The following is a 136,075-nucleotide window of genomic DNA, read 5'->3' on the forward strand; positions in this document are numbered from 1 at the left end:
AGAAGCGTTAAACAGAAGTAACTAAATTTTTTTATAAATGTCATAATAGTTTCAGTCACAAGATCATAGTAAAAAAAAAATTGATTGTTTACATAAGCTGTCGCTTGCTACCGTACTTTATTAATGATCATCGGCTTATTGGCCAGAAGTTGGATCCATAAATATATCAGTTTATCTTGTACTAAACAACAATTAGTCATCTATTACATTTATTATGTTACAAATTATGGCATGTGTTCAATCTATTTTTTAATCACTTTATTTTGTTACGGACTATTCCATTCTTTTATTTTCTTTCCTCTTTATAGAATAAACTTAATATGTGAAATTAAAAGTAAATTCCATGTTTCTTAATTTTTGTATTAACAGAGTTTTCTGCCTTTAAGAGATTAATTTCTATTAAAATAAATTGGAACTTGGGAAACTGTATGTTTTAAGGAGATTCCATTTTGTGGAGATTTTGCTGTACTTATACAAGGGCATGACAGATCTCATGTTTTATAAAAACAGGTTTTTTTGACACTTGAATATTTCATTGCACATGTATTAAAATGCCATATTCTTTTGCAATTATGTATTTATATAATGATAATGTAATTTTTATTTTGCAGTCATTGGCTACTAATTTGGAAAAAGATTTTATTGGAAGTTGTTATAATTATTTCCAGTTTAAGAATTTCAATAAAAAAATAATATTTCATACCTCCTCATGTCACATTAAAAAATACTGTTTCAACAAATGTGTTTGTGTAATCTACTAAGATTTAGTGCAGTATGGGATTTTTCCATAATTAGGTTTTTGTTAATTTTTAATAATAATCTTTCTTATTTTACTATTTGTAGTAGATTATTCTGTATTTGAATACAATCATTTATTATCTATAATGAGAAACTTCTTATTTCTAATTAAAAAAGGTATAGAATTACAAAAAAAAATCCTAACAATATTTATATAAAAGTAGTTTGTTAATTTTAATCAGATTCCAAAATTTTTTTTTACTTTTAATTATGTAATGTAGTTTTAAGATTGTTTTTAGTATTGTATACATTTTAAAGTTTTGTTGTTTTTTTAGCATTAATATTCATTTTACTTCCAAAATATGTTACTTCAAGGATGCTGTAATGTAATAATTCTAGGTTACTAATTTTTGTTTGTTACATAGAAGAAAAATTAATATTTTATTTTATTGTTATATTTAAAAAAGGTTTGCTTTCCACCTTGTAGTTCTTTTCGTAATATATGGTAGATATTTGAGTATAGTTGCTATTAAAGGAGATCTTTTTTTTATGTCCTTTAACAATTAAATAGTAATTTTAAATAAAAATACAGATAACTTAATTTTAATAATTTATTAGTGTTTGAGGACAGTATTAATCTATAATGCTTTATAACAGGGGTCCAAAAAAATGTACTCGCTATTTGCTAGTCCATATCTTGTGACAAATTTGACTTGACGTGAAAAAAAAGATTTTTGGCACTTAGTGAAGGTTATGGTATGTGTTCGAAATGGCCCTTCTAAACAATGCCCATGGTGCCAAAGTGCACACTGAACTACGGCTTTTAGTGTATCTAGGGGTTACGGCAGCACATGACTATGATTTTTTCACATAGCTCATTGATTGTTGCTGGTTTTTCTCGATACACATCATTCTTGATTCCCCTAGAGGTAGAATTCCAAAGAAGTCAAATCAGGAGACCAAGGTGGTTACTCAACAGCACCTCTTCGACCCACCCACTGTCCGGGTAGAGTTTTATCAAGGTACAACCTGACATCTCAATGGTAGTAAGGCGGGACTCCGTCTTTTTGCATATAAAAAAGTTCATCACCATACAGGTTTTGGATGGCAGGCAAAATCCTTGTCTGAAGTATATCAAGATACTATCACCAGTTATGGTACCCTCGAAGAAGAAGGGAACAGTCAAAGCACGCACTGATAGACCACACCACACTAGAGCCTACTAGACACTATTGTGGCAATTCACAGTACCGTTAAGTTTGAATTTCACCTTGTCAGTCCACACAAACTTCCCTACAAATTTCTCATCCTCAACAACAGTGTGCTGAAACCATTCACAGTATTCGGTCCTTTGATCTGGTTCATCCTTATTCATCGCATGTAGCAGTCTTGGAATGTTTCACTTTGCACTCTTCAGAATGCATCTGACACTTGACCGGCTCACCTCACCTTGGTTCACTGATTTTTGCAGTGATCTTTCCTTGTGCACATCTTTAACAGTTCCGTTGGCTTTGAATTTATCATGAATGCAGGCAATTGTTCGATGGGTTGGTGGCGGTGTTCCAAACTCCCATGCCACTGCTGTTGTACCTCATGAATGTTCTTGTACTTCCCGTACCACTTCAGTACAGCCTTGCGTTCAACAAACGATAAATGAACCTCAGCGATTACTGCTACTTGACTGTCTTCTGCTGCACTGGCTAATATGACTGGCTCATTCCATGACCAACCACCTGTGCATGCACAGCATAAGTTGCCAGTTCCGCCTACCATGATAAATTTAATGCCTTACACTACACACATTAGAGAGTTTAAGTCTTTTTTTTAGATATTATTTAATTACAAATAATGAGTACTTTTTTTTACCCCTCTGTATTTACTTGCTTCTTTTAGAAAATAATTTGAAAAGATTACATTGGGCTTCAATTAGTTTTCATTCTCTTGAAATATAATTACTATTTACTAAGTAGACTGTTTAATTTTATATAAATCATTAATTAGCAAACTAATACTGTTAAAAACATTTTCGTATCAAAACAATGTATCTTATAGTCTACAGTAAAGTATGCTGCCATCATTGATGCATTTATTTTAATAATTAGCTTCAGTGCTCTTTTCATTCTCATTCCCACCATTCAATTCAACCACTCTTTCATTACATCAATCATTAATAATTTGTCTCCCAAAAATGTCAATGATTTGAAAAAAACAGGAGTTGCTCAGAGGTTCATCCAAATACAATAATTGACTGATTTGATTTTGGATAGCACAGTGCAACTTCTGAACTGTTTCACAATAGGCTTGTAATTGTTGTTCCTTATAATAAAAGTTAATCGACTGAAGATTGCAAATTCTTTCTTTTTTTTGAATGAGGGTGATAACCCTCCACAGCATTTTGTTTATAGAGTACTATACAAACAGCTTGTTTCATCTCTGATAACTACCCAATACAGAAATTCATTACTTTCTGCATAGCAAATGAGGACTTCAGATAACGTAACAGTATATAATCCATAGAATTTTTGTTGAATAATTTTATCAAGAATTACTCTTTGGAAACGTATAGTAAAATCAATTTTCCATTCTGCAAAATGGTGACAGAAAAATTTATTATCTATGTTCATTTTCAAGCTACAATTACAATCAAGGTTTCTTGAAAATCATTTCCATTCACTCTACTGCCCCAGAATATTTTAAAACCTTTTTTACATATTTCTTTTGATAATTAGGTTAAAATCATACACAATAACCAATTGCACTTGAATTTTAGCCAGTCCAAAACAATTGCTACTTAGATTTCACAATCAGCAGAAATGTCAACTTTCTTATTAATTTTAAGACAATAACTCATATATAAACAGCTATACAATGGCATAGCGAAAAAATCAACAAACCAGTGAACCTGTTCCACAGGTTTGCTTACCTCTATCAGCAAAAATGCTGAATGGTTTTCTTTTAAGATTGCCCTCACAGTTGATAGATATATTGAAGCGATTAATTTATTATGTGTAAATTGTGTTAAATATCACTTACTTCTTGCCAGAATGAGTAGGTATAAAGATGGAGTTACATTTCAAATAAATTAATTTTGTTTACACATCTGTTTTAAAACCCTTGATATTCTTTTTTGTTATCTTTTTTTTTATTATAAACAATTTTAGTATTTTCTATATATGTTGTACACTGAAGAAAAATCTAAAAACATCATTTTAAGTTAAAAGGTGTGCGATTGTAGATTTGCTGGCCAAGACAGAATAATGTTTATGAAATCAATATTCTTCTAACAAGAATAAGATTTTTTGTTAAAAAATATTTTTCAGTTTTAAAAGAAATTTAAATTCCAAGGTCATTAAATGACTTTTAATGCAAGATATAACAATCTCCCCCCCCCCCCACCCACCAAAAAAGCAAGATATAACGACCCCAAATGATGATTAAAATAATTATAAATATTAGTCAAAGCCTTGAAAGTTCTGGATAGGTGTATTGGGGGTGAAAGAATACATGCTCAGACAGACCTTTTTTCTTCTGAAGATTTCATGTTGATTTATTAAACAGTTAAGTAAATAAGGTTAGCATTACTCAGTTCATACGTTATTTATGTATTATATAGATAATCTCAGATATGGTAGATCTGCTACTTTATGAATGACAAAAAGGAACTGCTTCAACATTTGACTTCAAAGATCAAGAATTTGTAAAACCTTGGATCAGAGCAGGATTACTAAAGAAATTGTTATCATTTATATTAACATAAGAATATTAATTAAATTAATGAGTAATGATGCTGATAAAAATACAATACAATAAAAAATAACTTTTAAAACATTAATTTAAGTTCACATTAAAAGTAGATGCAGAAAATTCAGGTTTATCTAATTAGTAACTATTATTTTTTAATAGCTCATTTTATGAATAGTTTTTTTAAAAGTAAAATCATAAGTTAATATAAATTCTTAGATAATTTAAAAAAATATAGATTGAAGAATTGTAAGATCCTTATTCGTATGCCATATTATTTTTTTTTTTGTAGTTGTTTAAATATTCGTAGAAATTAATGACTTAATTAATGAAATTGTATTATTAAAAGAAAAAAAAATGTATTTTATTAATTTTTTGTTAATCTAATTATATGTATTTTTTGTTACTAGAATTGTTTTCTATCCTTCTTTCTGTTTATCCAGTTCTATGAATGAATCATTTTTATTACAATTATTAATTAAATGTTATTTATTTTTATATTCATTAAGACAGGCAGTTAACGTGTAATTTCCATGTTATATTATTAAGAAAATAATATAAATAATTTCTTAAATATTATTCAGTGACTTTTTGTACGGCTTCAGAAAACGTATATTCTAATAAATTATATTATTATGGATTATTATTTAAAACATATGTATTACAAAACTTAATTCAATAAACAGGCCTAATTTATTTATACCAACGTATTGCTGATTTTGACTTCTCTGATAATAATAATTAGTAATAATAATTATAAATTAAATAATATTGTACTTTATATTATCTTTGAGATAGTATTATTTTAATTACTGAGCATGAATAATTTTATTTTGATTTTGATGATATTAACATAGATAAAATAAGTTTGTCAGTATAACTTTTATTGCTTTATAATACTTTCAGTAATTGTAGATATGAGGGCAAGAATAATATTTTTTAAAAAACCAAAGTATTTTAATAATTATATGTATACATATACATATGTATCCTAAAATTTATGTAATATATGTTAGTTGAATTACTTTTTTTTTAATTTATAAATTAATAATATTGTGCATTGCATGGTATATTTTAACGTGTACATAAAATTAATTGTATAATGTATTATTATGATAGTGTAGGTAATTTATCATTACTACTATTATTAGGTAATTAGGATAATAAAATATAATTTTTATAGTTTAATAAGTATAATTTAATTGTAAAATTAATATATGTATTAATATATGTAGTTATTGTTAATAATTGATGTAATATTAATAGTAACCTTTGTTAAATTTAAAGTGCCTTTATCATTTTATTTTATATTATTTGTTAAAGTTATAAAAAAAAAGTATTATAATAACAGGGAATTGTTTTTTATTTAATTTTTAAAAAGCATCATTAGCAGAATCATTTCTCTTTAAAATTACAAGATTTTCTCTCTTTTTTAAATATAAATAAAAAACACTACTTATACTAACACTTATGACATTTGTAATTTAAATATTTTACACTTGCATATACTTAAATGTTTTTTATTATTTTAAAAATAATTCATGCAGGCTATCTATTTATAATTACATTAGTACAACATTATGGTTTTAGACTCCCTACAACCAAGAGAGGTTTACAGCAAATTCTTTACCAATTTTTTTTTTTTCTTATAAAACATTTAATTTTTTAAAGATGTTCAGTTATTTATTTATTTTATTTTATTTTTTTATTATAAACCATTAAATTGTTGAATCATATCAGAGATATTTTGGGAATAAAAATATATCTTTTATTCATTTTTTAATGATTGAAATATTTTCAGTTGCTCTTACAATCATCTCTTTACAAATATATATGTTAGTATTAAATGAACAGTTAAGAATCAAATCCAAAATTTATTCATTTACACCTTAAATTTGTTTGCTACTTAAAAAAAATTAATTAAATTTAAAAAAAAAACAGCAATAACATCAGATGAAACCAAGGATGGTCTCAAGGGAACTGAAAATATTTTTAAGTTATTAAGAACATGTTTATAATATTTGGTTTGGTTTTTAATATCAGAAGTTTACAGTTTCAAAACAATTTTCATCATTAAGATTGACAAAAAAGTTTAACAAAACTTAAATGTAGTAATTTTTTCAATTGTTCATAAGGTTATTAAGAAAAGAAAAAATTTTAAAAATGAATTTACATCTAATTTGATGTAAATACACGCATGAACTTGCAAGATTATTTGTTTATAAATGTTACACACATATACACAATTTTATTATATTTTTACCTACTAAAAGGTGGATATTTATAGATTTCTTCCAGCAATTTTACTTAAGAGTATTATTCATTCCCAATGTAAGATTTGGTTAAGCCTGTTTACATAATTAATGGACAGCTCTATACATATTCTATAAATCATCCTAATAAAAATACTAGAATTCTAATATTCTGAATTAATTGAAACGTGATAATTGATTCAATAATATAGACTGAAGAATATGTTCTGTTATTGATGCGATCTTAATCAAGTTGATAAAGCACATGATAACAAATAAAATAAACTTTTTTAATTTAAAACTAATATATGTGATAAACAAAATTACAGTAGGCTTCCATTTAACTGACCAATAATGACCAAGCCACATTAATTTATTGTAAAAGTCGATAATGAGCAAATTGTATGTTTAATTAATATTACGAAATTAAACAAAAACACATTAAAACCAAACTAAATTTTAATATTGTAAATGTAAGTATTTCAAAATTTGGTATAATGAAATTCTATCCTAGAAAATAATTATTGTAAATGATAAAACATCAACTGATCACTTAAAATAGTTAAAGAAATAATAAAACTGCTATTATTAACACTGCATAAATATTATAAATGTGCTGAGTTTGCTTTTATAAATAAAATTTTACATTGGTCCAACTTTTGAAAATAAAATATTGAACTCATTTTTAAATTTCTGTTTAAGTTTTGTTGATTTTTCCCATGAAATCTACTTTACTTTGTAATTACCAATAAATCTTTTCTTACTGAAATTATAGAATTTTTAGCTTATTTTGTTTATGATATTCTCTTTTACGTAACTGAAAGGTAAATCACATTAGTGAAGTTGATTCATTCCTTAACTGTTCATTCCTGAGATGTTGCCCGTCATTAATTGAACTTTAATAACCAAAGCCCATCATGACCATTTGAAAGAACTATTTATCAATGTAATGACACCACTAATTAAATCCTTTTTGATTTATAATTTTATTTATTTTTGCTGGGACGAAGCTTTGGAAAGTTCTGTTATAAATGTTCAACAAATATAAATGAATGAATGAAATTTAAATGCATGTATGCATTTAAAATTTTGAAGACGTTTTGCGAAGGATTGATAAGGTGCCATGTTTACAAAGCTTATTAAAGAAACGGCAAGAGACATGAATAGGATATATATTCTATGGCATAAAAATTTGTTGATAAACCAATCCTAGGACTGGTTTGTATCTTTCTAACTGGGATATATCTTTCTAGCAATTTTTCTTTCTAACTTGTCCAATCTTTCAGCTAACCCTGTTCGTTTATAGTTAAGTGTTAATGATCCATATAAAGCTTCTGGAAGGATCACAGTTTGGTAATGTCTTTTTCTAACAATCCAAGATAATGATTTCTTATCAATAGTAGGTTTCCAAAGTTAGATGGAAGATTAAATTCATGTTTTTAATTCTTGTGTTAATTGCTTGTTCTTCATTTAGATTATCAGAGATCCATTCCCCTAGTTATTTAAAGTATTGGACTTTTGAAATTTTGTGAGAAATTTAGTATTCACATAAGATATTTGTAATCCAGTTTTTTGAGCTTGTAGTTCTAATTTTGTTAACTGTTCTTATGCTTCCTCTATTGATTCTGTAAGGAGAGCAATATCATCAGCAAATGTTAAGTAGTCTATTATGATTTTATATTTGGGATCCAATCTTATCCCTTTAGCTTTTACTTCATTTCACCATTCTCTAATTACTTTTTCCAATGCACAGTTAAATAGTAATGGTGAAAGTCCGTCTCCTTGTCTTACTCCTTATTCTATTTCAACGGCTTCTGAGATCTCCCATGAATTTAGTTCTTGATTTTGTATTAGGGTGTCTTTGATAATATTTCTAATTTTGTTATAGTAATTTTCTTCTATATACGTAATACATTTTTTTTTTTTCTGTAACTTCAAAACTTTAGGTTGTATGTATTTATATCCATTCATGTCTTTATGTATGTTACTCCATATGATTCTGAAAAAAGGTAGATTTATTTGCTAGATTGTACAATCATCTTATATAAAATGATGTGCAGTTATTTAATTGATAGATTTATGAGAACAGGAGGCTTATCTGTACCCAACAGGTACTTCCACTACTAATTCGGTTTTTTTTTCAACCCTTGGGTTGGAAACGGTTCTTGGAGAGCCGCTACTACTATTGTGCTAATATGATAACATCCTACTGAGGTAATTAACTCCCCAATGGCACTTGCTGAAAGAAGGAAAGAAATATAAAGGATGGTGAAAATCAATCCATTGAAGGACTGCCTTTGATAAGGATTAGTGAGAAGTTATTTTCATGAGGGTCTAAGGAAAACTGTTTAAAAAAATGTTCACATTATATATATGTTATGTAAATTTTATTATGCATAATTACTGGTGAATTTGATTAATCGCCTCCAATGTTACATTAATATACATATGATTTGTCACACACAGAATCACAAAATTAACCAAATATAACTTACACTCGCCAATTCAACAGTAATGTTTTGATTATTTAAAAAATAAATTCAGTAATTACTGCTTGTTGTTGTTATTTTAATATGGGTTATATTTAAAACAACCTGTATATTTAATTAATTGCTATATATTGATTAGCATTAATATAATGCTAATAAACTGCTTGTTAATTCAAAGATACTCGCTGCAAACTGGTTGATTGATTTTTTTCTGCATTATAGTATTGACTTCTTTACATGTTTCTTAGACATTCAAATTTTATTCAAAAAATATAAAAAGACAATATAGTTTATTAAAAACAATTTGATAATATTACATAAACACTGTTGAGATGACTTGATGTTTTTGAAAAAAAAAATTATATCAAACTTATTAGTTATTTCCAGTAGATAACAATTTTTGTGATATTCTGATTCATTATTTTTAAATTCTATTATTAATGTTTTAAAATAAGATTATTTTACTGAAGAATTTGATATAACTTTTTTAAACGTATTATGAATTTTGTTGTTAAAAAACTAAATAACTAAAAAAACCAGTGTCTGAACAAAAAAATTCTGTTGCATTAGTGTATTTAGTTTGTATTTATGATTAATATAACATTTTAAAAAACCTTTTTAAACATGTAAAAGGCTTTGAAAAATTTTATTAAAATAAATTATAGATTCTTTCAAATGCTTGATTTTGTGAAATGTGTTTAACAGTGAAAATGCAGACTTAGATATTGTAAAAAAATATAATTGTTTAAAAAAATTACAAGCTATATACATAGTAACATACATTGCGTTAACTGTCCTAATTAAGAAATTTTTTTGAGGACTTTTATATCATATATACTGTGACATTACATACACATAGAAAGAAATTGTTATTTTTTAAATAGAATAAATACATAATCAGGAGTGCCATGTTGGCTATTCAAAAGTCATGGGGTTGTACATAAATAAAAAAGAGACATTGAAGAAGGTTGCTGTGAAGTAAAATTGTTTTGAACTTTTTTATAAGTCATGTAGTAGATGGATATAATTATTAGCCACTAACTAATAAATGCTAGTAGCACACAGAAACCACATTCAGTGTTGAGTAACTATGGTGGTCTGCAGAAACCACTGGTTTCAACTGTTGTTATACTTCCCGAGTTATTGCAAACTACTAGTATATAAATAAATAAATTTAGAATGTTATTCAGGATCCAAAAAAATATTTTTCCTTTTGTAAGGCATGCTGATTTTCAGAAAAGTTAAAAAAACAAACTTCAAAGTATATATGAAGATTATAGATCATAATATGGTATTAATACTAGTGAGGATAAAAATTCTTTTGACTGTTATAATAAATTTGATATACTGATGTAATATTGCGGGTCTTTATATATGTCTTACGCAGCTTTCTTGATTGCAGCTTATTCCATCCACAAATTACCAAGCCAAGAGTATTGTTAATTAAAATCCAATAACAGAATTGTAACTAGGGACAGTATCAAGGTTCTATAGTCACATAATGCCTAAAAACTAAGATTCAGTACACAGATTTTCTATTTACATATGTACAATGTTATCAGTGTTACTTTTTTGTTATTTTATATTTCTTAAAAATATATCACCTAAAATTATTTTATACTATCCAGTAAATTAAAATCCTGTTTATTTCTGGCTGTGGTCATTGTTGATTAATGAGAGGATAGTGAGCTGTATTGTGTGTTATGGGTTTTATGTGCCTCGAGGAGAATAAGAAATTTATCAAAACATTTTTTCTCTTGTATATTTCTCTCATGTTACTTAGACATAGTGTATCAGAAATTTGTAACATAAAAATTAATCAGGACTTTAGGCAAGACAGTAGAGTATGTATTCCAAGTGATTACCAAAATTATTTAGCCTAATTAGGTAATGTTTGGTAATTCAGATATTTTATTCAGTTATAAGAAAATTTATTTTAATTTTTTTTAAAAATGAGTAAGAAACCAGTGAAATTATCAACAAAAAAAAGTTAAATTAAGTAAAAGCATAAATCATTGTACTTTTATCTATCATTCCAATAAATATAGGTTTGTGTCTTCTTATATCTAAAGTAGTAAGCAGTAACAGATTCAACTTTGGGAAAAATATTTTATCTGATTTTTCATTGTCCTTGACTGATAATTAATATGTGTGTGTACAGTATAATCACTATATATTACCATTATTGCACTTTCTAAAAATTCTCATTAGATCACTGAAAAATTTTAAATAAAAAAAAAAGATCAAAGTACCCTACTCTGCTGCCTACCATGTACATTAGGGCAGTGTTTATGATTGAAGTTGTAATATATTTATTCTATTAAGAGTTGAAAAGTTAACAAATTCGTATTATTTCAGAGTAGGCCATTCTGTATCATAGATACAAAACCGTGATTGTAATAATGCTGATAATTTTGTGTATACATTATAACATTAAGTAATTTTCTTTTAAGATGACAACAGTATATACAAAACAAACAGTTATTTGCACCTAGATCTGGTTACCAGTGCTTGTCAAATGACTATATCTAATGATATAGTAATTTTATATGTATTGACGTCCCAATAATTTTTACAAAATTCCTTCTTGAAATCATAACATGTTTGCCACTGCCCAGTTCTGTCATCAACTGTTTCATATTATAGTTCCATTAAAATAGTCTCCTTAAATTTTATAAATGTGACAGCAAATTAACATTTTAGTTGCGTATTCTTCATTAAAATATCAAGTAATACAACAGTTACTTGATGTTCTGTTTGTTCACTCTATATTAAACTTGAAATAAACTTATTTACTTTTTTCTGGGAAATTATTTTAGCTGTTAACCTCAAAATATTAACCGCTTTTATGATAATGTGAGAAATATATTTTTTATGATACAAAATATTAAATACATTGTTCATTATTTGTAGCATTATGAATTTATTCAGAAAAGAATTTTATTTACCAATTTCATAATTAAAAAATTTGGTAATATCTATTATTTGAAAGCATATTAATGTCATTGGTTTTTTACAAATTTTTTTGCAATTCTGATAGTGATTTAATGCATTACTTTAAGATTATAACAGTAGAAATTGTTTTCAACCAGATTGAAGGGAGTAATTCATTTCTCTTGTTGTTGCTTGTGTATGTTTTGACTTACTGAGACTTATATCAAGTATTTATTTATTCGCTACAGGTGATGCCCAATTCAGAATTTTTATCATCATATAATGAAATTTTTAAAAATGCTACCATACCTAACTAGGTATTGAATCTAAGACCAGAAAAAAGTCAGCATTTTGTACATTATATAAATTAACTGACCACATTAATGGACATTTTCTTCTTAAAAAAAAAAATCTTGTACAGATTTTTACATACCCAGAGACTGCTGCTATTCAACCCCATTTAAATACTCTTTCTTCTCCATGTTTAAAATCAGCTTAATTACTTGTTGCTCCAGATACCAGTTCTAGTCTGCTACCAGAAAGAAAAGCTGGTCAAGATTAAAAAATATATGTATACATATACAAAGATTGTTTGGTGCAAACAAATACAAAAAAAATAAAATTAAATGCATCTCCCATATTATTTTCCTAATGAAAAGAAAAAAGAAAACTTTCAAAATTAAGTTACTTTAGGCTGTATTTTTTTTATTGAAATTTTTTATAAAATGTATCCCGAGCCTACAAATTAAACAACTTTTCGCCAAAAGTGGAGTGGGTTTAATTCTTTGTTATATTACTTTCTTCTTTCTTTTTTTTGTAAAATGCATCCAAAGTGAATAAATACCAAAAATGTATTTTTCCACAAAGGTACATGCTACTGATAACTATTTCAGATGAATACATAACATAGCAAATGAATTGCAGTCAAAGTTAAGATCTTGGTAACAGAGATAAAATAAACTTGTTTCAGCAAGTTTTGTTTAAAATAAGTTTTGCCTTTCTATATAATTCTTTACTAACAAAAAATCCTGATCAATTTATAATGAAATTATAGAAATAACCATTTGTATTGAAAATTTGTCTTGTAAAAATGTTTAGTGAATCTAATGTAGAAAAAATTCAAATGATAGCTCACATCCATCATGCTTGTTATTATATAATGGATTATTGGAAAATTAATGAATTGATTACCCAGTAACACTTTTTTCTTTCTTTTGCAAGTTCTGTACAGCTTAGTGATTCTGTTTTTCACTTTCAATTTATTTTTCCTTCTAAACTTCTTTTTATGTTTGTCTCCACACCATCCATCTTTGTAAACAGTTGTATGATTTAAACCTTCAGTCTTCAATATCTTTTACTATAATTCCTATACACCAATCCTTCTCCTAATCTGTTTGTTACAAACTCAAATCTGGAGACAGATAACTTACCCAAAGAAATCTATTTATTTACCTAATTAAGGTCCTCTTATTAAATTTAAATATAAAATAATAATAAATAAAAAATGTATTTTATTTGACGGGTTACATCAGCAAAATATCTTAAATATTACTGTTGTCCATATGAATTTTTCATCACTTTTTTGGAAATTGCCTCTCCCACCAATAAATTAAAAATAAAATTTCAAATGTATAACAGCTGTGTTTAAAGAATACTATTTAATTATTTTTTATTATGATAATTTTTCCATTTTTATTTCTAAACAGGATTACAGATATACTTATTTCTTATACACTTCTTTACCATTGTTCTATTCTATATAATTTAATAGTTACAGTTTAAAAATACTTAATCAACAATCTGCCTTTATATAATGAAAGTTTAAATATTATATATATTTATTTAATCCTTATAATAAAAAATATTACACTTCAGTTTTTCTTTCTCGTAATCATGATTATTTGTTTATATATATTTCTCAAAACTAAGTTGTTTGATTTTTGTACATGTAAATTTCAATATTTAGTGTTATTTTACTATATAATTTTGTTATAGAACAATATTGTAATTAGAATAATATTAATAACAACCATTGTTTAATATGAGAAATAAATGCATTTGTAAATTACATTGATATTAGAGACATATAATGACAAAAAAACCAAAAAAAAAAAAAAAAACAAAAGAAGCAGATGTTACTAACATATAAGGTTACTTACTCTATTAATAATTTATTTTAACATTTATTAATTACCTGTGTTAACTACTTATTCAAGATATAATATATGTCATCATTTGTTTATGTATGTGCCATGTGCTGTTTGAAGTGGATGTTTTTTTTTAAATTATTAATATTTCTATGTGGATAATTACTTGGATGAATGTATGTAGTAAAACTTCATTAATTTATGGGTGTTTCTAGTTTTGTTTTAACAAATACATGTCCTAACATTTTTAATAAGAAGCTACTAAATCTTATGTCATTTCTGGATTGCTTACATATGGATTCCCGAGACCAAAATTGCTTTTCTTCTTTGAAGTTTATAAGAATTTTCCAATTTCAGATTTATATTCTTGGAATTATTATAAATGAATATACCCTGATTTCTTGTTTTTCATTATTTTTTTATAGGTCTAAGATTAGTGCCATGAAGTATCATCATAGCTTTTATCACTTAGACACTGCTATACATACTGTGCTATAAAATTTACTTTAAAATTAATACTAAAAAGCTAATGTCATTACACACATTGTACTTTTAGAAAAAAATTATGTATCTGAAAAATTCATCTTTTTGTTGAAGCTTTTTATAAAATATTTAATTAGTCTTTTCAGTACTGTACAAACATGATCTTCCTCATTACATTTAATAACAATAACATTGGTATTTATGTAAAGAAAAAATGTACATAATGTAATATTAGAAAATAGTTAGTGTTTTATTTTCATGTTTTGAGTCATTGAAGCTATATTGTGATGCATTTTATTCAATGCATTCAGCTAATAACACAACTGTGACATAAAACAACAGGGAAGGTACAAATTACATACTATAACAACAGTGTATATGCCACATAGAAATTAACTTGTGTGACACCATATAAAGAAACAATTTTATGAGTAGATGATTTATTAATTTTTATAATTTAGAAGTCTCTAGTTATTTTGAGCGACTTTCTCAATTCAGAGTATTTATTTTGCAAACCATTGTAAATTAGTAAGCATATTTATAACTTGAAATAGTTCTGGATCAGAAAGGCAGGATTTGTTATCAGAATCTGGGCTAGGGGACATCGCCAATAAAAAAAAAAACAAAAAAAAACAGTTAGCATAAAAATATGATCAGTCTAGTTGGACCTCAAGCTGTCAACCTCCTGGGACAAGCACAGGAAGACAAGTGCTAATCCTTTGTATTCTTTATACTGCATAGTTACTGATGAATAACAATGAAGATTATTAAAAATTATTAATCTTTATGATTTTTTTCATATTTTTTTTTTTAATATGGGGTAGGATCATTCCTAGCTAAATATTCAGAGATAACTGTTTAGCTATGTGATGTTCCTGTACTTCTTTAATTAATTAATTCAATAGAGTCTAAACTTCTTTATGAAAGCTCACAGTATTGAACCTGAATCTTGTCATATTTAAATTTATCTGCTGAGCATAAGTTATGGGTAAAGAAAGTCAAAGCATTTCGGTCAAAAACTCCACGTTACTGTCTTATTTTATAAAGATCATTCTTGCATTAATCCCAATAACGTCTTGAAAACAGAAAATTTTTAAACAAGTTGAAAAGAAAATGGTAATTATTAAAGGAATGATTTAATGACCAGGGCTTACAGAATACCAGTGATTTTAGTTAACTCTGGTGTGGCTATTTGCAGCCTGTTGATTATCTTCAGTGATATTGAGTCCTAAAATCTCATGTTACCAATTAAAATGAAACAGATAATCTAATTATCCACATCCACACTCCCTTTTATTTATTTATATGGAAATCATTTACTACAAACAGATTCATAATATCCAAAATCCCTATTTTCCCTAGATAATTCATGTTTTGATGGATCATTCTGAAAGAAGATAAATTAATTTAATTATTTCAATGTATCCAGACACCAAATATTTTATTACTTTTTTCAAAAGTTTTACCTACAAATTTTTGTTATGATAAATTGCACAGCGATGTATTATAGAATGGAATAATTTATTATAACTTGCATTATTTGTTATATTTAATTAAGTGATATATTATTTTGAAGATTAAAATTAAAAAGAAAGAAAGGAGACATTGATAAGCATGTAGATATGAGATATATATATCTGATTCTCATAGAATTGTACGGATTAACCAAGGGGGCTGCTCTCTTGGTATTATAATGGACTAATAGTCTCACATTTATTCCCCTTAATTACAGGTACAAAGTAGAGTGTTTGAAATTCATATGTATTATAATTTGAAGTAGGGTTTTAACTCATTCGGTCAGAATTAGTGAGGTTTTAAAAATTATGTATGCGAGTATGTATATTAATATGTATATGTATATCAGCAATTAAAACTAAACTTGTATTTCTAGAGACCCCTATATGTTAGTTATAAGTAAATATTTACTGTTCTAATTAAATAATTATATGTATTTGCAAAATTAATTGAAAAAAATATTGATTTACAATTAATTTCATTTTGTACAGTAACGTATAATTTTATTTTATAAATTTTAATTGTTAATTAAAAAACTTATTTTTATATTATGCCCTCATATCTAAATTATTTAGGGTATTATTTCTGTTATTATTATCATTACTATCAATTAGAAAAGACTGACATAGTTCTAATGAATGAACTAAATAAGGAATGCCCTAAATTACTTTTTTGTTTGAGGGAGTTTCCATGAGTATGTATGAAATAATAATTTTCTTTGATCCGTTTTTCTTTATTTACTAACAAATCAGTTCAGTATGTATAATGTATATTTTTTTATGCATAATTATTATAAAATAATGGCTTCAGTCAAAATGAATTTTATAGGCTATAGTGCATAATAATGGCATTAATAATAATATTATAATAACAATGATGATAATGATAATAATTGTCCATTTATTGTAAAATCTTATGTATTTTGTATCTATCATTAGAAATATGTAATAATAATAATGTTATTTATATTTTATATTCATATGATAGTGTAATGTAACGTATTGCTACACCTTTCAAAGGGTTTTTTACACAGTGTTAAACTTCATACAAACTGTTAATAAATTCATTATAGATTTTTTTATATGATTTCATTTTATTATTTTTAAATATTAAACAATGCATTTTTAAATTTGATTTGCAGTTAAATTTTTTATGTGTAACAATATTTTTATGGTAAATTAATGTATAACATTTTTTTGTATTGTTTTTTTTTTTAAATTATTTTTCTTGAACTATCTAAATGAAAAAATATATACTTAATATTTATTACTTTTCCCTAATTGTTGTATTATTACTAAATATAATAATTTAATTAAAATAATAATTGTCATATACTAAGCCAATAAATATATTATGTATGATATAATAAATTTGATATTTTCAAACCGTTGCTATAATATAGCTGTGAGCTGCAACTGATTGGCTAGTTTGTTAAGTTTTAACATTGTGTTATGTAACTATCCCTACAACTCCTTCCTTGTAAGAAATAAAAATGCGGTGTCTTATAAATAAATAAAATATATATAATATATGAATGAGTATGTTTAAGCCATCATTATGTACAGAATTATCGACGTTTACGAAACTAAAGCTGATGATGTTTATTATTATGTTATTGTTTTGATTTATCCTTCTGTTAAATTTTTGGTTCTAAATAAAATGAGATGCGTGTGGTTTAATTAATAATTTTGTTTACCTTTACTCCTCACGTGACAGAAAGTCAGAAAATATAGTTAGTGAAATTTTTCCTTGCCCCAATATCTTTTCTTTGTTGAAGATAAGTTACTATAAAACTCATTTTTAAATACAAGATGATGATTTCAGCCATTTACTTTCAATGGGCTACATAAACCATAAAAAGTTAGTTCTCTCATATATTTAGACAAAAAAATATTTACAGACACAGTAGTGACTTAGTGAAACCATGAGTACTCTTCCACATTTCAGGTCTTTTCTTCTCACCTGTGTACAGAGGTTCATAAGCCTTACATAGACTTAAGAGTTTGATGATCAGACACCCAATCAATGTGAACAAGTCCTCAGAAATAAAAAAAAAGGCATTACTTTGAATTTAGATTGCTTTTCGTGCTTTCTTTTTTCTTTGTGAATTGGGACTCTGCTACCTGGATGGACTGTCGCTTTAATTTAATTTCTGATCTGTATTAAAAAATTATCATTTTAAATGTTTTTAAGAATGTCAACACAAATGTCTCCTCAAATTTCACTCTGTTTAGGAGAGAGGAAGCAAAGCATGATCTTCCCACACTGTTTTTTCATTATCTTCAACAATGACAGAAAAGAAATTCAATTTCCATTCTTAAGTTCAGTTGTGAATGTGCAAGTTAATCAGATTTAGAGTTATACTATACGAGTCTCAGTTATGTCGAATTTGTAAAGAGGCACTTGAATATTGAAACGAGCAACTATTTAATAAGTTGGCTGTTCAAAGTGGCAGCTGAGGCCAAATTTCAACCTATAATTAGTTTGAAAAGAATCGTTTCAGTTTCCCAGGAGGTGGAAAAATTCTCTTGTGATCAGTAGGGTTGGAGAAATGTTTTCATGGATTTTGTAGAAAGATAGTAATATTCTATTCAGTTTGGATACTGTCCATGCATTCTGGCTACATCTACACTATAGGTGCTAAAGAAAAAGGCTCCCTTAAATTTGTATTAATCACAAATGCATTCATTTCAATAAATCAAATGTATCAGATAAATGAATGAGGTAGGCTTACATATTTGTAGCACAATAGCTGATTATCATTCTTGATTGTAGTGTAACATGAGTTATATGTCCATATTTAATCAATACCTCTAAAAACTCGATTATAGTTTTGGAAGTGAATAATTCAAAGTATATTGTAAAGTGTGATGGGACATCAGTCTCACTATAAGCCACCTTTATAAATAACATTTTTTAAGAACACAAGTTTGAAGTACTCAAAATTATGTTTTATTTTTGTGATTGACAGTTTCAGTAAGTCAATATTAATGAAATAACTATTTAGGCTGTTGGTCAAAGGTTAGTAGCCTCCTCTTGCTGGTCCGCAGCATTATTATTACAAAGTAATATTATGTATTTAAAAAATCATTGAAAAACCTGTTACTTTTACAACGTCTCGCCCAACCCCCAAGTTTTTCTTTTTCCTTTCTACTACAGGTAAAATGCGTGCTGAAAATCTATTTCCATTCCGTCCAGATGTTTTATTGTACGGATCGGGTGTTTTTTTTTCATTCTGCTCTGAATGAACCGATCACATAAGTCTTCAAGCGAGTAATAACCTTGCAAATTTTCTCAATTAAGGAATAAATTAGGATTTTTTAAAGATTCTCAGAGAAGACTCTAGTTTGAGGTCCGATGACGAATATGTGGGTCATTCTAAACAGAATAAAAAAAAAATTAGCCCAATCCGTCTACTAGAACGACCAGATTCTGTCAATAAGTTCGGCTGCAGTTGCTACAGTTGGTTAGTATTCATATCATTTGATATACTGCAAACTTTCTCATGTATACTATTTAATGTTGTGAGTGTTTCAAGTGATTTAAAATTAATAGTGCCACTTCTGTACCTTAATAGATCAGATTAAAATATCTATCAATCAGATTACACATTGAGTATTTGTTGAAGTTAAATTCTAGATATGCTTAGAATCAGAAAAACAGAAGATCTAAATTTTAGAAAATAAATTTGCAGTTTTATCAGTACTCTAGTTAATTAGTAATTAGTTTTTGAGTTATAGTAATGTGTTGAGATGCTAATCCGGTTCTATGGAGAGAGATTAGGGTTAAGGTTAAGGTTGGAGTTTTGTGGAGAGAGGAATAAACTATAAACTAACCTTAGTAGACTCAGAGTTGGATTCAAGAGTCACCTGTTAATGGTTGTAAGGTGACTGTCATCGTATGACTACTAGCATGAATGGAACATGTAGTATAGTCTCTCTCTGTAGTGACCACATTTCCATTTAAACATAAATTGGCTCAAATGTCCTAAACATAAATTCGGTTAGGTGCCCTACAAGATGGTGTTAAGTATTGCCAAACCTTGGTAATTTATCCCTAAAATCCCCCCACAAAAGGTGTAACCTTAACTCTTACCTTAAACTTAACTTCTTTCCACAGAATGGAGTAGCAACTGAACAGGTCTCCATAACTCACAAAACTTATAGTTAATTGTCTATAGTATTGATGATAGAGTACAAACTTTAATCTTGCATGGGTCACCTGCTGTTAAAACCCGCTTTCTGACATTTAGATCTTGTATTTTTTGACCCTAATTATATCTACTATGGTATATTAAGTATGAACAAATGCATTAATCAACTTTTATATGTAGCATTATTTCAGCACACAACATACGCAGTTGCACTAAATGATGATAAATAAATCAAAAGTGGCAGATAGTGTAGATGTTTACCATGCAGGTTCAAAAGTGTTCAAGTTCTCTGCCAAAGAGCTCACAGCTACTATGCTTTCTTTAAGATATAGAAACACAAGCTCCTTATTTGGTATAGCAAACACATGTACATGCATCACACAGTGTTGTAGATGTAGATTTATTGTTTAAATTTTTTATGTTTTAACCCTAGAAGTTACTGTCTTAAACTCTCCAATGTTTATGTGCTTTTTGAACTATCACTGTAACAGTCTGGCGCTTATACTTTTACATCTTTACATTAATTTGTTTTCTTCTTAGTACACCAAATCAGAGAATTGTTTTAAAAATGAGTTCCATTTAAAGTTCTGTGATAAAAAAATTTAATTTGTATTAGCCTGAATTCCACTTATGGTCACGTACATTTTTTACTTTGCACTTTTATGCTTTTTGCACTGTAAAACTAGTTAATTAAATCTTTTCCAAGTGTACTGTGATAAAATTGAACTTGTGTTGAGATGATACGGGATACTATAAACAGGCATTTCAGTTGATTAGTATTCATCTGATAGTGAGGATTTCTAAATAATACCTTTTTTTATTTTTTTTTTATAAAGAAATTAATAACTACAACCTTTTAGTTAATTTTCACTTTTTGAACAGGGTATGTTTACAGTTTCCTGATTCTCTTTGTGATTCTGTTGAAGTGTCTTTATGGCTTGAAAAACAAATCTGCAGGAAGTTGTATATCTTAGGTGATACTTCATATGGCAGGTAAATTTATTAAAAAAATATTATAATGATGCTGAGTGTTCTAAATATAATACAATACACTTTTTTGCTAAAATATTTTTCAAAATAAAATTTTCCGTAGATGTTTGTAATCTAGTGTTTTAAGTCATTCATAATTGTTAACATTCCCAATAATTTGAACATTGTACATATAAATTCTTAATTAATTGCAGAGTTAGTGATTTATATAAAAAAAAATTGTATGAGTTTTCTATAATTTTATGAATAAATAATAGAACTCAAAATAAGTGTAAAGCCCTTTGTAATTTTTCAAAAATTTACTTCTTGTTTAAAAATGCTGTCTAATAGTCATTCTACTGGGAGTTCTTTAACTCTGTGGCAAAACAGTTTACTTTCTCTTGACTATTAATGATTTTTATTGTTTAGTTGAAATGTGTATCATATCAAGCTAATTTTATGTTAAGCTAAATGTTCATTTCTGTCAAGCAATTTTATATTTCTATTGTGGTAGTCTCGTCACATTTTAATAACTTTGTGTGTACAAAGTAAAATTAGGTACTTGCGTATTAACACCACTGCAGCTACAGCTTTATTTAAAAACAAAGTAGTCAATCGGATTTCAGTGAAAAATGAACAGTCTCTTTATTAATTTTAATAAATGGTTATTTATATTTATTTATTTTATAAATTTTTTGCACTCTAAAAAATTGCCTCATTTATTGGTTGTTCTAATTTTGAAAGATGGTTGGTTAGTTTGTATTATTTTTACCAGACCATTTTTCTCCAAGAATTAAACAAAATAAGTTTTTATTTAATAGATAAAATAAAATAATGTCTAAACTAAAAAAAATGTTTGTATCGATGACTAGAAGAGAAACTAATATTTGCTTTTAACATTTTCATTTCCCTCTAGATTTGAGAATGTACCCTCTGTGATGTGCAACATGATGTCAATTTGTAGGGGGCCAAATATCTCCAGCATTTTAAAAAATTTGCTTCTCATATTCATCTCATTGAAGAAGGTAATAGAAAACCATATTTCTTCTCACCGTCATACTTAACCTGACCTGGCCGATTGTTATTCTTGATAATCTCTTTGCCATTTCCAAAAATTACTTGTGATAAACTCCTTTCGTGTACCTATATCCAATACAGTATTTTTGCCATTTGACAAAAAAAGAATTTTCAGTGATTTTCAGATTTATAATTGAAAAAGTGCTTTTAACACTTTGATGTTTGTTGTTTCATTATTAAATATTTGAATGATTTACTTATGTCCCAGTTACTTATTAAACCATTTTTATGGCAGGTTTTTTTCATTTATGAATATATATATATATATATATATATATATATATATATATATATATATAATTCATTCAGGCTTGTAGTGGAAATTTATGAATATTTGAAATTAATTTTGTAAAAATTCCTTTTTACATAAATTAGTGTGTTACTTTTGGTGACTGATACATAGTTAATGAAAGTGGATAATTGCTTTTTCATTTATAACAGAGTGTGATAAAGGTTGTAAAAGGAAACTGTTATTATGCTTTTTTTTTAATTCTTATGTATCTGAAACACTCATTCAATTCTGGAAGAAGAAAAAGCAAAGGTTTAATGCTTTGATTCCAGAGGAAAGAAGTAAAAGACCAAAATTACTAAATTTTGTGAAATATTATTCAATATTGCATTTGTTGTACATTATGGGCTATTACTAATTTATAATCATTTAACTTGGCAAAATCTGATTTGATATTATCAAATACTTCATTTCAGAGTACAAGGTTGGCAATAATCATCAGTTGTTGCATCCATCATTATGTTCGGTTTTGAACATCAACATTCATGCCCTTATACTCATGCAGTCTAGTCTGTTTACAAACATTGGACTTTTACACTAACTGCCAACATATTATATCTGTTTTAGGGTTAATGTAGAATGGTGCCTATGATTTCTACTATAAATCAGTTTTTTTTTATCTGATAAACTTTTTACAAAATCTCTTGGCAATAGAACAGTACAGCAAAGGTACACTAGGGCTTTGTGAATTTGTAATACAATGTTATGTGAGAAACTATTACTCTTTATATCGATAATTAAGAAGATGCATCAGAAGCTATGTGTTAGCTTAATAGTCTTAAAAGAAAAAATAATAATGTACACCTGTGTTTTTAATTCTGGTGGTCAGACCAAGATTTCTCTGTACGTCATTTTAAAATATTACTGCCTGCTTTTCATCAGTGTATTAACCTTCCATGCTGAATTATTTTTTTGTTTTTAACTCACTTAAGTATATTAGTCATTAACTTTTTTATGTCTTAGGATTCAAAACATTAGATAAAATCGAAAAACATGACTTCGCACTAGTGTGTGGTGCGCACGGTAGACAAAAAAGCACTGGATTTATACTAATAATGAAACATTAATGGATATAAGAAAAAATATATTAAGACTAAGTTCGCGGATTTTACTTATAAAAAGTAAAATCCGTGTTTTATTTATGTGCAATAAATCCTCAGTTTATTCCGTATATCAATAATTGATTTAGAATTTTTTATATCACTTTGTTTACGACATGAAAATTAGTTTTTACGTAAGTTCCTCTGAACATTTTAGAATAGATCTGACAAACAAGTAAAATACCTATATATACTATTTACATTTTAAACACATAATGAATAATATGTAGTATTTTAACTTTTATTTAAAAGAATAATAATAAAATTAAAAATATTTATGGACTGTACATTTTATTATGCAGGCGATATACATTTTGGTTGTTTAAATAATTTTCAACAAGTATTAATTTAAAATGAAAATAATAGTATCAATATATAATTATAAAAATAAAAGTAAAAAAATAAAACATAATTGTCTAATCAGTACTAACTGAAGTACAAATAATTTATAAAATAAATTTATTTTTTGTAAACCTATCTCTTTCAAAAGTGCCACATAAATTTAAAATTCCACCAAAAAAGCCGGTTCATTGTAACTCAAATGAATTGAGCAGTAACAAAATACAGGGTGAGCAACATAAAACCGAACCCGTAACATAAGCGCTGCAGAATCGGTAAGATACGGGTAAATTAAATAGAAAAACATAAAATATAATTTAGTTGTTGCATTTATTTACGTTATTATTACAAAAGTTGTTCAAAATGACCATCCTGGGCATCGATGCACTTTTGTGCTTGACTTATATTGAGAGTCCTCTTGACGCAAAACTTTGTTGTCAATTAAGTCGATTTCTCGTTGAATGTTCACCTTCAGTTCATCAATATTGTGGGGCTTAGATGTATAAACTCTCTTCTTTAAGTAGTCTCAAAGGAAAAAAATCGCAAGTAGACAACTCTGAGGAACATGTAGGCCATCGTCCTCTGCTGAAAGCTCCGTTGTCTGTGTCATTCAGTAGCAATGCGGTATGGTTTCAATTTTAATTCATGAAAACTTTTATGACAAGATGTGTATGTAACATCAGATTGTTGGGATAACTTTGCGTAGTGATTTTTTTGGCCTAGCGGTAATTCTTTCAATATCGGCTATGGCTTGTGGAGTCCTAGTGGAAGGTTGCATATTTTGTTTTGCATTTGAAACCGAACCTGTTTTACGCCATTTTTTAACTAAATCATCTATCCTACTCTTTTCTGGGATAGAGGCATTAGAATGTTTTTGTACGAATACTTGATGCATCAATTCGATCCAGAACGAATATAGACCTCAACTGAAGCTATCCTCTCCTAGATTGAATAAGAAATTGTACACAATCACAACTGTACTCAACAATACTGCACGGGGACAAAACATACACTGAACTGATGGGTAACCACCTGACAAACGGCAGCAACAATCAGTAGTAAGATATACATCCACTAGTCGCGCTAGTTGTGTGAGAGTTTTTCATAAATAGTGTTGCGTAGTGGTTTCATTATGGGTTGCTCACCTGTATAAACGTTTCTGATGCACTTACATACGATATTGAGTCAACAGTAGCTCGCTGACCTCCATCAGTAGAGTTAGAAAAGCCACTGTTCTACTACACGTATGTTCTTGATCAGCAGTTTGCATGTTTGCATAGACCTTGGAGTTGCAAGTGCTCAGCATTGAATGCGTTAAGATCAAAAGGTAACAACCACCAACCCATGACAATTGAGATTTTCGTGCTATTTTCATTAAATCCAGTAAATATAATATATATAACACGTTAAAAAAATAAAATGACCACAAACTAATAGATGGTATGAATCCTTCATCTTTAATATCCACTTCATTTCAAGAATCTTCTCATTAACAGGTGTATTACTCATAATCAATACCTTAATTGTTATTTTGCCTAAATAATATGCGACATTTACAGTTTAGGTAGATTGCCTACTCTAATCAGGGAAATCTTGTTTAAATAATATAAAATAATATCTAATGCATGTAAATACTGCTACGACTACTACTACTAATAATAATAATAATAAAAAAAAATTAGGAACAACAAGATTTCACTGATTTGGAGTATGACAAATTTGTTTATATCTGGTTCAACTCTGATAGTAGTAATATTTTTAAAGAAAATGTCCTCAAAGGCAAAGTCCATTAAGATGATTAATATTATTGATGTTATATTCGCATTTATTATCGCTGTTCATGTTCTACATTACATTACTTACGTTAAGTTCTTTAGTATTTACTTTTATTTATTGTACTTTGAAATAGGTAATAAATTGTTGTTGACAGTACTGTGTAATATTATTTACCTCTTGTTTTAAATTTAATTTTTCAGTTTGTTTTTTATTTTTGTGAATATGTTAATTAATATTTTATTGTGAACTGTTAATATTCATTATTTTTTTACTGTATTAACATTAAATTAATAATTATAAATGTCTTGGTTCAATTAATTACGAAGCTTTTACAATATTTTGTGGCACCCTTGTGAAGAGACCACGGCGCACAGTATGGGAATCACTGGTCTAGGATTTAGTGAAAGTAACTGGATGAAATTGTTGTTTTACAAGTAGAATTTTTATTATCCAGATATCCATTTGATAAAAAAACAGATGAAGAAGGGCTTTAAAGCATGTCTGTTTTGCATATAGAAAGTGTGTTTAATTTGGTGTATTTTGAACATAGTTTGGATTGGATTTCATTTAATTAGGAATAGAAGGATAACTTTACCAGTATGTTATCTGCTGCTAATTTCGGTTTTAATGCGACTTCCCATGGGAAACAAAAGATATGTCAGGGCATTTTCACAAAACCAGAGGATCACCACTCCTTTAATTCAAGGATGAAAGAATAAAAAAGCTGACAACACAGTTATAGGAGTTCCCCATCACACGGCTAAAGCTGCGTTTGTATAAAAAATAAATGTAAATCAGTTGAAAATTTAACGTATTAATTTTTTACCAAAAACTACACAATTTTTCTTCAAGTGCGCGTCTTACGAGAAAACACGTTGTACATGATTAAATACGGTATATATATGTACACATACATGTCTTTAAAATCATGTGTTATATATGCAATTCTTTTGAAAATATAAAAAATATATATATATATAAAGCTGACTAACCCAGTTGTAGGACGCGGCTAAGCCGCATTCCGGTTAAGTCCTACAACTGTGGGTTGTTTCTCATTCACGGCTACACACATACACATACAACTTAATTAAAAATATTTATCATTTTATTTAATTCAATGATTCTAACCACAAAGCGCACGCGCATATCGTATTTAATTCACGCTGGTGTGGCGGTATTAGCGACGACGGTCGGCACTAATTAAACTAATTTAATTTCAGAACTTTGTAGAACAAATTTTGCATCTACAGTTGGCAGACTGATGTAGGCGCGAGGCTTAAAACACCAGGTACCGGGTGATCGAGTTCGAGTGATCAGAGTAATTTAGAATACCCGATAACTGATATTACAGTAAAATCCCAGATTTTAATAGGTTACTGTTTCTTTCTACAGTAGTAGAAAGAAATTGTCAAAATATTTAAAAATAATATAGTAAGGTGTAATTTTTGAGCAGTTCATCTTTATGCGTGTTATTTAGTAGTTTACATAATTTTTCGGGGAATTTCTATTTAACATACTCTTAATTTTTGTTTTTAGGATACGTGTACATGAATGGGGACGTTGGGAAGCTCCCTTCAGGGGCGGTGTTCTCTGCCACCCCTGAGCCTTTGGCTACTCCACAAACAGCATCAGCCCAGCCAGCGACTACTAACACGATAACAGATTTTAGGTAAGGTAACATTTATGTAATTTTTTTTTCGTTTGATGTAATGGGTATGGAGTAAGGGTTTTCAATTGTAATGTTTTTATTTAGTATTGTTTCTGAAATCATTTTTTTCTGAAGAACAACTGTGCTTTGTTATTAATTTTATCATTAGTGGTGTTAGAAGGAATTTTTTTATCTTTCTTTAGTGTTCATTGTTTATTCTGACACACATTACATCACGTTGTACATATTCATGTACATCACAACTAAAAATCGTTTGTTCCAGTTTAAGTAGAAGCCTTTCCTACCCAGATGTCAGTGAAATGACAAGAGAAGCAGTTCAACACAATCCACAATTAACATTCCAGAAAATCAAGTATTGGCTTATCCCTATCCTGCTTCTTCTGACTCATTTATTATTTGATCCTTAACAACAATTGAAAGAAGTGGTGGATGCGTGTGGGTTGTGCTTAACCAAAAACATTTTTCTATGACCATGCTTTTTTAATGTGTTCTTTTTTTTATCCCGTTAGAGAACACTTATATTGCTAGCAGATTTTTTGTGATAAAAGTGTTTTAATGGGAAATGTAGTTTATATAACAAATCACTTTTTTCCAATAATATCTCTTCCCGAGATTGATCTTGAAAGTTTTATTTTGAGAAATTGGCCTGTCTATTTCTTTTTTTTTTGTTATTAAAGATAAAACTTTGTACAAGGTAGGATTTGGAACTGACCTACCCGTATCAAAAAATTTAATTTGGAGGTTCTGATAAGGGTAATTTGAATGAATTAACAACCTTGTAGGTTATCAGTATGTCAAGGTCAGCAAAAAAACTAATAGTTTTTAATATATATTAAACGAAAAAAATCATGCTTTATTTTAATCTGTACTATCTGGTAGTGAAGTTAAATTTCTTAGAAAAAATAATATTAACTATTTCTAAAAATACAGCTGTAATTTTTTTTATTTATAATTTTTTGATAGAATTCTTTTGTTTGTTCAAGGACATATAGTTTTATTTAATTGGTTTATGAATTACATAACTTAACAAATCCTCACTGCCAGTACTAAAACTGGACCGATTGCATATGTATTTTTTCTATCTTATATTAATAAGATAAGACCTTTTATTACCAAAGTATGTTTATGTCTTGATATTTAGGTGAACAAATTCTTTTCTATAATGCTTTTAGCATTTTCTTTTCGTTGTATATGTATTAATGTACTGTGTATTACTTTAATGTTCAATAAAAGCAACAAATTCTTTCAGGAATTAATCTCATATTACTTTAAAATTTTAAGTAATATGGTTTTCTCTTAGTCTTTATTTCTGCTTGTAACTTAATGTCTTTCTTTGCCCAATAGAAATAAAATTTTAAAAAAATTAAAATTTTTTAAGGAAAGGAATGCAAGACTTAAATGAAACTTTGTTTTTGAGTACTAGTATTTTTCAACTGTATGTAAAAAATTAAAAAATTTTGTGGGCCTTGTTGACTAATAAAATGTACCATGAAGATATAAATATTTGAGGGACGTTCACTTTAAAATGAATTTACGAATCTAATAAAAATACACATGCAAAATATATTGATCTAAAACATTAGGTTAAGGTAAATTTGATTAATCTGGTGATTGCCTCCAATGTTAAAATAATTAATTTATATATAGCAGTTTATTAAATAAACCAATCATTTTATATTTTTTTCATAATGAAATAACAGCGCTAACATAGCAGCAATTAATAAATTAATTATTTAAATAATCAAAACATTACTTTTAATTATTCGAGGTTAGTGAGCATTGGTTATGTTTGGTTAGATTAACCATAACCTAACCAAACATAACCTATGCTCCTCCTTCACTGGCAAACCACGTCTAATTAACGTTAAATATACAAATTATATATGTGACTCCCCAACATTTCATCGGAGATGAATTATGGATAATTACTGGATTTATCAAATCTACTGTAACATATTTATATATAAAATCTATACAGTCACCTAGGAGGATTCTGCTAAACTGCATAGGCATATTTTACTCATTAAAATAATGAAAAATGTTCATATAAACATGGGGGTCCAAAAATTCTTTAGAGAAGCTAGTCAGTTTTGACTATTATCGTAATAGATTACAAACATAATTTTCAAACATTGTTGTTATGATTCAGAATCTTGCTTCAGTGTGCTGTATTTGTTTATTGAGAGCATTTTGCAGCATAAAATTTCATTTAATTTGTGAAGTTTGCATTTTTTATTTATGTGAATTTAAGTAGTTCATTTGCACTGATTTTAAAAGCTAATGATAATTAGTGATTTATTTTGTAGTAAAAGAGAATTGTTATAAGTTTGAAAATCTGGAATATTCCAACATTCATTTCATCTATAGCTTTTGTAACGGCAGTGTGACATGAGCCATTGAAGAATATTGTTGTGGATATCCTGGTCGAAAAATTTCTAACTGGCAATTATTTGCAGATTCTTACTAGTATCTAGGAGAAAATGGAACATTTAATGTAATATCTGAACAGGAAACAAATACAAATGAGCAGGTTTTACATATAATAGAGTGAAATCCAAGTATTAGTACTTGTAGATTATCTGCACATTTGGAAATTCCACACTACAGTATCTGGCAGGCGTTACACAATGAAGTTGCTATCATTCTCAACCAGTTCAATGTCTTGAAGAAGGTGATAGATTACATTCTCCTTCGGCTGAATTATTGTCAGTGGTTTTACAAAACAATTTGCTTCTATCACTGATATTATTTATAGATGAAGCATTATTTACGCAAAGTGGGATAAACTATACAGAAAACAAAAATTTTTAGAAACATTAAAATTTTTGTGAAACCATTGAAACTAATTTCGAGCCCTGTTTTTCAGTAAAAGTCTGGTGTGAGATAATAGGTGTTCTTATTGGACCTCACATTGTCAATGATAGACTTGTGAATAGTTTGATAGTTTCCTGAACATTCTTCAAAATGAGCTGTCAGTATTTTTAGAGTAGTTTTCACTTAGTACAAGAACTGATATATATTTCCAACACACTGGCACACGGGCCCACTTTTATGGTCCTGTTATTAATTATTTGAATAAAACATTTCCTAACTGCTAGATCTGTCAAGGTGGGGTGAACCTCAATTATGACCAGCTAGATCACCTGATATGAATCCCTTGAGTTCCTTTTTGGGTGGGATATATGAAAGCATTAGTTTATGCATAAAAATCAGAAAATGCAAATGGAATTTTTACAGAGAATCAGTTGGGTCATGGAAGAAAAAAAAATAGACAACCCAAGAATGCTAAAAATCTCATCTGTAACTCGCTATGCTGAAATATGTTTTTCATGATGGCGGGCGGATATTTTTAACAGTTGATGTAATATTAGAATAAATCTGGCTGTTTTATTTGGTTGTTGAAGTTTAGTCTGTTTTTACAATTTATCCAATAATAGAAGGCTGTTCATTTTAGATTAAAACTATAATTCAGTATTTTCTATATCGGTATGTATTGTTCTGCTTTAAGGAATATATTATTTTCTTGCATATTATTTATTAATTGTTGACTTTATTTACATGAATTTTCTTAGGATTAAATTCTTTATCAATTTACCAATAAGTTTTATTTATTTGATAATTTAACTAACTTATTTTATGCCAAATTGTAAAATATTTATTATCTATGTTTACGTGTGTTAACTCTTGAGTAGGAAAATGTTTACAATTTCATAGATTTTTATAAAAAATTGGACATATCATACACATTTTTTTTTTGTTAAATGGATAACTTTTTTCTTTAGTATAAGAATATAACAAAAATCTTAAATGAGATGATGTGAGGGGAGGATGTAAACGAATTAACATTTAAAACAGTTTTAGTTGAAAAATGTTATAAAAATCCACAACTAACCAATTTTGTACTTTAATGAAGACAAGAGAGTAAAATATATATATCATGGGTTTGTTAGCACAAACAGAGCAACTTATATCAGCTAATTTTACCAGACTAAAAAACTATATTTTGTGAATCATTTAAAAACTGATTATTTTTATAAATTCTTCTCTAATTTCTTCTTTTCTTTGTTATTATTACATCCGATTTTTTATAAAGATTCTAAAAGTTATTCACAATTTCATAACTTTTAGAATCTTTATAAAAAGTAACATACAAGGTGTGTAAGAAAAGTAACGAGATTGGTAACACTGTGAGCTATCTGGCAATGCTCTGTCTACCGGTCTGTGCTAGGACCGGTTTGGTCATCCCTTCCACATGCTCAGTACGAGTTTCAACTCCGTTCAGCCAACACATTATTTTTGACAGCGCCATCAGTGAAGTTGTGTTTTTGTGGTGTATTACGAAAATGGAACATCAGAATTTAGAGCAATGTTGTGCAATCAAGTTTTGTGTTAAGGGGAATCCACGATTGTGACCTTTGAAAAAAGTTGAAACAGGCCTATGGGGAACATTGCTTATCAAGAGCACAAGTTTTCTGCTTGCACAACTCATTCTTGGAACGCCGAGAACGTGTTGAAGATCAACCTCGCTCAGGGAGACCTTCAACTTCAAAATCTGACGAAAATGTTCGAACATGTGACGGTTCTTGTGAGATCAGACCATCGTTTAAAAATAAGGGTGATGAGAGAACAGTTAAACACTTTTACCGTACATCAAATTTTGACAGATGATTTGGACATGCGAAAGTGGTGCTGGAAAACCTCACAACGGAACAGAAGGACAATCAAAGAAACATGTGCGTTGATCTTCAGGATTGACAATGACCAAGAATTCTTCAATCGTGTGATCACAGGTGATGAATCCTGGATATTTGAGTATGATCCTGAAACAAAGCGGCAAAGCGAAGAGTGGCACACTCAGTCATCTCCTAGACCAAAAAAAGTGTTGAATGAGCAAATCAAAGATCAAAACCATGCTGAGTTGCTTTTTGACAGTAGGGGTATCGTGCATAAAGAATTTGTTCCTCCAGGACAAACTGTCAACCAAGTATTTTACAAAGGTGCCCTTGAAAGGCTCAGGAAAAGAGTGATTCGTGTGAGACCAGATATTGCAGACAAGTGGATGCTTCATCATGACAATGCCCCGTGTCACACGGCCAATTCCATCAGGGAATTTTTAACTACGGTTCCTCAACCCCCCCCCCCACTATTCACCTGATTTTAGTCCTTGTGACATTTCCTTTTCCCGAAATTGAAACATGTCTTAAAACGACGTCATTTTGGAACTCTGGAGAACATCCAAAAGACTGTGACCGACTCGTTAAAAGCCCTACCAGTTGAAGCCTTCCAGTGCTGCTAGGAGTGGGAACAACAACTCTGCCAGTGTATAGCTGCCCAAGGGAACTACTTTGAAGGGGATAATATTGTTGTTTGAAAAAAAATAAAAACTTTGGTAAGTAAAAAGTCAGTCTCATTACTTTCTATCACATACCTCGTATATAAAGATAGATAATAAAGAAATTTTAAAACTAGATTAAACATGCATTTGCATAGAAGGTGTAAATAACTCAAACTGTATTAGCATTAACCTTACTTTAGGTTAGTTTTTCAATTAACTTTACAATTTATTAACCTTGAAAGAGTTCAAAAAGTACAGAAATAACTATTAAACACTTCAATTTCTAAAGAAATTTCTTATCAGATTTTTATAAGTTTTGCAAATAAGTGTAACTATTAAATAAATAATATCTGTAATTTAATAAAAAGTAATACATATTACAAATGATGCTACATGTTACAGCAACTTCTTATGCTAAATAAGTATGCAAAGATCATTTTTATGTGATCACATTTAGAAAACCTTTATTTCTGGAAGTAGATTTTAAATCATCTTTGGGTCAATCCATTTGAAGTGACTGAAGGGTGGTTGTGCTTGATCATTTGAAAAAAAAATTGAAACTTACCCAACTGTTTTCTACATGTCTCAGGACCTTGAAACTATTTTTTTTTTTTAATTTTCTATTTATGCAGTTTATCTGTGGCGGTCATTTTTGTTACAGTGTGCACACCTATTTTTGTGATTGTAATGGTTTACAGAAAAAATCATAACTAAAAAATTATTAGTCCTGGAAGGATGAAACAAAAAGCAACTTACTCATATTTTCTCAGGATAAAATATTGGTCCAGTGGTATTTCTTTCTATGAAAAAATTACCAATAAAGTTGAATATGAAAAACAGTGAAATTTCATTTTTGGTAATTTTTTTCAAGAGGCAGGGATGCAATATACAGTTTGAATTATTTATATGTAGGTATATGTTAGTAGTTTTACTATAAATAATATTGATGGTGATATAGTTATCCCTAAATTTTAATGAATTTTTGAAAACTATTTTTTTTTTTTAAATTCAGATTTTGGCTTCAAATAACTGATGGGGCTGGTGATAAAAATTTCAAATTTGTATAACTTTTTATAAATGTTTATGGCAAATAAAAAAGTTTCTTGTGTATTGCACTAATAAAAAGTTATAACCTCTCAAAAATCATAAAAAACCTGTTAAAAGCAATACTCTTTTGACTCTCTAAAGTGCTCCAAGGTGGTTTCTTGTCCTCTTGGCACTTTAATATTTTTATACTTATTAGTATAGTTGAACTAGACTTGTTTGAAGCATTCAACTGCAGTGTTCATGTTATAACAGGTGCTTGAAGTCATTTCTAGTGAGGAAAATTCATGTTGCAACATGCTCATTTATGCTTATTGCATCATTTAGCTTCACAGTTACAAACTCAGACAGACTTTTACAGACAGGCTTTTACAGTTGTCAGATTGGTCTGTCTGACAATAGTCAGTGACCTGGTCACATCTTTACCAAGTGTCTCAAATTTCATCCTGTGTTTGGAAGTGTTTATTAAAGAAATAAGTTTTACTTAACGATATTATATTTGCAAATTTTAAAATCAGTTAAATTTTATGTATTGTAAAAATTTAATTGATGAATTTATGAATAACGACATAATGACATGATTACTGATTAATTTATATGAATGAAGTGTCATAAAGCAATGTATGGTACAGTGCCAAAAGAACTCATTAAAATTTGTGAATTTAGTGATGAAAACCAAGAACTCATTTTTTTGCATGTTAATTCAAATGTCACTAGTGTTTGTAATTGAAAAAAGGTTTTGTCAAAATTCAGTCACCTGTATGGACAGTTCTGTTGTGATCCTATAAGAACTCATAAAAAAACAAATAACATTAGAGCAAGTTCTTAAAGAACACATTTTCTTAATTTAAATTTAGTTCCTGGAAAGTTTCTTTGTTTTAACTGCTTCAAAAGTATTTTTTCTCATCAGATCAAAGTACTATATGAATGCGAAGACCAAGAACAATACATTGCAAAGGCCATTAAACAATCAGATACTAAACATTGATGAAATATATTCATTTTGTAATCACAAGCTGAAAAAAACTAGTATTTTTTAATTAAATCAGATGAGATAGCTAAGATTTCAAAAATTTTAAAAAATGTTAAGACTGCTGTGAAAGAAGTTACCACAAATATGTTCTTGAGGCAGAAGGCGTTGTAAAATGTTACTTTATTTCAAGTATTGTATCACTTTCACTTAAGGAAAAAGACTGTTCCTTGTGTGTATGACAATCAGTGGTGGATAGGAGATGTGGTAGATATTATTAGCCTCGAAAATGATGATGTGCAGGTTCATTCTTTCTACCCAGCTGGACCATGTACATCATCTCAAAAAGTCCTAAAAGTACAGATTTGCAAATTCCTGAAATAGTTGCCATCACTTTTACTAACTATAATGATGATGGGCCATTCTCTCACAATTTCAAGAGAATTATCAGAAAAGTTATCACAGCTGTTTGTTAACCACGCTAAATAATAAATATTCATTGCTATAAAAACAGGCTATTTCATTGAAGAAAAATTAAAATTTTGCTACAATTTATATTTTCTTCAGTAGTGTTTACAAAAATAAACCAAAATAAAAATGAATTTTTGAAAAAATATATAAGCTACTCATTGAAATCTCAGTTTGGGTAAGTTTAAAAGCATTTTTGAATCAAAATTGTATTAAATTATTTATATTGGTTAAATTACCATTAAATTATGACCCATCATTAATAATTAGAAAAAAAAAAACTTTTAAGAATATTGAAAACATCAACTTCAACAACATAAGTACTAAGAAGACCAGAAAATAAAAAACCCCTTGGAACACTTTTAGTGAGTCAAAATGGTATCGCTTTTAACTGGCTTCTCATGGTTTTTGAGAGGTTATAATATTGTATTAGTGTAATACACAAGAAACCTTTTTATTTCCCATAAACATCTACAAAAACACTGCAAGTTGTGCAAATTTGAGATTTTTATCACCAGCCCCATTAGAATTATTTGAAGCCAAAATTTGAATTAAAAAAAAAATTATTTTCAAAGCTTCATAAAAATTTAGGGGTAAGTAATATCACCATTAATATTATTTATGGTAAAACTACAACATATACCTACATATAAAAAAATAATTCTATGTATGCAATCCCTGCCTCTTAAAAAATGACAAAGTGAAATTTCACAGTTTTTCATGTTCAATTTTATTGGTAATTTTCTCATTGAAAGAAGAGGTAGGTAAATAAACCGGTGGACCAAACTTTTACCATGATAAAATATGAATAAATTGCTTTCTGTTTCATCCTTGAAATCAGTTTTTTAGTTATGATGATTTTTTTCTGTTAACTGTTACAATCACAAAAATGGCTGCCACAGGTAAACTGATAAATAAAAAATTAAAAAAATTATTTTTAAGGTCCTGAAACATATAGGAAAGAAGTGGGTAAGCTAATTTTTTTTTTAATTGGTCAAGCAACCAACTTATGTTTTTTTTGGGACACTTTAAATGGATTGACCCATTCTGATTAAGTAATTTGTTGATCATTTGTCAGTGAACAGAATCATATGAGGTCCTTTCTCGTAGGTCAGTATTTTATGTTATCTTACATAAAATAATTATTTATGTTCATTGGTAAGTAAGTACTAAGTTGTTTTAAAAGAATTTAATAATCTTCTTTCTCAGGAAACATAAATTTTAAAAATGTCATTGCAATGGATGAAATAGTTATTAATAAATCTACTCCCTTCTGCTCCTTTCACAAAATATTTTGTTAGTCAGGAATATGCATTTTACCATTGAATATTTTATTGCTGAATATTGGATTAGTGTGAATTACTATAATAGTGGAGTTGAAGAAGCAGAAAATTTATTAAAAAGTGAATGATAGCGCTTGATATTCTCATTTATGCTATTTCAGCAAATTAATATATCGTTTGCATGCATTTCTTTATTTTGATATAAAAGTTTTTGTACAAATGCATTTAATAATTTTTATATAGCTTTAAGAATAACTTTTCAGTCATTACTATTATTATTACACTATTCTTGAAAGACTCTGTATGTGCTGAAAATATAATTCTGATTTAGGCACTTCATGAAGACTCCTTACAGTAGACTTTGATTCATAGGCAATAGGCATCTTAAGTGTTTCAGTTTTAAGTACAATGGAGAATATAAACAACTTTCACAGTATGAGATTGTCGGCCACTGAATTAGCCGATTATCTTTTTTTTTGCCTTTATGTTCTGTATCATTATATCTGTATGTACAGTTTTAAACCACAAGGATTAATTTTGTGAAGTTAATAACAAAATTATGATAGATACTAATTACAAGTTTCGTTTGAGATTACTGAATTTATATTACATAAATTTAAAACTTAAAATTTGCACCCGCAGTGAGTGTGTTGACTGATGTTGTATTTTTAGCTGTAAGAAGTGCTGGTGCTGGTGCCAAGCACCAGCACTTCTTACAACTAAAGTTGTGAATCTAATGGAGTCATATAATTGTATGTATTACATACATGTAGGCACAACTTGGGTGATATTTTGGTGAAGCCAAAAAGAATTGTTTTAAGTTATTTATTTTTCAGTAACATTCAAAACATGTACTAAACATATTGTATTGTGCTTTCTTTACAGATATCTGATTTCTTACTTTTCAAAGCTGAATGTGTAATATTCTGTGTTTGTAACATTGACCACTCTTTTATTTCTATTCTTTCCTGTTCCATATACAAACTGTCACAACTATTTCTTCTATTTTCCTTCAGCAGTACTTATAGTTTGGTTGATGCAAATATATGTAGCTGTTGATTGAAGCTAATACATGCTTTTTGATTTTTACTAATCAAAGTCTTACTGTGATATAATAATTATAATTTTTATTAAATATAGAAAAAAATTGGTGCATAACGACCTATGAATGTAAAAGAATCATATTAATTGATAATAGACTGCAAGGAAATTGTAAATATTAATAAAACTCATTATAATTAATTATTGTGCTCGCATTTAAAACTTTAAAACAGCAGAGGAAGAAATGTATCCACCTAAACCATTTGTCTTTTAAATTTGTATACCATAAATCCCAGTATCAAATTGAACTTTATTTTAATAGAGGATTTGATTGATTAATGGGTTATAAACTGTATTATCAAATTAAAATTATTGAAATAATTATACCGACTTGAATACTTATCACCTACTTCAGTTAGTAACAAGACAACTGCTGCTACAAACATGAATATGCGCGCGGAGACACTACTGAGAGTGTAATGTTAGCATGTATTTACTAAACTGATTCAGTGAAACTATAAAAAAATGGGTAAGAGATAATCAGTCCTTGATACCTAAAAGATTTAAGTCATTAATTTATCAACTATTATATTGTAAATATAACACATATGCACACATTCACTGTTAGTTTATTTTACTTGTAATGGTGAATTATTAGAATATTTTTAATTGAAGTTCTAGCTCATAAATTAACAGATGATTTTTTAAAATAAATTTTTTGTTTAAAAATCTCAACTGAATTGCCAAAATGGGAATTGTAAATCATTGTTATAGTTACTATTAATTGTAAAGTTTTACTATTTTTTATGCTTATAAAAAGTATAACTGTGAATGTTAACGTAGTTTTAATTTTATTTCTCTTAGTATCATAACTGTAATAAAATATTTAACGGGTTGACTACCATGGTGGTCATAGTATTCCCTCAACTGTTTGTTTAATAAAGAATCTTTTGTGATTTTTTGTCTTATGTGCTAGTATTATTATTTTACTAAACCATATTTTACCACTATTGTTTAAGAATCTAACCAATCATGACCATTTCTGTAATTTTGATATTTTTCCTGTCATATCTAATATAAATGCTAGAATATGACAAATTAACGTGTTAATTTGCCATATTCAAAAGGTGGTGTAAATGTGTCTTTCAAGGGTTCAAACCAAAATTTATTTGTAATTCTTACATAGTGAACTCCTCTTGAGTGACTAATGTGTGCCCAGTAGTAAAAAATATATTATTTCACAGTTATCACATTCAATATACCATTTAACAAAGAGTAAAATTCAGATTTTTTCACATAAATGTGATAAGTTTTATAACTCATATTCAAAAGTTATAAGTTCATATTTTCAAAAGTAATATAAGATCAGAAAATAAAAATAATTATGATTTGAAAGTTACTTCATAGTACAAACATAACATACATGATCATGTTTAAGTTGCATCCCTCTGTGTACTTCAGTAGAGGCATTCAATAAAAAATATATACTCTATTCTATCCCATGCAGTAGATTACAATAATTATCAAAATTTAATAAGTAAAAATTAAAATTTTGTATTACAAATAAAAATAAAGTGTATATTAAAAAAAAAATACAATTAAAATAAAAGTGATCTCTAAAAATTCTTGAAAATGAAAAATAAGATGAATAATCTACGTAGGTTACTCATTGGTAGATATCTACAAAAACAATATTTTTCAGGAAAACAAAAAGCAAACAAAAGGATTTGTGCAGTATCAGTTTAAATTTGTTTTGGGAATCATTTTGTATCCAACAGTGGTTTATATAAAAATGAACTGATGTACCATTTAGAAGTTTGGGCTGTAGGGAAATGTTCTATGAACTATCTACTTTAAATATAATGTAAAATCAAATGGAACTGAGGACACAATTTATATCACAAGAGTTCTGATTACAATAGTGCATTAGGTATGAAGTCTCAAAACTTTATTAGCAACATGTGATGGGGGTCTAATTTGACCTTCCAAGGCCAAATTAATAATTAATAGACACTACTATTAGACAAAATAAATTTAAAATTATGACTGTAATTTTTTTTTAAGTAAACAAACAATTTGTCACATTCAAGATAATAGGTTGTTTTTTTTTATATTTTTTTCTGATGTATTCATTCTGACCACTCATCCTGTGTATGATTTTCTCAAAAATATTGATACCTGATTGATTGTGCATGTTTGATGGGTTTCTTTTTTTATTTATCAGTTTTTTTTTTTTTTTTAGTCGAACAGGATCACTATAATAACAAATACTTGAATAATTTCCATATGTAATTATACATTTTCATGAAAAATATTTAATTAAACATTTTAACAGTTTAATTAATCATTCACTGAAAAATAGCTTTAGAGTGGATATTTTTAATAGATGAGAAAAAGATAATCTATAAACTAAGGATGAAAAGTCCCAAAGAAGAAGATGATAGCCCCAAACAAGTGAATCTTCTTGTGTTTAAATGAACAGATATCAAAATAGGAAAACTGTGCTTTACTGAATTGTTGAATGTAGCAGTAGACTGAAGAATTCTATGTGGGATACACACAAAGAAATGCTTATTTACTGAGAAACAAAGAGAGTATGTACAGTCAATGAGAAGAGTACAATGTGTGTTAAACCATGCCGAATGGTTAAACAAACCTTACATAAACAAAGAAGTGTGTTTGGTTGTGATATTAAAATAATACTATAATACATTTATAACTTATAAAAAAATTTTTATCAAAACTCTGATAATAAATGTTATAATGTAATACAACTTTCACATACTTTTATGTTTCTTAAAATACTGTAGCATGTGAATCAAAATTTCAAATTAATCAAATTATGATTTTGTTTGTGTTCTATTATTGCTTTAGAATTTTCCTCTTTTGTTTATTAATGGTGTCATATGTTTGACCAGGAACCACCAATAAGTTTTCATCTATAAAACATATATTCATAATTTTATCATATAGAAATATGGCTGTAAAGTTTTCATTTTGCCTGATTATTATGATGAGGGGAAAAGCAGCACGAATAAAGCAGTGAAACATAAACACATAAGCAATGCCTGTGTAAATATAGACTGCTGTGACAAATAGGGAAACATAGCAAGAATTGTGCAATTGATTCAGATGTGGATATCAACACAATATGAAACTAGTCATAGCTTCATGTATTGCCCTAACAAATGTAGCCATTTGTGATACACATTATTTAACACACGCATTTCATGATAAGTAGAAAAATTAAAGTTTTGTTTTTTATATTCAGTAGTTTTTAAAACTGGTGTTTTTTAAATTAGAAAAAAATTGAGTACTTTCACAGAGATGTCTACATCATCAGAACAAATTTTTTTTGATAAAAGATCTATCCTATTTCAATTAATATATATCTATTTTAGATAAACTAATTTTAATATATATTGTGCTTTCAAGTCTAAAAAGAACATATCCATAACTTTGGAAATCAACAATTAAATTCCTGTCCATCTAAAAAACAATGTATGAATCATAAAAAACAGGTCCTGCTTAAGAAAATATATCTAATTTAAATCATTTAAAATTCATAATTTATATTAAGTATTGCAGTACCAAAACAGTATTTTCATTATCTACCATCACATTGTAATAGCAGCAGTTTAATTCATTTAGTTCATTGGATTAGATATAGTAAAAACATGTTTGAAATTTTTATTCCTTTAAAAAATTTTTGATGAATTAGAGTTCTTCTGAAAATACTCAGTCTAGTTAAAAAAAAATAAAAAGCAGCAAGTGAAATTTTGAAAAATTTTTAACAAAATCATTAAATTCTGTAGCTAGGTTGTAGTTTGTTGCATTGAAACATCTCATATGTAATAATTCTCTAGGGATCTGCTGTAGCTGTGATATGTCAGGGATCCGCTGCAGTTCTACAATTATTTTGATTTTCCACAATTTGAGTGATTTTTTTTTTCCAAGTATCTGTAATTTGTATTTGATATGAAATTGTATTCAATGAAGTATTGCATTTTATACAGTATATAAGCCCCTGGTAATGCATTTGGTTAGATTCAGAACAGAGGAATACTATATACTGAAGTGGATTTTTTTTGCATCTGCCCTAGTTATTGTGTTGAAGACAATGCCATGCATTTAATTTTAATTATTATTTACTTATACATTAGATGACAATGATATTTATACTGCATTATTTTGTCATTTCTCATTAATAAAAACTAGGCATGATAGTTTATGAACACACACACACCAACAAATTCTTCTATTCCCATTGCACGAAAACACATGCACAATTTCCAGGCTTCCATTATATTTGTACTTTTTTAAGTGAGATTTCGGATTCAAGATATAAAAATCAGTGCTTTGAAAATTTAAACTGCGCAGAATATGTATTGAACTTCAATTTCAAAAAAATAGTTTCCTTTATTTTATCTTTCCCACAAACTTTGAACCATTTTGAAGTCATTTAAAATATTCTTGTACAGTATTTGATCAGGGAAACATCCATCCAAAACCAGATTTGGTTTCCAGAGGTGTACTTATTGTGGTGTGTTTTCCATTATTGTGATTCTGTAAACATCGGAGTGTAAAACTTGTGCTATTAATTATAGTTGTTGACACTACCATTTCATTAAATTGGCCAGAAAGCTTGTTAAAATTGAATAAATAAATAAAAAAAACTCTTGTAAATACATTTTTTGCTATCTTTTACTAGATTGTTTGAAAAAAATCTTTAAGCACCAATTACTACAAGTTTTTTTTATTTGTTTTAGAGATAATATTGGAATTCGTGAAATTATTTAATTTCAGAATAGTAAAAGTTAAGCCTGCATGTTCGGAAGTCAACGTGTAGGCTTGCCTGCATCAATTAAATTTCAATATTATTGGTTTCTTGATTCCTTCTCACAGCTTTTAATCGTTGTCCGTTTCTAATTAAGTGCACATAATATAATGTGTACTTGGTAATTGCCAGATATAACTTTGGTAAGAAAAAAGGGATTAACAATTAATTGGACCCAAATAATTATTAAAGCCTCATGTTAAATTATTTCAGAGATCTCCAGATAATCCAGATTGTCTTATTTATGAAGTTACTGTTCTTTTTTAAAACAAAAGTATTTTATTTACAAATTTTGTTGTACGGGCATATATGATAGTGTTCTGTGGTATGAATATGGACTTGTTTAATTAATTAGATGATTAGTAAGTGAATGATTTTATTTCTCAGAAAATAATTTACATCAAACATTATTCTAACAAATTTAGATTTCAATATTATTTTGTTGACGCTACTTTTAAAATTATTAAACTTCTTTATTAAAGCTAAGAGGTAGAACACAGAGCAAGAGATTTGTTGTATTCCTGATGGTTACCTATGTAGCATATATTTGTTACAACAAAAATGTTATTCTGCGTACAACACACAATAATAAAATTTAATGAATTCTTATTTTCCATTGCACGTCATCGGACTTATATATTATTCCATTTTATAATCAGTCATACAGCATAGTAATTACGCTTCACCTTATTATTGAATTTTGCACTCATAAGATGCAGAATAGAACAAAAATGTGATGTTAAGAGTACTAAATCATATTAAGACTGTTGCTGGATGATAGGTAACTAAATATTTTTAGATTCTAAATTTATGAGTTCTTAATTGTGTGTTGGGTGAAACTATACTATACGTGAGAAAAATAATTCAATATTATCACTATCCAGAAGCCATTTTTTTAATATGCTTCTAAAAACACATACTGATGTGTCTTATATTAAGGGGAGCACTATCTTGAATGTTCAGGGAGCCACATATACAAAGAATGTATGGTATGTTTCTTTATAAGGTATAGGAGTACACCATCGATCTCAAATTATTTTATTACTATAATATTTGTAATTATATGAGTATTGACCTCTTATGATATAAAATTTTGGTCTCCCATACCACAATCCCATTCTGCAGTTGCTTTGAAATAACGCATAGTATAACATTTTCATTATATAGGCTGAGCATCATAAGCTACAAATAAAGTATAATTTAGCACATGTGATAAGCTCGTTTCTTAAACGTGTAATACAGTAATTGCAGCTCAGTGCAATGCATTGCTTCTTTAGTTACTCCACAGGTTGCTGCTGTGCATCCAGTAATGCATCCAACAGCTGGAGTCTGCATTTAGCTTCTAACTTACAGGACAGTAGTTTGGTTTTTTCTGTATTTGTATAATGCATTTTTGTGAAACCATAGATTAAGTTTTTTAAGGTCCTTGTACTCCAAATGTGAGAGAAGATCCCTATTATCTGCCCTGTAACTTGGTGCCTTATCATTAGCAAAGGTTGTGAGGTTGCCGTTTAGTCTTCCTTCACAAAGGTCATTAATGAAAATTAGAAACGATTCAGTCAAGAGTCATGATCTTATGGTACCCCACATTTTATTAAACAGTCAGCACTAAACGTGTCCAAACTGTTAATAAATGAATTTCTTTTGTCTTATATTAATTTTCATAATTATTTGTAATAATTTGCACATGTGGTGGTTTCCTTTCTTTTGGTAGGCGTATGCATATTTCTGTTACCTTTTATTATATTTTTATTAAAAAATACATATAAAGATGTCCTTCTAGCTCGGTTATTTAAGTGAAATAAACTACTCTGCCATTTTAATCTGTTACATTGTTATAAAAATCTAGTCGTGTTTATCGCAGTAAGGGAAGTAATTATTTTCAAATATAGCACACATGTTGATATCAGAAATCTGTATTTGTAAATTGTAATCCTTTATACTTGAAATTATCTTTCCCATAAAAAAGAATGCCGCATGGATTTATTTGTTTGAATAATGCTCACATTTTTATTTTAGCTGCTATTGGCACAAAGCGGACCATATGGTGCGCTGTGTATTTGTGGGACGTAGCGCATGAACGATTCATTTGTTTGAACTATTTATACTTGATATGAACAGTTTATCTAAAAAATTTTTAGGGATAAAAAAGAAAAATATTGGGGGTTAGAGCTGTGTTAAAAAATCACAACTCCAGAAACAGCTAAAAATGTTTAGGATTTTAAAGCTGTTCGTTGTAAAAATTAAAAAAAAATTGACAAAATCATGTGTAATGAAACATGTAACATTTTCTTGGTGGGCCATAGGCAGCCCTGCCTTTTTTCTAGTCCCCAATAAAAAAGCATGGTGCGTTGATTTGTTTGTTAGCTGTATGTGCTCACATTTTTATTTTGAATGAAGTACATGAATGATTTATATTTCTTGATACGAATGATTAATTAAAACCTTCCCAGGGAAGGTTTTATGCCACAGATTGAGGCCGTAATCCCCTCAGAAGTGAATTTGTGAATTAAAGGAAAAAAAAGTATCCTTATAATTCATTATTATATTTCTGACACCATGGCAACAGAAATGAAGTAAAATTATTAATTTTTTTTCTTTAATGAATATTTGTAAAATATTTAATATTCTAACAACCATGAGGTTGTTAGAGGGTAATGAATGCAAACAGGGGGCTTCACCCCCTGTTTGGACGGTCAAGTGAGCCCTGACCGGCTAGTAAATAATAAATAAATAAATAAATTTTAAACATGTAACTGGCTTTGAGAAATAATGCATTTAAGTAAAATATGTATAATTCTTATTTAAAATTATATAAACTGTGTGAAATGTATATGTGTGTAATATTTTTAAATGTGTGAAATTTTATTTTGATGGTTTTTTCTGGTTTGTGGAAAAGGGCAACCACAATATTGTAGATAAAATGAATGATTTTATGTTCTTGAAAAGCCTGTATGGAGGTTATTTTTTTCCATTTTTATTTTTATATATATATATATATATATATATATATATATATATATATATATATATATATATGTAAGTGCATATATTAGAGCCAGTTTGCTTTCATTATTATTGGTTTACTGGTGTCGGAAATATGCTAAAGAAATTATTGATTTTTATTTGAGCTATTCTTTTAATATTGAAATTAAAAGAAGATAAAAATCTTAACACTTTTTTTTTAAACTAGGATAATGTCAACACAGAAGTGTTAAGAACCATGGAAGATAGAAATTTATGACAAAATCTTGTCCAAAGAAGAAGGTTGAGCTTTTATATTTAATTTTTTTGATATCTGTTACTACAATTTATTTCATATAAGTTCATTTTTAGTAAAAATCCCTTTCGCCATGTTACTTCCAAAAATACTTTCATTTTTAAAATTTAGTTTACCAAAATTAATCTTCATTTATATTTATTTCTACATTTATTTTTTATAGTTATTTCTTTAATTATATATTTATTCATTTGTGCTCTTTTTATTTTATACACAAGGAAATTTTTCATAAATATACTGTTGAAACAAAATTATTCTTATATTAACTATTTTGATCATTCATTATTATTAAGTACTTCCATATTTAGCTCATTTTCAAGATCAGTTATTGTTGCTTAAAGAACTAGTAATATTTTTTATATATATATTTTTATCTTTTTTATATATATTTTTAATTTTAGTGATCACGCATTTCCTTGAACCTTCTTTTTGGGTTGTAACCCTTCTTTTTTTTTACCTCCATGCTATAATCTGTGAAAAATTGTGTTATTTATGAATTAAATTAACTGGAAAAATTTTGTTGTAATGAATCAATTAATTTGGTTAAAATAAGGTTGTGTAAGAATAAAAAGGATCAACACAGAATAGATAGGAATTAAGTACGTTAAATTGGTTGTATAAGTAATAAAAATGAAATTACCAGAAGGGTAATTTGAAATGAGAAGGTTACTTCAAATGTAGGTCGGTCCTACATGGGCCTGTAGGACCGACCCGATGTGGGGGTAGTATTAGAGGCTGTCACTACATCAGCCTTGCAATAATATTTCCATGATAAAAAATATAATTTTTTTCAAAGAGCAATGGAAAATGGTTAAATTAACACAAAACATTTAGAATAAAAATATTTATGAATTATATGATTATCCCCTACCATTTTTGTTATATGACATTCATATTGAATTAAATTAGTCAGGAAGAGAGGGACATATTATGCTATGCACATGCACGTGCACACACATGTACATAGTGTAATGTTAGTAATAATAAAAATGAAATTATTATAATTTTATCAGTGTCAATGAAGTATTTTCCCCCGATTAATTAACAATCTAATTTATTCACTAATTATTGTATAATTTTAAGATTATTTGAAAAGTTATAAAGAAATTTTTGTAATCTTTATATATATATATATGTATATATATATATATATTGGAAAATGCATAAATTAGAGCTAGTTAACCTTAATTATTTGGTTTACTGGTGTCGGAAATATGCTAAATAAATGTCTGATTTTTATATTAGCTGTTCTTTTAAAATGTACTTTTCAGTAAAGCAAAATCATACATTTTTTCTGAATTTATTTCTTTTGAGTGTAAATATTATTTAATTATTCCAAACTTATAGTTTCTTTTTCATTTTTTAGTGTTCTTAATGGTGTAGTGGAATCACCACTGGAGGGGTACAGTGATGTGCCCGGGGGCTCGGCGAGTGAACTCCCGCCAGCTCCCGAACAAGCCCCCGTTCCTGTCCATGCCCCTGCAGCAGCAGTTCCTTCAAGTGGTCTCCCGCTGGATCAGCTTAAGCAAATGTTATCTTCTCAACTTGAATACTACTTTTCAAGGTATTTCATTATTTTTTCTAAGATCTGTTTTTAAAGCTAATGGAAAGTATGTTGTATATTGTTTTTCATCATTAAATTGATTTAATAAAAATTTCTGTATTCTTAATAAAAAGTAAAACAGTCTTGTTTAATGTTGGGAAGTAAAGAAACTCTTTCTTATCAAGGTTTATTTGTAGATAACATGCGGGGTGTGGTCATTTTCAAGATTCAAACAAAATACATGATAAAGGAAGTAAACTTTGTATTAAAATTGTTGAATTTTCTAAATTTTATGACTTTTTTGAGATTAGACAAGGGGGAGATATTTTTTTATCAATCACATAATTATCACTTTTTGGTTGCAGATATTTGAGTGTACTCAATGAATTGTATAGCCATATAGACTGTTTTGTAGCAAGTAAATATAATTCAATGTGATTCATCGTCTTATTTGCTGATAGCCTAAAGAATTTTACTTAGCCATTGGTTTTCAAAATTTAGATTACTTCAATGTGTTTCTCAACTATATTGAAATGATTAATATAATCTTTCATTATAAAAGATTTCTGTTGGCAGGATAACTAAAAAAATAAATGGTAAAAAAATATAATACATATAGACCCTTCATTTTTAGTACTCTTTTTAGACTATGTTGACTGTTAGTTTCAAAATCTAGAATGAACAGGCTATCAGGTAAGCCCATATTTGAAAAATTGATAAAATAATAGCATAGTGAGTAGATCCCCAGTTTTAAAATTTAAGCTTGTTAGAACCATTGGTTCAAGAGGTGTTGCAGTTAATTAAACAAATTTTACAGATTTGAACCAATGGCTTCAAGAAATTTCAGTTACCCTTTTCTCCCTTTGCAGTGATTTTGGCATGAGGCCCTCCCATTCACTCTCTTAAAGAAGTAATTTTTTAAAAGGGTCAGATTTATTTATAATTTTTTTTTCTAAGTAAAAACTGTGCAATAAACAAAGATACAGTATAATTTAAGTTTTCTGGCTCCCTTAGGAAGTGGGAAAATAAGTTTTAGTGGGCTGGTGAGCTCAACTCTTTATTTTTTATTTGAAATATAATTGTATTTTTTTTTTTTTTTAATTTCTTTATGGATGCTTAAGAAGTGGAACAAATATGAACATTTTTGAACTGGATTACATCTTCCTATTCATTGTTAACATTCAATTAAAAGTTCTTTTTTTTTAACATAATATAATTTCTGTCAAGGGTATTTTATGACAAATTTTGTTTTTAGTTGTCTAGTTATAGTGGTTAGTTAAAAACTGGCTGCAAGTATAGCTTATATATTGAAGATGTCCAATGTGCTGTTAACATTACATCAAGTAAATTTGTTCAGTTCAAAAATTCCATTTTTGTTGCACTTATTTATTTATAGTTAATTGTGTTAAAATATCATATTGTTTTACACTAGTACTATGTATTGTTCACCTACCTGTTGTTTTATCACTTTTACTTTTTGCTCCTTTTGTACGCACCATTGAACCTCTTTTGGCATTTAATGGAGTGTTCCTCAGCTAGTTGAAATAGAGAGCCTCAATAGAAAAGCAGGTGTCTCACTGGCTACTTGAAAGAGTTCCACAGATAAAACCAGGGTGGTAGTTAATGTGACTGCAAACATCCATAAAAAAAAATCAGGCAATGTACCTGCTTTCCAGAGACCAAAACTAAAGCCATAATTATTTGCATTTTAACAATTACTTTTATATATGACTGAGTCAGTCCTGAAACTTATTATGTCATAGAATTCGTTATCACCTGTTATAACAGAACATAAACTTATTTCTATTTTATGAGAAAAAAATCATTTATTATAAACATTATTTTACTTACATTTATAAGTACATATTTAAAGAAAATAAATTAATGAGATGGCTGTGTTTGTTCTTCATATAAAAGTTTCTCCACTTGTGGATCTATGTTAGAAATAGACAAAAGCAAATAGTTTTTAAAATTATAAAAGAGATTCCGACATTTAATTTTTAGCACAACCATAGATGAAAAACCCTTTTCACAGAGGTAAGACTTGGTGAAAGGGATTAACATTTTCAATGCTTCTGTGACTAAATTTTTATATTCACTTTGATGAGCAATTCAAAACATAACTAAATCTTTAGATGTGAATTGTTGTTTTGTAATGTTTTATCAGCAGACATTTTGATGAGTCATGAATGTCAACTGGTATGCAGTTGCAACATTTTCACTAAATGGATTCAGTACCCATCTCTTCGAGAAATAATTTTTATCTTCCAGTTCTGCCAACTGAATTTTTGTAGCTCTTGCAAATGCATCTTCATGCTACTCAAACTGTGATGAATAATGTATCTTCTTCATCTAAATTATTCTCAATATAATCAGAACTAAAAAGTTGACTTGAACTCACTGAGTTACTTGATTGTGAACATTGGCAGACATATAATCGATTTGCCTTGATATTGTGTCTTTAGAAGGTGGAATTTTTTTCAAGTTTTTTGCTTTCACGCCTATTAAAACTGTGACCATATCAATTGTAGCAGGCAGTATGAGGTTTGGACTTAATGCTACAAGATAAGATGCTTCAAGTGTATTTTTATCAGTGTTGTTTATTTTAAAAGTAGAACCTTGTTGATTTCTCAAAGTATGTAATTTTATTTCGAAAAATTCAAAGGGTTTGCTTTTATGATCCAGATAATTAGTTTTCCAAGTGTCAAATTAATTTTAACCGCTTCATACGTTCATCAGAGAGGACTTGAAAGCAAACAACGCACTGTGGTTTTCCATCCAATGAGGCAAAATCATAATTTAAAACAACTGTTATTGTATAATCTTGTTGGAACATGATGCTGTCACATCGAATATTATGTAAGCATACCAAATTGCAAGGAGCACATACACATCAAGTTGGGGCCTGTAAATTGCTCATGTTTGTACACTTCATATGTACATGTTCATACCCTATGCTATCAACGTAACTAAATAGTTTTAACTAGGTTTTTTGGGTTGGAGGTCACAAAACATTCATTACATGTGTATATATTTTTTTGGGAGAGGTCGTGGAGTTAAAAAGGTTGAGAATCACTTTTTAGATGGACTAATTTAGTTAATTTCACCATAGTGTGTCTTCCTTGTAAATCCATATGTTATCAAGTTAGTATTAGTATCTTTTTCTCCTTATTAAATGTATTATCACTACAGTCCTACAGTACTACTTGCTATGCTAAAATGTACTATTTTTGCAATTTTTTTCTCTTAATGAATGAAACAGTTATTGAATTGAATATCTTCTGCCTCTGGTAATCGGGCAATAACCTTTTTTTTAGAAAGCGTCCAATGTACAATCATGAACTTTAGAATGTTAAATTATAGAACTGAGAATTGCTATTCTAGTTCCATTATTGCCACATTAGAAAAATTAGAGTGGTTTTGTGTGTGTGTGTGTGTGTGTGTGTGTGTGTGTGTGTGTGTGGTTTCCGATTATTCCCCTGTAGGAGAGCCCTAGAACTTGAGCCTGTCATGGCTTTACTTCCTTCTTCTCTTTTCTTCCCAAAACCTCTTCATCCATTCACTGTTTCTTCTTCCTCTTCTCCGTCCATCTTCCTATTGTTTCTCTTTTTTTCTCTTGTCCAATTTTCTTATTTTTAATTTCATCCCTAAATTTCCTTCCATCTTTGAATCTGTATGCATTTTTAAATTTTATTTCCTGTTAGTTAAAAATGCACTTTATATTGTTGTAATTGACTGTTTTTTTATTGCTTCTGATATCACATGAATTTATTTCTTATTGCAGGGAGAACTTGGCAAATGACACTTATCTATTATCGCAAATGGATAACGATCAGTATGTCCCGATATGGACAATTGCCAATTTTAATCAAGTCAAAAAACTTACGAAAGATATTAAATTAATTACGGAAGTACTACGAGGTTTGTATTTATTCTTTTATGTTTAGTCATAGATGCTGGTTAATGAAACCAGCGTCTAATTTTTCAATTACTTAAGGCTATTGTTATGTACTTGATTATTCAGTTTTTAAGCTGTGGTTATTGGTTATCACAATATTATGAATACTGAAAGTAGTCCAACAGTTCCCCTAGAAACTGTTTATGTTACTACTTTCATTTCATTTTGGGATTATGTCAAAAAATGTTAATTTAAGGAATAAATGAATGTTTGCAGGTGTTGGCTTATGAAGTTACTTGAAAACAGTTTGTGGTGAGAGTAAGAAAGTATTTAAAATAAATTTTGGAATATATCTGTTAATAATCATTGATCAGAAGCATTCTGATGATTGTGTGGAATTTATTAATGATATATAACAGTTGCGAGTTTATTAATTCATAATTTGTGTAATCATATACTTCAGTGGAGTAATATGTACTGGGAATTATCAATAGGAATAAGTGTGATGTAATGGAGAACATTTGCCTCAGTATTTAAATAATTGAGTTCTAATATATATTACAATAATGGGAACTAGCATTGATTCTTATTTTACGGCAATATAATTCCTCATGAGGTGTGTTTCCAAAAGTTGCGTACTTCTGCTTCAGTTTTCATTATATACATCTGAAAGAGGTGAATGTGTTTTCATTAAATACATCTCATAACAGTTACTATGGATGAGTGATGATTTTATAATCCATGTGAGAATTGTGAGCATTTTGTTGCACATGAGTTTTCCCTTACTTCCATAATAGGGCAAAAATACTATTACTTATAACTGATCGTGATTTTCTTATACCAGGACTTGAGTGAATGTGCTTGGTTGGTGTCCATTTATATAAGCAAATGGTTTTATAGTTCGGGTAGAATAAAATTTTTCCTACGATACACATACTAACTGAGTAAAAAAGAGAAAATATTTAGAAAGTATTATGATTGGTCATTCATGTGTGTAAAGACACTAAGCTTCATTACCATTACTACTGGCATTCTTATTGTGTATTCATATTCACACTTTTTTTTCTTAGCCACTTGTATTTGTGGATTAAATTTATAAAAACATCTATGATAGTAACAAATTTCCTTTTGCTGGCATTGTATGTTTGCACATGTATGCATGTGCACATACATATACTGTATGAATAATTACACACATTCTATATATACATTGGTACACATGTTGGTGTTACTATTTATGTTCATTCATATTTTTTTTATAATGGTATGTATATTTCAAGAAGAGTGAATGTGCATAGTTAAGTTTTAAATCACAAAGAAATTCTATAAATGGATTGTACGCTGTTTTTGGTTGTTACAAATTTCTTTGCAGACTTATGACTTGTACAACATTTAAAAGTAGGTTATATGTCCACAAATGACAATAAATATTTATAATATAAAGTTTGTTAGAAAGTCCATATGCTTCAGTAGTTTAGTAGGGAAAAATACCCTCAGACAGGTTTGACATTGACTCTTAGTGCTCAACTATAACACTTAAATAAAGACTTTTTTGTGCAGTAGATAATTGGTACTAAAATAAACATGGTAGTATTTAATTTACCTGTTCACCACCACTTCGATTTCTTCTTGACCTGAAGTTGAAATAAATTGATGAAGATCAAGCACGTTTAGTAATCTTTAAATTGTGAGATCTACTGAATACTCTTAACAATGGCGAACAGAGTAATACATTTCAGAAATGTCTTCCCATGCTTAGAAAAGAGTAGGTATATTAACAAAGGAACCGTTAAAAAAATTACATAAGTAGACGTTAGTGGTTTTTGTTATAAAGATTTATTTTTATTTTTCAATCTGCACCAGTTTTCTTGCATTAGCTCTGTAATAACAAACACATTTATCCAAATAATCTTTATGCAAAATTTGAAGAATTATTTCTGATACAATTGTGAGTAACTAATTTAAAGACAATCATAACAGATTTAGATACTTTTGGGTTGTAACATAGAATATATTTTATGCTAATTTTTTTTTTATCTTAAGATTAATTTTGATATATTTACTGTCAGCTTTTTTTCTATTCGCTGTGGTAACTACAGATATGTACCCAAGAACAACTAGTTTTTTCACGATTTGAATTTTATGACATTGAAAATACCAAGCCTGATCAGAATCCAAATCTTCTGAATGAAGGCAGACACTACCAATTCACCATTGAGATCGGTGGATTGTATAATAGTAGATATTGTTTACAATGTAATTATGAAATAATATTGTGCTACTAAATAAAATTTTTAATTCTACTTAGGTCGCTATATTTTTTCACATCTCTATACCATATATTTCTCATAATTTATACCTATATATTGTTTTCATTCTGGTGTTCATGTAATGGCACATCTTAATTTTATTTAGTTATTTTTAAATTCTGATTTTAAAATCCTATTCAATTTTCTTTTTTAATTATAGAATCCCCAAACGTTCAAGTGGATGAAGAAGGACAGAAAGTTAGACCCAGCCATAAGCGATGTATTGTAATTCTACGAGAAATTCCTGATAGTACACCATTGGAAGAAGTTAAGGTAATTTACTTTAAATATTAATTTTAAGACTGTTTGACGTGAACATTTGAAATCAGAGTTATTCTAATGCTAAGAAATTTTTAGCTGTGTAATGTTAACATGAAAAGAATTATGTCTCTTATTCATAGTTATATAATCATCAGAAAAAAATTTTGCATAAGTGTTTATTCCTGTTAATCTACTGTGGCTTGGTTTATTTAGAAGAATAAGTATTATATTTCATGGTTTGATATAAAAGCAAAAATCCTCTTCTCAGTCTGTAGGTTATTGCCTTTTTTTTCATGTCATCAGCAGTAGGAATACTGTCTTCTGTTGGACACCATCTTCAGTATCTCATGATAAACATTTATGCCTTTTTTAAATTCTCAGCTATTTGAAATATTTTCATTTTCTGTAGACCAGAAATCTCTTCTGAATTACATTCTGTTCATTATTAAACTACATTAGTAATTTGTTATTACTTGCAGGATATGAAATTAAGTAAACATACCAGATAAAAATTTCTAAAAACAGTTTTCAGCTTTTCTCAGAAAAAAACAATGAGAGATATGGGGGCTAATGTTATGAATAATTTCTTTCAGGTTGACAATTCAAACCCTAATGATTTTAAAAAATTTAACTTAGGTATATTTTGGTTTTGACTCGCTGGTGACTAGTTGTTTGCTAATCCTGTGCCATCTACATGCGCTAGGAGATTGCTGAATTTACTAATTTAGGGTAGCCACCCTGACCCTCGTTGGGAAAGCCACCCGTCTTGTGACGATCCCAGTTGCCATATCACCCCCTCTGTTCCTAACCGTGATGGGCTTTATCAGAGGTCATCTTTTAGACCCTTTAATTCAGATAACACATCCATCATCAGTTAGGAATTTATTGCATTTTTTCTAACTCATTGAGTAAATTGACATTAAACTTTGTAAACAGGACACTTTTTTGTCATAATAAATCATGCTAAATGCTTTTTACAGAACATTCTTGTTTGAACATCTTCGGTCTGGAAGAGATGAATGTGCCTCCATTGCATTGATTGCTGCTTTGTCTGTACATTCGATTAAGAAATATCCAGTTTTCATCTCCAGTATTTAATCAAATTTTTTCACAAACTTTTTCAATCAATTCATCACTGATGGATGATTGCTGTTTGTTCTTGCATCACAAACGTTAATTTGTTCTTCTTAAAATGAATAGCACCACTGTCATACATTTAACATCACTCATAATATTTGGCCTGTGAATTTTAATCGCAGAATTTGTTTTTGCCATCAAAAATTAGATTGCTCCTCAATTTCACGCTTGCCAGATTGCAAATTTTATTTTTTTTAATAAGGTTCTGGGTTTCAATCTCTGTCAGATTGTGCTGTGTTTTTGTACACTATTTAAATCATTTTTCATAAGCGACATAATCAGGCAATCAGGTTGTAGTTGCTGTATTGAAATAAATAATGAGATTAATCATACTAACTCTATTCTAAACAATATTACACTGAACTAAATTTAAAAAAATGACTTATATAACCTCACCTTAATGTTTTTAAAACATGTATAACACATTTCAGGATACTGATATTTTATGATTATTTCTAATTATAAATTATTTTTTACAAGTTATCTTTTTTCCTAGCTTTTTCTATCTTTGTTTTTCTTTGTAATATACTTGTATGTTCCCATATAAACCAGTTATTTGAGAAAAAAAGTTTTTTTTATATAGCCAGCAGTAAGTAGTGCTGACCGTCATTAATATGTGTATATGAATAGTTGGCAATTCCTAAAATTCCGTTTGTATCCAAGACACAGTTTGTGAATTCGATCTAAGAACATTATGGAATTTGAATAGCACCACCTTAGAAGAAACATGATAGTAATGTGATTGGATAGATAAAAAAAAAAAAAAAACCGCTTTCAGTATAAAATAAATCCAGACCGTCGAGTTAAATCTCTTAAAGGGAGTAACTACCAATCAGTTAAAGAATGTTATTTATTTAAAATAAATGTAATTATTATTTGTTAGAGAATATTGTCATAATGAAATTCCAACGTGTATTGGTTATATTGGTTCTTTTTTCACAATTTAAATTTATAAATTTTGTAAAAAAAAAGGTAAGGTTAAGGTAAATTCCTATATTTTGTGTTATTATTAACCCTCATTTCTTTTTCTTTTCTAGCATTTATGGGATTGTTGGTGTGTATTTAGTTTTTATGAAGCTCAGGATTGGCTGAATCAAAAATCTTTAAATTTTATATGCAACATGTTCGAATAGAGCATTTGTGCTATTGAAGTTTGGAGCCAGTCTTTTAATATCAACATATTTTTTAATAATGGTTTTATTGAAATTTCTAATTTTTTTTAACTTTGTACACATAGATTTGCTGGGAAAGTTAAGTAATACTGTTGTCAATTATTATTTTGTAATTATAAATATTAATATCGTCACACATTATAATAAACTTTTAGTTCTATTAGTTATTAGTATATGTAAAGCAAATGTGTCGGTATTGTGTTTGTTTTCTTTTTTCAGGCATTATTTTCCGGTAAAGGATGTCCTAGATTAATATCATGTGAATTTGCGCACAATAATTCTTGGTATGTGACATTTGAAAATGATGAAGATGCTCAAAAAGCATATAGGTTTTTACGTGAAGAAGTACGAGAATTCCAAGTAATAATCTTTTTATATTATTTTTAAATAGAAAAAAATCCCTCTGATTTGGTCGTAGACCAAAGAGTATTTATTGTATTTTGTCAAATATTTTAAGTTTGTCAGTAAAGGCTGTTATTGTTATTTTTAGAAAAAAATTGTAATTTTTTAGATATTAAGAAATCTTTTGTGATATATGTCAAGCCTCATTGGGTCATTCACTGTTAAATCAACAAGGCTCACAATCTGACCGACTGGGATTTTCATGAAATTTGGTATGAATTAACTGTTAATAGAGTTATGACAAAAATTCTGAACTTCAGATCTCTATCATAAACTGTTTTGGTAAATTGGCAAATTCTGACTTGAGGCAGTAGTGTTATGTCAACATAACTTTGTTATTTATTAAGGTAGAACAATAAACTTTGTCTCATTTTAAAGCTTATTAATGTTCTTGCATATGATGTACAACAAGCCTATGTTTACATAAATTTTGATTTTTAAGGTCATCACATTTGAAAAACCTTGAATTTTAGGAAAACATTTAATTTTTTAATAAAAAATATATGTTATTCATCGTTGTATGTAAAGCGGTTGAGAAAATTTGAAACTGGACTGCTTTGAGATCAGGAGATAAAAATTAAAATGTGTGTCAATGTTTTAACAATTTTTTTTAAATTTCTAATAACTTTTATTCTAAGACTGCAATTCTATATTAAATAACTCAAAATGAGGTTGAAAATCATTACAGTTTATGCTTAAAAGTGAATAAGTTAATTTCAAGTAAAGCTACAAATCTCATAGATTTTTAAATGATCTAAAAAAAACTCAAGTGTAAAACAATTACAGATAAAATATAATTCTCAAGATTTTCCTAACATGAGAAGCTACAATAATATAAATAATAATTGTACCACTAATAATTAAAATAAAATAGTGCATGTCTTTAAATAATTACAGTTGTGGTGTTTATGATTTGGACATTTTGACCGTCTTAAAATCTTACACAATATACAAAAAGTAAGGCAAATCAATAAAAATTTCAAATTAAAGTTTTATGCATTCTTAAATTTACTGTTTCATTCCAGTAGCTGTTATTTAAATAAATATTTTAATTTGTATTAATTTTAACAGTAGTCTGATAAAATACATCAGCAGCCCTTATGTATTGATTAATGTTGATGTACTGATTAATTTTTCAAAGTAATGCTTCTTAATAAAAGTAATTTTTTATATTAATTTAGTAAACATCATCTGATATTTTCATTGGCTTTCAATTAAACCAATTAAAAGTTATACAAATAACATTAGTATGAAATTAAAATTTAAGAGTGTTTATTTGCTTATTTGAAATACCTGATTATTTCAGTCAGTTTTTCATTTGCCTGGGTAGTTCCTTTTTTCAGATAATGCATGTGTATGTCCAGTAGCGGTTTTCAGATTAATTTTCATTAATTAAGATGTCACTGTGTGCTGGAAAAGCATAAGAAGGTGAAGAAAACTTACTTCTACTTACTCTGTCGATTCATTTGTTGTAGATAATAGAGAAGTCAACCACCAAGCACAATTATAAATACATGTATTATCAATTGTAACAATATTTTTGTTTTGTTTCAGTTTGTTATTAATAAACAAATAATAGTTTCGTCTATTTCTATTATGATTTCATTTAGAAAAAAAATATTAATGCGATTATTTTCTGAACTTTTTCTTGTATTAATCTTGGTCAATAACATTTGTTATCACTTTATTTTATAGAATTCAAAGTATCAGTGTTAAAACTTAATCAAAGTTACTCACAAATGTTTATTGAAATTTAAATATTTCTTTAAATTTTTTGATGAGAATAAGACTAGAAGTGAGTTTTATGCTTTTTATTATATTTCAGTGATTCTTTTAGTAAGAACTTGATAGTACAAGCTTATTGAAGATTTTTATATATCTAATTATAGATGATTGGCAATGATGAATATTTTGCTTTTTCAGTAGGCTGTGTAATTATTTTAGTCACCTATTTCTGATTTCTGAACCTTTATATTACCACACACCTATTCATTGTAAGTCAGTCCCCGAGTATGCCTCAGTAAAGAGGTATTCCATGTAATTGGCCATAGATTAGTCATCGGTAAGACTTAATGTGTTAGACTAGCCTATCTTAAGTCTCCTGCTCTTGTGGCATGCAGGACCACAAGACTCTTATTTGATACTCTGATGGCTCTTTTCTTCCCTAGAAGATACTGGAGGAATTTGACCTGTAATATTTTTCAAAGATTGGGGTTTTTAAATGTAATTTATGAACAGTTCTTGTAAATTCTTTTAATTTAAAATTACTCAATTTAAAAAAATAAAGATAGCATAAAATTTCATTAATTTGATATTATACAGTGGTATAATCCGAACAAAGGGAATTTTTGTTGTGTTGTAGGGAATTTTCATTCTGTGGCAGACTGCTTGCTATTTGGTGTTTCAGGAACATAGAGAATGGACTGTTAAGATGTGGAAAAAAGTTATTTTTTTTAGACAAGACTCATTTCTTTGTTCAAGCGGAGAGAGTAAGCCTACATTTGTAAGTCAGCAGATGAGAAGACTACGCCAGCACCAAGCTGCACCTGCAACATGCTCCCAAATACCCAGTCAAAAAGATGTTTTGGGAACTTAACATGAATTTTATTCATGTTAAGTTCACTAAATGGAATAGTCACACTTATGCAGAAGAACCCAAAACTCATTTTCCAACAGAACCTTGCACCACATCACATGTCAAAGAAAGCAAAAGAGTTCTTAAAAAAAAAAAAAATTGAGTGCTCTCATGGCCAGGGAACTCCCCCACCTGAATCCCATTGAAAATTTATGGGCCATACAAAAAAGAAGACTTGGGAAAATGAATTATAGCACAAAAACTAAAACAAAAATGTTTTAATTTTCATGGTTTTTTTTTCAGGGTAAACCTATTATGGCACGGATTAAAGCTAAGCCAATGAATAGGTTGCCTATGCCCCCTGTGGGGCCCGGACTGGGCCCCATGAAAAATGGTTACCGCACACCACCAGCTGCCACAGTAACTGCTCCAGTTTTTGATCCGACAACTTCCTATCCAACCACACAACGTCTTTTCTATACAAACGGCAGCTCATTACCTCCCAGCGTTAATTACGGCAGTCAAGTCCAGATATATGTAAGTGTAAGTGCATGTTTTGTTTCATCTTCATTATTTATAATTTAGGTAAGTTCATTTGATGTAATGTATATTTTTATAATCTTATTTTAACATTATTTATCTATTGTTGGTTATAATATTATTTTGATTAACATGCAGATTGTTATAATAAAAGAAATATTTTTGCCCTTAGTTTGTCAGGGTTCTATATTTTGTCATTAGTATTCCCTGTAAAAACATGATAAGAGTAAAATATACATGTGAATAATTAAGAAGATAATTGATTAATATATCATTAATTATATGACTATCATACTTAATCATAATTATATGACTAGATTAGTTTTATAACAGTTATGCAGATGTTCTATCTGTACATGAATTCTATTGTCTCTGACTTTTCTACAATTAATTTATGTTTTTATACCAATAGACTGATAGAGCATGAATAATAGCTGTTAACTGGTTACACTGTTAATGTCACCGATTTGCATTACAAAGAAAAAATTTATACTACACATGTTAAACCACTTTAAGAACAAAGAGGAGTTACAGTAATTTATTTGTAGAAAGCTTTATAAATATATATATTTTATAGCATGCATCTTAGTAACTTGTCTTTACTGGAGTATAAATTTTTGATCTAATTAATATTCTGTTATTTATATTAGCTTTACTATTTATATTTTTTATGCTTATCACCTTGTTTTGTTTAAATTATTAAAACAAGTACTTAATTTTGAAGTCTTGGTAGATTCAAAATAAATGTAATTTCAAATTAGTTTTGGTGTTCTTAACTTTGAACTTTTGTTTGGGTAAAATAAAGTGAGAATCAGAAAATAAAGATTACATTCAATTCATCCATATATGTTTATGCTGTCCTGATGATTACATTGCTGTGCAGGGTTTCTCAGTGTTTAAGAAATTATTACACTACAGATTTCCTTAGAATCTAAAGAGTGTAATTGGCAGTTGAAGAAAACAGGATTCTGTATAAAAGGAAGAATATAGGGCGACTGCACACATTTGAATACATTAAAAGGGTCTGGGACTGCAACATAATCTGGGTAAATTAGCTTATATTTTCAGTCCTGGACTGGAATTTCTGTGTACTCTTAAAGCTATGTTTCATTAAGTGATAAAGTAAACTGACATGATGTTTATGTATGAGCCATGTAAAATCTGCTTGAAGTAATCAAGCATGTGTATGACTCGCCTAAAGGTAAATCTTTCTGTTTTCATTAAAAAAATTATTCTGTTGAAGTTGTGACTTCAAATTTCAAAATCTTGTATAAGTGTTCCTTTGGCATTACAATGGTCTATTTTTTCTTATGGTTAATTTACCGCATAAGCTCCTCCTCTAAGCTTGTGATATGGTAGTATGAAATGGAAAATGTTGTGTATGAAAAAATAACATACCTGACCAGGATTCAAATTATGACCCTGTATTCTAATGTTTTCAATCTCTGACTTTTATGATTTGATTTTTTGTTCTAAGGGAATAAACAAATGATTTTGATTTAATTATAATTGCTATCTGGCTTTTTAATTTTATTTTTTGCTAACTTGAAAAACCATACCACCTATCAAATTGCAGTATATGTAGTAAGCAAATTACATGACTTTCTTTTGTTCGTAAGAAGATACAAAATTGTTTAGTAATGTTAATGTTCATGTTTTATGCTGTTGTTTATGAAATATGAAAAAGTGCATAAAAAATTCTACATTTGACTAAATGAGATTTGAGATAAACCGCCACCCACCACTTCTAATGAACAAGCAAAAAATAATTACCTGTTTACTAAATCATGAAAAATAATTGATTTATTTAGTCACTACCATTAGTTTTTTTTAAATATTTGTATACTACTTAGAACCTACAGGCTTTATTCCATTCTATTTGATGTAGAGTAAAACCTAAAAGGAAAAAAATTATATGAAATTGGATGTGAAAATTTTATTAGTTTTAATGTAATTATTTTTTATTTTACAGACATTTCAGCAACATCAGCCATTTTACCCACCAAGTATGTTGCAACCTTGGGGTACAAGCCCTTATTTTGAGCTTGGAAGTGTCTTCTCAGTTAACGGTCTGGCTCCACAAGGCTCCTTCGCAAAAGCTCAGCAAGGCAATCGATTTATACCTCGCAACACTAGGTAAGAGTTTAATAATATAATTTAGTCACTGCTTTAAAATTCTATTGCATTTTGGTATTGGCTTGTTCCCTGTGAGCTACATTTTAAGGTGTGTGTTTTATTGATTATGTATTTACATGATCAAGTTTTTTGGTAAATGTTGTTGATTTTTCATTTGTTACACAAATAATGTTAAATCAGTTTTGCTTGTTTGCTGTGTTAAAAGTAGTATTTTTTTCTTGTGTAAAGTTCTTAAATATTATTTTGTGCTTAAAGATATATAACAGATTTGTTATGGACAGTTTACAGACAACACAACAAATCAGGGAGGTCATTAAAAAAATTAATTTTTAAAAAGTAAAATTTAATAAATTGGATTTTACATAAATGGTATTTATTTCTAATGCACCCAGTTGTTTTACAAAAATCACACTGTAAAGTGTCTCATTCAGTGTTTGCAATAGTTATATTATTAATATGTAGATTCTGAAATGAAAAGCTAAACAGTTGGCATTTGACCTGTAAATTATTAGGAGAGTAACAAAAATGATTTTTATGTTCCAGATAGACTTAGATAGAATTAAAATTAAAAATACCTGGCACCATTTGGAAAATTAATTTTTTTTTTTTGTCGGTTTGTTATGTAGGTAGGTTAGGTTATTTTTAACAGTTAATATTTACATTCATAGTATGTGTAAAATATCTACATTTACAAATGCATATTTAACAAGATAAGAGTTCATACTACACATACCTGAACATAGAAATTAGTCTTTTTTATCGGTTATTTTAGAGATAAATGGTATTGAATCTTTTGCCAAAATTTACTCATTTCTTCATGAGTTATTATGACTCAAGAAACTGTTTTTCTGTTTAAAAAATTTCATTCAAATTGGAACAGAGAATGTTCAGCTTACTACAAAGATTTTTTCATTTACAGTTTTTTAAACTTTTAAATAACATTATTTTTAGCTAGGTGAAATCTGGTAACTGTGTGCAGGTAATTGAATGATCACACCTTTTGGAAATTGTTGCACAAGAGTTCATTGTGTATTGAGATAAAATATTTGCCAAATTACATCAAGCTTGCTCTTGATTACATTACATCCATATCTCCATATGAGTGGTGTAATAAACATTTTTCCTTTTTTTAATGGTTTGAAACTGTAAAATTGTACATGGTTTCATTTTTTCAGTTTATTTTTGGGGATTTTGTGATTTGCAGTATCATCATACAAATGCTTCTGTATGTACTTACTTAAGATTTGCATATTTTCTTCATATGTTTTTGTTATTTTTTATTTGACATTACACTTACAGCATGACAGCTGTAGAAAATACAAAGGAAGTACAAAATTATATTTTGTATGAACTAGGTAGGTTCAGTAATGACATAAACCTTTTAATCTCTAGGTATTTCTAAACTAAACTGTGCCTACAGCTTGAGTTTTTTCCTCGTAATATTATTTTATTTTTTTAAAATATGTTCTTTGCACTACCAGCAATGAATTTCTACTGCATATAATTTCTAACTTACGGCTTGCATATTATTAAATGATTGTACAAAGGTCGCAAATAACCCAACAGGATGAAATCCCTAATTATATATAAATGTTGCTGTGATAAGTAAAATATTTTTGTACAGGTACACTTACTGGTACGTTTTTCCTTCTTTATGTTAAGAGCATAAAATAAAATTATATATAGGCAATATAATTATATTATAGTTGGTAATTACTACTTACCAACTAGAAAATTACCCGAAATAACTCCCTCTTGGGGAGGAAATATCATATTCTAATAATGAAACAGCATCTATATAAATAAAATTCAAGTATAATTTCCAATAAAAAAAAAAGTAAACTTTTACCTTATTCTAAAGACACAATATTCTATTTATATACTAAACTGTTCACTATTTACCAAACTGTTAATAGTTTCAAAAAGTGCAGGAAGGTGTGATAATCCTGAAAGCACGGATGAACACATAGGCCTACATCACACTCTTTACACATGAATCAAGGGTCCTTACTTTTCTCTACTCTTTTTAGTGTGTTTATATAGATGGCACTGGCGTTGACCAGAGCATATGTGCATAACAGTAAAGGTATGCATTACAATAGCAGTAAATAATAAATCCACAACAATAAGTATGTTTGATGTTTGCACACACATCTGCCGTTTGTGGGACAGGTTGAGGAAAATGCCGTTGTATAGGGTGAAGAGGGTTCTCTTGTGAAGATGGCAGCTAGCTATTGTTTAGGTTCAGTGAATTTTTCAAATAATTGTTGGAGTGCTACCAGCCTGAGGATGTCCAACATTTGAGGATGATTGCTGCCTGTCTTTACCTGTTAGAGATGATATGAGTTAAGCATTACAATATGCATAAATAATTTCATGTACCATTTTTTGTTCACTTACTAGCACACACTAGTGAACTAATCTGCATGTCTTGATTTGTCTGCTGAACCTTTTTTTTTTTCATAGTTGCCATGTGGTTTTTCTTTCTTTCTTTTTCTTGTCTGAAAGTATTTTATCTGAATCTTTTATTTTGTTTTTGATGGATGGAAGAAAGCATATGAACAGGTTTTTTATCAACACATTTTACTGCTAGTAGTGTCTGTGTTTCTCAACTCATGTTCACCTTTTAAAAAGTGTTTGGAGGTATCCTCTTCTATTAGATCTAACTGTACCACAAGCCCAAGTTTTATTGTCATTTAAAAACTGGAAAAGTTTATTCAGATATAGGGCCACAACAACATTGAGATTAACCCAGAGATACCAAGTTCTGTGATATTTACAGTCTCTGTTTCTGCTCCAGTGTATATCATAAAATTTAGCACACACCCAGTTTCCAAATCTCAAAGCATAAATATTTTAACTCCAAAACTGCCTTTTTAAGGGGATATACTGTTTGAAAATTAATTTCCCCTTCCATAACCTATAAAGAACTCATCAGTACATTAATCCGTGAAAGGGAGAACAAAAAGTTTAATTTGTCGCAAGTGGTCTACGACAAATCTTATTTTATGTGTAGTCTCTCATTTGGAGCATTACATGAATCACTGAAGTGCAGTGTTCTTAAAAGCATGAAAAACGAATCTGTTCATAACTACCAAAAAAGAGGGTCTCTAGCATTTTATTAGTTGATCAAACATTTTATTTACAGTCTTATTTTTCCATTTTTGTGGTTTTTTTTTTACTTGGAAGCAATAACATTATTGTCCACAAGCTACTTATAATATTTATTTGTCTCATCGATTATAAAGTCCATCATTCTTATCAAAAATTAGAAAAAATTGTCTAGTTTGGGTGCATGTTCTGAAATTTGAAATCAGAATCACAGTCATTAAAAGTATGTAATCTAGGCTGAAAATTTTTATTTCGCCAGATATATTCATCTTTTTCTTTCTTGCAACATTTTATAGACTTACAGTTTTGCTAGGTCCGGATTGTGGTAAAGCGCTTCTGCTACCTGTACTGCTACTCTGTTTTCATCAGTATCAGAGCTATCATTATCATGCTTGCCTAATATTATTATTATTGCCCCCGAATCTTCAGTGTCTGATTCAGAATTAATGAGATACAGAATTATTTCATCATGAGTAAAAGATTTAGCCATTACAACACAAAGCACTAACTACACGTGGAATAACATAAACATAACCAAAACACTATTCTCAGATACCAAAGTAAATATAATTTAGTCAAATTTCTCAAACCAAAGTAAATATGATTCAAGAAAGTAACAACACAGCCTTCTGAATGTGTTACTGTGTATAAGTAGAAAAAATTACCTTTCATAACTTACCTTTCAATTCATAACAGAGTGCATTACTAGTATTAACAAAATTAACATTCAGGTATGGGTGCAGTAAATAGATTACAGCATACCAGTACAAGCATCGCCATGCAGAAAAATTTGGGTGCCAATGTACTAGAACAATTCGTAGGAATTAAAAGATTAATGTAATACTGATTTCTTGAGTCATTATTAATAAATATGATTTTTTTTTTAATAACTTTTTTAATTTTAATCCTCAATTATATTTTAACCATTAATATATGACCTAAACATAGTTCATATGAATATAAGAAGTACAAGAAAAACTTTTGATGAATTTATTTTTTTACTTAACTAATGGTAAAGTTAAGTTTCAAATTATTATATTGACCAAAACTTGATCTCTGATGACATTGAATTTAATTTCAATTTAGAAGATTATAACATACATTCAAAAATAAAATTCACAAAGAGTGACAGTGTATGTTTATTTATAGATAAAAATATTAAATACAAGATAATGAAATTATTTTTTTAGTTAGGAAATTCAGTTTGTACTAATTTTTGAGGTGATATCGGGAACCATAAACTGATTGTCATTTATCAATTGCCTTCCCAGAACATACATTCTTGCCTGATTAGCATCTACAGTAAATAAACACTGATAATCTATTAAAATGATGTAATTTTAATAGGGGATATGAATTTAAATATTCTTGATAATAATAATAATAATAATAATCTGATAAGCAAATTTCTTAGTATTATACATACAACTATATGGATTTAAATGATATATAAAGTTACCCAAACAATTACAAAACAGTCTCAATGGCAACATGCAATCAGCCTACTGCATCGACCATATTTTCTTTAAGAGTGGTTCTGTTGGACCATTTGTTGAGTAATGTGATGGGGGATCCTGAAGACTGCTGTCACTGACCATTACTGTACTTCACTTCATAAGCTTTATAAAAGATAAGACAACAACTGATATTATCAATAAAATAAATTATGATGAAGTTAAATCTAGTTTAGATAAAAAACTGGAACGACAAATGCAATATTAACCCTTATACTTAGATAACATTAGTAACAAATTTTATTAATCAACTTGCCGACTACTTAAGTAAACATAAACAGATTATTAAAATATCACATAAAAATAAACCTAAAACAATGGATCACTTTGAGCATGGTAGCTGCTGTTAAAGAAAGAGATAAAATGCACCATAAATTATTAAAATAACATTTTAATAGAAAACTAAAAGATTATAAGAAGTATAGGAACACATTAGATAATATGTTAAGCAAAGCAAAATTTGATTATTTTAATAGGAAGTTTCAACTAAATAAAAACAATATTATATGAAAAAAGAAATTACACAACCGAAAATTGAACCTGATAAATTAAATAAATATTTTATAAATGTAGGAGAAAATTATGTAAATGCAGTATCAAAAAATATAAATAACTTAAATCTACCTATTATGTTAAAACCCCCACTCTCTATTAATAGCCTGTTTCGTAACCCAACAAATAATACTGAAATATTAAATCTAATAAAAAATTTAAAAAAGAACTCATCACTTTGAATCAATAGCTTTTAATGCTTCTTGCATAAAAGACATAAGTTACTACATAGTAAAACCACTTGAACTCATAATAAATAGATGTTTAATGAAGTATACTTCCCTACTAAATTTAAAATAGCCAAAATAATACATAAATTAATGGCAATAATAAATCAGGAGATAAAAACAGCCTAGCAAATTACAAGCCTATAATCCTGTTAAGTAGCTTTTCCAAAATAATTGAAAAATTATTAAAAAACCGAATAATAAAGTTTCTTGACAAAAATAATTTTATTCATAAAAATGAGTACAGTTTTCAGTCTGTAAAATCAACAGAAGATGCGGTTTTACATTTAACTAGAATAATTGACAATTTTAATAAAAGTAATAAGACTATAGCAATATGCCCTGATTTTGCTAAGGCATTTGACACAATTCCTTACAAAATTTTAATGCATAAACTAAATAACTACAGTATACAAGGACCAGTAACAGACTGTGAAAACTACCGACTTTAAATAATGTCTGTGATAACTGAAAATCCTCTACTTCGGACTAACACAAGGTACTGTTCTCTCGCTAATACTTTTCTAATATATGTCAATGAGCTTTTAACTGAACCTTCCTAATTGTACCGTAGTATCTTTTACTGATGACGCAGCTTTGGTTTTTTTTGGGCGAGATGTGGGATGAAGTATATAAGAGCACTACCCATGAATAACTTAGGTAAAATCTTGGTTTGAAAGCCATATTTTTACCTTCAACCTAAATAACATGAAATATGTCATTCTCGCCTACTGAAACCGACAAATCCCCTCATGAATTTTAACCAAAACTACATACATGTTCAGTAAATAATAGAGAATCGATAAACAGTAATTGCCAGTGTTAATCAATAGACAAAGTGAAGTCAGTAAAATATCTCTGATTAATATTGGATGATTATATGAAGTGCAGTATCCATGTACATTATTTAACATAAAGACTAAAATACCTTTTTCGTACTTATCACAAAATAAACAAAATTAAACGTCTTGAAATAATAATTATGTATTTTGCATATGCTCATTCACTTTTTGAATTCGAGATATGGGGAAGAACATATGATACCTATCTTAGTAAAATATTTATGCACCAGAAATATTTAATTGGAGCAGCTCTTGGTAGACTAAGGTTATGTCTCTCTCAGTATACACTTATTTGAAGAATGTAAAGTACCCACTTTGAGACAAATATATGTCAATACTACACATAATATGTAAATGATTTTGAAATTAAAAATATGCTGTACAATTCTCGTTCCAACAGGAACAAATATTTATATCAAAATTAACTGTTTGCAAACGTTATTTTTCATATTACTCCAGTATATTTTATAACAAAGTCCCCAATCATTTTAATGTCCAAATAATGAATGGTAATAATAATAAATTTCTGATCAAAGAAATAGATGAATGGGTAAAACATATATTTTAAATTACCAAATTGCAATACAAAAATAATCCACACTAATAACAATAAATTTAACATATTGTAATGAATAGCAAATAACAAAATAAATTAATATACTATTTAACATTAAAGAATTGGCATATATAAAACTGTGAATGTTAAAGTGAATGCTAAGGATGTATACATTGATAATACTATTCAGTTGTGTTATCTTATGATAATTTCTTGTTATCTTAGGTTTTTTTTTTATTTCTCCTTTATGAAATTATTTTTTTTCTCATTTTTTAGATTATGAATTTATTGTATTTTTTTTCTTCGTTTTTATGTATCACGTTACAAAAATCATATATTTTATGTAATTAAATATTGCATTTTTAATTAGTTATTAATCATCCTGCTATAGTGATATGAATTAACTCACTGCTAGCTGCATCAAGGATAAATATGTTGAATAAAATTGTATATGTAATTTACAATTGATAATAAATAAATATAAAATATGAGTTTGCTTTAATACAATTTTAATTTGTTGCAAGATTAGTTCAAACCGTATTATTCTACATATTAAATCACTGTGAAATTATTTCAATTGCAGGTATTTTGTTTTTCTGTGTTTGCATTTTATTCCGGTTTTTTCTTCTTCTTTTTTTTTTTTTTGTAGGAACAAACGGAATCAGATGGGAGGAGAACATAGAACTGTATCTGAAAGTAGTGGTTTATCTCGAAGTTCAAGCCATATGTCAAATAATAGTATGAAATCAACCGTAAAAGCACCTGAAGCTCATCACAATCATTCACAGTCAAGTGGTGGCAGCGGCGGTGCTGGCAATACCAGTAGTGGTGGCAACAGCAGTAATATTGTTGCAGCTAGTGGCAGTGGAATTAATAATGTGAATAGTAACAAAGCACATTACGTACGTGAACCTCCTTCTGGTAATACTACCACTGATACCGAAAACAATCATCCCCCTCCTTTGAGACAACCTGAACCAGATGAGATCTTCCGACAACCGCTTGCCCCTCCAAAAGATGCCATGCCGCCCAGGTAATATCTAAATTTGATTGCTTATGTTTCTTTTTAATTTTTTAATTAGTTATAATTTCTTGTTGAATTTATTTTAATGCCATTTATCAAGTAATAATGGGTCATGTAATAATAAAATAAAGATATCCCGGTTAATAATATGGGCAGAGGGTTTTTTTTTTATTTGTGTGAAACCAAAAAAGACTTGCTGTAAATAGCAGGAATTTCTCACAAATATTGATTTGAGAATTATGTTCTTTATATGAATAAAAATAAAAGATATTGTTTACTCTGTTATATTGTCGATTATACAAGGAAAAAATTAAATGTACAAAGAAAGGTTAACTGCTTTGGATAATACCATGATTTGAATTCCTTGTGAGTTTATTACCAATATTTTCCAGGAATGGTTAATCAAATTGAGTTGAAATTTTGTTCACTGCCTAGGGTTTCTAAAGGTTTACTTGCATAAAAACAATGAACCTGATCTTCCAATCCATTTAAAAATGGCAGCCATGTAAACTTTTTAATTGTTAACATCATTGCAACTTCATTTTTTATTTAATGTTATTAAAAACAAAAAAAAAACTTTAAGCATATTTTGACAAGGAAATTACATATTATTTATTTAAATCTGTTCATAAATAGAAGATAAAAATTTTTGAAGCGAAATCAGTAGATTAAAGAACCAGTTTTCATTTCCTACCGAATAAAATTAAATAACTAAATGATCTATTGGAATATTTTTAGTGATGTTTTGTAATAAATTATAATAATTTAGTGATATTAAAAATATTATTGAAATCATTAAAATATAAGTGCATTAATATTTTAAAAAATTTTTTATATTAAAACAGATGTAATTAAGAAATCATTGTAAATCTAAATAATAACTAATAATACCCAGTTTGTCTTTTGCTGTTGACAAAGTGAATACATTGATCTGTGCTGTATGAGTTAATTTTTTTTTTTTTACAGTTATCTTATTCACCATGGTGGGAATGTCCATCACATTTAATACTAACTTAGAAATGGCTCATATACATTTAATGTACAGTCTTGCACGTTGCAACACCCAGTCACTTTCCCTATCAAGTTTTACTATGTTATATTCTGTATATTATGTCTATCAGTAAAATTATTGATGCAAAAACCTATGAATCTATATTTCTTACAAATCAATATATTTCTGTATTTTCTCGTATACATACACATGCACGCACATACACACACATAAATCTCATAATACTAATATCAGTTTTCTAAATTATAAGAATTATTTGTTATTAGAACATGGTGTCTTTTTTTTGTGTTCAGTCATTTGATTGGTTTGATGCAGCTCTCCAACATTCTACATCCCTAACAATTTGCTTTACGTATTCCAAACGTGGCCTGCCTACACAATTTTTTCCTTCTACCTGTCCCTCCAATATTAAAGCGACAATTCCAGGATGCCTTAATATGTGGCCTATAAGTCTGTCTCTTCTTTTAGATTTTCCAAATGCTTCTTTCTTCATCTATTTGTCGCAACACCTCTTCATTTGTCATTTTATCCAGCCATCTGATTTTTAACATTCTCCTGTAGCACCGCATTTCAAAAGCTTCTAATTTTTTCTTCTGAGATACTCCAATCATCCAAGTTTCACTTCCATATAAAGCAACACTCCGAATATATACTTGCAAACATCTTTTCCTGACATTTAAATTAATTTTTGATGTAAACAAATTATATTTCTGACTGAAGGCTCGTTTCGCTTGTGCTATTCGGCATTTTATATCGCTCCTGCTTCGTCCATCTTTAGTAATTCTACTTCCCAAATAACAAAATTCTTTTACCTCCATAATCTTTTCTCCTCCTATTTTCACATTCAGTGGTCCATCTTTGTTATTTCTACTACATTTCATTACTTTCGTTTTGTTCTTGTTTATTTTCATGTTGAATATTATATAACTATTAAATTTTATTACATGACATCAATAAAATTTTTCCAGTTGAGGTTGTGTCAAGGTATTTAACTTTATTCGGAAGTAATTGAAAATTGGTTTTTTACTCTAGAGTAACTGACTTCACTAATGTTTGCCATAACTTTGTTATTTATGAATGAAATTGAAAAAATAAAGTGTTATATTTTCTTTGTCATAAAACGTTTTAACATATTTTTTTTTTGTAATAACATAAAAATTTAACCCTTTGAGGACCAGACCTTTTTTTGAAGGTTGTTAAAAAAAAACATGTTTTTACTGTTGATAAAAAAAATGTATGATGCCTTAATGGTGATGACTATTAGTAAGCATGTACTAAAAAAAATTATAAAATCTTTTATTACTAATGTTTTTTGTGGTCATCTCATATTCATGATTTTTTCTGAAGATTAAAAACCCCAAAAACAGAAATAAAATAAAAAACAAAAAAAGAAATTGAGTTTAAAGTCTCTTAACTAAAAATCAAGAAACAATTTTACCACAAGAATCAGATTTTTCAAAATTTTTTGTATTAAATCTGAAAATTTCATGATTTTTGTCAAGAAATTCATAAATTTTAGTAAAATTTGTAAACTTAATTTTTATTGTGAACTTTACTATAAGCCAATATTAATTTAGAGTGCTGTGAAGTACTATTACTCAAAATATCTATTAATATACTCTATTACTCTATATCTAATGATATAAAGTACTTTAGTACTACCAGACACCACAACGATGATAAATGCACAATGTTCTCGGCTCATCTATGTACTATGCTACTTAAAATACAGTGTTGTAAAAAACTAAATAAATAAAATAAAAGTATTCCTTTTCACTCCGAACGAACTATGATTTTATGGCAAACTCAAAACAGTAGCAAATGAACGATATTTACATATTACTCAACAAACATGATTAAAATATTTTCTAAAAATAAGAACATGAACAGTCGTTAAGTTCAAATGTAACATTTATTGTCGGTGGTTTGCCATGACATTCAAACATGTGATCAGTACCAACCTCATTTTGACAGTGATGAAATTTTGCCAAATAATCTTTCTTAAATAAAATAAGATTGACAAAAATCATTAAGTGGTCTTCAAAGGGTTAAATTAAGCAGCAGTTGCAAAGATATTAACAATTAAAAAGTTTACATGGCCATCATTGTTAAATGGATTGAGAGGATCAGGTTCATTATTTTTATACAAGTATTTTTATTTATATATCTATCTGGGAGACAATCCCCTGAATTCTTGAAACTGTTTTTATTAAGACATTTGTGCAAATAACTACTTTTCAATTTTAGGCCGTGTATTTAACTGGAAGATTTTGACTAGCTACCTAGATGGCAATGATTGATTAAAAACCCCTTAGAATAAGTAAGTGAATGCAGTGTGAAGTCTTAACTTATCAAGCTATTAGTTTGGATTTTATAGACCCAAGAAAACCAGATAGCACTTGTGGTAGTCAGTTGCCTTATGGCAATTAATCTGATCTGTTTAAATCCCTCTTTTGCTTGCATATTTAGCTAAAGAAAATCATTCTGCATTTTACATAAATAATGTGCGCATCTCACACTTTAGATTTAGAATATCTCCCAAGCTAAAATATAAAAGCTCATGTACGATATTCTTATTAAAAGAAAAAAATTGCATTTAAAGTGAGTTTTCATTTTTTTAATTTTACATTGACAGAAGTTTTTGAAGGTGGTAAACTGTCCACATGGTTTTGCAAATAATTTTAAATTTACAATTACACTGATGTATATTCATTGTGAGATGCTGGGGATTAACTTTCACTTTCTATAATTATAAAACTATTTCTAAAAATGGATGTTAGTTCATTAAATATGCAGAGAATGTGTGCCACTTGGGACTAGTAAAACTTTTCTTACGGCTGATGAAATACCACATTTCAAGTTTTCAGAAGCAATCAAGATTTTATATGAGATCAATAAAATGGGAGGATTTAGTTTTTACCTAATTACTGATTTAGAAATTGTAATTCATTTCCAAAAGTTTAACAATGCAGTAAGCAAAAAAAAAAGACAAAAACATTTCGGGTAAGCAGGTTAACCAATTTCAGAACAATTTTGCAAGTAGTTGCATATTAAAAATTTTTAATTTCTTAAATTTTTGTATAATTTTTTACAGTGTTGCCACAAGAACAGAAAATGTTGAACTAACTCTTACAAAAGTAAAAAAAAAATTTGAAGTTTTATTGTTAAAAACAAAAAGTAAATTACATGCCATTAACTGTTGCAACACAAAAAATTTCAATTTCTAAAAATAATAGCCGTAAGAAAACAATGGCCATTTGGACATACGTATTTCTGAAAGTGAATGCAAGATTTTGCATGGGACCTTGTGAAACATTTACATGGAAATTAAAGCAATTTCTTCTTGAATCCTCGTTATCAGCTATGTGATTGTTGTTGGGCAAGTGATCATCTTACTTTTGAGTTGACCCTACAAAAAAACTCACACACTGACAAATCTGGATATTTTGGGGGCCAATGAATGTTGCCAAACCTTGAAATTACATGGTTATCAAAGAGCTGTCATTGACACTCTGGCAGTATGGGCTGTGGCACCATGTTGCTGAAACCAATGATTATGAAGATAAGGAAAGTTTTGAAGTTGTGTTTTGCTATATAAGTTTTGAGCAAATCAACATATTGTTCAGACATTACTGTCCCTCTCTCTTCCTCAAAGAAGTAAAACCCAGTCACACCTCATGGTTTATACAGCACAACAAACTGTAACCTTTTGGCTGTATAATGGTTGCTTGTGCAATTGACAAGGGTTTTCAGCTGCCCAATATCTGCAATTCTGCTTATTTACATACCCACTGATATTGAAATGAGCATATCTGACATGAAAATGTTGTCAACAAAATTGGAGTTATTAATCTTTTCAATCATTTTATCACAGAATTGTTGTTGCACCATGTAGTCTGGTGGTTTCCTGTACAACTTGAATTTTGTAAGGGTGAAACTTCAAATCACTGTGGAGTATTCAGTGTACGATTGTTCGGATTAGATTTAATACCGCTGCGTGTTTTCTTGCCAATTGTTGATGGTTCCTTCCAATTGAGACCCAAACAATTAATGTTAGCTGGGATTCAAACCACCTCCTGGTGATTTCTTTTTTAATGATGAACCCAACTCCTTGAAATTTTCAACCCATGTCTTGATGGCGCCGCAAGATGGAACATGACCCTGAAATCCTAAATTGTAATGACGGCGGAATTCCTGATGAGCAGCTTTCACGGCCAATGCACATTGTGTACCGACCCACTGGTCCATGATTACTAAATGGCAGGTAGTCGTACACAAAAGGATTCCACTCCCACCTCTACCAGCTCCTCAGGGCTGCCACTACTACTTTCAAAATTTACGTTTTCCTGTGCCACTCTGCATATCTGATGCACAAGGGATATCTCTAAAGTAAAGACCACTGGGAAATTTCTCTCAAGGTTGGCGAATTTGTGTCATTTATGGCCATGCTAGTAATGTACACTCTGTATTGTGTGTGTAAGTTGTCACGTTGTAGTATCTTTGATTACATGTGAATTATTACATTATAAAATGAATAAGAAGGAATCAATAATGCCGTCGACTGTGGTGTCATACATTTTTTAAATCATCAAAATGTAGAGCCGACTGAAATTCATAGGCAGTTTGTTGCTGTGAAGAGTGATAATGTAGTGAATGGAAACAAACATCTGAAAATGATGTGAAATGTTTAGAAATAATAGAATTAATGTGCATGATGAAGAACGTTTGGGGAGGCCCTCAATAATCACAGAAGATTTGTTGAAACGCGTCGATGATGAAATCAGAAAAGATCATTGCTGAACGATTTCCGATGTGGCCCTTCTTTCAAAAAAAAATGATTTAATTCACACTACTTTAAATTTGCAACCAAGAGACTTTGAGAGGAATAAAAAAAAATATTGAAGTTTGAATACTTTTTTGACAGTATTTCAAAAATTTATCAAATAAAAAAAAAATCTGTGAGAAAAAAGTTTTATTCGTACTTGATCGAGCGCATAGGGAAAATTTTTCAGTAAACTGCATTAAAATCGTTTAAAAGCTGAAGACTTTAGCAGCTAATTTATTTTTTTGTATGTCTTATGATTTTTCTGAACTGAAATATTCCACTTTAAAGAGAAAAGGTCACATTTGTATGCTGCATATCTCCCTATCTTAAGCAACATTTTGATGCAAATAAATATGGACATTAAAGGGTTTTGATCTATCTGATCCAGCTTTAATGACAAATGAGTCTTTAATGTAGCATTGCAGTTTTTGACTTTCGTTCATTTTGCACTGAGGTATTGAAATTGTTAGATTGTGAATGCAGCATGTATCATCCGCTCTCAGTTTAACACAAGATCATGTTACTGTCTCCATCATTAAAGAATTCATTATCTCAGCACAAAATATTGGTGTTTTTAAGAGTGCATCTTAAAAATAGCAATTGCAATTATTATTTTTAACAGATGGTAAGTTTAAAAATTTTGGGGGCGCTAGAAAATGTTTGATTCTCAATGTAGGTGGTGAGTGAAAAAGTTTGGGAATCAATGCTATAAAGCATGTTACTTATTCCCCTACATATTGCTTTACCAACAACAGTGTCTTGCAAAATTGTCTTCCAGAATTACAGAAAAATAACATTAGCTTTGTTTGGCATATTTTTTTATTTTAAAATGCACCTTTTAAAATTCTACGAGGGTAAGTCAATTATTATCCCCGATATAGTTATACATTTTATTGCAATACAAATAGGAAACTTACATGTACATCATTTTTCAACATAGTCCCCTTGCATTTCAGTTCACATGATCCATTGTTGCACAAGCTTCCTGATGCCCTCAGAAAAGAAGGTTTTCAGTTAAGCTGCGAACCAGGAATGCACCGCTTCTTTCACTGTTTCATCCGAGGTAAATCGACAGCCCCTTAATGCCTCTTTGAGTGGACCAAACAAGTGGTAGTCAGTAGGGGCAAGATTAGGACTGTACGGAGGATGAGCCAGAACTTCAAAGTTGAATTTCTGGAGCGTTTCAGCAGCATGTGGACGGGCATTGTCGTGCAACAACACAACACCTTTCTACACCAGCCCTCGGTGTTTCCTTAGAATTGCAGGCTTCAGTTTGTTAGCAGTAAGCATCTCACTGTAACGCACACTGTTTAGTGTCGTGCCCCTTTCCTCATATGTTCCAGTACTGGACCTTTGAGTCCCAAAAAACCGTAAGCATCAGTTTTCCTGCAGATGGTTGGGGCTTGAACTTTTTTTTGCAGGGCAAATTTGGATGTTTCCATTCCATACTCTGTCATTTACTCTCCGGCTCGTAATGATGGATCCATGTTTCGTCACCAGTGATGATTCTAAGAAGATTCGTTACCATGACAATCCAAATGTTTTTGGCAGATGTCCAAGCATGTTTGTTTATGCAACTGTGTGAGTTGTATTGGGACCCATCTTGCACAGACTTTATGAAACCCAAGTCTGTTGTGGATAATTTCGTAGGCAGAACCGTGACTAATTTGCAGATGATGTGCCAATTCATCAATAGTTACTCGTCTGTCTAAGAAAACCATGTTACGTGCACGTTCAAGGTTTTCCTCATTTGTGGCGGTAAACAGTCGTCCGGCTCCTTCATCGTGCATAAATCTTCTGCGACCATTTTTGAATTTTTCAATCCATTTGTAGACACTTCTTTGCGGCAACACACTGTTCCTGTACTGTACCGAAAGTCTTTGATGAATTTTGACCCCTGATACACCTTCTGACCACAAAATCCAGATCACTGAACTGTTTGCACTTCGTTGATGCAAACAGAAAGCGGAGCAGCCATGGTTAACGGCAGGGCAGCAATAATGGAACTAACCTAGCAGCATCAAACCTGCAGACATAATAATTAAACCATGCATGCGTCATCTACGCAACACAACAGTACTATCAACATAAACAAAAATATAACTAAATTGCTGATAATAATTGACTTACCCTCATATTATTTCTTATTATTTTCATATCCCTCAAATGACCAAAGTAATAATTTTGTAATTATCAATTAGTGTTTAATAGTTTTTATTCATCATATTGGATCATCAGGTTTTTGAAATTATTATGTAGAGAAATTTTCGTAATTTGTAAACTAGCTTATCTGAAAACTAACATACTAATTTAACAGCTAAACTGCTAAAGATCACAAATTTTACATATGAGAATTTTGGTTTTTTTCTTTTTCTTTGCTGTGAGATCATAAACACCATTTCAAGGGCCCACTAAAATTAGTAAATGCATAACAGTATAAAAACTATTGACTGATTTCAATTGTTTGTACTCCTTGCAAGGGTATACTTTTATTACAAGCATATATATATAGCAAAATAATCGCTGGTTTTTGTAGTGGTGGTTTGCAGTTTTTTCTCCTCTCCCACCTCTTATCAAATTATCTAAGCAATTCAATTCAACTATAAAAAATCTTCTTAGTTGCATTTAAAAATGATTGTGATCCTTAAACGGGGAGCACATTTTAATATGCCAAGAGCAAAAACTTGAATTACATGCATGAATACTATTATTGATATAAACATCTCATCTTTTAAGTGCAGTAGTAAATTTTGTGTACTTTAACTGTCATGTTTCTTTCATCTGAGTTTGGCGTGTTAATGAAAATTGCCTCGTACTGCTAAATTTATGCATTTTTTATAAGAATAAATCTTGTCTACTAATTTGCGTTACTATTATTATTATCATCAGGTAGTTATTTCATAGCTTTATTACTATGAAGTAGCAATCTTTACAATGAATACACATATATTGCAATTTTTTTATAAATTTAGTGCGTTTCATTGTGATTTTTTATAATTATAATAAAATGTTAGAGATAATGATTTTTATATGTTAAATGCAGGAGTTTTGAGCTATGTAATGAATTATCTGTAGGGAATCATTTTCCAGACACAGGCGTCGGAGGAAAGATGATGAGGTTCGTCCAGGAGGTAGTCCAGTGCCTGTAGGTAGAGAAGTTGAATTGCCTAGAGGTCCTCAGTTTGATCTTGAAGCAGATGCGTTTCCCCCGTTACCTGGTTTGGAGGTATCGGCTTCAGCACCACCTCCACCAGCTCACACGCTTGTAAAGGCAGTTCCTGTTGAGGCCGCACCTGTAGATGTCACTAGTAGTATCAGCAACAATAGTAACAATAGTATTGCTGTTTCACAATCTCACTGGGAAAACAGGTACCAAAATTATTTAATTAACTATATCTTGCAAGTAAAATCTTTTAAATTGTATATTACCTTTTTAGTATTGTTTTATCCTTTCTTTATTTTAGTACTTTCTAACATTTTTTTTTCCTTTAATTGGTTACACTAGGTTTTTATTTAAGTCTTGCTGGTCCTTTGGATTTTTTTATGTTTTATCTCCTTTTCAGATTATCAGATGTAGTGAAAGGAACCGCAAAAGTTAAGAATAGTGGACCCAACTCGTCATGTACAGCAGGTGGCAGTTGTATGATAGGAATGCAAGCAGTAACTAGCAACACGACGACAAATACTAACTCATCTAATAACAGTGGCGGTGGAAGTAATTGTGTCGGTCCTGTTGCCGTGTCACCATGCCCCCCGACGACACCCCCACCACCTAGTCAACCTCCTCTGCCAACGCCTCCTAATACCCCAGACAAGTTTGTATTATTTATTACATGTAAATTTTGAAAACAGTTAGTCTTTTATTTCTTTATTTATGTGTTTCATATTTTATCAGTTGTATCGATATATCTAGTAATTCTCTGTAGTTAAAAAAAATTGCATGCTTCATATTTGCAGTTTGTATTTTACATGTCACTGTTAGGTATACTAAATATATTATGTCAGTAATGACATTTTCCTTTTATCTTTTGCTGATATTTTTCATTTAGAATGGTCATAGTCCCAAATTGCTATGAATATTACTTCTATTTGCTTTTTAAACCTCCAACTGTAATGTAAAAAAATATATATATACATACTCAAGTATGTATATATGTGTAGTTATATTCTTCTCATATTGCATAATATAGTGTTTATTTTACTGTAGATCTTGTAAACTGTAGAAGGATTGCCATTTGGAGGAGGAAGAGCACCGTTTTGATGCAGTAACATGACATACATAAAACTTTTTTCTTTGTAAGAGTAGTCGATAAATTTGCTTTGTTTTGTTATAGTTCTCATTTTGTAATGCTAGAGAACCATTTTGTCACTAGACCATGAGATTGTCATCCTTAATTCAATTTTAATAAAGTGATAACAGAAGTTCTAAAAACTTTTTTTCTTCTTTTTTTGTGCATATTACTCTGTAAGTCCAATTTTAGATTGACAGTTTGTCCTTAATCTTTTGGCTGACCTTGGTTGAGATCATACAATTAATTGAAACCATAAGATTTAAGTACATACCAGATTACATTGTTGGCATTCATATTTAATTAAAGTCCTTAAAATTGGATTTGAACATGGCTCTACCATGTGAAACACTGGTTAGCGGTGATTGTAACCACCTGCCTCCTCAGCTGTTAAAATTACCATGAATTAATTATGAATAGTTGTTTCTTTATTTAGTTAAAATTGGTTATCAAATCTTAACTGTTTCGGTAGCTAGTCTAGATGTTGAGATGATTGTAGGTAATAGTTAAGATTCTGTTAAGAAAGCAGAAAACGGTAAGTAGTTTTAACAGTTAATCTAAAGACTACCAACATTTTTAATATTGATCAATTATTTATATATACAAATTAATAATCAACTTGTCTGAGTGATGATATTGAAGGCCGAGGATTTGAGGATGTCACTTAATTTAGCTCTCCTTTTGAATAAAGGATTGTAGCTGATCAGTGTCAAACTGTGATCATAGGTATGAAGCGATCATTAAACTACTAGTCTGACAGGCAATGTTGTTCTACAGAATATTTGTATATTCTGATTTTAACAGAATTAAAGTCATATTTCAAAGATGTGTAAAATCATTAATTCAGAAAAATTAACCCATATAGTTTCAAAACTAGTTTTCTTAGATTGTAATTTAAAATTTAATATATGAAAGAAACCTGTAGTTATTTTTCTTCTCATTTATTCAGATACTATAAACATCAGCAAGTTGGCATGTTGTATTTTAAACTAATGTATTCTTTTAGTATACCTTTGTTTGTATCTGGCATCTAGTATCCTGATAAATTGGTAGTTCTTTTTATCCTGATAGTAGTCCTGATTAATTGGTAGTCGTTTTTTAATGATAGTTGTGCCAGTAGTAGTTCGTATCTTTTTTTTAATTAAAAATTAATCATTTATTTTTAACTTATTTTTTTTTTTTTTTATTAAAAAACTACTTATACCTGATCATTTAAATTCTTATAGCTTTCTGCCCAAGATTTATTCATATGATAGAATTTTAAAAAATATATAGAAATAAATGTGTAGAATTACTTGGCTGTTTTAATTTACTACTACGAGGTCTGTTAAGAAAATAACTAAACATTTTTAATTACGTGCCAATGGAGATATTTAGTGATGTGCAGTTGGCAACATTGTGTTCCACATAACCTCCTCTGTAACCACATGTTTTAAGTGTTAGTAGTGATTTTTGTGATGTGCAGTTTTTTTCAGCAGCAACGATAAAACGCAAACTTCAATGAAAGCTGGGTTTATGGCTACGACATTGAGACAAAAGTTCAATCATCACAATGGATCGACAAGAATCTCCATATCCCAAGAAAGCATATCAGTCTCGATCCAATGTCAGTGATGCTCTCTGTTGTTTTTTTTTTCTCAATTTTAATTCTTGCCTCAAGGTGAAACAGTGAAACCATGCATTCTATCAAGGCATTTTACAATAGTTACATGAAACAGGCAAAAAGAGACCAGGGCTGTGGTGAGACAATTCATGGTTCCTTCACCACAACAATGCGCCCACATTCAGCTTTGTCAATTTGTCAGTTTTGTGCCAAAAATTAGGTGACTGTCCTCCTTCAGAGCCTCCCCACTAGCCAGACCTGGCTCCTTATAATTTTTTTCTCTTATTTTTGAAATTAAAATTGTGATGAAAGGACACCGTTTTGAGACTATTAATGGTGTTAAGCTAATTTGTCATTAGCCATTTCAAATGAAGCTATCCAGGACTGCTTTGCAAAGTGGAAATACCATTGGAAAAAGTGCATGAGTATAGTGGAAGGGAGTACTTAGAAGCAGACAAGAACCAATAAACTGTAAAATTAATAGTAACGATTAAAAAAATAAAGTTGGTTATTTTCTGTAAAGACCTTGTATAATGTAAATCTTATTCTTCCTCTTCTAAAATCATTTTCATTTTTTTTTGTTAATTGAATTGTACTATATTTAATACCAATAGTATATCTGTCAATCATCTGTTTATTACTTGTGCATTAGCGTATTATGTTGTTAGTGAAGTAATTTTATTTAATGGTTTGATTTTCTAAATGAATGATTTGTAAGTAATGGTGATACTAAATAAATGAATTAAGTGTGAATTAAATAAATGTAGAAGTGTTCGATTTTACTATTCTGCAGGAAAAAAAATGACAGATAAATCTGGATTATAACAGCATCCCACATAAATGATTATAAATACAAAAGATAGGAATCTGTATAAATAATTATTTCATGAAATAATTGTGCCATAATGAGGAAAAATGTAATGAATTAAATCATTGCACAAAAAATGTATTTTGCATTAATTGCTAAATACTTGAGTGTATTTAAATAAGCATTAATTGAAGTTATAAAAAAAAATAAAGGTGTTATCTAATTATTAATACCATTTTAATTTTAAGTAAATTGATTAGACATTTTTTTTCTATACACAATTTTTTTATATTGGTTTCTTTAGAAGACTACATATATATATATATATATATAAAATAATTCTATTTCTGATAGTAAATAAGATGTCAATAACAATTCAAATGTTTTTAAGTCATAATAGTAAGTTTATATAAACCTCTTTGTAGTATTTCTCTAAATTATTTTATAAACGCATTTTTTTTCTCATTTGTTAATAAATTCTTCCAATGCAAATCTTATGTATGAAGTAGTTGTCACATACCTTGAATACTTCCAGTCCAGTGTACATGCTTCAATACTTGAATTTTTTATTACATTGCTTTTGTTGCAATAATATTTACAAAGTTAGTTATTTATTTATATTATTGTGCATGCATTTTGTCTTATGATATTAAATATTCTGTATTTCTTACATGTAATTCATACACTTTTGACCAACATTTTCTTACCTAAAAGTACATGCATAATTTAGTAAGGAAAAACTATTTTACATAAATTTATAATGAAACTAAAATAATCAGTGAGAAAATTATATTTATTTGGCCAATTTAAAAAAAAAAAATTAGTCTAAAAATTCAAGTGTATGAATTACATGAGTAAATACGATAAGTTTTTAGTGGTTAATGGTTTCCAGCAAGACACACAAATATAAAACTGTACTTAAAAAACATTAAATAAATTTTAAAGGTTGAAATGTAACATGACTAATAACACGACTTTTTTTCACAAAAAGTCAAAACTTCACCCAGATTATTATTTATCATGCATTATCAACTGGAAAGTGTTTGTATATATTTCACGTTTGTGAACAAATAGTTTCTTCAGTTTTTTTTTTTTAATTGTCCAAAAAAACATTCCTTAAATTAATGCAAGCATCTAATTCTGGTCCTCCTTCAAATTGTGTAAATATGACAATATTTAGATTGCTATTAAGCAAAACATCAGTAAAAAAATATTTAGAGATTACATTACTTTATGACCACCATACTTTGTTAGTTCTAATTCAATGCAGTTGTTAGATTTTTACTGCATTCGTAATATTCATACTCAGGTAGTCTAAAAAAACCATTTAACCATCATCTAAAAACATTTAAACAATATCTACAAAACATGTCTAAAAAACATTTAAACATCTACATTTTTTTATATTCAGATATAAAGTTATAGTTGAAAAAACAAGTTGAAGGTAAAACAGTCAGTTGTATTATCCTAAAACACTTCTGTTAAACTTAGGCAAAATCATAGCAATCTGTAACTGCATTTTAACATTTGTTATGCACATGATTGTGTGAAACATTATTTTAGTATTTACACTTCCAAACAAGCAAATTATTTGTTTTATGATTACATTATCTTATGTAAATAAAAATTGGAAAGATTACTTTATTAAAGAATTCTCTATTTATGGTTTTTTCCCTCCACATTGTAGGACAGTTCCTGCCACTGCTGTTGGTGCAGGTCCTAGTATGACTGCCAAATGCTTAACGGCAGATAAATCAACTAAGACTGATGATTCATTGACTGCTGCTATATCGTCCGACAGATCCGATTTGCCACCTCAAATTGGTGGTGATAGAGGAGATGCTCATGCTCACAATTCGACTACGACAACGGTCATAGTGGTACCGACTGCAGTGACAGAGAGTGGTGTTCCTCTTCCTCCAGCAAAACAGCAAAACTCCTCTCATTCACACCATCAACACCAGCAGCCTTCTCATCATTCGTTACAACAACCACTCCATAAGGCAAACATAAACTCTAATAGCGTAACAAGTGTGCCGACTACTACAAATGCTGCTACTATGACTGATACTTCTTCTGCACAACCTATCTCCTCACAGTCACAAGTGAGTAAAGTATGTCAATATAACATTCACTCATAGAGAATATTCTAATTTTTTTTTTTTTTTTTTTATGAAAAAGGGACGAAAACTGATGAATGTCATAAATGTTTTGTATAAAATACTTTTTTTTTTATTAGAAAAAGTAAAATAAAATTTATAGTTTATATATCAACAAGATAACAAAATTGCACTAGGCCACAAGTTAAAAAAATGTTGAATACCATTATTTGCTGTTGAAAAATGTGAATGTCCACATTTATTTACTTATCTACTCACTAGATTATTTGACAAAACTAATGTTAATTTTACTAAATATTTTATCTCTTGATTAATTTGTTAAAAATCTAAAGTAATTTGTTTCACTAAAAATTGTATAGATTCCATTTAAAAAACCAAAATTTAAAAAAAAAATTGAATAAAAGTAATTAAAAATTTGAAGAATATTAATATGTAAACTTTTTTTAAATATATTTATTTACAAAATTCTCTACAACTGAAGGAAGTTTCATTTACTAATTACACAATTTATTTGCAAAAATTATTCATTAGAAAACAAAATTATAAATTTATAAAATTATGAAAATTTGTCTATTAATTTTTTAAAAACTAGCAAACAGTTGTATAACTTTTTCCCTACTTTGCCTGGAGAGATATCTGACACTGGCTGCTGAAGTTTCACCCTCGACTACTTAGGAAGAAAATTAAGTGGAACATCAAAGTATGTATTTTTGCAAGTAATGAGTTAAGTAAAAAAATTTCTTCTCTTCTAGGCAAATTTTTAGGTACAAGAGCCATGGTGACTCTCCTCTTCCTGGACTAATTGTAACCCCCCAAATTAATGCCATCAATGACACATCATTCAGAACTTTGAAAAGTTTAGGTAAAAAATAATATGTATTCTTGTATTCCAGAGTCTTAACTCTCGCCTAATATTGGTGTGTATGTAATTTCTTTATATTCAGTCAAAAATTAGTTTTTTCTTTATACATTTTTTAATGATATTTTTTACAAGTAGCATTTTTTGTAGCCCTTCCCATACTTAGAATAAATTTATAAAATGAACTAAAAAAAATCACAAAACAATTCTTTAAATTTTGATTTTCAAATGTCAGCATAATAAAAAACAGTTAACTAACCCTTACTTGGGAGCCAATTTCTTATTCAAAATTTATTTGTATCAAAGTACATTTTTTAATAGCTTTTTATTATATACTGAAGGCGTAAGCTCTAGTTAAAACATTTTTTTTATTTAAAAAATCATGTCAAAAAAATCACTGCGAATACAAGACGAAAATTTTTTTTAAAGAGAAAAGTAGTCAACTTTTCTAAATTTGCCTGAATGAATATAGGAAAATCATTGTAAAAGTAGGCCTGATCAGAACAGTCTCTTTAAATATTTTATTTAAAATATTAACATATGAAATAATGTTAAAAGTAACACGCAGTTATTAAACAAAAAAAAAAAAAATACAAAATAATTCAGAAAGTGTTAGTGAAAATTACTTTGAACACATATTTATGTACATGAATAAGAAACAGAAAATTAATTAAAATTATTTAGTAACATTGTTTATGTAAAAGAAAAATCTTTTAATTGCAGTTTGGATAAGTTGAGGTAAGATTTTTTAAATAGTTAGATAATTTGTTAAAAATGACAACAAAAACCTAACAAGGTCCTTTCTCATAAGCAGAAATTCTCGTGAAATGAATTACATTTTCATGTCACTTTTAAAAATGGTTCCAAAATTGTAATATTTTATTTTAGATGGAAGATCTATACATACATAATTGTAGATTAGAATGTTTGTCTATTGATTAAACAGAGAGAAACAATTTTATAACTTAGTTTCTCAAACTAAGAACAGTCAATAAACAGAGCCCAATTATTTTTTTATATTTCTCAACATTTTAAAGACATTTTCAAGAACATTTTCAAGAGTTTGAGAAACTAAGTTATAAAACTGTTTCTCTCTGTTTAATCAATAGACAAACAAACATTCTAATCTACAAGGTCCTTAAATGTTGAGAAATATAAAAAATAATTGGGCTCTGTTTATTGACTGTTCTTCCATTCTATTATGCAAGAAAACAACCAAGAAAAAGTATGACATTTTAATGTGTTCTCAAGTTCAAAATAGCTTGTAATTAAATTAACATATTAAGGTGGTGGTTTTAAATCTAGCATATTTTATCCAGTATTATATTTTGTTTTGTATAGGTTTGTATATGAATGAGTGTTAGCATTACTAACTGTTGTCATTAACCTTTGAGTATAAAATATATAATGATGATTTTAATCAAGTCTCATAAATTGATTTATCAAGCCAATTAGGGTTATCCCCAACCCAAAATGAAATTGCGTATGTATGTAATCAGTGACACTAATATAGTGGAATCATCTAATTAATACACGATTGTGGGTTGGAAGAAAAAAAGGTTTTACAAAACAAATGCAAAGTTATAATTAACAGTAGAAATTTTCACTAAATTAAACCATATGATTTAATTGCATCTGTTAAACAGTAACAAAACTTATAATCATTTACGTTATTATATTTATTATAATAAAATGATATAAGTCTTTTATGTAACAGTGCAGATTGAAGAAATCTTCATGTGCAAAACTAAACTCATTTAGAAATGACAATGGACATAACAAGAAGGAGAAGGTTCTGTTCAGTATAAGTCCCCACATGCAGTTTCCTGGGCTTTTGTCTAATAGAATTTCATCCATCACGTTATAATTAGTTCGATATCGAGTTGTTAGCCACCACCATGTAGTGCCCAATTAGTAGTAAAGTGCAGCCACAAAGTAGCAGACATACAGCTTCCACCAGGACTTCTTTGGTCTGATAAATAATATAAGTTAATATTACTGGTTTTTTTTAATGGATTATATAAATTTCAGTTAGTTTTTTTAGTGTACTTTTTATTTTTAAAGTATAGGAATTGTTGGATCTGAACTGTCATGATAAGGTTTAAATATACATAAGGCATATTCATAAAGTAAGTCAGCTTATATTTAAATATTAGCACGTCTGAACACAGTTTCACATATGCAGCGCCATCTATCTTGTTTTGATTCAGCAGTCATTTGCATGTCAGTGGATGCAGATCGTAATGTCTGCGACAAGCATTTCTCCCACCAGTTGTGAAGTGCGTGCTGTGATTTGATTTTTATGTGCAAAAGAATCTTAACTGCTGAAATTCATAAGGAGTTATGCCTAGTGTATGGACCTACAGTAATCAGTGAAGGAAAGGTTAGACAGTGTTCTCGAAACTTTAAAAATGGCCACACAAATGTGCATGACAAAGAGTGGAGTGACAGATCCAGTATTCGGACCGATGAAATTGTTAAACAAGTGAATCATAAACTGCAGTGTGATCTGCGATTGATGATTAGTGCTCTGGCTGATGAATTGATGCAACTCTATCTGCACGAGTGTCACAGAAAAGCTTGGATATCACAAATTGTGTTCAAGGTGGACACCAAAAATGTTGGTTGGTTGGTTGGAATTGTTTTTAGCCTAATTTTTCAGTCAAAAGTTCATAAATCCAAAGTAATTATTAATTATTAAACATCAGGAAACATCAAAGATTTGTAACTGAAGTGCCAGTTTCTTGAAATTTTTTATCAACTTCACTCAAATTATGTGTTATCATTCACATCTGGCCATTACATTTTTCAAGTGTTCATTTGCCCTTCTTGAAATGAATGACACCACCATCTTACTTCAGCGCATCACTCATAATATTCAGTCTGTAAATGTCTTAAATTTGCCTGTGAATTTCAGCTGCAGAATTGTTTTTTCCATCAAAAATGAATGATTACTCCTCATACTTCACACTTTGTGATATCATGAATTATAGCATTCATTTTAAATGTAAATATAAATAAAATGTCTTAAAATATTGTTGCTAACAGATGGATGTTGATTGAAATAACTTAGCTATGCAAGCACTTTGATTTGATGCCTTTATACACATGTGTATGTAGGCATCAAATTCAAAATAGACCCTACTTGAAAAACACACCTTGTACTAAAAACAGTATTTTTTGTATTGAAAAAATCCAGTGTTTATAATTGTATTCATTAAAAAGTTATTCAAATTCAATCCAAAAATGTTTACTAAATCAAATTTTTTTAAATATATAAGGTGTAATGTAAGAGCAGGGTATACAATAATCAACAATTTTGTAAAATAAAAATGAGAGCTTTGATTTTCCAATTGATTAAAATAGAGAGGGTGACAAAGATAGTTATTTCACTAATAAAATTATTGTTTTAACAATTTCTGGAAAGTTGAAGTGGGTTTTTTTTTTACTTTACAATGTACTTTATCAAATTCTTTTACAGTGGAACAAGATACTTTAATGCAGACCTTATTAATATGAGAAAAACTAAATGTATGATTGTGTAATTTTTACAAAAATAAACCTTTATTTACACAAATTTTTATATAAGCCACTCATTTAGCTTACAATACTGGATTTTATTTTTCAGATCTAAAAAATGTTTTCCCTGTTAAGAGTTGCATTGTAGATATCATTTGATAAATGTTAAATAAATGATGTGATATTTCTTGTAAATTGCACTAGTATACATACAGAAATTTAGTACCGTAAAAGAAGCATTCCTGTGCTTTTGTTCATTCAGCATTCTCCCTCTACAGTTTGTATTTGTAGCCTTATTCTAAACTTGTTGTTGAAATTGTCTTTAAATTAATGATTAAATAAATCTATCTATTTGACTTTTAAACTATCTTACTTGATAGTTATCAAGTAATTGATCGATCAGTGTAGCAGATATCTTGTCCTGGATCAGACGAAAAAAGCCTGTTTAAATACAAACTTGATAAGATAATCGAAGTTCAATTAATACGACTTAAGAAATTGTTCAATCACAATTAGCTTTGACAGATGTATTAGTATAAAATTTGTCTTTTTTTTAATATAATTTATATTTTAAAAAACCGGTGTTTTGTTATGAACAACTAGTAGTATTACAGTTAAGACTATTAAAAAATCAGTTTATTTTTATTATGAGAAAAAATACCAAAAAGAAATTCTGCTAGTTACCACCACCATTAAACATTCTTGTAACATGGAACCAGTTTTGAATAACTTCTGCATAAGTTGATTGTGCTTATGAAGGAAGACACTGGTACCAGCTATTGAATATCATCATTGTTATCATGGCTCTGACTAGCAAGAACTATGTGACATGCTGAATAAAGTAAAATTCTTTTCAGCCAACTCTGGGGATTTTAAGGGCATGATGATTAATGTATACCTAGCTATGTTATGTAGCTAGGAACCAAGGTTCATTTTGAATAACAGTGGGTAGTTAAGCATTATTTTGAAGCAGCTTAACATCATATCTGAGCATGCTTCACTTTTTATTTTGGATTACACTTGTATGTAAGGTCTCACAATAGAATGCATTATCTGTTATGTCTGTGGCAAGAAATCAAGTAAAACTACTTTTCTCTCTCTCTCTCTCTTACTCAAAAAGAAAAATTATATGTATACACTTACCCTCCTGTTGTTTGCTTGAATGTCAATTTTTTCCGATATGGATTGTTGTTTCTATTCTGGCTTAAAATCTTAGTGTAAGACACCCACGTGTGGCTTGTCATCAGTGTTTTTGCATCAACCAAATCATCAGCTTCATCACTACATCGCTTGAAAAAAGAGAACTGTGTCAAGTGGCTTGTTTTTACAACCCTAGAGAATGTTTGGCATCATGCAAGATATTTTAAAACAATTTTTCACATTTGTTAAAACCTACGGTAAGTCACAAGAAAGTGATAAACTGTCGTTTCTCAACAATCAGAACATGCTTTGTTCAGTTATCATAATAATTTTGAATGTAAAAAAAACTTCAATAACTGTTTCTTTGAACGTTGATTGTGTAAGCTAATGTGTGAATGAACTCGATTCAGAAACAGCTAGAACATTCTACCAGTGACAATTGGAAACTTTTTACTTGTGTGAACTTGTCTATACTTTGGTTTTTGTTTTTTAAATAATTTCAAACTTTTTGGCTTGTCCAAAAAAAGATTACTTACGTAATTTCATTGTTTTTACACAAATTTTGTTGCAGGTGAATGAGGGGAATATAGTCAGACTGAGCTATGCACAGGTAGCACAACATCATAAAGAAAAAGCTGAACGTGATAAACAAACTACATCTGCTGCAGATGAAGAAACAAAAAAAGAATCAGTACAACAACCAAAAGGTAATTTTCCTCTTGAAAATAACTACATGGTGTACATTGGTGTGAAATATTTAGCTGCAGTTATCAGTTCATCAGTGTAGTAATGATTGTTATTCATTAACATTTTCTGACTCAGCTTAAATTAAATGACTTAGCAGTTTTTTAATTTTTTAAAATAACTATTCTCGAGTGAAACTTCATTTTAGAGTAGTTTATAACTTCATAGTCATCACTTCAGCAATAATAGGCAGTTTTAGACATGTTCATTCATATTTTACTTTGAAAGATTTAAAGGTAGGCAAAACAGTTATTTTTCTTAAGATTTTTTTTTTAATCACTGTTCCAGTTGGTTGTAACATTAAAGTGATGAGAAATATGCTAGTAGCTGGAAAAATTGTTTTAGACAGGTTTGTCATATCAATGGGACTTTGCTGCATGACAGTAAAACTGCTACCTGAGATATGTATTTTAATGCCTTACAGTTCACTCATTGTTGATTTTTTCTCTGTTAATAATGTATTAATAATATATTATTAGAAAAAATTTTGTCTGAAAAGATGAAAATTACTTTGTTTATTTTTAAAATTAACTAACAAAACAATTAGATAACATTAATTATATTTATATTATTTTATTAATTTTTTATGTGAGTTTTCAATATATTGGAAAGATTCATTCATTTCAAAAAGTAATTTAAAAGATCTACAGACATCAGTGAATTAGTAATTGTATCTAAAGAACTGGGAAAATAGACAAAAAATGTCCACAAATATTAGAAAAATTCTGGTTTATATTAAAACGTTGTTAAAAATTATCTAAATCTGATGACTAAACTAAACCTTCTGGAAGCAGAAGTAAAAGGACAAACATTTGTTTATAAATAAGTTAATTTTATAAATTTAAAAAAATTTCTTTTTTTTTATAAAAATTTATTTATTTATAAACAAATGTTTGTCCTTTTACTTCTGCTTCCAGAAGGTTTAGTTTAGTCATCAGATTTAGATAATTTTTAACAACGTTTTAATATAGACCAGAATTTTTCTAATATTTGTGGACATTTTTTGTCTATTTTCCCAGTTCTTTAGATACAATTACTAATTCACTGATGTCTGTAGATCTTTTAAAGATCTGGCGTCAGAAAATTTGAAGGTTGAAATTTTTAATCAATAAATTTTTTTGTTGTAAAGAAAGCCTTTTTTCACAAATGCTTTTACCAGTTTTATTTGAAAACTGACTGGTTGTGAAAAAGTAGATCCTACGTGGATAGTCTAGCTTATACAATTTACAAATTTTTTTCCTAGTAGTTACCCCAGAAATTTAAATTTTGTGGCTTTTACCAAGACCTCTCTGTAAAAAGGATCCAGACCTACCTGTTATTAAGAATGCACACAAAGAAGAACCTTCAATTTACCCACTTTGGCTTTTTGAAGTAATCTATTTTAGCCAAGTGCTAAGTAGTTCGATTTTCCCCTTGAGCTCTGTGTTTTCCCTCCATAACATTAATCATAAAATATGATTTGTAAGAAATTTTATGAATATTCTTTTAAAGTAAATTTAGTTAAAAGACTTGTTCGAATTGATTTATTGCAGAAAATATAAAGAAAAACTGATATTAAAACCTTTAATTTTATCCTAATAATTCAATTTTAAATGCAGAAAAAGATATGCTTTTAAAGAACTAAATCTCTGTTTTCTAATGCTAATACAACCTTTTTTTAAAAGTATACTAAAAAAGTATTAGTTTGATCGTTTAGGATGGATATTGTATTTGAAACTACAATAGTTAAAAAAATTGTAATTAACTTTTTTGTTTTTCTTTTTTATTAAGTATCTTTTCTTTGAAGTGTACTCACACTGTTATTAAATTTAACTATAACATTTCTATAATTGTAATCCTGCATGCCTTATTCTAAAAATAATTTTAACAATTTTTAAATTGTGTTTATTAATTGTGTTAACAGACTTGTTCATAATGTAGTATATAAAAATAAATTCATTGAAAGAAAAACATTTTCAAGTATGTAAATAAACCTTCAGTAAGATTGAAATATCTATTTGATTTGTCTACCAAAAAGCTACAAAAATGATCATAATTTTTTTATAGATTACATTTTTAATAATCCACATGATATTAATGCAAATGTTACATGTTACATTAATACTCTCCTGTTATATAAATACTACTAAAACCTGTTTTTATTTTAGAAAATTTGTTTCTAGGTTGTCACACTTTGTCATCGATTAACAAAAACAAATTCTAGGAAATTTAATTACATTATTACTGTTTTGAATGACCTTATTTTAACTGATTTTGCTTTTTGAAGAAAACAGATATAATATAGAAAAATTCTTTTGTAAAAGGGTAAAATTTAATTCATTTGAATGTAATGATGGTGCATGTACATGTGCTAGTGCTAATGATAGTAGTACAGTTGAGTCAGTTGCAGTGCTAAAATGTAGTAAATGAAGAAAGAAGCATGGGAATATTATAGAAGCAGCATAATAGCTTTTAAGGTATTTTATTGACTTGAACTGTTTGTGATCTTTATAGAAATTGCTGCTAATATTGGTTCTGGAGGGGTCGGTGGAGGAGGTGGTGGAAGTGGTGGACGATCAGCTGGAAGAGGTATGCCTCGACAAAGTTCAGATCGAGGGTCTCGACGTCGTGATAATCTCCCAAGATTTACTTCCCGGCCACGTTCCCCAAAATAGCACATCCCAACACAGTAAGTACTTTTATTTGTTGATTTTTTTTTTTATAATGAGCTTAAGTAGATAAGAGTTACTTACATATAATGTATGTACACCTGAATAATGTATACTCTTGAACTGGTTTGTAATATCAGTTATATTGATTTAAAATTTTACAGCCTTGTCACCTAGTTAAATTCTGTAATTTACAAGACTGAAACATTAAATATGAAAAAATAATACTATACATAAAATATACTAAATAAAAATAAATATATGATATAATAATGTGAAATGTAAAATTAAATATGCTAAGTATTCATGTTAAAAACAGAAAATTATGTATATAAAATTTAATCGTTGTTTACATTTTTCTCAAAATATTGTCTACGATTTCTAGCATTAACGTAAAGAAAGAAACTGATATCTTGAAATTGTGAACAGTATTTTAAGCAACAGTTTTTTCCTGATGGTAATAAACCATCAACAACTACTTACTGACCACCATCTAAAATAATCCAGGTATACTACCTTCTGTTAAGAATGAAAATCTTTTGTTTGATAATTTCTCTTTCAATTTTTGTTATGAGTTGATATCATTCATCACAGGAAATTGTTTTCAACATGTAGAAAACTAATAAAGTATTTTTTTTTACTTATTGTTTAATATAATCCTGTGTGACTTATTGAGGAAGATTGTTATTAATCTGAATAAATATTAAGAATATCGTAAATAGATCATTCTTTAATGACTATGACAAGTAAATTAAATTAATTCATTACAATTTTAGAAATTTTATAGTTATTTGAAGAATTTTTCATAACGTAGGTTTAAATTTATCAAATATAATAAGATACTATAATCATTATTATTTCAGGGGTAGCTGTGTTGCTGATGTGAGCTGAAAACCGCCGCGCCGGATGGCAAATGAGACAAAGACTTGTTTATTGTAGCCCGGAAGTGGCACCAAGTGCCTCTATATCATATGTCAAATAGGTGACTTCATCGATAGGCTGTGCACTTAGTATTATGTGTACTGTACACTTATGCAGAGTGGCACAGCCACACGGTTACCTGGTTTGTTGGACACTGCACCGTGCATCCGTATGCAGCTTGCAGTAACTGTGATAATGTGACAAAAGTAAAAAATTTTATGTACTATCGTGTAATATATCAGGGATATTGTGTATATTGTGAAGTACATATACATTGATACAATTATTATAACTATTATTATTATTATACTATGAATTAGATTTAATTTAATTAATATAAAGGCTTGTTGCAAAGTTATAAGCGATTAAATTATTGTTTGTAGGTTATATAGCGGATCGAGTCATTGGGATTATGGACGATACCCTTCTTAGGCGGTGCTAATCGGAATTTGCGCGTTCGTTGTGTATATGTGATTTTAGAAAAGGAACATTTATTTCTGTAAATAAGTCTTGACTTAAAAATTATTTTTGACAAACATGTATAGAAGCAAGCTAGTAATCTACCTAGGCACTTCGGTAATAATTCCTCTTGAAGAAAATGTTATATCTGTTCGAAATTTGTTGGATTTTTATCAATAAATATTAAAAGAATAATGTGAGGGAGATTAGAGTGTGTGATTTTTTAGTGATTTACTTGTGTTGTGATTCAAAACCGGCAGTTAAAGAAACAAAATTGAACTTATGAAAAAAAAATTATAAAATCTGTGTCCAGCATTCTGTAATTACAATATACCATCTTAATTTATCCTGTTCAGTTTCATCCCATTTATTATCGCTCCTCTTCCCTTGAGTTCTCAGATTCTGTTGTACATCAATGCCCCACACTGACTCCCTCCAAAAAAAAAAAATATATATATATAAAATTTATCAAAACAGAGCTGATTAATATTGTTTATTGCTTAACCGTGGACAAATTTTATTTGCTCTTTCTTTATGTTATTGTGACATTAAAATCTCTAGTTACATTAGTTACTAATGCACATTATTTAGGTAGTAAGGTTGCTTACTGACTGTTATGCTAAGCATTTTCCTGTCTCCTAACTTATTTAATAGTAAATTATTAATACATATGATTATATTAATAAAACTGTTACATTTTATTTTTATTTTTTTTATACTATGGCTTAATCATTGTGCAGTCTTTTTATTTGATGGAATAAAATTTATAAATTGATAGAAAAAAAATTATTGATATAAATTCATTATATTTATCAGTGTAAGCAACCATAATTGTTCCCAATTGTGTTTTTGTTTTGTTTATGATAATTTTTTTTGTGAGCTGTTATTTAAAAAAAAGTTGGGTCGGGTAAAGTTAAAAAAAAAGTTATATATTTTATTTAGATTGTGACAGTGTTTGTTTGATCGAACGGTTGTTAACTGAAACATCCCCAGTTCTCTTTGTGTGTATTATACATATGCATATAATTAAAAATAAAAACAATATGCAGTATATTTATATTTGGTTAACGATAGAACGAAGTTAAAATAGTTGATGAGAAAATAAACTATTAAGTGCTCAGTGTTATTGAAGAAACTGTCTGCCGCCGCTGCAGTTAAAATACTATTAATAATTACTTCATACGATAATATATTATCATCAACTTTTTAGGGCATCATTCGTTGTGAAATCTTATTTTATTTATATTTGTTTGTTTGTTAGGCTGTTAAAATATAATTTAAAAAAAAAACTTTTTATATATTTTATGACTTCTATACTTCCATATATTGAAGAGAAGAAACAATATATTTAATTTTTTCTCTTTTTTTTTTTTTTAATTTGCTGTACAAAAAGTTTGTGTTGATAATTGTAATAAATACATTTTCTATTCCCAAGCTAATTAGAAAATTTTTCCTGTTCATCAGCTTTAATAAAATTAGATAAATCATAAATAGTAAATATAATATAACATTATTTTATTTATTTTTTACGTATTTATTTTTTTCTTGCAATAAAACTATAAAGCTGAACTATTTACAGATATTTTTCACAATTAAATAATCTTTTTGATAAATTATTTTCGTCTTTTAAATTTATGAAGGTTGTTTCATGGGTTTTTTTTAAGTATATATTTGGGTGTGTTACTTTATTTTAAGTATTGTGTTTTAAGGGTTATTTTCCACCTTTGAAAATAAACTAAAACAGTGATAAGTATGTTTATTAATACTATATATTATAGTATGGTAAGCTGGTGTTGTAACTGACATTCACTTAACTTTCTTGCGCTGTACATCTTAAGTTTATTCCAAATTTTAAAATAATATACTGCATAAAATTTTAAAGAATTGTTAATTATACTTAAAAATTATTAGTAAGTGACTTTTTAAAGTTATATTTCATGTGATACAGGTTACTAGAAGCTTCTGGCCTTTAGAACATATATTTTTCACATATGTTTTATACTGCTATAATTCATAATGTCTGTTACATTTATCAGTAGTGGAAAATATCCTTGGTAGGTAATGTAGAGGTAAAGTTTATTACAATATAATTACTTTTGTTTTATACATTTGCGATCATCACATAATTTGTCTGATCATTTAGAAATTTATTTACTTTTTTTTAAAGATAACTTGGCAATATGTATGTATGAATATAATTTTGTGATGGTAAAAACATAAGTTATTTGTTATATAGGAAAGTGTGTGCTAATAATATCATTATATAAAATGCATTTGATGTTACATATATTGAATAATTTATAAACTATTTGAAACACGTTAACTGCCTATATTACTACCGGTTTGTAAATTTTTAACAGCTGTCATATTTATTATAAAAAATGATGTAATGAGGTATGTATTTTTTCCTTTTTGTTTTAATGTATTTTTAACTTATTAATATTTTTGTCGATAGAATTATAATTATTTACAGATTTCCCTCTTCATATGCCTACATTTTTGCATAATCATCAGTAGTATTTATAATATATATATATATATATATATATGTATTTATAATATAATATATATATATATATATATATATATATATATATGTATTTATAATATAATATATATATATATATATATATATATATATATATATATATATATATATATTAAAAATATGATACAGAAAGAATAATATACATTTGATTTATTATTACTTACATATTTGATTTGTAAAAGAGAAATTTAAATAATGAAATTATAATTATTATGTATTTATGATTAACTAATATTTTGTTTTATCAATTTTCTTCACATTGTTTTATCATGATCTTGTTTTCCTTATTATTTTCTTTATTTGTATACTTATAGTGTTAATATATTGATTTATATTAATATATTTTATAACATTGTTGAAAATGATTGTTTTTTTTAATTGTATTATGATTATTATTAATTATTGATTATTACTATTATGTGTAGATAATAAAAATACTGTAGTTAATTAGTGGCTGGTGCGATTTGTAGCTGTTATTCATTGTTTGTTAATTATTATGATTACTATTATTATAGGCCCTATGTTAAAATTATATCATGTAAATTATGTATATGTATGAAATATAATTTAAAAAAAATTAAATTAAAATTATTAAAAGTGAAATTTAAAAAAAATTGCATACTGTGTGTGCCTGTCATTAATTACTATTATTATTTATGTTTTTGGATTGTCCAGTTGAATTGCAATTAATACAGTGGTCTAATATTTATATTTATTGTTATTATATCTGAAATTAATTAATAAATTTCATTTATAATTTCTTGATTTATTTTATTAATATTGTTTATATATTTTTTTAAAGATAGTGACAGTTGATTTAAAAAAAATTGTATGTAATGAAAGGTTTTGGTGTGTGTGGTAATTTATATATATATATATATATATATATATATATATAGGTACACATTTATTGAGTAATTATTTTATTTTTCATTGTATGATTAAAAAAAATTTCATTATGTTTTTAATTATTTGAATTATGTAAACCATTATCAGAATATTATGTAATATTATTAACTATTATTATGATTGTACATAGTTATAAATAAATGTTGAGACTGACAAAGACAATAAGTATTTGTTGTTCAATTTTTTCTTTCTTTCTTTTTTTGGATTAGTTTTCAGCTTCATAGTTTTCAAAAATATGTTGCTATAGTAATTATTCAATAGCCTTTTTTTTGTTTTTGTCCTTAATTTTTTGTTTACTGTAAAAATGTTAATAGAAATTATATTTATATATTTTTTTTTAAATCTTTGAAAGATTTAATTTTGTTCATTATATTTGTATGATAATCATACAAAATTGAATCTTAATTTTTAACTTAACATTAGTGCTCTGTAGTGTAGCGCAGTGGATATATGGTCTTTTTAAGGCCAGATTTTATATTTATATTTGTGGGACACACAGTATAAGCAAGAAAGGATACAAATTTTCCAATATTAAATTTTTATTATTCTTTATTTTTATATTCTCAAAACTGATACTTCAGGGACTGTCAGAAAAGTAAGATAACTGTTGTCATATTAAATTAAAGTTGTTTTAACAGTTGTAATAAAATAGAAACAGTGTTGCCACATACTCTTTTTGGTTTTATCACTTAGATAGAAAAGTGCCTCTTTTACAAAAAGATTTCTTTGTTAACTTAAAACATCGGTTTTTCCCACAATTACTCTTAGTTCACGAAATTGCTGATATTAACATCCATAAAAATACTTTCTTTTTTCAAAATAAAAAAGTTTTGCATGCCTTAATAAAATTTACTTTTCACCCATACACAAATTTTCAGAAATTAATTTATAATTAACCTTTTTAGAGATGTATCATGCAACTTATTATAACAGGAAAAAAATAAGTTATAAAAATAATAATTTCTAATAATGCTGAAATAAAATTTTATTTTCCTTACCTTTACATGACCACCTAACTGAACAATCACTTTTAACGTGTGGTAAGCAGGATTTCTACATTTTATGCACAAATATTTTAATATTTGTAAAACTGGACATCAGCACTCAAAACAGACTGTAATAAAAAAGAAATCTATAATTTTTTATTTATTAGTTTTTTCCAAACCTTTTAAATGTTAACATTAATAAAAGTTTACAAGTAAACTGAAAAAAAAAAACAAGACAATCATAAAGCTTAATCAGAAACAATATAATAACCAAGAGATTTCATCATAAGAAAATAAATTGATAAGCTGTGCCACAGCAGTGTACACATTATAAACATGTTTTCAACTAAGTGTAGCGATTATCTGTTAATTCATATTCTTATCTGTTAATATTGTTATGATTTTAATATGAATATTTTATTGTCAGAATATTGTTACATTTTATTTTTTCTGTTAGAAGTATTAAAACTAAAGAAAATTAAATTATAATAAATCTGTATAATATTTTAGCTTAAATCTGTTGCCATATCAGGTTTTAATAAAAAATTAAAAAGGTATTCTTGTTCATCAGTCGCATTTTACTGTCATATAACTGATATGTGAGTATTATCCATCATAAATTTGTTGAGAATTTTTAAAGATAAGTTACAGAGAAATATATATGCGTTGAACATTTGACATGTTTTATATAAGTGGAAGTTGTATTGTTTTACAAAATCTTATCTATCATCCCCCTTCTATGTATAACAGTATGAAATATTGACATACATATTTCTTCTTATTCTGTTAATCTTAACCAGCAGGGATGTAGTACTTTATGCCATAACTTTTACACTATTTGCATTGACTTTTAATAAATTGGATTATTATTTTAGGAGTTATGTAAATTATTTATTATACTACATATAACATATATCTTTACTCTATTTGTATTTTATAATTTTTTTTGTACGAGTATGGAAAGCACTCTAAATAGTGTGATGAATCTCTTTTTTTTATCATTCTAATTACAACTGAAACAATTTTTTCCACAAAAAAGGTAACATTTCATTTATTTGCTCATAGTAAATTACCACGTAAAATAAGTCTATTTTATAAAATTTAAATTGACTTATGACAGGAGTATTAATATTTTCATGCAGATGTACATTTTTATTAAAAATTATAAGAAATAGGCTCGGCTCATTTACATGATTTAGCATCTAATGTTTACTTGATTTTTCTAGAGCTATTCCAGTAGGCAACCTTTTTACTTTCTAACATTCTCTGTAAATTTTACAACCATTTTCATAAATTTTCTATCCTCTTCTCCTCCTATGCATCTAATGAGATTAAAAGTGGTGCATATTTTCTCATTTTAGCAGCTTGAGTGTGTTCTTAATACCATTTCCCTGTGAATCAACAGCTACACCTTACCATAATATGTCAAAAATTAAGGCATATTTACAGAAAAGTTATTTTTATACCCGAAGGGACATGAAAATACTCATAATTGTAAGGTAAAATAGTTATTTTAAGTATATTAAAAAGTTTGCATTGCGAATTGGTGACATATATAATAAATATCTTGCCTTTCAGACAGTCCTTATGTAATACGCTGTAGTGTTCTACAATAATTTGAATTGTATAATTTAAAAAGTAATTATTTTTACAGATGTATAATTAAAATTTATGTTATAGAAGTTAACGATTTTTTGTAACAAACTTTAGGGTTTTATGTTTATTTAAGACTGGGTACTAATACAGAATTGAACATTTCATTCATTTGTTCTGTATAACTAATAGTAAAATTATCATTTTTAGTAATGCTTTTTAATAATGCTGAAGAAAAGCAGCACTTTTGATTTTTTACAGATCACTTAAATAAATTAAAACCTGCACTGTATCCAAAATTATAACTGTAATATATTAAAAATTTAATGAGCACTATTATATTTACTATTTTTTTTTTAAATCATGTTAATCAGATTTTTAACTTTTGTATTTTTTTTTTTAACTTTTCCTACACCATAAAATGTGATTTTTTAAGGATATCAGCTTGTTATTAAAATAATTATGCTTCTATTAATGTAAATTATGTACGTTATTAATAAATTTTTATTTTAAAAAGTATATTGCAGTATATAACATTTAAATTGACATTGTTTGCATCTGTGTTTAAACTGGAAAAAAAGATATCAAAACAGTAAAATTTTATTATTTATAATATCTTTTTTACTTTTTCAGTTTTGTTTTTCCATTTATGAATAAAGGCAAATTTCATTTTACATACATTATAATCATTCTTGAAAATTTTCATTACAGTTTTATGGAAATTTCCCTTGAGATGGTTTACATCTTCCAACATCTCTTCATGTACAATTAAGCTCACTATCAGTCATTTGAAAGAGTTCGAGGACACAGTGTAGTCGGCATAAATTTTGTCTGTATTTCGATTTCAGTCACTATAAGTAACTATCATAGATTATTATTTGCGTTCTCATTCACTGCAGTACTTACAGTCATATCCCCAATTACATCCCTCTCTTTTTCTTCATGTTGAGATAAATTTCTGTAGAAAGTGAAAAATACCAAGCCTTGACTTGGGATATGACCTCTCAATTTCATTGATGAAGGGGCAGCAGTCCCTACCATTCCATCATTGAGGTCAGTGGATTATTTAGTAAATTTATGAGTTTAACCCTTTACTCATATTCTGAGATCTTTTTTGTGTTTGCATCAGTCTATACATATATGAAATACAAAACCACAACAGGTGAAGTCTCCTATCGACTTAATAACAGTAAGAAAAAATGAAATATGAATGTGGCTGTTTTATTATATTTTCAATGGGCTTTGCTAATGTATTAAATTATCTTTATTAGTGTATATTGCACATTTATTGTCAGTTATAGGCAGTACTTATGTTTTAAAATGGATTGTAATTTTTAATAGTTTCATTTTTGAAGTCTGTTGTTTATATAGCTTTGTCTTATATTTTACATGTTATTATTTTTCAATTGTAAGTTATTAGAATTTAAATGTATTGATATTATTATAACTAATTCTGTGTGAATGGGTGTTTGATGAAAAGGTTACATATGTATAAATGTGAGGTTTGACTGCCATGTAATTAATATATTAATATTGCCAAACAAATGACTGATTCTATCTAAAAGCTTATAAATTATTTAAACTTTCTGGCTTTTATATATAATAATCTAAGATTACAGAAGATTGTAAGTTATTAACAAATAACTTTACTTTTTGAAAGATGAAGGCAATGATAATTACTCATTTTGATTATCCTATTGACTATAAACAAAATTGATCGTGCTTAAATAACTGAAAAATGATTTTGATTGAAAAGTTGAACCAGCAAACAACAAATATAATTAATTGATGAACATCATTAGACAAATTATCAGCATTACACCATGAAAAATTGAGGAATTATATCATGCATGCTACCTGAGAGGATTGTCACTGGAATAGCAATATTTATAAATGGCAGGAATATGAAAAGATAGTGTCAAAACCTTCTATAAAGTAGAGTAAGCCTTATATCCTATCAAATTATTGATAAACTTGTGGCATTTTTTAAAAATGTATACTGAAATTTAAAATAATGTAAATGTAATAATAAAAAAGATTTATTTTTAATCTTGGTAATGACTAGCTGAACTCAAACTCCAAAATAGTATTGTAGTGTATGAAAAAACATCTGGATTTATACTCAGAATTGCATGTATGAAAGTAAAGATGCTACCATTCTGCCAGAAAGTTCAGTGTTCTTTGTTCTATACCTGAAAAATTAAAAATAGAATAATCCAATTTTAAAACAATTATACTAAACTGTTACCAATAATTCCCATTTTTAATGATTTTTACTTTGTAGAATCTTAAGTTTAATTGTTGATTACAGTTGATTTATAATCAAAATATAATTTCATGTTGAGCATTTGAAAAATGTAAGAGATGAGAATGGCATTTTGCTGCAAAAACACATGCCCCTGTAAAAACAGACGTGGCAAACATTTTTTTTAAGTGTTTAAATTTTTCTAAAGTTTTTACATAAAGGTTAATAATGTTATTGATTAAATTATTTAGATAGTATTTTTAAAAATGTATTGACCGTTATTAACAAAAGAAGAGTTAATTATTTGAAAATCATTAGTTTTTCTCTTTGTCTTTCTTTACAGGATTTTCAAATGATTTTAAATGCCCATCAATTATCTAAACAATTCAGTTATTCTATTTTGTAAAATGGTTTTGTTTTTAAACTCCCATTCAAAAAAAAAAAATTAAAATTTCTCTTCTGAACTACACAGAATTTATTCCCTTATTACGTGCCTTTAGGTTCACTATTATTATTTTATAAATAATTACCTTACAGCATAAAATAATCTGTTAAAAACTATATTATGGAAACAATATTACTATTAATATATATGTTTTTAATATGCTAAATTAGAAGTGATAAATTTGACTGATCTGATGAACTGGATTCTAAAGAACAACTTGTAGGATCTTCAATGCCATATAAGATTCCTTTTACATTTGATAAAGGCTCTTGCTCAAGAATCAGATTAATCTTTTTTTTTAAATATTACAGGTAAGATATTTTCTTTAAAAAAAAAAATGTTTTAAATTTAAAAGTGATTATTATAATTTGAACAAAAATTAAATAAGATTAAGGTGAATAAAACAAACATAGAAAAAAAATTATGAGAGGGATCCATCATAATGAGATAACCTTATTGGCATTGGAATACAAAGCAATATGATACAAATAATGAACGGATTGTAATATGTGGTAAAATATTACATGTGTAACTGCATGTGACGAGTAATTTTAATGTTAAAGGGAATAACTTTCTGTTTTGCTATTAACTTAAAGCCCCGTTTTTATAGAAAGGGATATAAAACAAATTATTAGTCATAATAAAACATATGGAGGTATAGTCTTGCAAAATATAAAATACTGTCATCATGTGTTATATATAGATACAAAAAAAAATGTGATAAATTGATACAATAAAAAATAATTTGTTTTTTATTTCTGTCATAAACTAGAGAGGGTAAATTTATGCCAGATATTTTCAGCGTATCGCAAATTTTACTTTCTTACCTTAGAAATATGTAAAAAAATTAATTTTGATAGGTATTTTAATAAGTCTTTGTGAAGTACACAAGATGTACTGAAGACACATTTCTTAAGCTACAGCTTTCTATTTTAATTTGTGTGGTATTCATGTACTAAGCAGAAATTAATGATGAAAAATATGGGTTGAAGGTAAAAGAAAACGAATTCACTTAGACCCTACTAGCTCATCCATCATTGAACTATTAAAACAGAAAAAAATTAGAAATTGTAAAATAAAATATTTATTTTACTGAATGAGTAAAAAAGGGTCATTTTTAGTTTCATATTTTGTCTTTGTTTTAAAATAGTTGGAAAAATGTTTTATACTTCACAGTAATAAAATGTTATTTACAGGGGAAGGGAGCACTTATAATTAGGTCTCTGCTAGTTAAAAATTATAAATCATTTAAGCAGTCTGTTCCTGATGTACAAATCAGTTAATTTTTTACTGCCAATATATGCAGGATTGAAATAGTGATGACAGACTACATTTTTCTGTTTACTTTATTAAAAATTTTCACAGTTTGAAGAAGTGCAGCATTCTATTCTGTTATTTGTGTTTCTCATTTGGTAATAATCTATCTGGTTCATTTACTCAAAATATGTTGCCTATATAAAAATATAATTCAAAATGTGTATTTCAAAAGAGCCGATCCTTATATTGTATTTATTTTTAGCAGAAAATTTGATTTTGTCAGACTATTACTTTTATCTCAATTTGTTTTCCAAATTTTTTACATAATTTATGCATAATAATTATTCATCATGCGTAAATTGTGTATTTTCATTAATAATTTGTTTTTTTATTTTGTTAATTCACTTAAGATATGTCAATAAAGATAAGAACTGATCATTTTAATGAAGTTTTCCAATTGTAATATGAGATACAACATGAAATTTAGAACCAGTTGAACCGTACAATGAGGCAGTTTACTTAATTTCAATGTAACAGGGAGTAACTTTCTCTTTGTGATAATACTATTAACCTCAGAAGCCTCCTTTTTATAAAAAGGGATACAATATAGATTATTAGACATTGCAATGTAAGAAACCTTATGGAGGTATAGGCTAACAAAATAAAAATAGTCATCATAGATTCTGTTAATCACACTAATAGATTTGTGAAATGATACCATAAAAACATAATTTTTTTCTACAATAAACTAGAGAATGTAACCATTAGAAGTTCTATTTACAAATTTTTAAACAAGATTTGTAATTTAAATGTAAAACATTTTATTTTTTTATTACTGTTTAGATTTTCTTGCATGAAAATATTTTATTTTTGCCTGCATAAATGCATTGCAATGTTCTTATTTAAATTTATTCAAAAGTTGTTTTTATTTATATGTATATAAATAAAATAACACTTGAACTTTTTTTTTAAGCTAAGATTTATCATTTTATCTTGTCAATAATGGTTAATGTATTCCTCAGAATACCACTGTGTGCAAAATTTTAATCCCAAAACATTAGACTTATTTCTAAGTAATGAATGTAATATGTTTTAACACCAGAATAATGTAAGCCAAAGAAAGAAGAACAATTTTAACTAATTTGAAAATTCACCTCTATTTTATGTTAATGCTACAAAAAAAATAAACAATAAAAATAGGTGTTCATGTATAATGATGTAAAATATAGTTACTGAGTTTTTATTCAAATATGAACTAAAATATTTATTTTCATATCAATAGTAAAATGATAAATAATATTTAATTATTTATAAATAACTTGAAAATCACACTTATTTCACAAGAAGATTGCTAACTTAGAAAAAATACCTGTAATTAAAAAAACAAAAAAAAAACAATGTGATTAATGTCTGAAAAAAGGTTGCAGATGAATATTAAGATTAAAAATTTATTATTTTCCATTTCAGTTGCACTACTGCTGAAATATAATGCTTCTTGTTATGAAAATTTTATTATAATTTATGCTATTCTTTGAGGCACTCAAGAATGTGAGTGTGTGTACAGTGCTATTCAAAATTATTTTGTATGAGTTTCTAGGGATTCTATTATATTGTGAGTTTTACCTGTATGTTTTTACTAGCAAAAGTTTTATAAAAAAAAATACATTATGATTAATGAGATAAGAATATATATAAAATTTATCAATTTTTTTTCAAATATTGAGTAAGATGAACTTACCTTATTAAACAAATCACCTTTGAACTCTAAGATTCATCATCAGTTTGTAAAATATCAACAAAAAAAATCCTTTGCCTCATTATCTCCTATATATTAAAATAATTACATATTTCTAGGTTTCCTATTAAGTATTTTAATACTTAATAATAGAAAGATGTTCAAAAGTTGCAGAACATCCTGAATTACAAATATAGAAAGTAATTTAGGAATTGTAGAAATGTCTCTTTTTAATTAGAAAATAGAGAGATATAAAATTTATTAGAATAATAAATATGTGATGATCATTGATTAAAACAATCCAAGCAAGATGGTCTTTTTAAAGTAGTATATTTCAGGGATGAAATATACTCTTGTACTTTTTTATTAGTGCTTTTCATGTTGAAGAACATGTCCATGTGACAGTGGGAATATAAGGTATCTAATGTATGTCAATGATATTATTATGTTGGCAGGTCACCCACCTATACTATTATAGGAGTTTATAAATAGATTCCCCAATTATTATAAACTCTGGAATATTTTTGTAAATTAAACTAAGTCCAAGATTATTATTTTCAGAAGATTGAAAGAGTTGCAAGAAAGGAAAAATGGAAATTAAGTGGGTACCATATGAGATAATTTAGCAGGTATAAATATTTAGGTTTAACTTTGACTAGTAAACTGTCATTTAAAATGCATTTTGGTGAAAATGTAAGCTTAGTAATATTTGCCATATTCCACATATTCTTAGAAATAATGAATTGACAGATTTTAAATGTTTAATTTAGCATCAGTTGCTTGTTATGTTGCACAGCTTGGAGTCTAAGGAGAGTAGAAAAATAAAAAAAACATTCTACTGGCTAAGAATACCTCAGATTGCGTGACCTTTTATTTGTTTATACTATGTAACTGCATTTTAATTACATACAAGAGGTGCTATTGTTTTCTGATAATCTGGCTAAGGTGCTAGCTGTTGAAGTTAATAAAAATGTATTTTGGTTAGAAGTTTTTTAATTATTGGTTGAAAAATATGGTCAAGAATTTTTTTGTTATTTTAAGGAAAGTAAAAGTAGATATAACAGGATTATGAGATAGATAAAAGTAGATTTCAAAAATTGTTATTAAAAGGAAAAGTTTCAGATTTCACACTTTATACAGAAACTTGAAAATAGATTTCAAAGATAATTGTTTAGAATTGTCAGAATAATGAAAGGTTTGTGCGAGTTGTAATGAAGTTAAGGGGAGAGTTTTAGTATCTGAATTATAATTGTTAGTCATGTAAAACAATGTGTATTAGTTAAGATTTTTTGCAAGTAACCACCACACAGCATTTCCAAGATTCCATTTTGTCAGTTAACATTCATTCTCCTGTAGTTCTCAAAACACAGACGTTATTGCTGTTAAAAACAATTATTTCATGCGAGTCTTGGGCCCTCTAAATAGATAATTTATTTCACTTTGTAGCAGTATGTCCAATCTTTGTAGGAATTAAAGTGAGTTTGTTTAGAAAATCAATATTTATTAATAAATTATGTGATTGGGTAGAACTGGGATATGTTATAATATATATCGGTATATAATACAGGCAATTTTTAATTGAAAAGTACAATGGTTAGAGTGATTTTTAGAAATATAAAACTGTAATACTTAATTGTGTTTTGAAAAATAATGATTATTTATTGTTAATAACATGTAGGATTAAATGGTTTTATTTTTTACTTTATAAAGCTATTTGACCCATTCAATGAACATATATATGGTCATAATTGTATATTTTATTTTTATTTTATAAGAACTGTATTGATTTTATAATTAGTTTAACATTAATAAACTCATTACTATTAAAATGGTGTATTTAAAAATAATAAATTGGCATAACTGGCAATATTTAATTATCAATATAAGTTTAAATTTAAGATCATTCCACTTTTGATATGTTAATTCACTGAGGTTTTATTTATAATAAACATTTTCTTGATATTTTACTAACTAATGACAAATCTTAGGATTTGGAAGCACATTCAGAACAGGTAAAATAATAGATCATCTTATTTTATTATATGTGTTGAGCATACGTGATCAGTTTAATTTTAACAACACGGGAAATTCTTAGAAATATATTTCATAAGAGAGATGTGGGTAATCATTTGGGTTTTACAAATTCAGTTGAATCTAGTGTCAACTATTTGTTTAGAAATCAGATAAATACTGATTAATATGAATTATTTATTAGTGCAGTATAAATTTACTGAAAAAGACTGTTCATTCTTATAAAAAAAAATGTTTAATATACTTCTCTTATTGGTTATTTATTCTTGGAGTGTACTAATTCTCTGTCAGTTATAGTTATTACAACTAACTACTTTATATGTTATTGTATATTACAGGAATTTTTTCCTAATGAGGTTTCTTTTTTCATTCTCTTGTATTTACTAAAAATGGAATAGAAAATCGCTAACTTTTATTTTTCAGAGGTATTATGTTTTTATTTTTAAAAAAAGTAATAAAACATGTCTGCTGAGTTTTCTTAGTTTTTTGTTCAGATTTTTTAACTTTTTAACAACCATTTGATTCTTTGTTAAGTGGTAATAATTAAAGAAACTATCACAGTTTTCCTATATGTGTTATATTGAATCTATGCATATTTTATTTATAAAAATAATTTTTTGACATGCTTAATACTGTAGATGTGTTAGTGTTAAATTTAGCCTCATAAAGGTGGTTAAATTTATTTTTAATGTTGGAGATATTTTTAAACATGTTCCATTAACTAGACTGTTCCATAAACTATTGCAATTGAAGTGAAATCTGAAATGCAGCTAACAGTAAAAAATTTCCGAAGACTGTATACCGGAAGAACACTAAAGGCTTCCGTAACCAGTTTATTTTAAGTGCTTTAAATATTTTGGTTGTATTTCATATTAATTGTTGTACATAATTGAATTTGTTAAAAATTACAGGGGCAGTTAAAAGTGAAGAAGTAAGTTTTTGATTTTCTAAGTGCCATACATATATTTACTTCAGCATTACTACTCTTTTTTTTTTTTTTTTAAATTGTTATGTTTAGCTAATGCACAGCATTTTATTCCTGATGTGACAGATATTCCACTGTGAGGATTGCTTGCATCTATATTAATTTTTTTACTTCTGAAATATACGAGTGCTTATGCGCTTGATGTATAAAGTAGATTTAGATTTATTCTTGAATATTAAGTTCCAAGGTCATTCTTTGACCTGATTCATCTTATATTATATTCTACGCAACTTATAAATGAAACTCATAAAATAAACTTATAAATGTATATTTTAGATTCAAGTTACATCGGGACAAAAATTCAATTTATTGTTTATTTATTTAATGAAATTTTGAAATAAAGTATTTTATATTCAGCTGTAGAGTTATAGAAAATAAGTAAAAAATATATCACTCTAGTAAAGGAATAAAATAAACCAAAATAGTTAGTTATGATAGGTGACTGGATGTGAGAAATTATAAGCAGTTTTGAATTCATTGAAGTTTTACCCATTTTTTTTTTTTTTTAGACTTGTTTGGTGAAATAAGTAGAAAGATGCATTTATCACACTTTTATGTATTAAGATTATATTTATAATGTTACTGCTATAAGTAATTAGCTATGCTTGCAAATTAAGCTAGCAACAAATAAGCTTTAGAGAGGAATGGAAAAAATATCAGCTGACCTGACCCAAACCACACAGATAATTACTATACACAGTTGATTCATACTTAATATGCATTTAAATTGATTTGATATTTTTGTAGTATATTAATTAATAAAACAAGATAATTTTTTAAATATTTATTTTATTTTTATCATGACTTCTGTGTTGGGTTCTACTATCATTCTGTAATGTTTTTATAGAATAGAAATATTTAAAAAAATCATAACAATAATAACACAACTATCCATATTGATGTTACCATTTTGTTTTTGTTTTTTTTTGGGGGGGAGGATTAGGAGACCCAGATTAATTAAACAGGTACTTCAGCCATCAGGCTTATTGTGCAGCCTGATGTGAAGGAAAGAAAGTCTCCAAGTCAGTACATAGGCAGGTTCCTACCAGTTAGTATGGAAGAACTAGCCAGGTTCTGAATCCTCAGCCAGGAGAAGCTGACAGGATCAAAGTTACAATCCATAGTACCAGTTATAAAAAAGAAGTGATCAGGGATTAGGAAAAGGAGAAATAGTGTAAAATTATGATCTATATATAAGACAATAAGATCATGCAAGTTAATTAGTACTACTACTTAACCAGCAGTATGTAAAATCAGGTGATATTATATGTCTGATTACGGTAGACAGAAAGGAGTCTTAATATGTTGCTATTCTTCAATATGATATAATACTGAAGTTGTGTGCAAGGATTCTAGAAGTTATATTCAGTTGTACCATTTAATTTATTTTTTGCATTTATAATTTCAGCTCTTTGCATTTAAATTATTGATTTTAAATTTGTAGTATGAATGTGTATATACATTTATTTTATTAAATAAATTATACCTTAAATTTAGCATATTAAAAAAAGTGTACTTCATGCTATATATAAACTGATCTGTAAGATAAAATTTTTGTTGACTATTGATATATTACCAGGAAATGTCATTTAGACATAATTACTTTTTTTGTGAACAAAAAATTATATAAATTTTATAACAATATGATCTATTTTCATGTAATTAAATAATTTATTAGAAATGAAATTTACAAGTTAAAGCACATGATTTTAACTAAATAATAATGAATCATTAAGGAGTTAATCTGGATTATTACAATTATCAAGAAATGTTAAACAGAACTAACTAATTTTTTTTATAAATGTCGATAGTTTCAGTCACAGGATTATAGTAAAAAAAAGTTACTAATAATAATAAAAAGTGTTATTATTATAAATAATAAGTGTAACATATTATTGTAATAATAAGTGACATAAGTGTAACAGTTCAATATAAAGTAAATTTAATTCTTTAATAATAAACTAATGGTTTTGTAAAAATGAGTTATGTGGCTTTGAATTTACATTGATTAATGATATGATGTATTAGTTTAATAATGTAAGTTTTATTCAGGAGATCTGTATATTTTTCTATGGGGATAACGCTATTCAGAACTGCATTCTTCAGTTTGTCTAAGAATTCTGATTATTGGGTACTATTTTACTAAATAATTGATTTAGAAATCAATTTTTTTCATCCCAAGGAAATTAAACCCCGTATAAATTAATCAAATTGCAGTTCATTTCAACCCTTCTGTAAAGATTCTTGGTATCTATTTACCTTCCTGATTTGATTATTGCCAGTCTAGAGGATACTATGAGCAATGCATAATTGAATTGTGTTTACCTACAGGCACTTAAACAGATATAATTCTTTTATCAATGGACAGGAAACAGAATTTACAGATTGATCCAGTTAACCACCCAAAACATTACATGATAGATGAACTGCTATATAGATTCAGAATTTTCAGTGTAAAGGTAATAAGTACTCTAACTTAACACTTACAAAATCTAAAATAAGGTTGAAGGAAAAGGAAAATGATTGGTTGATGAGAAGGGGCAGTTTAAAGTAAAGGAACTGTAGCATAAGAAAGAAAATCATCCCATCAAGAGAGTAGCTGAAGCTCCTCTCCAGGGAAGCTGCACATTACTGATGAATAATTCTTCCACCAAAATTGATTTTTCTCCAGAAATTAAGAGAAAAACATTTGGAATAGAACAAGAGTTCTATAGAAACAACCTTGCTTATCCCCAGAATTATGTGGTATGATTTAGTATCCATATTCAACTGAACTATAAGGTGTTTAACAGACTCCTGTTTAAAAGATAAAATTTGGTGTTTGTTTAGAAAACTAGTCAGTCTACAACAATTTTTTTTAAATAAAAATATTTAACCAAAATAACTAATAAGTTTTACATTACCTGAAATGACATTAGCTTGATAAAATATAGGTTACTCCATACCACATCTCAGAATAATGTGTTTAGTACTTAAACAGAAAGCAGGGTAGGGTCATAAATTATAAAAATATACGTATATTAATTTATCTTTCAGTTTAATCAGTCATTGTATTTATATTATCTAAATCATCTCACTGCATTTACCTTGATATTATGTATGGATGTGAAATGTATAATCAGTGGTATCTATTGTGCACTGATTTTTTTTCTAAAAGCCTTTTAAATGTTATTAGGAATGAAATAATTTGTTTATTGGCCAGCTTGTTTTAATATACATTGATATTTTTTAATGTAAATCTGTTTTTACTACATACTGTTTTATTATGTATGTCATTTATGTACATAGCTGCTTCAATAAATCAGTTGGTAAAGTAACTTGACTTTAGTAAATAAATGTAAGCAAGCTTATTTTAGAGATCATATTCAACAATAAAGGTACAGTAAAACCTCCCTAAAATAGAATCTTGACAGTACAGAGTAAGAAAGTTTCATTAAAACTCAAGCTAATTTATACTAAGGATTTGTGGAATAAATTATACGAATATAAAATGAAGTTAGATAATAATATATGTTTGGAATATTCCAAAAACTTATTAACTGTGTATAGATTACATTATTTGTTAGTTTTTAAAAACTGAAACAGGTTATTTTTAAGAATACGTATTAAATTGTTTACTGTATAAATTTTGACTTACCAAAGTGATAGTGAGGACTGTTTCAATACACAGATATTTCACAAATGTAAAACACTTATTTCTATCTTCAAATATATTATATTTTCCTTGAAAGTTACACAAAAAAAATAAGAAATACACCATCCTAAAACATAACATGAACTAACACTGATTCTGAAATAAAATAATTTTATAAATTTTTTAAAAATATAAAGTACTGTATTTAAACTAAATGGTTATCAAACAACTAAAAAGAAAAACCAGAACAATGATAAATGTTCACAACAAAATAGAAACTATTACTGCTTCCATTTACAGTGTTCATGGCACTGAATAAAATTATTCTCAATTAAGTAGAAATTCGAAGAAATAATTGGTTATCATTATCAAGAAGCGTTAAACAGAAGTAACTAAATTTTTTTATAAATGTCATAATAGTTTCAGTCACAAGATCATAGTAAAAAAAAAATTGATTGTTTACATAAGCTGTCGCTTGCTACCGTACTTTATTAATGATCATCGGCTTATTGGCCAGAAGTTGGATCCATAAATATATCAGTTTATCTTGTACTAAACAACAATTAGTCATCTATTACATTTATTATGTTACAAATTATGGCATGTGTTCAATCTATTTTTTAATCACTTTATTTTGTTACGGACTATTCCATTCTTTTATTTTCTTTCCTCTTTATAGAATAAACTTAATATGTGAAATTAAAAGTAAATTCCATGTTTCTTAATTTTTGTATTAACAGAGTTTTCTGCCTTTAAGAGATTAATTTCTATTAAAATAAATTGGAACTTGGGAAACTGTATGTTTTAAGGAGATTCCATTTTGTGGAGATTTTGCTGTACTTATACAAGGGCATGACAGATCTCATGTTTTATAAAAACAGGTTTTTTTGACACTTGAATATTTCATTGCACATGTATTAAAATGCCATATTCTTTTGCAATTATGTATTTATATAATGATAATGTAATTTTTATTTTGCAGTCATTGGCTACTAATTTGGAAAAAGATTTTATTGGAAGTTGTTATAATTATTTCCAGTTTAAGAATTTCAATAAAAAAATAATATTTCATACCTCCTCATGTCACATTAAAAAATACTGTTTCAACAAATGTGTTTGTGTAATCTACTAAGATTTAGTGCAGTATGGGATTTTTCCATAATTAGGTTTTTGTTAATTTTTAATAATAATCTTTCTTATTTTACTATTTGTAGTAGATTATTCTGTATTTGAATACAATCATTTATTATCTATAATGAGAAACTTCTTATTTCTAATTAAAAAAGGTATAGAATTACAAAAAAAAATCCTAACAATATTTATATAAAAGTAGTTTGTTAATTTTAATCAGATTCCAAAATTTTTTTTTACTTTTAATTATGTAATGTAGTTTTAAGATTGTTTTTAGTATTGTATACATTTTAAAGTTTTGTTGTTTTTTTAGCATTAATATTCATTTTACTTCCAAAATATGTTACTTCAAGGATGCTGTAATGTAATAATTCTAGGTTACTAATTTTTGTTTGTTACATAGAAGAAAAATTAATATTTTATTTTATTGTTATATTTAAAAAAGGTTTGCTTTCCACCTTGTAGTTCTTTTCGTAATATATGGTAGATATTTGAGTATAGTTGCTATTAAAGGAGATCTTTTTTTTATGTCCTTTAACAATTAAATAGTAATTTTAAATAAAAATACAGATAACTTAATTTTAATAATTTATTAGTGTTTGAGGACAGTATTAATCTATAATGCTTTATAACAGGGGTCCAAAAAAATGTACTCGCTATTTGCTAGTCCATATCTTGTGACAAATTTGACTTGACGTGAAAAAAAAGATTTTTGGCACTTAGTGAAGGTTATGGTATGTGTTCGAAATGGCCCTTCTAAACAATGCCCATGGTGCCAAAGTGCACACTGAACTACGGCTTTTAGTGTATCTAGGGGTTACGGCAGCACATGACTATGATTTTTTCACATAGCTCATTGATTGTTGCTGGTTTTTCTCGATACACATCATTCTTGATTCCCCTAGAGGTAGAATTCCAAAGAAGTCAAATCAGGAGACCAAGGTGGTTACTCAACAGCACCTCTTCGACCCACCCACTGTCCGGGTAGAGTTTTATCAAGGTACAACCTGACATCTCAATGGTAGTAAGGCGGGACTCCGTCTTTTTGCATATAAAAAAGTTCATCACCATACAGGTTTTGGATGGCAGGCAAAATCCTTGTCTGAAGTATATCAAGATACTATCACCAGTTATGGTACCCTCGAAGAAGAAGGGAACAGTCAAAGCACGCACTGATAGACCACACCACACTAGAGCCTACTAGACACTATTGTGGCAATTCACAGTACCGTTAAGTTTGAATTTCACCTTGTCAGTCCACACAAACTTCCCTACAAATTTCTCATCCTCAACAACAGTGTGCTGAAACCATTCACAGTATTCGGTCCTTTGATCTGGTTCATCCTTATTCATCGCATGTAGCAGTCTTGGAATGTTTCACTTTGCACTCTTCAGAATGCATCTGACACTTGACCGGCTCACCTCACCTTGGTTCACTGATTTTTGCAGTGATCTTTCCTTGTGCACATCTTTAACAGTTCCGTTGGCTTTGAATTTATCATGAATGCAGGCAATTGTTCGATGGGTTGGTGGCGGTGTTCCAAACTCCCATGCCACTGCTGTTGTACCTCATGAATGTTCTTGTACTTCCCGTACCACTTCAGTACAGCCTTGCGTTCAACAAACGATAAATGAACCTCAGCGATTACTGCTACTTGACTGTCTTCTGCTGCACTGGCTAATATGACTGGCTCATTCCATGACCAACCACCTGTGCATGCACAGCATAAGTTGCCAGTTCCGCCTACCATGATAAATTTAATGCCTTACACTACACACATTAGAGAGTTTAAGTCTTTTTTTTAGATATTATTTAATTACAAATAATGAGTACTTTTTTTTACCCCTCTGTATTTACTTGCTTCTTTTAGAAAATAATTTGAAAAGATTACATTGGGCTTCAATTAGTTTTCATTCTCTTGAAATATAATTACTATTTACTAAGTAGACTGTTTAATTTTATATAAATCATTAATTAGCAAACTAATACTGTTAAAAACATTTTCGTATCAAAACAATGTATCTTATAGTCTACAGTAAAGTATGCTGCCATCATTGATGCATTTATTTTAATAATTAGCTTCAGTGCTCTTTTCATTCTCATTCCCACCATTCAATTCAACCACTCTTTCATTACATCAATCATTAATAATTTGTCTCCCAAAAATGTCAATGATTTGAAAAAAACAGGAGTTGCTCAGAGGTTCATCCAAATACAATAATTGACTGATTTGATTTTGGATAGCACAGTGCAACTTCTGAACTGTTTCACAATAGGCTTGTAATTGTTGTTCCTTATAATAAAAGTTAATCGACTGAAGATTGCAAATTCTTTCTTTTTTTTGAATGAGGGTGATAACCCTCCACAGCATTTTGTTTATAGAGTACTATACAAACAGCTTGTTTCATCTCTGATAACTACCCAATACAGAAATTCATTACTTTCTGCATAGCAAATGAGGACTTCAGATAACGTAACAGTATATAATCCATAGAATTTTTGTTGAATAATTTTATCAAGAATTACTCTTTGGAAACGTATAGTAAAATCAATTTTCCATTCTGCAAAATGGTGACAGAAAAATTTATTATCTATGTTCATTTTCAAGCTACAATTACAATCAAGGTTTCTTGAAAATCATTTCCATTCACTCTACTGCCCCAGAATATTTTAAAACCTTTTTTACATATTTCTTTTGATAATTAGGTTAAAATCATACACAATAACCAATTGCACTTGAATTTTAGCCAGTCCAAAACAATTGCTACTTAGATTTCACAATCAGCAGAAATGTCAACTTTCTTATTAATTTTAAGACAATAACTCATATATAAACAGCTATACAATGGCATAGCGAAAAAATCAACAAACCAGTGAACCTGTTCCACAGGTTTGCTTACCTCTATCAGCAAAAATGCTGAATGGTTTTCTTTTAAGATTGCCCTCACAGTTGATAGATATATTGAAGCGATTAATTTATTATGTGTAAATTGTGTTAAATATCACTTACTTCTTGCCAGAATGAGTAGGTATAAAGATGGAGTTACATTTCAAATAAATTAATTTTGTTTACACATCTGTTTTAAAACCCTTGATATTCTTTTTTGTTATCTTTTTTTTTATTATAAACAATTTTAGTATTTTCTATATATGTTGTACACTGAAGAAAAATCTAAAAACATCATTTTAAGTTAAAAGGTGTGCGATTGTAGATTTGCTGGCCAAGACAGAATAATGTTTATGAAATCAATATTCTTCTAACAAGAATAAGATTTTTTGTTAAAAAATATTTTTCAGTTTTAAAAGAAATTTAAATTCCAAGGTCATTAAATGACTTTTAATGCAAGATATAACAATCTCCCCCCCCCCCCACCCACCAAAAAAGCAAGATATAACGACCCCAAATGATGATTAAAATAATTATAAATATTAGTCAAAGCCTTGAAAGTTCTGGATAGGTGTATTGGGGGTGAAAGAATACATGCTCAGACAGACCTTTTTTCTTCTGAAGATTTCATGTTGATTTATTAAACAGTTAAGTAAATAAGGTTAGCATTACTCAGTTCATACGTTATTTATGTATTATATAGATAATCTCAGATATGGTAGATCTGCTACTTTATGAATGACAAAAAGGAACTGCTTCAACATTTGACTTCAAAGATCAAGAATTTGTAAAACCTTGGATCAGAGCAGGATTACTAAAGAAATTGTTATCATTTATATTAACATAAGAATATTAATTAAATTAATGAGTAATGATGCTGATAAAAATACAATACAATAAAAAATAACTTTTAAAACATTAATTTAAGTTCACATTAAAAGTAGATGCAGAAAATTCAGGTTTATCTAATTAGTAACTATTATTTTTTAATAGCTCATTTTATGAATAGTTTTTTTAAAAGTAAAATCATAAGTTAATATAAATTCTTAGATAATTTAAAAAAATATAGATTGAAGAATTGTAAGATCCTTATTCGTATGCCATATTATTTTTTTTTTTGTAGTTGTTTAAATATTCGTAGAAATTAATGACTTAATTAATGAAATTGTATTATTAAAAGAAAAAAAAATGTATTTTATTAATTTTTTGTTAATCTAATTATATGTATTTTTTGTTACTAGAATTGTTTTCTATCCTTCTTTCTGTTTATCCAGTTCTATGAATGAATCATTTTTATTACAATTATTAATTAAATGTTATTTATTTTTATATTCATTAAGACAGGCAGTTAACGTGTAATTTCCATGTTATATTATTAAGAAAATAATATAAATAATTTCTTAAATATTATTCAGTGACTTTTTGTACGGCTTCAGAAAACGTATATTCTAATAAATTATATTATTATGGATTATTATTTAAAACATATGTATTACAAAACTTAATTCAATAAACAGGCCTAATTTATTTATACCAACGTATTGCTGATTTTGACTTCTCTGATAATAATAATTAGTAATAATAATTATAAATTAAATAATATTGTACTTTATATTATCTTTGAGATAGTATTATTTTAATTACTGAGCATGAATAATTTTATTTTGATTTTGATGATATTAACATAGATAAAATAAGTTTGTCAGTATAACTTTTATTGCTTTATAATACTTTCAGTAATTGTAGATATGAGGGCAAGAATAATATTTTTTAAAAAACCAAAGTATTTTAATAATTATATGTATACATATACATATGTATCCTAAAATTTATGTAATATATGTTAGTTGAATTACTTTTTTTTTAATTTATAAATTAATAATATTGTGCATTGCATGGTATATTTTAACGTGTACATAAAATTAATTGTATAATGTATTATTATGATAGTGTAGGTAATTTATCATTACTACTATTATTAGGTAATTAGGATAATAAAATATAATTTTTATAGTTTAATAAGTATAATTTAATTGTAAAATTAATATATGTATTAATATATGTAGTTATTGTTAATAATTGATGTAATATTAATAGTAACCTTTGTTAAATTTAAAGTGCCTTTATCATTTTATTTTATATTATTTGTTAAAGTTATAAAAAAAAAGTATTATAATAACAGGGAATTGTTTTTTATTTAATTTTTAAAAAGCATCATTAGCAGAATCATTTCTCTTTAAAATTACAAGATTTTCTCTCTTTTTTAAATATAAATAAAAAACACTACTTATACTAACACTTATGACATTTGTAATTTAAATATTTTACACTTGCATATACTTAAATGTTTTTTATTATTTTAAAAATAATTCATGCAGGCTATCTATTTATAATTACATTAGTACAACATTATGGTTTTAGACTCCCTACAACCAAGAGAGGTTTACAGCAAATTCTTTACCAATTTTTTTTTTTTCTTATAAAACATTTAATTTTTTAAAGATGTTCAGTTATTTATTTATTTTATTTTATTTTTTTATTATAAACCATTAAATTGTTGAATCATATCAGAGATATTTTGGGAATAAAAATATATCTTTTATTCATTTTTTAATGATTGAAATATTTTCAGTTGCTCTTACAATCATCTCTTTACAAATATATATGTTAGTATTAAATGAACAGTTAAGAATCAAATCCAAAATTTATTCATTTACACCTTAAATTTGTTTGCTACTTAAAAAAAATTAATTAAATTTAAAAAAAAAACAGCAATAACATCAGATGAAACCAAGGATGGTCTCAAGGGAACTGAAAATATTTTTAAGTTATTAAGAACATGTTTATAATATTTGGTTTGGTTTTTAATATCAGAAGTTTACAGTTTCAAAACAATTTTCATCATTAAGATTGACAAAAAAGTTTAACAAAACTTAAATGTAGTAATTTTTTCAATTGTTCATAAGGTTATTAAGAAAAGAAAAAATTTTAAAAATGAATTTACATCTAATTTGATGTAAATACACGCATGAACTTGCAAGATTATTTGTTTATAAATGTTACACACATATACACAATTTTATTATATTTTTACCTACTAAAAGGTGGATATTTATAGATTTCTTCCAGCAATTTTACTTAAGAGTATTATTCATTCCCAATGTAAGATTTGGTTAAGCCTGTTTACATAATTAATGGACAGCTCTATACATATTCTATAAATCATCCTAATAAAAATACTAGAATTCTAATATTCTGAATTAATTGAAACGTGATAATTGATTCAATAATATAGACTGAAGAATATGTTCTGTTATTGATGCGATCTTAATCAAGTTGATAAAGCACATGATAACAAATAAAATAAACTTTTTTAATTTAAAACTAATATATGTGATAAACAAAATTACAGTAGGCTTCCATTTAACTGACCAATAATGACCAAGCCACATTAATTTATTGTAAAAGTCGATAATGAGCAAATTGTATGTTTAATTAATATTACGAAATTAAACAAAAACACATTAAAACCAAACTAAATTTTAATATTGTAAATGTAAGTATTTCAAAATTTGGTATAATGAAATTCTATCCTAGAAAATAATTATTGTAAATGATAAAACATCAACTGATCACTTAAAATAGTTAAAGAAATAATAAAACTGCTATTATTAACACTGCATAAATATTATAAATGTGCTGAGTTTGCTTTTATAAATAAAATTTTACATTGGTCCAACTTTTGAAAATAAAATATTGAACTCATTTTTAAATTTCTGTTTAAGTTTTGTTGATTTTTCCCATGAAATCTACTTTACTTTGTAATTACCAATAAATCTTTTCTTACTGAAATTATAGAATTTTTAGCTTATTTTGTTTATGATATTCTCTTTTACGTAACTGAAAGGTAAATCACATTAGTGAAGTTGATTCATTCCTTAACTGTTCATTCCTGAGATGTTGCCCGTCATTAATTGAACTTTAATAACCAAAGCCCATCATGACCATTTGAAAGAACTATTTATCAATGTAATGACACCACTAATTAAATCCTTTTTGATTTATAATTTTATTTATTTTTGCTGGGACGAAGCTTTGGAAAGTTCTGTTATAAATGTTCAACAAATATAAATGAATGAATGAAATTTAAATGCATGTATGCATTTAAAATTTTGAAGACGTTTTGCGAAGGATTGATAAGGTGCCATGTTTACAAAGCTTATTAAAGAAACGGCAAGAGACATGAATAGGATATATATTCTATGGCATAAAAATTTGTTGATAAACCAATCCTAGGACTGGTTTGTATCTTTCTAACTGGGATATATCTTTCTAGCAATTTTTCTTTCTAACTTGTCCAATCTTTCAGCTAACCCTGTTCGTTTATAGTTAAGTGTTAATGATCCATATAAAGCTTCTGGAAGGATCACAGTTTGGTAATGTCTTTTTCTAACAATCCAAGATAATGATTTCTTATCAATAGTAGGTTTCCAAAGTTAGATGGAAGATTAAATTCATGTTTTTAATTCTTGTGTTAATTGCTTGTTCTTCATTTAGATTATCAGAGATCCATTCCCCTAGTTATTTAAAGTATTGGACTTTTGAAATTTTGTGAGAAATTTAGTATTCACATAAGATATTTGTAATCCAGTTTTTTGAGCTTGTAGTTCTAATTTTGTTAACTGTTCTTATGCTTCCTCTATTGATTCTGTAAGGAGAGCAATATCATCAGCAAATGTTAAGTAGTCTATTATGATTTTATATTTGGGATCCAATCTTATCCCTTTAGCTTTTACTTCATTTCACCATTCTCTAATTACTTTTTCCAATGCACAGTTAAATAGTAATGGTGAAAGTCCGTCTCCTTGTCTTACTCCTTATTCTATTTCAACGGCTTCTGAGATCTCCCATGAATTTAGTTCTTGATTTTGTATTAGGGTGTCTTTGATAATATTTCTAATTTTGTTATAGTAATTTTCTTCTATATACGTAATACATTTTTTTTTTTTCTGTAACTTCAAAACTTTAGGTTGTATGTATTTATATCCATTCATGTCTTTATGTATGTTACTCCATATGATTCTGAAAAAAGGTAGATTTATTTGCTAGATTGTACAATCATCTTATATAAAATGATGTGCAGTTATTTAATTGATAGATTTATGAGAACAGGAGGCTTATCTGTACCCAACAGGTACTTCCACTACTAATTCGGTTTTTTTTTCAACCCTTGGGTTGGAAACGGTTCTTGGAGAGCCGCTACTACTATTGTGCTAATATGATAACATCCTACTGAGGTAATTAACTCCCCAATGGCACTTGCTGAAAGAAGGAAAGAAATATAAAGGATGGTGAAAATCAATCCATTGAAGGACTGCCTTTGATAAGGATTAGTGAGAAGTTATTTTCATGAGGGTCTAAGGAAAACTGTTTAAAAAAATGTTCACATTATATATATGTTATGTAAATTTTATTATGCATAATTACTGGTGAATTTGATTAATCGCCTCCAATGTTACATTAATATACATATGATTTGTCACACACAGAATCACAAAATTAACCAAATATAACTTACACTCGCCAATTCAACAGTAATGTTTTGATTATTTAAAAAATAAATTCAGTAATTACTGCTTGTTGTTGTTATTTTAATATGGGTTATATTTAAAACAACCTGTATATTTAATTAATTGCTATATATTGATTAGCATTAATATAATGCTAATAAACTGCTTGTTAATTCAAAGATACTCGCTGCAAACTGGTTGATTGATTTTTTTCTGCATTATAGTATTGACTTCTTTACATGTTTCTTAGACATTCAAATTTTATTCAAAAAATATAAAAAGACAATATAGTTTATTAAAAACAATTTGATAATATTACATAAACACTGTTGAGATGACTTGATGTTTTTGAAAAAAAAAATTATATCAAACTTATTAGTTATTTCCAGTAGATAACAATTTTTGTGATATTCTGATTCATTATTTTTAAATTCTATTATTAATGTTTTAAAATAAGATTATTTTACTGAAGAATTTGATATAACTTTTTTAAACGTATTATGAATTTTGTTGTTAAAAAACTAAATAACTAAAAAAACCAGTGTCTGAACAAAAAAATTCTGTTGCATTAGTGTATTTAGTTTGTATTTATGATTAATATAACATTTTAAAAAACCTTTTTAAACATGTAAAAGGCTTTGAAAAATTTTATTAAAATAAATTATAGATTCTTTCAAATGCTTGATTTTGTGAAATGTGTTTAACAGTGAAAATGCAGACTTAGATATTGTAAAAAAATATAATTGTTTAAAAAAATTACAAGCTATATACATAGTAACATACATTGCGTTAACTGTCCTAATTAAGAAATTTTTTTGAGGACTTTTATATCATATATACTGTGACATTACATACACATAGAAAGAAATTGTTATTTTTTAAATAGAATAAATACATAATCAGGAGTGCCATGTTGGCTATTCAAAAGTCATGGGGTTGTACATAAATAAAAAAGAGACATTGAAGAAGGTTGCTGTGAAGTAAAATTGTTTTGAACTTTTTTATAAGTCATGTAGTAGATGGATATAATTATTAGCCACTAACTAATAAATGCTAGTAGCACACAGAAACCACATTCAGTGTTGAGTAACTATGGTGGTCTGCAGAAACCACTGGTTTCAACTGTTGTTATACTTCCCGAGTTATTGCAAACTACTAGTATATAAATAAATAAATTTAGAATGTTATTCAGGATCCAAAAAAATATTTTTCCTTTTGTAAGGCATGCTGATTTTCAGAAAAGTTAAAAAAACAAACTTCAAAGTATATATGAAGATTATAGATCATAATATGGTATTAATACTAGTGAGGATAAAAATTCTTTTGACTGTTATAATAAATTTGATATACTGATGTAATATTGCGGGTCTTTATATATGTCTTACGCAGCTTTCTTGATTGCAGCTTATTCCATCCACAAATTACCAAGCCAAGAGTATTGTTAATTAAAATCCAATAACAGAATTGTAACTAGGGACAGTATCAAGGTTCTATAGTCACATAATGCCTAAAAACTAAGATTCAGTACACAGATTTTCTATTTACATATGTACAATGTTATCAGTGTTACTTTTTTGTTATTTTATATTTCTTAAAAATATATCACCTAAAATTATTTTATACTATCCAGTAAATTAAAATCCTGTTTATTTCTGGCTGTGGTCATTGTTGATTAATGAGAGGATAGTGAGCTGTATTGTGTGTTATGGGTTTTATGTGCCTCGAGGAGAATAAGAAATTTATCAAAACATTTTTTCTCTTGTATATTTCTCTCATGTTACTTAGACATAGTGTATCAGAAATTTGTAACATAAAAATTAATCAGGACTTTAGGCAAGACAGTAGAGTATGTATTCCAAGTGATTACCAAAATTATTTAGCCTAATTAGGTAATGTTTGGTAATTCAGATATTTTATTCAGTTATAAGAAAATTTATTTTAATTTTTTTTAAAAATGAGTAAGAAACCAGTGAAATTATCAACAAAAAAAAGTTAAATTAAGTAAAAGCATAAATCATTGTACTTTTATCTATCATTCCAATAAATATAGGTTTGTGTCTTCTTATATCTAAAGTAGTAAGCAGTAACAGATTCAACTTTGGGAAAAATATTTTATCTGATTTTTCATTGTCCTTGACTGATAATTAATATGTGTGTGTACAGTATAATCACTATATATTACCATTATTGCACTTTCTAAAAATTCTCATTAGATCACTGAAAAATTTTAAATAAAAAAAAAAGATCAAAGTACCCTACTCTGCTGCCTACCATGTACATTAGGGCAGTGTTTATGATTGAAGTTGTAATATATTTATTCTATTAAGAGTTGAAAAGTTAACAAATTCGTATTATTTCAGAGTAGGCCATTCTGTATCATAGATACAAAACCGTGATTGTAATAATGCTGATAATTTTGTGTATACATTATAACATTAAGTAATTTTCTTTTAAGATGACAACAGTATATACAAAACAAACAGTTATTTGCACCTAGATCTGGTTACCAGTGCTTGTCAAATGACTATATCTAATGATATAGTAATTTTATATGTATTGACGTCCCAATAATTTTTACAAAATTCCTTCTTGAAATCATAACATGTTTGCCACTGCCCAGTTCTGTCATCAACTGTTTCATATTATAGTTCCATTAAAATAGTCTCCTTAAATTTTATAAATGTGACAGCAAATTAACATTTTAGTTGCGTATTCTTCATTAAAATATCAAGTAATACAACAGTTACTTGATGTTCTGTTTGTTCACTCTATATTAAACTTGAAATAAACTTATTTACTTTTTTCTGGGAAATTATTTTAGCTGTTAACCTCAAAATATTAACCGCTTTTATGATAATGTGAGAAATATATTTTTTATGATACAAAATATTAAATACATTGTTCATTATTTGTAGCATTATGAATTTATTCAGAAAAGAATTTTATTTACCAATTTCATAATTAAAAAATTTGGTAATATCTATTATTTGAAAGCATATTAATGTCATTGGTTTTTTACAAATTTTTTTGCAATTCTGATAGTGATTTAATGCATTACTTTAAGATTATAACAGTAGAAATTGTTTTCAACCAGATTGAAGGGAGTAATTCATTTCTCTTGTTGTTGCTTGTGTATGTTTTGACTTACTGAGACTTATATCAAGTATTTATTTATTCGCTACAGGTGATGCCCAATTCAGAATTTTTATCATCATATAATGAAATTTTTAAAAATGCTACCATACCTAACTAGGTATTGAATCTAAGACCAGAAAAAAGTCAGCATTTTGTACATTATATAAATTAACTGACCACATTAATGGACATTTTCTTCTTAAAAAAAAAAATCTTGTACAGATTTTTACATACCCAGAGACTGCTGCTATTCAACCCCATTTAAATACTCTTTCTTCTCCATGTTTAAAATCAGCTTAATTACTTGTTGCTCCAGATACCAGTTCTAGTCTGCTACCAGAAAGAAAAGCTGGTCAAGATTAAAAAATATATGTATACATATACAAAGATTGTTTGGTGCAAACAAATACAAAAAAAATAAAATTAAATGCATCTCCCATATTATTTTCCTAATGAAAAGAAAAAAGAAAACTTTCAAAATTAAGTTACTTTAGGCTGTATTTTTTTTATTGAAATTTTTTATAAAATGTATCCCGAGCCTACAAATTAAACAACTTTTCGCCAAAAGTGGAGTGGGTTTAATTCTTTGTTATATTACTTTCTTCTTTCTTTTTTTTGTAAAATGCATCCAAAGTGAATAAATACCAAAAATGTATTTTTCCACAAAGGTACATGCTACTGATAACTATTTCAGATGAATACATAACATAGCAAATGAATTGCAGTCAAAGTTAAGATCTTGGTAACAGAGATAAAATAAACTTGTTTCAGCAAGTTTTGTTTAAAATAAGTTTTGCCTTTCTATATAATTCTTTACTAACAAAAAATCCTGATCAATTTATAATGAAATTATAGAAATAACCATTTGTATTGAAAATTTGTCTTGTAAAAATGTTTAGTGAATCTAATGTAGAAAAAATTCAAATGATAGCTCACATCCATCATGCTTGTTATTATATAATGGATTATTGGAAAATTAATGAATTGATTACCCAGTAACACTTTTTTCTTTCTTTTGCAAGTTCTGTACAGCTTAGTGATTCTGTTTTTCACTTTCAATTTATTTTTCCTTCTAAACTTCTTTTTATGTTTGTCTCCACACCATCCATCTTTGTAAACAGTTGTATGATTTAAACCTTCAGTCTTCAATATCTTTTACTATAATTCCTATACACCAATCCTTCTCCTAATCTGTTTGTTACAAACTCAAATCTGGAGACAGATAACTTACCCAAAGAAATCTATTTATTTACCTAATTAAGGTCCTCTTATTAAATTTAAATATAAAATAATAATAAATAAAAAATGTATTTTATTTGACGGGTTACATCAGCAAAATATCTTAAATATTACTGTTGTCCATATGAATTTTTCATCACTTTTTTGGAAATTGCCTCTCCCACCAATAAATTAAAAATAAAATTTCAAATGTATAACAGCTGTGTTTAAAGAATACTATTTAATTATTTTTTATTATGATAATTTTTCCATTTTTATTTCTAAACAGGATTACAGATATACTTATTTCTTATACACTTCTTTACCATTGTTCTATTCTATATAATTTAATAGTTACAGTTTAAAAATACTTAATCAACAATCTGCCTTTATATAATGAAAGTTTAAATATTATATATATTTATTTAATCCTTATAATAAAAAATATTACACTTCAGTTTTTCTTTCTCGTAATCATGATTATTTGTTTATATATATTTCTCAAAACTAAGTTGTTTGATTTTTGTACATGTAAATTTCAATATTTAGTGTTATTTTACTATATAATTTTGTTATAGAACAATATTGTAATTAGAATAATATTAATAACAACCATTGTTTAATATGAGAAATAAATGCATTTGTAAATTACATTGATATTAGAGACATATAATGACAAAAAAACCAAAAAAAAAAAAAAAAACAAAAGAAGCAGATGTTACTAACATATAAGGTTACTTACTCTATTAATAATTTATTTTAACATTTATTAATTACCTGTGTTAACTACTTATTCAAGATATAATATATGTCATCATTTGTTTATGTATGTGCCATGTGCTGTTTGAAGTGGATGTTTTTTTTTAAATTATTAATATTTCTATGTGGATAATTACTTGGATGAATGTATGTAGTAAAACTTCATTAATTTATGGGTGTTTCTAGTTTTGTTTTAACAAATACATGTCCTAACATTTTTAATAAGAAGCTACTAAATCTTATGTCATTTCTGGATTGCTTACATATGGATTCCCGAGACCAAAATTGCTTTTCTTCTTTGAAGTTTATAAGAATTTTCCAATTTCAGATTTATATTCTTGGAATTATTATAAATGAATATACCCTGATTTCTTGTTTTTCATTATTTTTTTATAGGTCTAAGATTAGTGCCATGAAGTATCATCATAGCTTTTATCACTTAGACACTGCTATACATACTGTGCTATAAAATTTACTTTAAAATTAATACTAAAAAGCTAATGTCATTACACACATTGTACTTTTAGAAAAAAATTATGTATCTGAAAAATTCATCTTTTTGTTGAAGCTTTTTATAAAATATTTAATTAGTCTTTTCAGTACTGTACAAACATGATCTTCCTCATTACATTTAATAACAATAACATTGGTATTTATGTAAAGAAAAAATGTACATAATGTAATATTAGAAAATAGTTAGTGTTTTATTTTCATGTTTTGAGTCATTGAAGCTATATTGTGATGCATTTTATTCAATGCATTCAGCTAATAACACAACTGTGACATAAAACAACAGGGAAGGTACAAATTACATACTATAACAACAGTGTATATGCCACATAGAAATTAACTTGTGTGACACCATATAAAGAAACAATTTTATGAGTAGATGATTTATTAATTTTTATAATTTAGAAGTCTCTAGTTATTTTGAGCGACTTTCTCAATTCAGAGTATTTATTTTGCAAACCATTGTAAATTAGTAAGCATATTTATAACTTGAAATAGTTCTGGATCAGAAAGGCAGGATTTGTTATCAGAATCTGGGCTAGGGGACATCGCCAATAAAAAAAAAAACAAAAAAAAACAGTTAGCATAAAAATATGATCAGTCTAGTTGGACCTCAAGCTGTCAACCTCCTGGGACAAGCACAGGAAGACAAGTGCTAATCCTTTGTATTCTTTATACTGCATAGTTACTGATGAATAACAATGAAGATTATTAAAAATTATTAATCTTTATGATTTTTTTCATATTTTTTTTTTTAATATGGGGTAGGATCATTCCTAGCTAAATATTCAGAGATAACTGTTTAGCTATGTGATGTTCCTGTACTTCTTTAATTAATTAATTCAATAGAGTCTAAACTTCTTTATGAAAGCTCACAGTATTGAACCTGAATCTTGTCATATTTAAATTTATCTGCTGAGCATAAGTTATGGGTAAAGAAAGTCAAAGCATTTCGGTCAAAAACTCCACGTTACTGTCTTATTTTATAAAGATCATTCTTGCATTAATCCCAATAACGTCTTGAAAACAGAAAATTTTTAAACAAGTTGAAAAGAAAATGGTAATTATTAAAGGAATGATTTAATGACCAGGGCTTACAGAATACCAGTGATTTTAGTTAACTCTGGTGTGGCTATTTGCAGCCTGTTGATTATCTTCAGTGATATTGAGTCCTAAAATCTCATGTTACCAATTAAAATGAAACAGATAATCTAATTATCCACATCCACACTCCCTTTTATTTATTTATATGGAAATCATTTACTACAAACAGATTCATAATATCCAAAATCCCTATTTTCCCTAGATAATTCATGTTTTGATGGATCATTCTGAAAGAAGATAAATTAATTTAATTATTTCAATGTATCCAGACACCAAATATTTTATTACTTTTTTCAAAAGTTTTACCTACAAATTTTTGTTATGATAAATTGCACAGCGATGTATTATAGAATGGAATAATTTATTATAACTTGCATTATTTGTTATATTTAATTAAGTGATATATTATTTTGAAGATTAAAATTAAAAAGAAAGAAAGGAGACATTGATAAGCATGTAGATATGAGATATATATATCTGATTCTCATAGAATTGTACGGATTAACCAAGGGGGCTGCTCTCTTGGTATTATAATGGACTAATAGTCTCACATTTATTCCCCTTAATTACAGGTACAAAGTAGAGTGTTTGAAATTCATATGTATTATAATTTGAAGTAGGGTTTTAACTCATTCGGTCAGAATTAGTGAGGTTTTAAAAATTATGTATGCGAGTATGTATATTAATATGTATATGTATATCAGCAATTAAAACTAAACTTGTATTTCTAGAGACCCCTATATGTTAGTTATAAGTAAATATTTACTGTTCTAATTAAATAATTATATGTATTTGCAAAATTAATTGAAAAAAATATTGATTTACAATTAATTTCATTTTGTACAGTAACGTATAATTTTATTTTATAAATTTTAATTGTTAATTAAAAAACTTATTTTTATATTATGCCCTCATATCTAAATTATTTAGGGTATTATTTCTGTTATTATTATCATTACTATCAATTAGAAAAGACTGACATAGTTCTAATGAATGAACTAAATAAGGAATGCCCTAAATTACTTTTTTGTTTGAGGGAGTTTCCATGAGTATGTATGAAATAATAATTTTCTTTGATCCGTTTTTCTTTATTTACTAACAAATCAGTTCAGTATGTATAATGTATATTTTTTTATGCATAATTATTATAAAATAATGGCTTCAGTCAAAATGAATTTTATAGGCTATAGTGCATAATAATGGCATTAATAATAATATTATAATAACAATGATGATAATGATAATAATTGTCCATTTATTGTAAAATCTTATGTATTTTGTATCTATCATTAGAAATATGTAATAATAATAATGTTATTTATATTTTATATTCATATGATAGTGTAATGTAACGTATTGCTACACCTTTCAAAGGGTTTTTTACACAGTGTTAAACTTCATACAAACTGTTAATAAATTCATTATAGATTTTTTTATATGATTTCATTTTATTATTTTTAAATATTAAACAATGCATTTTTAAATTTGATTTGCAGTTAAATTTTTTATGTGTAACAATATTTTTATGGTAAATTAATGTATAACATTTTTTTGTATTGTTTTTTTTTTTAAATTATTTTTCTTGAACTATCTAAATGAAAAAATATATACTTAATATTTATTACTTTTCCCTAATTGTTGTATTATTACTAAATATAATAATTTAATTAAAATAATAATTGTCATATACTAAGCCAATAAATATATTATGTATGATATAATAAATTTGATATTTTCAAACCGTTGCTATAATATAGCTGTGAGCTGCAACTGATTGGCTAGTTTGTTAAGTTTTAACATTGTGTTATGTAACTATCCCTACAACTCCTTCCTTGTAAGAAATAAAAATGCGGTGTCTTATAAATAAATAAAATATATATAATATATGAATGAGTATGTTTAAGCCATCATTATGTACAGAATTATCGACGTTTACGAAACTAAAGCTGATGATGTTTATTATTATGTTATTGTTTTGATTTATCCTTCTGTTAAATTTTTGGTTCTAAATAAAATGAGATGCGTGTGGTTTAATTAATAATTTTGTTTACCTTTACTCCTCACGTGACAGAAAGTCAGAAAATATAGTTAGTGAAATTTTTCCTTGCCCCAATATCTTTTCTTTGTTGAAGATAAGTTACTATAAAACTCATTTTTAAATACAAGATGATGATTTCAGCCATTTACTTTCAATGGGCTACATAAACCATAAAAAGTTAGTTCTCTCATATATTTAGACAAAAAAATATTTACAGACACAGTAGTGACTTAGTGAAACCATGAGTACTCTTCCACATTTCAGGTCTTTTCTTCTCACCTGTGTACAGAGGTTCATAAGCCTTACATAGACTTAAGAGTTTGATGATCAGACACCCAATCAATGTGAACAAGTCCTCAGAAATAAAAAAAAAGGCATTACTTTGAATTTAGATTGCTTTTCGTGCTTTCTTTTTTCTTTGTGAATTGGGACTCTGCTACCTGGATGGACTGTCGCTTTAATTTAATTTCTGATCTGTATTAAAAAATTATCATTTTAAATGTTTTTAAGAATGTCAACACAAATGTCTCCTCAAATTTCACTCTGTTTAGGAGAGAGGAAGCAAAGCATGATCTTCCCACACTGTTTTTTCATTATCTTCAACAATGACAGAAAAGAAATTCAATTTCCATTCTTAAGTTCAGTTGTGAATGTGCAAGTTAATCAGATTTAGAGTTATACTATACGAGTCTCAGTTATGTCGAATTTGTAAAGAGGCACTTGAATATTGAAACGAGCAACTATTTAATAAGTTGGCTGTTCAAAGTGGCAGCTGAGGCCAAATTTCAACCTATAATTAGTTTGAAAAGAATCGTTTCAGTTTCCCAGGAGGTGGAAAAATTCTCTTGTGATCAGTAGGGTTGGAGAAATGTTTTCATGGATTTTGTAGAAAGATAGTAATATTCTATTCAGTTTGGATACTGTCCATGCATTCTGGCTACATCTACACTATAGGTGCTAAAGAAAAAGGCTCCCTTAAATTTGTATTAATCACAAATGCATTCATTTCAATAAATCAAATGTATCAGATAAATGAATGAGGTAGGCTTACATATTTGTAGCACAATAGCTGATTATCATTCTTGATTGTAGTGTAACATGAGTTATATGTCCATATTTAATCAATACCTCTAAAAACTCGATTATAGTTTTGGAAGTGAATAATTCAAAGTATATTGTAAAGTGTGATGGGACATCAGTCTCACTATAAGCCACCTTTATAAATAACATTTTTTAAGAACACAAGTTTGAAGTACTCAAAATTATGTTTTATTTTTGTGATTGACAGTTTCAGTAAGTCAATATTAATGAAATAACTATTTAGGCTGTTGGTCAAAGGTTAGTAGCCTCCTCTTGCTGGTCCGCAGCATTATTATTACAAAGTAATATTATGTATTTAAAAAATCATTGAAAAACCTGTTACTTTTACAACGTCTCGCCCAACCCCCAAGTTTTTCTTTTTCCTTTCTACTACAGGTAAAATGCGTGCTGAAAATCTATTTCCATTCCGTCCAGATGTTTTATTGTACGGATCGGGTGTTTTTTTTTCATTCTGCTCTGAATGAACCGATCACATAAGTCTTCAAGCGAGTAATAACCTTGCAAATTTTCTCAATTAAGGAATAAATTAGGATTTTTTAAAGATTCTCAGAGAAGACTCTAGTTTGAGGTCCGATGACGAATATGTGGGTCATTCTAAACAGAATAAAAAAAAAATTAGCCCAATCCGTCTACTAGAACGACCAGATTCTGTCAATAAGTTCGGCTGCAGTTGCTACAGTTGGTTAGTATTCATATCATTTGATATACTGCAAACTTTCTCATGTATACTATTTAATGTTGTGAGTGTTTCAAGTGATTTAAAATTAATAGTGCCACTTCTGTACCTTAATAGATCAGATTAAAATATCTATCAATCAGATTACACATTGAGTATTTGTTGAAGTTAAATTCTAGATATGCTTAGAATCAGAAAAACAGAAGATCTAAATTTTAGAAAATAAATTTGCAGTTTTATCAGTACTCTAGTTAATTAGTAATTAGTTTTTGAGTTATAGTAATGTGTTGAGATGCTAATCCGGTTCTATGGAGAGAGATTAGGGTTAAGGTTAAGGTTGGAGTTTTGTGGAGAGAGGAATAAACTATAAACTAACCTTAGTAGACTCAGAGTTGGATTCAAGAGTCACCTGTTAATGGTTGTAAGGTGACTGTCATCGTATGACTACTAGCATGAATGGAACATGTAGTATAGTCTCTCTCTGTAGTGACCACATTTCCATTTAAACATAAATTGGCTCAAATGTCCTAAACATAAATTCGGTTAGGTGCCCTACAAGATGGTGTTAAGTATTGCCAAACCTTGGTAATTTATCCCTAAAATCCCCCCACAAAAGGTGTAACCTTAACTCTTACCTTAAACTTAACTTCTTTCCACAGAATGGAGTAGCAACTGAACAGGTCTCCATAACTCACAAAACTTATAGTTAATTGTCTATAGTATTGATGATAGAGTACAAACTTTAATCTTGCATGGGTCACCTGCTGTTAAAACCCGCTTTCTGACATTTAGATCTTGTATTTTTTGACCCTAATTATATCTACTATGGTATATTAAGTATGAACAAATGCATTAATCAACTTTTATATGTAGCATTATTTCAGCACACAACATACGCAGTTGCACTAAATGATGATAAATAAATCAAAAGTGGCAGATAGTGTAGATGTTTACCATGCAGGTTCAAAAGTGTTCAAGTTCTCTGCCAAAGAGCTCACAGCTACTATGCTTTCTTTAAGATATAGAAACACAAGCTCCTTATTTGGTATAGCAAACACATGTACATGCATCACACAGTGTTGTAGATGTAGATTTATTGTTTAAATTTTTTATGTTTTAACCCTAGAAGTTACTGTCTTAAACTCTCCAATGTTTATGTGCTTTTTGAACTATCACTGTAACAGTCTGGCGCTTATACTTTTACATCTTTACATTAATTTGTTTTCTTCTTAGTACACCAAATCAGAGAATTGTTTTAAAAATGAGTTCCATTTAAAGTTCTGTGATAAAAAAATTTAATTTGTATTAGCCTGAATTCCACTTATGGTCACGTACATTTTTTACTTTGCACTTTTATGCTTTTTGCACTGTAAAACTAGTTAATTAAATCTTTTCCAAGTGTACTGTGATAAAATTGAACTTGTGTTGAGATGATACGGGATACTATAAACAGGCATTTCAGTTGATTAGTATTCATCTGATAGTGAGGATTTCTAAATAATACCTTTTTTTATTTTTTTTTTATAAAGAAATTAATAACTACAACCTTTTAGTTAATTTTCACTTTTTGAACAGGGTATGTTTACAGTTTCCTGATTCTCTTTGTGATTCTGTTGAAGTGTCTTTATGGCTTGAAAAACAAATCTGCAGGAAGTTGTATATCTTAGGTGATACTTCATATGGCAGGTAAATTTATTAAAAAAATATTATAATGATGCTGAGTGTTCTAAATATAATACAATACACTTTTTTGCTAAAATATTTTTCAAAATAAAATTTTCCGTAGATGTTTGTAATCTAGTGTTTTAAGTCATTCATAATTGTTAACATTCCCAATAATTTGAACATTGTACATATAAATTCTTAATTAATTGCAGAGTTAGTGATTTATATAAAAAAAAATTGTATGAGTTTTCTATAATTTTATGAATAAATAATAGAACTCAAAATAAGTGTAAAGCCCTTTGTAATTTTTCAAAAATTTACTTCTTGTTTAAAAATGCTGTCTAATAGTCATTCTACTGGGAGTTCTTTAACTCTGTGGCAAAACAGTTTACTTTCTCTTGACTATTAATGATTTTTATTGTTTAGTTGAAATGTGTATCATATCAAGCTAATTTTATGTTAAGCTAAATGTTCATTTCTGTCAAGCAATTTTATATTTCTATTGTGGTAGTCTCGTCACATTTTAATAACTTTGTGTGTACAAAGTAAAATTAGGTACTTGCGTATTAACACCACTGCAGCTACAGCTTTATTTAAAAACAAAGTAGTCAATCGGATTTCAGTGAAAAATGAACAGTCTCTTTATTAATTTTAATAAATGGTTATTTATATTTATTTATTTTATAAATTTTTTGCACTCTAAAAAATTGCCTCATTTATTGGTTGTTCTAATTTTGAAAGATGGTTGGTTAGTTTGTATTATTTTTACCAGACCATTTTTCTCCAAGAATTAAACAAAATAAGTTTTTATTTAATAGATAAAATAAAATAATGTCTAAACTAAAAAAAATGTTTGTATCGATGACTAGAAGAGAAACTAATATTTGCTTTTAACATTTTCATTTCCCTCTAGATTTGAGAATGTACCCTCTGTGATGTGCAACATGATGTCAATTTGTAGGGGGCCAAATATCTCCAGCATTTTAAAAAATTTGCTTCTCATATTCATCTCATTGAAGAAGGTAATAGAAAACCATATTTCTTCTCACCGTCATACTTAACCTGACCTGGCCGATTGTTATTCTTGATAATCTCTTTGCCATTTCCAAAAATTACTTGTGATAAACTCCTTTCGTGTACCTATATCCAATACAGTATTTTTGCCATTTGACAAAAAAAGAATTTTCAGTGATTTTCAGATTTATAATTGAAAAAGTGCTTTTAACACTTTGATGTT

General features: G+C 27.8%; 1 protein-coding gene across 6 annotated transcripts; it reads left to right on the forward strand.

Annotated features, from left to right (window-relative positions):
- Positions 1 to 22,343: 22,343 nt before the first annotated feature.
- On the forward strand, positions 22,344 to 97,222 carry Larp4B (La-related protein 4B). 6 transcript variants are annotated; one of them, XM_075373987.1, is made up of 15 exons: positions 22,344 to 22,446; positions 27,539 to 27,671; positions 47,296 to 47,493; positions 51,257 to 51,393; positions 53,840 to 53,952; positions 56,469 to 56,609; positions 59,530 to 59,769; positions 61,739 to 61,902; positions 69,354 to 69,737; positions 78,641 to 78,934; positions 79,129 to 79,380; positions 83,953 to 84,370; positions 90,475 to 90,610; positions 93,141 to 93,315; positions 94,600 to 97,222. In XM_075373987.1, exons 2-14 carry the CDS (start codon positions 27,550 to 27,552, stop codon positions 93,299 to 93,301), a joined length of 2,760 nt encoding a protein of 919 aa, XP_075230102.1. In that variant the 5' UTR covers positions 22,344 to 22,446; positions 27,539 to 27,549; the 3' UTR covers positions 93,302 to 93,315; positions 94,600 to 97,222. The 6 variants fall into 6 exon arrangements, with proteins under 6 accessions (XP_075230102.1, XP_075230106.1, XP_075230101.1 ...); XM_075373986.1 differs by having other exon boundaries at positions 22,345 to 22,446; positions 94,159 to 97,221; XM_075373989.1 differs by having other exon boundaries at positions 22,346 to 22,446; positions 78,656 to 78,934; positions 94,159 to 97,221.
- Positions 97,223 to 136,075: the final 38,853 nt, after the last annotated feature.

The sequence above is a fragment of the Lycorma delicatula genome, chromosome 8 (genome assembly GCF_047948215.1).
Source record: "Lycorma delicatula isolate Av1 chromosome 8, ASM4794821v1, whole genome shotgun sequence".
In the NCBI taxonomy this organism is placed as follows: domain Eukaryota; kingdom Metazoa; phylum Arthropoda; class Insecta; order Hemiptera; family Fulgoridae; genus Lycorma; species Lycorma delicatula.

Bases quoted from the DNA above. Each gene is read 5' to 3' on its own strand.
- Larp4B (XM_075373987.1), top strand. From the start codon at position 27,550: ATGAATGGGGACGTTGGGAAGCTCCCTTCAGGGGCGGTGTTCTCTGCC. The intron at 56,610-59,529 runs GTAATAATCTTT...TTTTTTTTTCAG, and splicing joins AAGAAGTACGAGAATTCCAA to GGTAAACCTATTATGGCACG. The intron at 84,371-90,474 runs GTGAGTAAAGTA...ATTTTGTTGCAG, and splicing joins CTATCTCCTCACAGTCACAA to GTGAATGAGGGGAATATAGT.